The sequence below is a fragment of the Choloepus didactylus genome, chromosome 10 (assembly GCF_015220235.1).
Source record: "Choloepus didactylus isolate mChoDid1 chromosome 10, mChoDid1.pri, whole genome shotgun sequence".
NCBI lineage: Eukaryota > Metazoa > Chordata > Mammalia > Pilosa > Megalonychidae > Choloepus > Choloepus didactylus.
The window spans coordinates 70,578,872-70,723,050 of NC_051316.1; the positions used below are offsets into that span (position 1 = coordinate 70,578,872).

Genomic DNA, 144,179 nt, shown 5'->3' on the forward strand with positions numbered 1-144,179 from the left:
CCATATGCACTAATGCTGACATTCTTATCTGCCAAGCTCTAGCTCTGAGTTTCAGGTGTCACAGAGATACCCAATGTTCCAGAGACCAATCAGGTTATACACTAAGGGATCAGCATCTCAGAGTTTGGAGATAGCCATTACAATTCAGGAATAGATTTGACTGCTGTAAGAGCTTATAACCCAGGAACCATTACAATAATCATTCCCCTCTTAGACTGTGTTCTAAGAGTCAATTCTGCATTTACACATTGTAGTTAGTCTATATTGGTGATGCATTATAGTATTTGCCTTTATTTCTGGTGTACTTCATTCAAATGCTGTGTACAGGATCCATTCACTTCGTTGCGTGTCTCACAGCTTCACTCCTTCTCATAGTTGCTCAATATTCCATTGTATGTGTACACCACAGTTCACCATTCTGTTCCTCAATCTATGTGCCCTTAGGCCACCTCCACCATTGCAAATCATGAATACTGCCTCCATGAACACCAGTGTGCAAATTTCCATTCATGTCTCTGCTCTCAGATCTTCCAATGACATAACCCATAATGAGGTTGTGGGACATTATGGTCCCCACATATACTTAGCTTTTTGTGGAACCACCACACTGACCTTCAGAAAGGCTATGCCATTCTGCCTGCTCATCAACAGTAGATAGGGTCTCTCTCCTTGTTTTCTCCAACACTTTTACTCATATATATATTTTCCTACAATTTTGTAGAGTTATATTCACATACCATACATTTATCCACAGTGTACGGTCAGTCATTCATAGTATCATCAAAAAGTTGTACATTTATCACCACAATCAGCATTTGAACATACTGATTACTACAAAAAATTTTTAGTGAATAATAAAAAAAGATAAAAAGAAAAATAATATGTCGTACAATGCAATATAATAGTAAGGACAGAAAACAACACTACTACCAAGAATCCCATATCCCTCCCCTATATCCCCCTCTCATACACAATTGGCATTGGTATATTGCCTTTGTTACATTTAATGGAAGCATATTACAATGTTACTATTGACCATAGACTCCAGTTTGCTTTGATTATATTTTTTCCCAAATACCATCCCTTTTTCAACACTCTGCATGGTTGACATTCATTTGCTCTCCCACATGCAAAAACATTTTTTTAATTTGTACATTTAGTAACAGTCATTGGCCACTACACTTTTTGCCAAGTTATACAGTCCCAGTCTTTATCATCTATCTTTACCTCTGGTGTCATACATTCTCCTATCCCACCTCTTTCAGCTTTACTCACAGACATCTTTGTTCTGTGTACTTACAATACTGTGCTACCATCACACATATTATGCTATCTATTTCTGGCTCTATACAATCAATCCTGCTAAACATTCTGTACCCCTGTTTATTTTTAAGAGTTTTATTCATCCACCATACTTTCTCTCCCAACTAAGTAATCAAAGGTTCCCAGTCTAATCACATAGTTATGCATTTACCACCACTATCTATATGAGGACCTTTCTATTTCTTCCACAAAGAAAAAGGAAGAGGAGAAAAAAGAAAAAAGAAAAAAAAGAAAAAGAAAGCAAAAATGACAACTAAAAAGCAACAACAGAAAAAACAGAATTAAAATAATATACAATAAAAAGGTCAGACAACAATACCAATGCCAAGAATCCCATACCCCTCCCTTATATCGCCCTCTTATACACGTTTAGCTTTGGTATACTGCCTTTGTTACAATTATTGGAAGCATATTACAACGTTAACATTCACTATAGCCTCTAGTTTGCATTGATTGTATTTTCCCCCAATACCATCCATTTTCAACACCTCACAAAGTTGACATTATTTGTTCTCCCTCATGTAAAAACATTCTTGTATTTGTACATTTAATCACAATCTAGGTTTCACTAAGTTATACCATCCCAGTACTAATTTTCTATCTTTCCTTCTGGTGTCCTAAATGCCCCTAATCTTCCTCTTTCAACCATGGTCATAGTCATCTTTGTTCAGTGCACTTACAATATCATGCTACCATCACCCTGTATTGTGCCATCCATTTGACCATCTGATCAGTAAGTATCTTGGAGTAAGTCTATTTGGATCAATTCAGTTTGGAGTATGCTGCACTTCTTGGATCTGTAATTTTATGTCTTTCATAAGAGCTAAGAGCTGGGAAATTTTCATTGATTATTTCCTCTATTATTCTTTCTGCCCCTTTTCCCTTCTCTTTTCCTTCTGGGACACCTATAACACATATATTTGTGCATTGCATGTTGTCCTTCAGCTCCCTGTGCCCCTGCTCATATTTTTCCATTGTTTTCCCGATCTGTCCTTTTGTGTGTAGGATTTCAGATGTCCTGTCCTCTAGTTCAGATGTCCTTTCTTCTGTCTCTCCAGGTCTGCTGTTGTAGATCTCCATTGTGTTTTTCATCTCTTCTATTATGCCTTTCATTCCCATAAGTTCTGCCATTTGTTTTTTCAAGCTTACAAATTTTTTCTTATGATCCCTCAGTGTCTTCTTTGTATCCTTCATCTCTTTTGTCATGTTTTCTTTCAACTCACTGATTTGATTTAGAAGATTTGTTTGAACATCTAATTAGTTGTTTCACCTCTTGAATCTCAGTTGAGGTGTTAGTTTGTTCCTTTGACTGGGCCATATCTTCATGTTTCCTGGGGTGGCTCATAATTTTTTGCTATCTAGGCATCTGATTTTCTTGATTAGTTTATTCTGGAGCTTGTTTTTTCTCTTTTGCCTAAGGTTTTCTTGTTGGTTTTCTTTTGATCTCTTTATATCTTTGTTTCTTTCACTGGCCAGTTGTCAGATTGGCTCTGCCCCCCAGTTTCCCCCCAAAATCAGACATCCACTGTGATCTGCCGCAGGGATGGGAGGTAGGCACTGGGCACCCCAGCAGGTTCGCTGTGTGTGGTGCTGTAGATCTGCTGGCTTCCAGTGGTGCTGTTTCCCTTGCACTTTTCAAACTGTCCAGCAGATGGTTCTGTTCAGTAACTTCATCATCTTCTGAGCACAGGGTGTTTACAGGTGAGCTGAAACTGTGGGATTCCTATGCCCTCACTTTGCCAGCCACAATCTGGCTCAATGTGGGGCTCCACCTGTGGCCGAGTACTCCCTCAGCTGACCCAGTTCTCCAGCCATCCCCAAGGCAAGGAAACGGCCACCAGCTGTGGCTTCCCTCAAGGGTGGGGGGAGGGTTTCAGACCCAGGGCTGGAAACAGAGTATCTGTCCACATTTCCTCAGTCTCTTTGTCCCTCACTGACCTGGGCCTTGAATTGTTCTCCTCTGTCCCCCAAGTCTTCAAACAGTGGGGGTATGTCTTATTGCTGTGAGAGATTTTATAGTCTGTGTCCATGGTGAGACGGGTCCCGTCTGCTGATTCTGTGCCTTTCCCACACTGAGACTGAGTGAAGGGAAGGGGAGAGGACTGGCTTGTCTGGGATGGAAGATTCCTACCTGATATTTCTTCTCTTTCTTCAGTTCAGCATCTGCAGGGTCCTTCTACAGTCTATATCCTCCTCCAGGGTTTCCAACCATTCAGAATTGTCTTTTTTTTTTCATGAAATCTCTGGAGAGGAGTTTTCAGTAGCTGTTTACATCACCATGTTGATAACATCACTCTATGTGTTTGTTTTTAATGAGTAATAAAGTAACTTCATTGCATGTATACTAAAGTCAGTTTTAGTGATGAGTTAAGCCTTTTATTCATTTATTTAGCAAGTATTTATTGAGAATCCCCTAGGTCATAGACTATATTTTTACCATTGTGGATGTCACTATAACCAAGATGTATAAATTCCTACTTTCAGGAGGCTTACACTCTAGCAGGAGAAACAAATGATTTAAAGGTAAACAAATAAATATTTAATACAAGTTGAGGTAGTGGTTAGTAATATGGAGGAAACACAGGAAAGTAAGGGGATAGAAAACGACTAGGCAGCCATGGCTTCATTTTAGATAGGGAGGTCTGGGAATTTCTTTTTAGGAAAGCATCCCTGTAGCAGAGACCTGAATGAAGTAAAAGAATGAGCCACATGACAATCTAGGGGAGCAGCACTGCAGGCAGAATGGACAAAAAGCAGAAAGACCTGAAAGAAGAATCTGAAAGTGAGGACTGAGAGAGTGTGTTGGAGGTTTGAGAAGAGAGAACATATAAAGGACTTACCTGGAAAAATAATAAATAACTGACTTGAGAACTATAGCAGAATTGTCCCACCGTATTGATGACTCTTTGAGATTTGTGGCCATTCATTTAAAGTGAATGTGTTTTTTCCCATCCATTTAGCTATTTGAATGCAGATGTGGACTAGGCAGAGTTGAATATAACCAGGGTTTGGGTTTTGCCAGGCAAGTACAGCGGAGGGAGAGAGGGGCAAAAGAGTTGAGGGTAAGGGCTAGGGAGCTATGGTGACAATCCATGGAATCTAAACTGGGTAAGGAAAGTAGGATAAGAGGCAAGAAATCCATAGGAGAAAGGTCATGGGTTGTATCCTTGGGTAATTGGAATGGTAGCATATTTGAGTGAGGAAGCAGGGAGAGAGGTGTGGATATAAGAAAGCAAGGTAATGAAAAACAAGAATTTGGAGGCTTCTAGTAATGGCAAGATCTAGGCTATGACTGTGTGGAAAGTGAGGGAAGATGTGTTGAAGTGAGGAGGTCAAGGAACTGAGAAGCCTTGCTGTGCAGTGGACCTTCTAAGTCAGTTGGTCTGAAACTTTCCTGCACTTTCAGAGCAACTGTGAATTTTGTGTTATTTTTTTTTAGTACCCACTACCTGAATCCTACCTTGACTAACTAAATCTCTGGAGGTTGAGGAAGGGCTGAAATAGGTAATTTTTAAAAAAATATCCACAGGTGATTCAACTGTGCAGCCACATTTGAGAACCAGTGGCTTATATAGATGTTGAAGTCACCAAAAATGAAGACAGGAAATGCAGTTGGCCAGTTGCTAAAATTGTCCATTCCTGAAGGGGAATGACAGGGGAGAAGGGAGATGAGAATAGTCTTCTGTAGCCACCGAGGCACTTGGGTCTCTGAAAGAGAAGCAATAATAAGAAACAAGGAGGAAACCTATTCCCAGCTCCAGGCCATGGAAATGAGTGGTGTGTGAGCCAAAACAGCCCCCTGTTGAAATGGCTGCAGGTAAGCAGGATACAAAGAGGAGCTCCAGGTCTTAAGGCAGAAAAGAGGTTGAAGGTAAAAGAGATTTTGCTGTTCCAAGCCCTTTGGAAGGAATCTCAGTTTTGGAAGAAATGGAGATTGAGTCAGATAAACAAATAAACAGAATTGTATAGGTGTGAGTCCCTAGTTGACTAGGGAGGCTTGGACTTCTGGAGGTGACTGTGGCAAATAAGAGTAGGAGGCATGATCTATTTGTCCTAGTGGCCTGTTAGGGAAAGGTGGAAAATTAATTCTAAGTATAGCTTCCTTCTTGGAATAGCGTTCTTAGGTGGTATATGGTGGTGAAGCAGGTGGAGGGCCCAGGTGAGGGAGGTTGTGAGAAGGGAGTCTATGAGGTTCTGAAGTCTTTTTAAAAGCCTGACTGGAGGCAGTGTACAAACCAGGGATAGGAGCAGGAAGGTGAGGATAACTATAGTCTTACTAGAAGTAAATTGTAGGCGCCCCTTAAAATCCTCACACAAGCAGTGAAACGGTCTAAAGATCAGGACTTACCAAATTATATTCCAATTATCTATTTATGTACCTGTCTCTAAGTAGGCTTTAGTTGTCCTGGCAAAAACTGTTTCTTATTACTCTCAACCCCCAGCATCAACACAGTAGGTGTAGAGTATATTGGTATAGAGTAGGTGCTTAATAAATGTTTAATGTAATGAAATGAATGGCTTAAGGAGGCAAAGAGGGTTTTGTTGTGTTTAGAATAAAGTAACCAAGTGAGGCAAACCATTTTGTTAGAATTTCTGGATTGTAACCTTACCAAGTTAGAACTGTTACTAAGAACACTCAACATTTCTAACCACAAACAGAACTTTCATATTTTACTGTTTAAAAGAATTAAATTAAAATTGTCTCTGCCAGGAATTGATGCAATAATGCGTGTTTAAGTGTTACATTAAGAAATCAATATTCCTAGTTTACACTAAGCACATTAGGCATCCCTTAATTCTAAAGGTCGAACAATGCGTGTGCTTAAGATTAGTTTCCTGGAAAGAAAACATAAATTAGATCAGCGAGCCCAAGGAGAAAATGAGACCTCAGCATTGTCTTTAGTTCTAAACTTCTTGCTGTATTTGGGACACAGGTTTTTCCCCTTCCTTTGGAGTTTGTTTCTGTTTGGACTAGGGGCAATCTAATACAATGTAGACAGCAAGGAGATTGCTCAAAGAACATGCCATATGCTTTTCAGTCTCTTGATTTGTATTAAATAGAATCCTGTTGTATTTCTCCCTTACTTATAATGAGGTATCTCAAAAAACCAAATACTAGATGTTTAATCTGACACAGTGGCTTACTACAATACTATTTAAAAAAAAAAAAATCTTTCTTACAGCACATATCAGAGAATTTATTTAGGAGGAAAAAGAATAAAACTAGAAAAGCAAAATAATCCTTTCTGGAAAGTATTTGTTCTAGTTTGCTAATGCTACTGGAATGCCAAACACCAGAAATGGATTGGCTTTTATAAAAGGGGGTTTATTTGATTACACAGTTACAGTCTTAAGGCCATAAAATGTCCAAGGTAACCCATCAGCAATCGGGTACCTTCACTGGAGGATGGCCAATGGTGTCCGGAAAACCTCTGTTACCTGGGAAGGCACATGGCTGGCATCTACTCCATGAAAATGGCTTTCTCTCAGGATGTTCCTCTATAGGCTGCAGTTCCTCAAAAATGTCACTCTTAGTTGCACTTGGAGTATTTGTCCTCTCTCAGCTTCTCTGGAGCAAGAGTCTGCTTTCTATGGCCATCTTCAAACTGTCTCTCATCTGCAGCTCCTGTGCTTTTTTCAAAGTGTCCCTCTTGGCTGTATCGCCTCTTCAAATTGTTGCTCTCAGCTGCACTGAGTTCCTTCTGTTTGTCAGCTCATTTATACGGCTCCAGTAATTTAATTCAGACCCACCCTGAATGGGCGGGCCAACACCTCCATGGAAATTATCCAATCAGAGTCATCACCCACAGTTGGGTGTGGTACATCTCCACAGAAACACTCAAAGAATTACAATCTAATCAATACTGATGGGTCTGCCCACACAAGATTACATCAAAGATAATGGCGTTTGGGGGACATAATACATTCAAACTGGCACAGTATTCAAAGGAAAAGATTCAAATATGTTTAAAAAAATTAAATCACAAAAATGTAAATCTCACAACTGAAATTATGAGTAAAGAAATATTTTCATCAAATGGGACAGTGTTAATATCCATATTCAAGGTTATAAAAAAAAACTAACCCCAATAGTTAAAAATTAAAATATTAATTTTCACCTATCAAATGATTCATTCTGGCATTCAATGATAATATGGTGTAAAATATGGTGTAAAATATTCACACAATACTTGTGATATTGTAACAGTGTAACTATTTTGGAAAGTTATATAGAAATGCCATTTTTTAAAGTTCTTACATTTGTATTCAGAAATTCTATTTCCTAAGTAAAAAGATCAATAGAGTGGATACAAAATGAGCCAAGATGGTCATTGTGGTATTATATAAATATATAAAATTGTAAAATAATAGAAATAACCTGTAAAAAAATTACAAGGAGATAGTTAAAGTAATTGTAAGGTCTGTGGCTTTCTTGTACTACGATGATAAATGATGTTTTAACAACTTGAAGATATTACAAATAATATTATGAAGTCTAAATAGTCATATGGGAAAGATAGTTATACAGATAAATGAAATAAGTTAAAAATTGTATTTGCACTGAAATTATACCCTATGAAAATACATGGACTTTGAACTAAGATTAAAAGCAACTAAATATTTTAACATAATTATTTCAAAATTAATAATAGTAATAGCTAATATTTATTAAGCACTTAAGTATGACCTAAGCACTTTTCTAAATACTTTCTATATTTTATCTAAGTAATCCTCAAATAACCCAATTAAATGGGTACTATTTTTTTCTCCATTTTACAGATTTGAGGGAAATGAAGCACAAAAAGGTTTCATAATTTTTTTAAGGTCACTTAGCTACAAAGGGCAGTCAGAATTCAAACCCAGACAGTCTGGCCTCCTGATGATAGAACTATGGATTGTTTTTCTTTTTCAAGCTGTTCTGTATTGTAGTTGATGCATTGCTTAAATTACCAAAAAAGAAGGCAATTTCTGTAGTTCTTTTACACTCAGAAGAAGCTAAAGATGTGGAAAGCACATCTCTACAGTGCTTTGTCAAATTCCATGGGACTATTTCTAATTCTTTGAGGATTCTTTATTAAGAAAGAAAAAGTACCTGGGAAAAAAAGGACTAGCACTCCTAGTTTCACTCCTAATAAATCAGTCTCAACTATAACTCGATTCAGGGAGAGTTGTTATAGCTGACTGTCAGGAACAATCAGCTCTGTCATGCATGCTGGGGAAAAGATTATAATCGTGTGTTCTTATTTACCTGGTGAATACACCAAACTCTATTGCGGGTGAACAATCCCATGGTGGAGAAAGTACAATGAAATCATAGAAAATCATGTTTCCTGTGTGAACAAACACTAGAAAAAATTGTGTTATAACAATTGGGTGGGGTTTTTTCCTTTCATAAAAAGAAGGCTGCAAGAAAGTCTACCTTGAGAGTTTTGCCGGATGACAGAGCACTCTCTTTCTCTCTCGCTCAAGAGCAAAGGTAAATCTGAGTGTCATCCTGCACATGAACTCAGCTTAGATTCCTTTTGGAGGATCCATCCCTGGTTACTCTAGCCTGGTGTGGGACCACAGGGTTGTGGTGACATTTTCAGTAGACTCAAAATATTGATTCATGATGTCAAACTAGTTCTCTCCTCTGTCATTCCTAAGAATCATTACTCTTTTTTTTTTCCCAATATATTCAGGTCTAAATAGTTCAGTGACTTCTCTTACAAGTGTTCAGCAATAATGAAAGAGACAAGCTCCATTGAACTACCTTGGATAAGCAACTGCTTTTCTTCTCTTGGAGTAGTCGCCACTGTGTGGACTTTGCTGATTTTTTTCTTAGAGCTTAATCTCACTGAGCTGGATAGTGTACAGGATGTCCAGCATGGTGTCCAGCAGGTAGGAGGAAGTCACTAATTTATCCTCTCTGCTCTACCCACCACCAAACGAGTTCACTAGAGACAAGGTTCAGGAAATGCGTTCTGCATAACTGACAGCAGTTGGACGATACGACTTCTGGGACAGGATAAAGTGTCAGTAGCCTGCATCAGCACTAAACTTGGCTAACACTTCCCAACTTGCCAAAGTCATTTTAACTTTAGTCTTACTTTTTCTTAGTGACCAGATGAGGAGAATAGCAATGATTGAAACCTACTCCATGGCATATTTATAAAACCTTTTGAAAGTCTCCTGATAGGAATTTTTTTCCATTGAGTGTAAGATGCTGAAATGCCATTTAGTGTGAGCTCCTTGAAGGCAAAACCTGTGTCTTCCTCATTCAAACATACCTTGTAGCTAGGGTGCCATAGAATTTATTGTCCAATGTGGGACAATTTTGAAAGTGTAAAGGGGGCTTTAATAAACACCCCAGTATAACAGGTGTAAACCTGGACTGGCACAAGCATCCTGTGCTATGTGGTCAACCTACCCATGAACCCCAGCAGACAGCTCTGGAGCAGCGTGGGGTAAGAGTGCAACCTCTGAAGTCAGACTTCGTCCAAACCTGACTCCAACATCAGCCACCTATTTGACCTTGAGCATGCTGCTTATTATCTCTCAACCACGGTTTCCTCATTTGTACAATGGGTGTAGTGTGAGTACACATCTCATACAACTTAGAGAATTAGAGAATTTGTATGAAGTGTTTAGCTCATGCTATGAGCGCAAGTGTTCAAAAAAGGTTGGTTGAATCCTTTGACGGAATCAAAACTCTTTTTCTCCCTTATTTTTGCCTTCCTTTCAACTCTTCTTTTCCCTGCTACACGAACTTCATATGAAATTCTTACCTTCTTAGCTTCCTTCTGTTTCTATTTTCCTCTGGAATTACTGTCAGAGCTCTGTTTTTTGTCTCTCTGCTTGTTTAGTTTAGTTCATTTTGTTTGGGGGCAGTTACTTTCAAATCTCAATTCATCCATTCAAGGAGCATTTGCAGAGGATTTTTTGTATGCTCAAGGCTGAGGCTCGAGAGGCCTTTAAAAAAAAAAAAAAAACTTTACCCTTATAAAGCATATCTATCTTTATCTCTTTCCGATTTTTCCAGTGCCTCCTGTGAGCAGTTTGTTGTGAAGTCTTTATTTCCCATGTGTGCTAGCCTAGCATTTTTATAGCCTTAACTTCCTTGAGTTGAATTCTTACAGCCGTATTTGGAAATGGTCCCCAGAATGGCACAACTCCAGGGAGACTGAAGTGCCTTTTTAATCAGCCATGTGTTCAGCTATGTGATCTGCAACCCACAGTTATGACTGCTGAAGTAACCAGATGTACACTTAGTGGTCGCTTTATCATTGTTCTCTGGTCATGACTTGGGCCTCTCCAGTCCCATCACCTTGGTTTCTCTGGGCATAGGGGAAGCTCTTCTTGGAGGTAGGACCTTGTTTGACTCACTTTCCCCAAGCTCCAACAAGGTTACCTAGCTCCCAGCACCAGACTTCCTATTGTTATCTACTACCAGTAATTTTTAGTGGCAGTATATGCAGGTACCATTACCTAGCAATTTATGGTCAAGTCAACCACCTCAACCAACTCATTTGGTAAGAACAGTAAATTCATCTTTCAAGGAATCAGCTAACTTATGTGATCCCCTTTCCATCCCTTACCCCACAAACAGACCAGAAAATGTGATTTTTTTAATGCTAATAAGGCAATAGCAAACTAAACTTTTCTTTTTCTTTTCATGGGGACATTTGTGGGCCTAACACAAGTACTCTCAAGAACACACATGTACCAGAGACTGCAATGAAAGAAAGGTAATATGATGTTAGCCCAGCCCCAAAATTGGCATGACAACCTATTGGCAAATTATAGCCTTTCACTCCCAGCAAATTAGCTAAGAGACATGTTGGGGATTGAAGCATGTCTCCCAAAAAAGCATGTGCAGTCCCAACCTCTGGACCTGTGGATATGAACCTATTTGTAAATAGGATCTATGAAGATGTTACTAAGTTGTGCCAAAACTGGATGAGGCTGTCCTTAATGCATTATGGCTGAAGTACTTATAAGCAAAGAAAATTGGACACAGAAGAGAAGACACAGGGATCAGCCAGAAACTGGAAGTCAACAGAACCTGGAAGGGAAAGGCAACGCTGCCATGTGTGTTGCCATGTAATGGAAAAGCCAAGGACTTATGAAGCTCATTACCACAAAGGAGAGTCTAAACTTGCATGTAATGGTGCCTAAGAGTCTCCCCCTGAGTACCTCTTTGTTGCTCAGATGTGGCCCTCTCTCTCTCAGTCTGAGCCATCTCGACAGGTGAACTCACTGCCCTCCCCACTACGTGGGACCCGACTCCCAGGGGTGTAAATCGCCCTTGCAATGAAGAATATGACTCCCGGGGATGAATGTGGACCTGGCATCGTGGGACTGAGAGTATCTTCTTGACCAAAAGGGGGATGCAAAATGAGACTAAATAGTTTCAGTGGCTGAGAGATTTCAAATGGAGTTGAGAGGTCACTCTGGTGGACATTCTTATGCACTATATAGATAACACCTCTTAGGTTTTAATGTATTGGAATAGCTAGAAGTAAATACCTGAAACTACCAAACTCCAACCCAGCAGTCTGGACTCCTGAAGACAATTATATAATAATGTAGATTACAAGGGATGACAGTGTGATTGTGAAGACCTTGTGGATCACACCCCATTTATCTAGTGTATGGATGAGTAGAAAAATGGGGATAAAAACTAAAGGACAAATGGGGTGGGATGGGGGCATGATTTGGGTGGTTTTTCTTTTCACTTTTATTTTGTATTCTTGTTCTGGTTCTTTCTGATGTAAGGAAAATGTTCAGAGGTAGATTGTGGTGATGAATGCATAACTATGTTATCATACTGTGGACAGTGGATTGTATACCATGGATAATTGTATGGTGTGTGAATGTATTTCAATAAAACTGAATTTAATAAAAAAAAAAATTCAAAAAAAAAAAAAAGCCAAGGACTAAGGATCTCTGGCAGGCAACCCCAGAATGCCACAGTCTTCAGCAAGAAAGCATCATCTGACTAATGCCTCAATTTTGGACTTACCCTGGCCTCATAAATGTGAGCCAAAAAATTCCCATGGTTTAAGCCATCCCATTATAGGATATTTGTGTTAGCAGCTAGGAAACTAACATAAAATGCTAACAGAAATGTGAGCAGCTTTGAACAAAACAGTTTAGAGAATTTATGCAAAGTATGCATATGTAATTTACCTAATATGAGAACTGGGTGAATATTTTGTTGTATTCTCTTAGATCATTTGGGATTTTCTAAGAACTGAATTTCGGAATTTAAAAACATTCCTTAAAATTCAAAGCTCAAAACAATAAATGGAGACTATGGCACTAAAGACTGAAAATAATGAGAGTCATTCTATAGTGATTCTGGATTTCAGGCCAAGTACCTCATTTTTACCACAGCACAGATAAATAGATAAATAGGCAGCATCACCTGCCCCACAGATCTGCCCCCACATCTGTGGGCCAGGCTGCTCACCTGTGTGCCTCGTGCTGTACCACTCACTCCACCTCCATCAGTCAGTTTCTTTACTTACCAGTATGAAAGGGAAGGAAGGAAAAGAACAGTTATTGGTTATATATCAGAAAATGTTTCATGCTTTATTTCATTTAATCCTATGAGCAGTTATTATTATTATTATGCTGGTTCCAGATACATAAAATAAAGCTCAGAGAGTCCGTGGGTTGTGTATATTGTGTATAAAATAGTTGATACACAATAATGAGTGAAGGAATATGCTGAAGGGTAAAAATTTGCCCAGGATCACTCACCCATACCCAGAGCTCATGCCACCATGCCGTGTCCTTTCCATCTCACCAAGCTGTTCCCAGCATGTCTGGCTTCCTCTGTATCCCTCCTCCAAGTATTTGCAAAAGAAATGTATCCCCTGAAGGTGGAACAGAATTGGCAAAGAACTTTTCAAATAGCAGGTGCTCCAGGTTTGTTCAATGAATACTAGACATAACTCAGAAGCTGAAATTTGGTTTCTCAGAGGTGGGCATAACTCAGTAGCAGAGTCTCTCTCTTCTTCAGCTGATGATACTTGTGGTGGCCCAAGGCCCAGGCCTCCTCCTAAATGGCATGTAGCAGATCTGCTTTAGCAAGGACAAAGGTCAGGAAAGTAAACAATCTCCCCAGAGGGAGAAGAACGTAACCACGAATGTAAAATGGCATTGATTGTATCTTAGTCTTCAACATTATTCTTGGTAAAACCTCGGGTTTTAAGCCCCTTTAATAATTATACTAAAGGCCTGATGTCTCATATTCTATGGAATGTCTTTGTTCTAAAATCTTATATTGCTCCTTGTACTACCCACCCCCCTCACCCCATCCCTTTGTAGAGTTCTATTCCTCCAGACTGGCCGCCACCAGAGAATTTCTCCTTTTCGTAAGTCCCAATCATTCATATCTACTTATGTGCCTGATGTCCTTTTCTGGTCTCAGAGCAGCACCAGCCCATGCTTTGCATAAACTCAGTCTTGCCCAAAACAATACCCAGACCAGCCTGTGTCCTGGCACAACTCCCTTGCTAGCAACCAACCAGTCCCTTTACAGAAGTCCAGAGAATGAGTACGTGAGTAGTTCATTCCTCTTTTCATGACCACCTTCCCTGTCCTCCACTCCCTGAACACATCTCACACCTGTGAGACGATTCCTGAACATCTGCATCATCTACACTCTGGCCCAAGCACAGATGCTCCTGCTTGGCCTCTGCGAACCTCCCAGGGGCCTGAGCCACAAGGAAAACATGAGCTTAGTTTAATTTTTTCATCCCAACATAATGTATGTGCCTTTACTCAGAAAGTTGTGGATTATCAGAAGACAAGGAGTTGCCTCTACTAGTAAGAACAGGTCTTAGATAATGAAATCCACTCTTCCGGGAATAATCTGCTGCCTCTTAGCAACTGTTTTGTGCACTAGCCCTTTCCCCTGTTGTGATGTATGCATTCACTTTTGCCCTTTTCCAGATGTGTTAAGATCTGACTTTCCTTCTTCATTATCAGTTCCAGAGGGACCATTGTCCCTTGGGATCCTTAAAGGAGCTGCAAAGCTAGGATAAATTTTCCTCTGAAAATCCTAGACCATTTGTAATACCTTTAAAAATAAAAATAATACAGAGGCAACTGGAAGATTGATCACTCCTTCACAACAAAATTAAAGGTATATTTTCCAAAGAATGGATTCTATTTTTCTAATAAAACCTAATAGTAAAAGCCAATGAAACCCAATTCCCTCACACATGTCCAGTCAATTCTTATGACAAAACTTTTGTTAAAATGTGAAAACAAGTTAGCATGTGTCCTCCAATCCATCGTCCACACAAAAAAGCAAATCTGATCATGGTAGAATCTGTTTAAACCACTTCAACTCTCTGCATGCCCTGCAGGATAAAATCAGAACTCTTTAGCGTGTTATATAAAGATCAGAGACTCAAATGCTGACGGCACTGGGGGTGAGGTTAATGACTGAACTGGTATGGGACAGGTCTGGGCCAAACTGGGCAGTGCGTGTGTCATCTTGGTGCTAGCTGAACTAGAACACAGTGCTGCCAGACCCTCCAAATTTTTCTAGAAAGCTGGGGAATTCAGACTTTTTCATATAAAAGACCCTAAATTTTAAATGTTAACAACTTATTTTTTTAAAATGGTAATGGATGGTGGTAATGGTAGCACAACATTGTGAATGTAATTAACAGCACTGAATTATACATTTGAATATGGTTAAAAGGGGAAATTTTAGGTTGTATGTGTTACTAGAAATACAAGTTTTTTAAAAAACAACCTGGCAACTGCACAACACAGTGAACCCTAAGTTAAACCATGGACTATGCTTAATCATGCAGTTATAAAAATGTGCTTTCATCAATTGTAACTGATGTACCATACCAATGCAAGATGTAATAATAGGGTGGTATATGGGACTCCTATACTGTTCTGTAAACCCACAACTTCTCTTAAAAAAAAAAAAAGACTCCTAATGGACTTTACTGGGGAAATTAGAAATATTCAAAATGTACAGATTGGCTAAAATATTTAAGAGACTCTCCATACACTTGCAAGAACACAATATCAGAATCAGTTAGGCCTGTAGACTGTCTCTTTGAAGATGATGCTCAGGGTTGATTCCTCAATGGTCCCGTGCCCAGCCATGGGGTGGATTGAATTATATACCCCAGCAAAGATATGTTCTTCTAAGATCCTATTTGGGTGTGGCCAAACCCTTATTAGGAGAGGAAATTCTGATGCAGCCAGAGGAGCCAGAAGTCAGTGGGAAAACAAGTGCTGAATGGGCCAAACATAATTTCCAAAATCAATCCACATGTCCCCTGCTTGCAATGCTGGACTCTGATCTCTGTCCTCCTGTAGGGCTTCATCTCTCACTCTGTCCCCTGAAACTCACACCCTGTGCTTGTATCCTATTCCAATAACGGCAGCTCTGTAAATGCACCACACTGGTTCCCACTTGAGTGCCTTCAGTCACACGTTCTGCGGTCCTGCCTGGAATGTCCTTGCCCCCTCTTCTTACTCATGAACACACAATCGTCTGCCATGATTCACCTCAAGGGCCTCTCCTCAAGGCTTGCCCCATCTCTACCCAGGCCACCTCACTGTACTGTACCTTGAACCTCCACTGAAATCTATATAACTCCGTAGCTCCTCTGTAATATTGTGCTCTTGCTTATTTACCTGTCTCCTCCTAAAATTAGATTCTAAGTTCCTCAAGGCAGGGACAGTATCTTATCCATCTCTGTATTCCCAGCGCCCAGTGTAGTGCCTGGTACAACATCATCATAATTAACATATATTGTACCTACCACGTTCCAAGCGCTTCCAAGTATTAACTTGTTTAACTCTCACACAGGCCTTGTATTATCATCCCCGCTTTACAAAGCGGAAACTGAAGTACAGATAGTGACAAGATTCCACAGCAAGCAGTCTGCACTGTATGACTCCCATGTGGAGCTGTGGACTTCCTTGGAAATAAAATTAAATCCAAGGCTAGTTTCCTTGTAGTTGACCACTTTTAAGTGTTTCTATTCTCATTCTTATGTATCTTTCAGTCGCTACTCAAATCGAAGGGCTCAAAGACAGTTTTCTCAGGAAGGATTTGGTGTTCTGAATTCTCATGCCCTTGATTCAGCCTGGATGAAAACACAGAGTGCAGCCTGACCCGGTGATAACCCTATTAGGGGTTTCTTTTTTGGTGCAAACAGCAATTTAAGCAAACGTGCTCCTCTGTTTTTTCTAGCACTGTTTGTTATTGTAGTAAAATCCAAAATAGGCTTCATGTGGGAAATCAAAGAGCCAAAGACAGGGGACATTTCATTATATGCGGAAATGCAACGGAATGCTTTTTATTCCCATTCAAGCATTTTTACTTGTCTATATGGCTCAGGAATGGAACATCTAAGAAGAAACTAAGTGCTAGACTGGCTTCTGCTCTTTTACCCACATGGGAGTTTCACAGGTATGTTTGAAGTTTCGGGTCAACTGCTGTCACTCTCAGAAACCAGTGGGCCTGCATTTTCCTTTGCAGTACGAGTACCCTACTACAGACATTGTTCCTGGTTTTATCTGATTATAAATATCTAACTAAAGTAGTTAAATGTTTATAAAAGGTGAAGACTTGATAATACTTAAGCGATTCTGCGTTACTCTGTTGACACTTAAATAATGTAGCCAAGGACAACACAGCAAGTCATTTAGTGCTATTAATCAGTAATCTAAAAGCACTGTGTCTATGTGTGATTGTCTTTCTCTTGGCTAACATCTGTGAATTGTTCACTGAAAAATCTGATAAAGGAATATGCTAAAAGCACACAGTAAAATCCAAATGATTTCCATCATTTACAGCTCACCTTTTGTAAAGTTCAAACTTGACATTTTAAAACATTTTTCTATCACCTTCCTTCAGAAAGAACAATGTCCTTCTGGTTAAAATTCTACCTTCCTTTCATTAAGATATTTGAGACCTAGATGGTTTAATCCTCCAAATAATATTGATTTTACTTCTGCAGTTTTTCAATAAAGATTTCATGCCCTATACATGCATTTTAATTTTTCCTCCAAATCTAGTCCTCTACTCCTGACCAATAAGAAGTGCTGCCATCTGTTGGTCGTTTCTGTATAACTCTACATGAACAGTTTAGGGTCCTTGAGGAAAGAACTTTGAAAAGCCACATGCAATGTTCTAGAAGCAATTGAAGTAAATTACATTAGCGTACATTTGTCACTTTTGATTTGGCTTTAACTGATAACTTATTTCTTTCTCGCTCTCCCTTTCTCTTTCTTTTTCTTTCACATATGAAGTCAATATGACTCAGGGCCTCGAAAAAATTAAAAAGAAGCAAACTTTGCTGCCCCCTGCTGTTCAGGTCCCTCAGTTTTTCTGAGTTTTCCTTTTTTTATTTTGCTAAAATTTAAGACATAGAAATTAATTAACATGTTTGTTCTTTTCTTTCATTCATCCATTTTTATAGTTGTTTGCTCAGTTATTCATTCAACAAATGAATATGAATTTTACTAGGAAGCTATAAACGAAGCTCTATGCTAGATGATTGGGACACAAAACTGTGACCAACATAAGAAGGAAAGAAAAACGGAAACTTTCAAACATGAAAATCTGTTATAAAGTGTCTCTACAGTCCATAAATTCAGTTGTACCAAATCTGTGAGGCCAAGGCTTAGAACCAGTCTGTAGAAGAGCGGGAGGGAAGGTGCCGGGAAAGGGAACGGGGAGGGGGAGGGGGTCGGCAGACGGGGGAGGGGGCGTGAGAGGAGGAGGGAAAGAGAGGAGACCGCGGGCAGGCACAGAGAACACGCAATCCAGTCATGACAGCACAGAGAGGATAATTTGTTGCTTCCTATTTATTATAAGCACATTATAAATATAAAACTTTAATAAAGGGCTAGATGGATATGAGTTAGCAGTAGTATGTTTCTTTTGGAGAGAAATTTGTGTTTAATGTTTTAACTTAATGCTGCTAATTATTGTCAGACAATCTAGGATAAAATTTTGTATCTGGAACAAGGTTTCTGGGAAGTCCTAAGAAGTGCTTAGTAATTCCTTTCTCTCACCTCCCCTTCATTTGGCCAACAAGAGATATTTTCAGTTTGATCAGAAACTGCCTCAGTGCTTGCCATTATTCTAAACCTACTCTTCAATTCCGCGTCTTGGAACAACTGGTGGTTCTCCAGGGGTGCCATATCTCCACGAAATACTACCTCTCGACTCGAAACTTGGCCCTCACCTCTCCTTCCCCTCCCTTCTCCCTCTTTATCTAGCTAACTAGTAACTGTCCTTCAGGACTCTGGTTATATATCACCTCCTCTGGGAAGCTTTCCTTGATTTTTCCTGAGCTACCGATGTGATTAAGACTCCCTTCTTCCAATTTCCCTCACCATGTTATTTTCCACTATACTCAAATGCTTATTTAATTGTTGACAAACTCTTTTTCAACCCCAGCCTCCTTCCAGATCACCCTCCCTACCTCCATACCTTTAAGGAAACCTCTAGTCATTTCCCTCCTACCTTCCTCCATAGCTCTCTCATGGGGAGGTAGACATTTTTCCACTCCCATATACCATGGGACTGTGATGAAGGGTGACATTCTCCTGGCTCTCCACTGCCGATTCACCCTCTTTGCCATCTTTCTCTACCAGCGTCTTAAGTCCTTATGGCTTTGATTTACCAGTTTCTCAGCAACTGAAATCTAGCTCATGGTCTTCCTTTTACCCCAGGCCCTACCTGCCAGAGTCACAGAAGATTCAGTATTAATGTGGACACCATACAAAAAGACTTTTTCCTTATCTGATTGTTTGATTCGATTGTTCACTTCCTGGATCTTGCCATAACCTGGGGTCATGGCTCTTCTAAACCCTGATCTCCACTCTCTCCCTCCAGGACCTCCTCTCCTTCAGTGTTAAATGCACCCTCACCCTTCCATCGCTGCCCTTAGACTTGTTTGAGAACTCCAGTTCCTGATCCTCCACTTGGACCCATCATTCTGCCCCTCCTGGCTTCTTTCTTCCTTGCAAGACTGGATTCCCAAGGCTGATAATATGAATTCACCTCCCCAGCACCCTAATTTCCTGGAGGCTCTATCCAATCGCCAAATGTCTGCCGTCTTTCCTTAAATCCTTTACGAACATTTCTCATACTTTGCTGAGAAATCGCCTCAGGACTGCTCACCTTTACATCCACAATACCTCGACTTCAGCACATTGCTTTAGACTGTCTGATTTCTCATTCCAACTCCTCTCACCAGACAGAATGTTCCTAAAGGCTGAGAGTATTAAAGATTGTTCATCTTTCTTTCTACAGCACCTTATAGAGACCAACACATAGTAGGAAGAATAACATCGTAATTAAGAATCTGCACTTTGCAGTTAAGACAGAATTAGGACTGAGTCCCAACTACCCTAGTTGTAAAATTTGAGAAGACTTCTTAAATGTTCTGAGTCTTATGTTCTTCATATAATTATAGTGATAATAACACCTAACCTGTGTTTTCTCAAACATCACATTCCATCTAGGGTTTTATTATCTTAGTTTCAGATTTAATCCCTGTAATGTTCACACACACTTGGGAGAAGTAATGTTTTAAACTGCTACTGGACATTTAAAATTTAACAAGAATGATAGATTTGACTGGCTTTTTGATGGAAAGAGAAAGGAAGGCCTTAAAGTCCCAAAACAGACAAAGAAACTTTTGGTAGAGGCAAATGACAGAGAAGGAGGGCCAAGGTGGTTCAAAATCTCTTGGGTTCCTCATCTGCAAAATGGGGATTATAAGCACAGCAGGTCAAAGGAGAGCTGTGAGGATTAAATGGAATAATACATGGCTCTCAATAAATATTACCTATTTTTATTGTTGCTCTTGAAGATGCTCAAAAGACAAACACGATCCCATTTCCAATTGATTTTTAAGACTATTTCCAGAAGCTGCATGGATTTGGCAAGGAGAAAAAGCAATGCTCTTAGAGTTATTTCTCTATATTTTAATTTTTCTTCACTGTCCAGAGGTGTGCCTTAAGTCCTAGAAGAAGAAAGAAGAGCAGAAACCACACAAGGTCATAGACCAGATCCTGACATGCTGAACAGAGAAGATTGTATCCCATCTGTGATATTTGCATATCTTCTGACCACCTATAACGTCTTAGTCCTTTTTCTATTAAAAGTGATGCACATATTTCTTTAGAGAAATCATTACAAATAAGCAACACTGAACTCTCTCTCCTTCACCAAGGTAGGTGTAATGTTTGGGGGTTCATCTTGCAGTTTGCTATCCTGTAATAGAAATAATATCTATCTCAGGATATGAGAAATCCAGGATTCCAGAATGGATTGCCACTCTGTCAACCAGAATATCTGCTTTATGTGCAGCATTATTCTAGACAGAATAGAAAACTGGACAAGGTTTTTCTTCAATAAACCCAAATTACACACAATTTAAGTCATCTTCAATAGGGCTCCAGGAGTGATAGAATAAATACATTTTGAAGTAAGCCTTGAAGAAAGAGATGAATTGACTTGGAATGAAAGTTATTTCTAGGTCTGATGGACTTACAATGGCAGGGAGGGATGGAGAAAACTAAAAGGAGTCAAATTTGATTGGCCTGCAACAAAGAATTAGAGAGTCAGGGGAACCTCCAACCATCGGGGCACCCCAAGTTTAAAGTGGACTGCCAAAATTGACTTCTGCTTATGCCATTTCAAAGCAAGTGACCGTTTCCACAACCAGAAATATAGATACCAACACTAGGTCCTCATGCCAATGGGAGGCATCCAAACCTAGATAAAGAAAGTGATGTTGAAGGAATCTTGTCTTAGGGACATGTTATCCATTTATACCTCTGGGTAATCCAAATGCTACCTTCAGAATATTTCTCAATGAAAGCCATATTGATATTGTAATTGGACAAATTTTCATTTCATTATCCTTGGCTATCCCACACATTATGGGATATTTAGCATCCTTGGTCCCTCAGCACTAAATGCCAGTAGTACCACCATTGTGACATAAAAAAAAAAAAAAAAAAAAACCTCCCTAGGAATATTTTCAAATGCCCCCTGTCCCTAAGGAGTCATGTCATCTCCTGTTCAGAATGTCCAGTAGATCACTGGAAGACCACACTCCACTTATATTAAAGGTCATGTCAAGAAATCACCACCTAATTTGGGGGGGGGGGGTGAAAGCTTTATTATTTATACTTGGTCCACATCTTGTTAGAGGGCTGCAAGATGGTTAAAAAGATGCCTCCTGGCTAAGAGAGAGGCTCAGAAAGAAGCCTGGATGCCAGGGGAATGCAGAGAGGTTCTCAAAAGTCTCTGGGCTCCAGAGGTTCCTAGTCATGCTTAAGGGTGAGCCTTTCAAAAAGAAACTCACCCAGCCCAGCCGGCGGGCCCACCTGCCTTCAGAGGTTGGTCAGGTCAGGCCCATCTTCTTGATGAATTTCACCTCCTCCTCTAGGAAATGGCTCTCCTGGGGGACACAGAGATGGGGGTCCATGTGGAAAGAACCCAGAGCACATACATCCAGAAGGGCCTGGTCTATGTTATTCTCCAGGGTTATGGTGTCTTCCTGGAAGAGGCTGCACAAGACATGCTTGGTGCCCTCATGCTTCTCCCTCACCAACTCTCTGAAGTGGGCCACACCCTCTGGGGCCACATCCTTAGAGTCAAACTAAAAGCCCAGAGAGAAGTAGGTGTAGGAGGCTCCCAGATGCAGGTTGATCGGGTGGTTGACCAGGGCCTCCTCCTCTTTGGTGGAATAATTCTGCTGGATCTGGAGCTCATGTTAGGTGAATTAAAAGGAGTTAACCACAACAAAACGGTGCTGGCTGGTCCCGGAAGTAGAGATGGTGGAGAAGGTAGCCCTGGAGGTTACAACTAGAGAGGAGGTTGGAGGGTGCTAGGAGGCTGAAAGGGTTGATAGTCCTCAGGTTTCACCCCAAACACTCTTGAAACTGTCCTAAAATTTGTCATAAATATTATTTGTGGAAGTTTTCCAGCATATCACTAATAATTCCCTCTAGAAAGTACCCTGCAATAAATGTCTTTTAAAAATTAGAGTTAAGGAATATTTTCTTCCTGAGACATACTACTATGCTTCCTCTCTCTGGGAATGAGAATTACATAGTGGAGCATTTCTCTTCTTGTGTTCTTAAAATTTTAGCATAAACAATAATGACTTACTGAATTATAAGAAAAGGATAAGAAATTTAGAAATTTCCAATAATGAAGATTTCTGTGAGAAAATAATCTCATATCCCTTTGATTAAAATACTAACACTAAATAGCATTATGGCCTACATTGTATATCAGAGACAAAATACATTGTTGTATTTTTACATAAATTTAATAAAATAATTTAATTAATCCATTTATTTAACACAATCAGGAATGTTAAAAGAACTTGGATTGGAGATAAATATCTTACTTATTTACAAAATAGCATTAAACCCTTTTATAGACTATTGCCTTAAGCTTGTCCTGGGACAAATGTGTATTATCTTTTGCTTTTTATCCTATTAAACACCTTTTGAGTACATTTTTTAGTACATCATGAGTTCCTTTTGAGTATCATTTTTCCCTCATGGATGGGGGAAAAAGTAGTAGTTAACTATTTTGATAATTACTTGTGGAAAAATTTCTCCAAACACAATTTTGTTCATTGTCACTGTGTTTATTTGATATTAATATTTTTTCAATGACCGCACTGCGTGCAATGATGACATTGGGGTTTCTGAACCTAAATTTACACCAATTCAACTATCCCGCTGGTCTTTATGCCTGCATGCGCTTTCTTGACTGTTGAACTGAAAGAGACAACAATCTTTGCATATAAATGTGTAGTTTTTACTTTTATGATTATGATTATTATTATTTGCGTTTTCTTATCCTCTTAAGGTATTTTATTGACAGTGTTCTGCTACATTTAGAGTGGCTGTTTGCTAATTAAGAATTCTAGCTTTTTCACTGAATTTCCGATGCCGGACTCTAATCCATAACAAATGCGGCAGCCAAAATGTCCCTACCCATTGCATCTGTGATACAGGAACACAGTAAAAAGATCTGACTCATGCAGGATTGGTGTTCTGGTTTGCTAAGGCTGCCATGTTGTCAGGAGGCGACGCAGAACTTAAGAAGCAGAATAACAGTTGCAGCAAAGATGGGAGCAGGGGACTCAGAGCCTAGTTGGCAAAGAGGGCGTCCGCTTGTTCCACATCATATTTATTAGCTTCATTTTATCACAGGAAATAGGGGAGTTAGGTACAGGCCGGAGAAGGCAAGATAGGGAAGTTAGCAATTAGGGAAGGTCAGGGACAGGCCATTCAAGACTTGCATGCTTCTCGCATAAACACTGCGGGTGCTGCCCTGGACAGTGTTCCGTCCGGGCAGGGCTTGGTGTTCCAATGTCCGCACCCTTGAGTATGTCAAGGACGCATTCTAAGCTCAGGCCGTCTTCCCACATTTCCCCCTTTTGTTTTTGTATGGAGAAGAAAACTGAGCAAGCTGTTTCCATTTGCTTTAGTTTGTAGATGGTTTTTTTCATGCATCTGAGGACTAAGCATAAACAAATTAATATAATGCAGATAAATAATCCCCCTGCAAACCCACTGACTATGATGTTAACCCAATTTATAGGGTTAAGAGTTTGGATTCCATCAGCAATGCCTGCAAATGTTTTTGACGAGGACAAAACTTGCAGATTTGCTTGTTGCATTGCAAGCACATCACTTGTAACTGATTAACATCAATACTGAGATTTTCCTTATGTCCTAACAGGCGGCATTTCACTGATTCCCACAACGTGGCTGTTTGATTGTAAGCGTGGGGAGTAATACAAAAACTAGATGTATTTTAATTACATTTTTTTAAATTTTATTTTGAAATAAATTCAAAGTTATAGGAACAGTTGCAACAGTTGCAAAAACAATACAAACCCCATACACAGAACTCCAGCATTCCCTGACCCCACTCCCCCGATACTCTGATCCACTAACTTTAACATGTTGTCACACCGCTATTTCTTTCCCTCCCTCCCTCCCTTCCTCCCTCTCTTCCTATCATCCATCATCTATTGCTCTGCCTTCTGAACCTATGAGAGCTAGCTGCACACATCCTTGAACAAACACTATAATTCACATATACAATTCCTTTGAACAAGAACATTCTTTTATGCAATCCCATTAAGTGCAGCTAAGGAGTACAAAAGATTCAACAATGATACAAAGCTTACATTCTATATTTCCTTTTCCTTATGTCTCAACTGTGTCCCTTTGAGCCTCCCGTCCTCCATCCTCAGATCCCATCCTGGGTCATCCTTGACATTCAATTGTCATCTATTTAGACTGTCTTTTTTCTTTTTTTTCCTCAATTGTGGAAACATATATACAGCCTAAATCTTCCCATTCCACCCCCTCCCTAGCCTTCCATTAGTGGGATTAATCACATTTAGAATGTTGTAATGCTATCACCTTCCCACCATCCATTACTAGAAATTTCCCTTCACCTTAAACAGCAACCCTACACTCATTTCCTAACTCCCCTTCCCCTATATCTCTTAACCCATACTCTACTTTTCATCTCTATGGTCATATTCTCTGATAATTCCTTTGTGTTTACTGTGGGGCTTAAAATTAAACTTTTAAATCCATAACAATCTTGTTTTTCTTTGATACCAACTTAATTTCAATAGGACACATAAACTATGTACCTATACTACTCCATTCCGCTAACTTTATATAGTTCTTGTCAAAAATTACATATTTTACATTGAGTTCAAAACCACTGATTTTTCATTAGAGTTTGTGTATTTTATATCATGTAGGAAGTAAACAGTGGAGTTACAATTCAAAAATTATTGACTTCTATTTGTATTCCACTGTGGTCAGAGATTGTGCTCTGAATATGTTCAATGTTTTTTGTTTGTCTGTTTGTTTTTTTAATTTATTGATGCTTGTTTTATATCCCAGCATATGGTCCATTCTGGAGAAAGATCCATGATCACTAGAGAAAAATGAGTGTCCTGGTGATTTGGGATGTAAGATTCTATATATGTGTGTTAAAATTCTCTATATCTCTTTCTCCTTTCTTTGTTTCTCTGTTGGTAGGGCTCCCTTTAGTATCTGAAGTAGGGCAGGTCTTTTATTGGCAAAATCTCTCAGCATTTGTTTGTCTGTGAAAAATTTAAGCTCTCCCTCAAATTTGAAGGGGAGTTTTGCTGGATAAGGTATTCTTGGTTGGAAATTTTTCTCTCTCAGAGTTTTAAATATGTCATGCCACTGCCTTCTTGCCTCCATGGTGGCCGCTGAGTAGTCACTACTTAGTCTTATGTTGTTTCCTTTGTATGTGGTGAATTGTTTTTCTCTTGCTGCTTTCAGAACTTGCTCCTTCTCTTCAGTATTTGACAGTCTGATCAGAATATGTCTTGGAGTGGGTTTATTTGGATTTATTCTATTTGGAGTTCATTGGGCATTTATGCTTTGTGTATTTATATTGTGTAGAAGGTTTGGGAATTTTTCCCCAACAATTTCTTTGAATACTCTTTCTAGACTTTTACCCTTCTCTTCCCCTTCTGGGACACCAATGAGTCTTACATTTGGACCTTTTATTTTATCTATCGTATCCCTGAGATCCTTTTCAATTTTTTTCTCCATTCTTTCTTTTGTTCTTTCATTTTCTATTCTGTGGACCTCTAGGACACTGTCGTTGTTCAACTTTCTCTAATCTTGTATTATGAGTATCCAGAGTCTTTTTAATTTGGCCAACAATTTCTTTTATTTCCATAAGATCTTCTATTTTTTTTAATTTAATTTTGCAATTTCTTCTTTATGCTCTTCTAGGGTCTTCTTTATGTCCCTTTTATCCTGTTCCATGGTCTTCTTCATGTCTTTTATATCCTGTGCCATGTTTTCATTCCTCGATTGTAATTGTTTGATCAATTGTGCCAAGTACTGTGGCTCTTCTGATATTTTGATTTGGGTGTTTGGGATCAGGTTCTCCATATTGTCTGGTTTCATCATATGCATTAAGATTTTTGTTGTTTTTGACCTCTTGGCATTTGCTTTGCTTGATAGGGTTCTTTCAAGTTGTAAAAAAAATACCAATCTAATTTTTCAGAAATACAAGTTTGTGGTGTACACGTTCTCCAACTAACCAGCAGATGGCATCTGCGAGTCACCTATACTCCTCAAGTCAGTTCTCCCCAACTCTGTGGTGTGTGGGGAAATGATTTTTGAGGGGTTCAGTTGGTGAACTCAGTTTGGGTTTGTTGTTGGAGCTGTCCTCCCTGTTTATGGGGCATGTGTCTGGGTGGTCAGGGAGGCAGGGCCACTTTAATATTCAAACCTCCCAGGTGTTCCCGGAGATTCAAGGCTGTTGCAAGAGTCTAAGCCTTCATTTCAGTTTTGCCCCAGATTTTCTCTGTCGCTGACCCACAAACCACCGGCATTGATGTAGTGTTCCTGGGTTTTCCGAGTGGGCCCCCTACTCAGCTGTGATCTTCTAGGACCTCTGCTGAGGGAAGGCTGTGCTACGTCACTAGTGCACGTCATCCCTCAAGGGAAGCCCCAGGCTGCCAGGCCGTGCAGGGGGGCTCTCTGCCTGATGCAAAGATTAGCCTATAATTCTTGACTGGTGTAAGTTCTGAATGAAAGGCAGGTAGTAGAGCTGGGCCCCACCCCTTTCCTCTTAGAGAAGATAAGACGCCTTAGGGGGGGTCATTAGCATTTCAATGGTCTCTCTCTGCCTGTGCTATACCCTTGTCTGGGTCACAGAACTGGGAACTGAAAATGGCTGAGACTTTCTCCACTGAGTCGAAAAAGGAACAGAGCTAGTCCGAGCCAACCCTCCAGCTCTCCAAGGTCAGTCGTCACCCAAAGCCTCTGTTTACTTGTTGGGGATTCGCACCTCTTAGTGAGCAGTTTACACTCACTAATTAAAACCCCAGTTGGAGAGGAGGGGCAAGATGGCGGCATACAGAGGAGTGGAAGCTAAGTAGTCCCCCTGGAACAACTACAAAAAACCAGAAACAACTAGTAAATAATCCAGAATAACTGCGGGGGGACAAACGAGACCATCCACTCATCATACACCAACCTGAATTGGGAGGAATGCCCAAGATCACAGCATAAAATCTGTAAGTAAAACCTGCGGATCCAAGTCGGGAGACCCCCTCCCCCATAGTCCGAGCTGCAAAGCCTCGTGGAGCCAGAGAGAAGCTCTCTCCCAGCAAGCGAATATAGCTCAGCTGAGCTCCAACTGGGGTTTTAAATAGCGAGTATGAACTGCTCACTACAGGTAGGCATCCCCAAAAAACAGACAGAGGCTTTGGGTGACGACTGACCTGGGAGAGCCGGAGGGTCGCCTTGAACTGGGTCTGAAGGGGACTATCTGTTTCTTTTTCAGCTCAGTGGAGAAAGCCCCAGTCATTTTCAGTTTCCAGGGCTGTGAAGCGGAGAAGGGTGGAGACAGCACAAGCAGAGAGCGAGACCATTGAAATGCTAATGACCTCCACCTGGGGGCTCTGTCTTCTCTAGGAGGAAAGGGGTGGGGCCCTTTCCATTCAGAACCAGACCCCAGAGCCTGGGGGAACACGGCCATACCTCCTCACACCAGTCAAGAATTATAGGCTAACAGGCGTCACCTGCTGGGCAGAAAAGCACAGTGACCCGAGGCATCAAAGGGTGGCGCAATTTTCTAAGACACACCCACAGGGAAACCAGATACTGAATATTTCTTCCCTCTGGGACCTGAGCCTGTTCTGGTCTGGGAAAACCTGATTTGGATAACCAAGGAAACCATGCATAGACAACAGAAAATTACAACCTACACTAAGAAAAACAAAGTTATGGCCCAGTCAAAGGAACAAACGTACACTTCAAATGAGATACAGGAATTTAAACAACTAATGCTAAATCAATTCAAAAAGTTTAGAGAAGATATTGCAAAAGAGATAGAGGCTGTAAAGGAAGCACTGGACATGTATACGACAGAAATCAAAAGTTCAAGAAAACAACTAGTAGAATCTATGGAAATGAAAGGCACAACACAAGAGATGAAAGACACAATGGAAACATATAACAGCAGATCTCAAGAGGCAGAAGAAAACACTCAGGAACTGGAGAACAAAACACCTGAAAGCCTACACACAAAGGAGCAGATGGAGAAAAGAATGAAAAAATATGAGTAACGTCTCCGGAAACTCAAGGATGAAACAAAGTACAATAATGTACGTATCATTGGTGTCCCAGAAGGAGAAGAGAAATGAAAGGGGGCAGAAGCAATAATAGAGGAAATAATTAATGAAAATTTCCCATCTCTTATGAAAGACATAAAATTACAGATCCAAGAAGCGCAGCATACTCCAAACAGAAGAGATATGAATAGGCCTACGCCAAGACACTTAATAATCAGATTATCAAATGTCAAAGACAAAGAGAGAATCCTGAAAGCAGCAAGAGAAAAGTGATCCATTACATACAAAGGAAGCTTAAGAAGACTATGTGCGGATCTCTCAGCAGAAACCATGGAGGCAAGAAGGAAGTGGTGTGATATATTTAAGATACTGAAAGAGAAAAACCGCCAACCAAGAATCCTGTATCCAGCAAAGCTGTCCTTCAAATATGAGGGAGAGCTCAAAATATTTTCTGACAAACAGACAATGAGAGACTTTGTGAACAAGACACCTGTCCTACAGGAAATACTAAAGGCAGCACTACAGGGTGATAGTAGACAGGAGTGCGTGGTTTAGAACACAATTTGGGGAGACGGTAGCACAACAATGTAAGTACACTGAACAAAGGTAACTATGAATACGGTTGAGAGAGGAAGGTGGGAAGCATGTGAGACACCACAAAAAAGGAAGAAAGATAAAGACTGGGACAGTGTAACGTGGTGAAATCTAGAGTATTCAACAATTGTGATAAAATGTACAAATATGTTCTTTTACGAGGGAGAACAAGCAAATGTCAACCTTGCAAGGTGTTAAAAATGGGGAGGCATTGGGGGAGGGATGCAATCAGCATAAACTAGAGACTGTAACTAAGGTAGATATACAATGTATTGCTCCTTTAATGTAACAAAGGTGATATACCAAGGTGAATGCAGATAACAGGGGGGGATAGGGGAGGCATGTTAGACACTTGACATTGGTGGTATTGTCTGATTCTTTATTTTACTTTGATTTAAGGTTATTTTTCCTTTTGCTGCTTCCTAGCTGTCTTTTTTTTTCCTCTTTCTTTTGCCTCTCTACCTTCTTTGACTCTCCCTCCTGCCTTGTGGAAGAAATGTAGATGCTCTTATATAGATAATGGTGAAGGTGGTGAATACATAAATGCATGACCATGCAGAAAACCATCGATTATTTACTTGGGATGGAATGTATGGTGAGTGAACAAAACCATATTAAAAAAAAAATGGGTTGATGACAAACCCTCGAGGGCAATATACTGAGTGAAATAAGCCAGACACATAGGACAATTATTGCAGGGTCTCACTGATAGGAACTAATTATAATATGTATACTCATAGACATGAAATATAAGGTACCAAGATATAGGATGAGGCTTAAGAATGGGGAGTGGTTGCTTAGTATGAGCAGAATGTTCAATTAGGATGAACTTAAATGTTTGGAAATGAACAGGGGTGTTGGTAGCAAGATGTGAGAATAACTAACAGCGCCGAATGGTGTGTGAATGAGGTGGAAAGGGGAAGCTCAGAGTCATATATGTCACCAGAAGGAAAGTTGGAGGTCAAAAGATGGGAATGTATAAAACTGAATCCTATGGTGGGCAATGTCCATGATCAACTGTACAAATACTAGAAATCACTTCCATGAACCAGAACAAATGTATGACAATACAATTAGAAGTTAATAATAGAGGGACATATAGGGAAGAACTATATACTTATTACAAACTATATACTACAGTTAGTAGTATTTCAACATTTTTTCATAAACAGTAACAAATGTACTATATCAATACTACGAGTCAACAATTGAGGGGGGTTGGTTAGGGATAGGGGAGGATTAGAGTTTCCTTTTCTTTTTTTTTTTTTTTTTTTATCTTTCACTTTATTTCTTGTCTGGAGTAATGAAAAGTTTCTAAAAATTGAACAAAAATTAAGTGTGATGGATGCACAGCTGTATGAGGGTACCCAGGGGCAAGTGATTGTACACTTTGGATCTTTGGATAATTGTATGGTATCTGAACAATCTCAATAAAAATTAAAAAAAAAAAAAAAAAAAAAAAACAGTTGGAGCTCAGCTGAGCTATATTCGCTTGCTGGGAGAAAGCTTCTCTCTGGCACCACAAGGCTTTGTAGCTCGGGCTGTGGGGGAGGGGGTCTCCCGATTTGGATCCGCAGTTTATACTTACAGATTTTATGCTGTGATCTTGGGCATTCCTCCCAATTTAGGTTAGTGTATGATGAGTGGACAGTCACATTTGTCCCCCTGCAGTTATTCCGGATTATTTACTAGTTGTTTCTTGTTTTTTTTTTAGTTGTTCCAGGGGGACTACTTAGCTTCCACTCCTCTCTATGCCGCCATCTTAGATCCTCCTTTAATTACATTTTAAATGCAGCTGCATGCGTATATTCTGGACTTCCTCTCCCAGCAATAACACAGCATTTTCTAAATCCACCAGGCGATTATTCACTTTTTTGTATATTCTCAGCTGTTTTTCCCATGCCTGACTGGCATTGTTGTACAAATTTTGCTGTTTGAATACTTTGATGCAAGGTGGTTCCTGCCACTGCTGCCACTGTAGTTATTGCAATAATGCCTAAAATCAGCACAATTAGCATGCCAATAAAGTGCTTGGTACGTTCGGTTATTTTTTGAAAAATAGTAAGCAGGATATGCATGTTCAGAGAAGACTCCCATGGTCTTGACTGAGATACTGGCAGCCATATGCCCTTTCTCCGACATAGTGCAAGAACTGTAATGTTGGTACTATTTAAAGTGGAATTCAAACAAGTTATAAATAGCAGCTTTTATTAGCTGTGCAAACTACCTCCTGGCTGGACATATTAATTGATAAATTACCAACCCAAAAGACATATGGGTCACGAACACAAACTTGTATAGTAAAATTAAGGAAAGACATGAATTCTAACGAATAAGTCATGTGGTGGTGATAAGTGCCATTCCAGAACTTAATTTGTTCCAAGCTCAAGGGAATTTTCCAACTGGTATCTTGAGGGGGACCCGCACCTAGTGTGGGCCATGGTGGGACCATGCCCGTACCATGCCAAATAAGGGGATGTGGTGAATTACTGACAATACTGGTATGATTATATTGGCTGATATGCCATCTTAGTTTTTCATGTGCTGAGCAGGACTCATTTGTACCACTGCAATTCTGAACTGCGTACCCCTTAGGGACCAGTCAGTGACTATTCCATAGGAATCATTCAACGTAGTATACTCTTAGTCCCTCGACATGTTTCCCAGTAAATTCTATCTAAAGCTGGGTTGACAGTAAAACAGCAGCAGTATATTTTGTGAATTATTATGCACATACATACAACATTGAATATTAATTACTGCTTTAGGTGGTGGTTAGAATATTTAATGCTATTTTGCTTTGCAAAACCACCTTTTTTTCTTCAAGTTGTGAGGTTCTATTGTTAAGCAGTTATTACTAGTTTTTACCATTTTTTAACTCTGACCACAGAAATAATTGTTTCCACAAACCTTTTACAGCTTTTGTGTCTATTGTTTAACTTTGACTACAGAAATAAGTTTTCCACTTCACAAACCTTTTGCAACTTTCTGTATCCATGTTTCCACAACCTTTTACAGCTTTCTGTATCTATTTTTTAACTTTAACTACACAAATAAATTTCTCACTTCACAAACCTTCTGCAACTTCCTGTATTCATTAAGGTTTCATCCTGCATTCTTAAACAATCAGTTATTTAGAACAAAGCTATTTTCTTTTTCCTTTTAATTAGAAAAACATTCTTTATACCTTTTATAAAACATGCTATTACCATTAAAATTAAACTTGCTAGAATAATGCTAAATATTTAAAACACTTTAGTTAGTGCATTCTGAAACAGTAATAAACAATTTTTTGGCAGGGATTAACGGACTGTAGAGGTGTTATATTGTTCCATTACAGGATGCTGAGAATTGTTAGGAATAGGACTTTGTTTTTTGTGTTGCTCGTCCTACAAAGGCGGAGGAGGTGGAGGTGGCCAATCTTCCTCCTTCTTAATTACATCCTTTTTTTTCAGACTCCTCAGGGGGAGCCCTGGGCTGAACGGATGATTGAAGGGGACATAGGGCAGTACAAACTAGCCCCCAGGTCATTAAGGTTGAGACCAATATTTTGCTTCCTAATTCATGTTTCTTCTTAAGGACGTAGCTGACTAGTTCCCAAAATTCCAAATCTAAAGTGCCTTGCTGAATAGAAGATAGCTGGGGGTTTTTGTTCCCGGTACAGGCTGGGGAGGAGGAGGAGGCAGTGGAAGCTCCTCAAATTGAGGCGGGGGAGTGGAGGGAAAACAGTCCACAGGCGATGGAGAGCGTGGCTTAAGGGGGAGAGGATCCTCACCCTCTGGGTCCACCGGATCATCATCATCATTCTCCTCCTCGTCCTCCATCTGGAGGGGCTCCAAAACTGACTTAATCAAGGTCCAAGTGGACCAAATAGTGACTGGCAAAGGGACACCCTGTATATGCAATTTCTTCAACTCTTTACCCACCTTATCCCAATCCCTAGATTCTAGGGAGCCAAGAGAAGGAAACCAAGGGCAATACTTTTCTACAATTTGCAAGAGCTCTAGAATATGAGATTCACTAGCCTTAGGACTGCCATCTTTCAAGAGATGACAGAGGAGACAGACATAAGGTCGTGCTGTCTCCGTTTCCCATGGTAACCCTGCTTTACAAAATACTCAGGAGCGTCCTTACCTTTGAGGACGTAGAAGGCCTTCAAGTTCCACCTGAGGTCCTGTGCCGATATTGTAACCACGAATTCACTTGCTGCGAGACTTCTCCCAGACTATTCATGCCCCACGTTGGGCGCCACTTGTTGTCGGGAGGCGACGCAGAACTTAAGAAACAGAATAACAGTTGCAGCAAAGATGGGAGCAGGGGACTCAGAGCCTAGTTGGCAAAGAGGGCCTCCGCTTGTTCCATGTCATATTTATTAGCTTCATTTTATCATAGGAAATAGGGGAGTTAGGAACAGGCCAGAGAAGGCAAGATAGGGAAGTCAGGGACAGGCCATTCAAGACTTGCATGCTTCTCGCATAAACACTGTGGGTGCTGCCCTGGACAGTGTTCCGTCCGGGCAGGGCTTGGTGTTCCAATGTCCGCAACTTTGAATGTGTCAAGGACGCATTCCAAGCTCAGGCCATTTTCCCACACTGCCATTATGCAAAATACCAGAAATGGATTGGCTTTTATAAAAGGGGTTTATTTGGTTACAAAGTTACAGTGTGAAGGCCATGGAGATGTTCAAATAAGGCATCAGTACAAGTATACCTTCACCGAAGGAAGGCCAATGGCATCAGGAAAACCTGTTAGCTGGGAAGGCACATGGCTGGCGTCTGCTGATCCCAGGTTGTGTTCCACTCTCAGCACTAATGCATTCTTCAAAGTGTCTCTCTTGGCTGCAGCACCTCCTTCTGTCTGTGAAGACTTTTATGGGACTTCAGTGATTCAGTTAAGATCCACCCTGAATGGGTGGGGTAACACCTCCATGGAAATTATCCAATCAAAGTTCTTGCCCACAGTTGATTGAGTCACATCTCCATGGAAACACTCAATCAAAGGATTCCAACCTAATAAACACTAATATGTCTGCCCCCACAAGATTGCATCAAAGAATACGGCCTTTTGGGGGACATAATACATCCAAACTGGCACAATTGGTGACCATAATTTTGGCCCAAATTTCTAAGAGACACAGAAGAGGAGTATAGTTCCATGAATTGCTCCAGTCATGCACTTATAGACAGCTTGACAGCTTTAACATCTCCAGATAAGGAGTTGTTACCAGTCAGCTTGGGTCTATTTTATAGCAGCCATCCTGCAGTGACACACCATAAAGTGGATTGGGAGTGGAGATGTGACATTCAGTGAGAAAGCTGATAGGGTTGGCTAAGATGGTGCATTTCACACAGTTGTATGAATGCTTCTTGAATATCTGATGGTCCTGGATGGCTTGGAGAAGTCTTTGAAAATAGCATGTAATTCAGTCAGTTTAAACATGCAAATTATTATAGTTCTTTCCTTATAAGGGAACCAAGAGACACTGAAGGAACATTGCTTGAGACTTGGTATGGACAGCTATGGGCAAAATTATCTCAGTACTGTGTTGGCTAGGAGCTGGATTATCAAAAAAAAAGGGGAAGCTATTGGAACATTCAGACAGTTTCACAATCAGAATTGCTGTAAAGTGGTGGGGGGTACTTCTTAAGAATTGTCTTTAGACTACCAAGGGTATGAGTTAACAGAGGGGAATATACAGGCAAGAAGAGAAAGGTAGGGCAAGAAGCTACTTTCAAGGATAAGCCCTTGAGACCCCATGTCTCTTTGAGGATTCCTCAAACCAATCATAAAAAAGAAACTAATGATTACTAGAAATTTTGTCCTCCTTTTTTTCTAGGGCTTGTTAATAAAGAATTATCCAATCTGGGAAATAAGACAAAAATATTAGTGCCTGCCTTTTCAAAGGCACACCAAAGCATTGTCTAACAAGACTGCCCAGGGGTCCAGAAAAGAGAAACAAACAGTGACCACCTTCAGCCAAATTCAGCCCTCCACCTGTTTTGGTAAATATGAACTAAGAATGGATTTTACAATCCTAAATGGCTGGGGGCGGAAATCAGAAGAATATTGGTCACCCATGAAAATTAGGTGGAATCCAAAATTTAGTGTCCATAAATGAAGTGGTCTTGGAATACAGCCATACTCATTGGATTAGGTATTGTCTATGCCTTCGTGCTACAAGGCAGAGTTGAGTTTCATACTGCTCCTCAATATTTACCTCTTAGCACACAAAATTTGGCCACTCTTGCTATGGTGGTTTGAACATGTACTTAAATCTAATTCATTCCTCTGGGTGTGAACCGATCATAAGTAGGACCTTTTGATGAGGTTACTGCAGTTAAGGTTTGGCCCACCTCAATCAGGATGGGTCTTAATCCTATTACTGAAGTCCTTTATAAGAGAACGAAATTCAGCAAGACAAAGAGAAAGCAACAGAAGCAAGAAGCTGAAACCAATGAAACCCAGACAGGAAATGAGAGAACAGAAGATGCCACCATGTGCCTTGCCACATGGCAGAGGAGCCAAGGATCACTGGCAGCTGGTCTTTGGAAAGAAAGCCTTGATGTGGACATTTTCCTAACCTCAGAACCATGAGTGAATAAATTCCATTGTTTATCCAGACCCATTTCATGGTAACTGCTTTGAAACAGCCTAGGAAACTAAAACACCTGCTCTAAGGGGTATCACTTTGTTTTACTGTTCCTTATTGGTAAGGTTTCAGATAGCAGTTGTTAGATGCTATCTTGTAGAAGATTGATAAGTTCCCTTTTTTTTTCTTATTTAGAGACACAATTGCTATCTGTTAATGGAAAAGCTAATCCCAAAGAAAGACTAGTTTTATTGCCTTGTAAACTATAAACCAGTTTTGCAAGTAACTTTTCAATCTTATTCTAGCATTCTCTTTTCTACTGACTGTTTATTATATCTTCCTTTAAGTCAGTTTTGTAATCCTGCTAGCTCCTTCATTAATGGGTTAAATATATCTTTGACACAGGCTGACTATATATTTGAGAATGATGTTTTTATCTTTTTGAAAATTTATTTTGACATCCTCTTCTAAAATGGATTATTTTATTAAAAGAACCCAGTAGTGGCTGATGTGAGTTCAAATCTATAGCTCCACACTTCTAAGTATTTGCATGCTTTTTCCCCCCATAATGTATAATGATAAAAACTGCTGGGAGGTAGATCAATTTGTCTTGAACTACATATTTCCATACACAAACAACAAACTATTCCCTGACAATCAGCTGGTGGGTGGTTGCCTGGTTTCTTAGAAGAGGTCAGAAAATTGCTTCAGTTTTGCCTGGAAATGCTAATTTCTTCCCAGAAATAGCTTGCGAATTGCATCACTCACAAAACCCACCCCAGGCTTCCAATAATTTTCTCTTCAGAGATATCACATGCTTAACAGCAAATGCTTGAGCTCTGACCTGCAAGTAAATAGAAGAGAACAGAATACCCTCTCCAAGTTTCCAACTCCTCTCCATCTAGAGATCTTCTAGTGCTTATGAGTGTGTAGGGTGGCTCTCTTGCAACTGGTGGGAGAGAGGCAGTGCTGAGTAGAACCTGGACCTGCTGGTCACATCAAAGGACATAAGTTGGTCAATGTCTCATACTTACATAGTAGCCAAATACCCAGGGCCTTAGTGCCTCCTTCAATGTTACCCTGCTTCCCAGTAGAACAATCAGCAGAAAGGCTCCCAGGAAACTGTAATCCCTCAACCAAGGACTCCAGCATCTGCCAATTCATTTTTTGAAAGGAGTGCCCTGATTTTCTACTTTTATTCCTCTTTCACCATTTCATTTTTTTTTTACAGTTCCATAGTTTATTTCCTTATTGTGAAGTCTAATATATATACAAAAAGATAATATCTTTCAAAGTATGCTTTAACAAGAAGTTATATAGAAAATTTCCAAAGCTGATATGAGTTACAACACCATAGTTTCAGTTATTTCCTTTTTGTGAAATACAACATATATACAAAAAGGTGATAGCTTTCAAATTACAATTTAACAAGTAACTATAGAGCAAATTTCAAAGGATGCTACGGGTTGAGAGTTCCACCATTTCAGCTCTTTCCTTCTAGCTATTCTAATACCCTAGCAACTGAGAAAAACAAAATTATATAGAGATTCAGTACTCATAATCCTTTGTTAAATTCCATCTTGCCTGTTGCTATCCCCTCCTCTAGTTTAATCACTTTCTGATCTTCCATGTCACACCAGTAAGAATGGCTGCCATTAAACAAACAGGAAACAATAAATGCTGGAGAGGATGTGGAAAAATTGAAACTCTTATTCATTGCTGGTGGGAATATATAATGGTACAGCTGCTGTGGAAGACAGTTTGGTGGTTTCTAAAAAAACTAGATATTGAATTACCCTACGATCCAGCAATTCCATTTCTCGGTATATAGCCAGAAGATTTGAAAGCAGTGACACAAACAGACATTTGTACACCAATGTTCATAGCAGCATTGTTCACAGTTGCCAAGAGATGGAAACAATCCAAGTGTCCTTCAACAGATGAGTGGATAAACACAATGTGATATATACATACGATGGAATACTATGCAGCAGTAAGAAGGAACAAGGTCCTGAAACACATGGCAACATGGATGAACCTTGAAGATATAATGCTGAGTGAAATAAGTCAGACATGAAAGGAAAGATTTGCATGCTACCACTTCTATGAACACTTTGAACAATGTAAAGTCAATGTCTTATAATGTAGAATATTGGGGACTTAGTGACAGACAGAAGATAGTGACGGGAATAATAATCTAGTATGTTCAGATATGTTAATGATGGTGAATTCAAAGGTATGGGAATGGATAGGGGTGTCATTTGTTACTGGGATTATAAATATCAGAACTGTATTGAAGGCGAATAGGACTGAAAGGGCTTGTTTAAAGGCATGTTTCCCCCAGATGAACACCACAAAAATAGATAGGTGCATGTATGATATACTTCTAAGGTATGGCACTAGCACAGAGAGTTGAAAACCGAATGTATATGGGAAAAATCTACCATTTCATTTTATAACTTAAAAGAGGCATTATAGAAGAAAGAAAACATATTGTGAGAAAATCTAGACCTAAAGCAAATAACAATGAGAGAGTAAAAGCTTTTACTGTTTAAGTAAACACGTTATATGGGCAGGTCAGCGGGCTATTATAAGATAGTGATATATTGAAAAAATGTACTTGTGTTCCAGTTGTAAAGAAAAAGGAAAGTATCTCCTTTCACCCCCATTTCCCACCCCCACCCCCATCCCCTGAATAGTTAGCAGCACATCTGTGTCTCAGAGGACATCCCTAAATTCACTACCGCGGGATGTTTTGTTTGAGTGGGCTCAATCCATTTAAAAAATTAAACTGGATTATCCCACTAGGGAAGGGAGAGAGGTTTGGAGGGTAGGGGATTATCTCAGCGGAAAGCTGGGAAGCAGGGTGGGTCTGCCAGTGTTGGACGGTGGAAACCTGAGCCTAGATTCTTAATCTAGGTGTCTTGGATGCAGCTCCGGGGTGACAGGGTTTAAAGATGGCCCTGCCTGGTACAGTCAGCCTGGGAGCTGAGCACAGCTCCACTGCCCCGGCTCCCCACTCCCCATGCACACCTCCCATCAAGTTGAAGATGAGTAAACCATAGTATGTAAATCAGAAAGCTTAACCGGTAGCAAGTTACTTTTTGCCAATTTCCTTTTTGTCATCTCTGAGATCTGAATTAAGGCAGTCCTGGATTAAACCCCGTCCTGGCTTTGTTCTACAGGAATTAAGGGAAAAGCCCAAACCCGGGTTGGGATCACAGAAATAGGAAGAACAAACAACGGCCCCATCCTGGCCGGGTGGTAGAGGCTGAAGTGAATGTCTGCAGACAGTTCCCTCCACGTGATGACTCTCTCCCGCCAGAACTTCCGGAACGCAGATGGGCCTGACTTTACAGATAAGGCCAACGACACAACTGATACTGGACAGAGCGGGCAGTGCCGCCCTTCTTTACAGCATTTTTGTGAAAGCTAACGGAGCTAAAATACAAAGCAATATCAGCGCTCAAAATATGGTCTCTGTCGTTACCATGAGCATGCTAATTACTACTGGGGTTGGAAAAGAACCAGAACCCGGAAGGTCTGCAAAAAGGGGCGGAATGCAGGAACTTCTATTTGAGGAGGGGGTGGTGGGGGAAATTCCACACAACCAGCCAATCCAAATCTAGGAGGAAGAGGAGGAGTCAGAGCCCTGCCCCGGGACTCCCGCTCCGCTCACTTTGGCGCTGCGCATGTGAATCCGTTGCTTACCCCAACGCGCTGTTTGGCGGTCGCCTCCGCCCTGGCACAGCTCCTTCCTCCCGCGGACATGGCCCCAGGCGCCGCCACCATAGCCGTGAAGGTAAGAATAGCCGTCTCTATGGCTGCAGTCCACCGTTCCCAGTTCCCTCTCACCCGCGCCCAGGGGGACCGCGCCTCGGAGCCGTGCGCCCTGCCGCGGTAGGGATGGTTTGGGGCACTGCAGCGTGGCACCCGGGGCCGACTCGTCCCCCACCTTTGGTCTCATCCGCACCTGCCCTCCTCACGGTCTAGGCAGAGCCCTTGGAGAGGGGCGGTGCGCGGGGTTGCACTCGCTCCCCAGCCCTCCCGAGCACCACCCTTGTCCCTGGAGATACGCCTGGCTGGAGGTGTCCTAGGTGGCAGGGCGCCTGCTGCTGCTGAGACTGTCTCTGCGTGCCTTTCCAATCTCGCGCTTCGGCTCCCCGACTTTGCTCACTGCCCCGCGGGTCACGTGGGAGAACTGCGCACTTTCTCTTTTGCAAGCTTCCGGCTGCTTTTTCTTCAAATCCTAGGCCTTCTCTGTGCTGAAGTTTTCCCCTGCAGTGCAGTGTTCTGGGGATTCTGAGACTTTATTTAAAAAAAAAAAAAAAAGTACAGGCGCCCCCTAAACGCTGCACCTTTTCAACTGCTTTGTTTGCTACCTTGAAAGTTACAGTTCAGTTTCCTTGTGCCCTCGGTCTTCAGAGGTTTCTGCATAAGAGAGCATTGTGTGGTGGGGAGCTTTTGGCCAGAGGCAGGCACGAATACCGAGGGTTTCTGCGAGCTTCCCTGGGGCTTTTAAACACTGCTTTCCTGGCTAGTATCGAGAAAGAGAGAGAGGGAGGAGGGAGTAGAATTACAGTTAGAAGAAAAAATTGATTATGAAACTTAGGACCTCTTATACGTTTATTATTGTCTAAGAATGCAGTTAACTTGCTTGACTTTTGGAGATTCTTGGCCAGTGGGATAGGAAGATCCCTTTCTTTCCCAGTATCTATTTTGATTCCCCGCACTTTGTGTCCTCTTCTCTCCAGAAAAGGCAAGTCTCTGTGCGGGATTGTGTAATCAACCTGAGGTTAGGCCCTTGCAACTGGTAATAATGAGATGCTTAGGATGAGAGCAAGGGTGAGAGTGGTGAGGAAGGAGAGTGTGCAGTCAAACCTAGATGTGAAATTCCTTTTGCCATTTTGAAAAGCGTCTTGCATTCAACAAATATTTATAGAATTCCTCTCATTTGTCAGGCATGTGCTAGGCACTGGGGAACTAGACAGAAGGGTTTTAACCAAGCTCATGCGCAAAGTATGTGGGATCCTTAGGTGCCCATCTGTAAAGCGGGGGCAGTACTGCAGGGTTTACTGGGAGGGTTTGAGTTGTATTGTCTGTCCTGCACGTGGTTGGAGTTTCTTAGATCCTAATACATCAATCCTGAATTAATTTTAAATATCATTTCTCCAGTAGCATCTTCATTTGCCACTCCTGCTGTGACAAGTATAACACACAATAGGTTGGCTTAAACAACAGGAATTTATTGTCTCAGGGTTTTGGAGGCCAGAAGTCCAAAATCAAGGTCTCTACATGCTATGCTTTCTCCCGAGTCTGGAGCGTTGTGGTGCCAGCTTGCACAGTCCTTGGGGATCCTTGGCTGCCATCTCTGCCTCCATCACACGGCAGTCTGTCTCCTTGGTCTTCTCCTGTGGCTTTCTCTTGGCCTGCTGCATCAGAATTTCCTCTGCCTTCTAAGGACTTCCTTATATGGATTAAGGCTCACTCTGATTCAATTTGGCCTCATCTAAATAGGATCTTCAAAGACCCTGTTCACAGATGAATCCACACCTTAACCAATGATAACTTCTTCAAAGATGTTTTATAGATGGGTTCACAGGAACCCATTAAAGAACACAGATTAAGACTTGGCCATTTTTTTATGGGGGATGTGATTCAGTCCCTAAAAAACAGTTAAATTATTGTGGTAAATATCATTAGGCCACAGATTTCAATTGGCAAGGAAGGGGTCACCTTTCCCTTACAGGAGTAAATTTAAAATGCCATTAAACACACACACACACAGTATTTAGAACAGTCTCACTTTAGTCTGGTTCACTCTTCCTTGCCACACAGTTTCCCAAAATTAATGCAGTGCATTTAAGTGCAGAATGGGCACTGTGATTAGAGATCTGATGTAAATATTGAATGATATATATTTTTGATCTTGGCAAATGGCCAAATATAAAATTAAGAGGCACAAATAGTGCTAGGCCTGCCTGCTGGTTTCTCTCTGAGGATAGAACAGGTTGACACCTTTGCTGTTGAGAACCCATGATGCCAACACCATACCCTCAATACTGCTGAGGCAACAACCCAAATGAACAAATGAATCACAGAATGGTAGAGCTGGAAAGCTCCTGCAAAGCGAGATGGCCACCTCCCCCTTTCTGCAGGCACAAAGCTGAGGCCCAGAAAGGCCAACCAACAGGTCCAGAGTTACACAGCTGGACCTGGACAGTGATGCAATTGGGCCCAGAGCCTGGCATTCCACCAGCTTGGTGTTGAGGCATTTCTGAAAGCAAGTAAAAAGTAACTGGAAAGGTCCTTGACCTTAAAGAAGAAGAGTGCAACACTGAACAAGTGCATAAAGCTGCCGCCCACCTGTGCCCACCGGGTGCTCCCCATGCACGTATAGGAGGCACACTTGTTTCCCGGCTCCATCTGCTTCCCTGGCAGGTGGCATGCATGGTTGGATTCACTGCCACCATTTCATGCAAAACAGTTGAGTTGGTGGTCTAGGGGTGGGGGTGCTGCAGAGTAAAATGGTCGGGGGAGGACAGAGCTGCGGAGCGAAGAGACCCAGCCTCCCATCCGGCACCACCACTAACTAGTCACCTCCTGAACACCTGAGCCTGAGGGTCCTCGCTGAATGGCAAGCACTAGTAATACCTACCTGGAAACATGATTGGGTTCAATGACAGTAGCATTAACACACCCAGCCCGGTTCAGGCACTGCCTTAATGTCTACCCCAGCACCCTCCCCCACCACCCTTTAAATACAAATATTACCTGGTAGCTGAGTTTGCATTCAGGTGAAAACCGCCATCAGATTTTGGATTGATGCTATATTTAGTTTATTGTTCAAATCTAGCTGCCTACTGGCAGAATCCTTCTTATTGAGAAATGCTTGTCAAGGACCTCCCAGACACTGGGGATACATCTTTGAGTAAGAAAAAGTCGCAGTTTTCTTCAAGCTCATATACTAGTGGGGGATGGGAGACCAACAAACATGAAAGAAACACTGATGAGAGTGAATGGTGTGGTAGGGGGCTTAGGAAAAGCCTCTGGGTAGGAGAATGTTAAGCTGATACCTGCAAGTTCATAAAGCGCCACGGTAAGAGCAGGGGGAAGAGACTGGCGGTGGGGACAGCTAGTACGTGCTTCTGAAGAGGAGGAGGACTTGATGGTGTAGGACTCCAGATGTCAGTGGCTGGTGCACCCAGCGAGAGGGGCGGGCACCGCTCATAGGACCTTCCTTTAGACCATTGTAAAGAATTTGGATTTTATTCTAAATATTTTGAAAGCCATTAAAGGATTATGAGCAAGGAAGCAACACTATCTGATTCACAGTTTCAGGTTGACTCCATCTAACTGCTGGGCACAGAATAGACTGGGTGGTGGGGAGGCAGCTAGGAGACCAGGCTGGAAGCCACGGACACTGGTGCTGAAATACAGGGTAAGAGCTCTTAATATAGTGAGAAATAGTGGGTTGGAATGTATTTTTCAGGTAGAATAGAAATGCGTGAGATGTAGGAGGTACAAGAAGAGAAACGGGTTGATTCTGTTTTTGACCTGAAAAAGCCCAGTAGGTGGTTAGTGCTGGTGAATCATTTCAGACTGGGATATGTGGGGTAACCCTTCAGGGCAAGGAGGGTAAGCGTAAGATTCCTTCCTCCAGGATACTTCCTGTCTGGTTAGGGGGCTGGGGGCATTAGGTGCTGAGGGACCTCTGCTGTAGAAGCAGCACAGGTGGCAGGTTGGAGGTGAGAGGTGTCACCTGGAGTAGGAGTAATTGAGAGTCTCCTCTGTGGCTCCCTGCAGCAGGAGGTGGTCCAGGAGGGGACGAGAAGAGCACATCTGGGGGCAGCCATGGAGAAAGGCATTTGGAGCCAGAGGCCATGGGATTAACCACCGCCTTTGTCTTGGAGGGCCTTAGGGAGTAGTCATGCTCCAGCATCAGCCAGGGATGTGTGGCATGTTTGACCACGAGGAGGGCAAACGAGTCTGGCTCCTTATAGGGCATTCTGGAGGGCTCTTTGGGCTCTGGCTCCCCCAGGCAGCTGCCCAGCTATGGCCCTGGGGGATTCAAGTAAATAACTTGTGTTAATCAGTTATGTGAAAAGGAGGGGCTGCAGTCCCTATAGGTGGGTAGTGGACTGTAAACAAAATGGTATTAAGGGAGATAGGCATGTCATTGGGGTCTGGACTGTAGAGCATCCATCTTCCAAACTCTCCTGTGGGCTGCTGAGTGTGGCAGGCAAAGGCCTTCCCAACCGGAAGTCCTTGAGTAGCCCGCTACCATTCGGGGAGCAGGCCCGGGTTGGAAATCAGATGCCCAGCGAGCGCGCTTGAGTTCATCTAGAGCCATAGGGACATTTGGGGCAAGACATTTCATTTTGTGGGACTGTCCCGAGATCACAGGACATGTAGTGCATGCTTGGTCCCTCCTCACAAAATCCCGTCACTCCCTCTGTCACTGACAACCAGAAATGTCCCCTTGTATTTGCAGCCACCCCCAGGGGAGCTGGCTCTCACCAGTCAAGAACTCCGGAGCTAAATCCCTGAGGGGGAGAGAGCCTGACTAAAAGAGGAGAGGTGGAAGCGGCCTGCAGAGCAAAATGAGGAATTAAGGGCTTTATTTATTGGCTTTGAGGAAGTTTACTCTGCTTTTGGTTTGGGTTTGTTTTGTTTTGTTTTGTTTTTCCGGGACTCAGAGGATGGGAGGATGTTTTACTTCTGAACATACAGTCTCTTTGGACAGAAATAGTAACACATATTATATGCATTATTTATTTTTTTTTTTTTTACCTTTTAAAGGCTTATATGCATTATTTCATTTGAGTCTCTTAATAATTCTATGGATTTAGTAAAAATTTTACCCTTAATAAGTGCAATGAGGAAACTGAGATAATGTAAATATAAATGCAGTTGACCCTGGGTCTTCAGTTGTGATTATAATCATGATATTCTAGCTGTACAGACCTTGGCTGTGCCTCAGGAGCACCTAAGCAGTGGCTCCCCGAACAGGAGCTGCAGCAGCATCATTTGGGAACTTCTTAGGAGTGCAGGTTCTCAAGCCCCACCCCAGATCTACCGAACCAGATACTCCAAGGGTGGGACCAGCAAACTGTACTGGGTTTTAGCAAGCTTCAGGCTACCTAGATGACTGCTAAAATTTGAGAACCACTGACCTAGAGAGCTTTGAAAAGCATGCTGGGCATCTGCATTTTTAACAAGCTCCTCGGGTGATCCTAGCTCATCATTTTCCTATGGCTCCTATTACGAATTGCCACAAACTTAGTGGCTTCAAACAACACAGATTTATTCTCTTAGTGGTTCTGGAGCTCAGAAGTCCAAAAATAAGTTGAGGGGCTATGGTCAAGGTGTCGGCAGGGCTGGCTCCTTCTGGAGGCTCTAGGGGAGAATCTGTTTCCTACTTTTTCCAGCTTCTGAGACCCTGACATTCCTTGGCTCTGGCCCTATGTCATGTGGCCTTTTCTTCCGCTGCTTCTGTTCTCACGTTGCCTTCTTCCTCCTTTGACCGTCTTGCCTTCCTCGTTTAAGGATCCTTGTTATTACATTGAATCCACCTGGGTAATTCAGGATACTCGCCTCATCTCAGGATCCCGAACTTCTGCACAGTCCCTTTTGACATATAAGGTAACATTCACAGGTTCTGGGGTTAGGATATTGTATTAGTTGAGGTTCTCTAGGGAAAAAACCAACGAGAGAGAGCTGTAAATATGAGATTTTATAAAAGTGTCTCACGCAACCGTGGGGATGCACAAGTCCAAGTTCCATAGGGCAGGATGCATGAGTCCAAATTCTGTAGGGCAAGCAGCAAGCTGGCAACTCTGCTGAAGGTGTTCAGTGCAGTCCTCAGGAGACACTGGCTAGCTGAAGAAGAAGCAAAGGTCCTCTCTCTCCCTTAAAAGTCTTCAACTGATTGTATATAATCCAGCTGATTGAATTCTCCCATTGCGGAAGACATGCCCTTCGTTGATGTAATCAGTCACAGATGCAGTCAATTGACTGATAATTTAATAAACCAGCCTTCTGGTGTATTAACCAGCCACAAATGTCCTTACAGTAACAGTTAGCCCAGTGCTTGCTTGACAAGACACCTGGACACCATCAGCTAGCCAAGTTGATACATGAACCTATCACAGTCCACCCCTTGTCAACTTGCCAGGTGATAATACATGTCACCCTAAACCATACTTAACCTCTAAATAGAGCACAATAACAGACATATATTTCACCTAACAATACTCAGCTGTCCTGCTTACAACTGGAAACACACTAAACCTCTCCAGAATAGGGTGCAAGTCCTTTGGTGGTGTTGACTTTTTTTTTTTTTTTTAATTCAGTTTTATTGAGAAATATTCATATACAGTACATTCATCCAAGGTACACAATCAGCTGTTCACAGTACTATCTTATAGTTGTGCATTCATCACCCCAGTCTATTTTTGAACATTCGCCTTACACCAGAAAGAATCAGAATAAGAATTAAAAATAAAAAAGAACACCCAAATCACCCCCCCATCCCACCCTATTTTTCATTTAGGTTTTGTCCCATTTTTCTATTCATCCATCCATACATTGGCTAAAGGGAGTGTGATCCACAGGGTTTTCACAATCACACTGTCACTCCTTGTAAGCTACATTGTTATACAATCGTCTTCAAGAGTCAAGGCTACTGGGTTGGAGTTTGGTAGTTTCAGGTATTTACCTCTAGCTATTCCAATATATTAAAACCTAAAAAGTGTTTTCTATATAGTACGTAAGAATGTCCACCAGAGTGACCTCTCGACTCCATTTGAGATCTCTCAGCCACTAAAGCTTTATTTCTTTTCATTTCGCATCCCCCTTTTGGTCAAGAAGATGTTCTCAATCCCACGATGCCAGGTCCAGATTCATCCTTGGGAGTCATATCCTGCGTTGCCAGGGAGCTTTACACCCCCTGGGTGTCAGATCCCATGTAGGGGGGAGGGCAGCGAGTTCACCTGCTAAGGTGGCTTAGCTAGAGAGAGAAGGAGGGCCACATCTGAGCAACAAAGAGGCACTCAGGGGGAGACTCCTAGGCAGAATTATAAGCAGGTTTAGCCTCTCCTTGTAGCAACAAACTTCATAGGGGCCAGCGCAAGACAGAGGGCTCAGCACATCAAGCTGTCAGTCGCCGTTGTTTCTGAGAACATCAGCAACAATCCAGATGAGGAAGTCCAACATCCTCCCCTAGCTCTTCGGCGGGGGGGGGGGGGGGGGGGGGGGGGGGGGGGGGCGGATATATGTTTTTTTTCTCCACCCAAATTACTTTAGGATGTGTTGCTATTCTAATCTATACAGACCTACCATACCTCACTTCCTATTCAAAGTTCCAGGTAATTGTAGTGTTTGAACAAACTGACTGTAGAAGTTAAATTGTTTAGAAAATATAGATCATACACCAAATCAACATCTCTTCCCTTGGTCTCACATGGAAGTTGAAGTTTTAACACACAGTGTCAAGGAGGAAATGTTCATGCTGTCATAGTGCTCATTTCTGTAACTGATCAAGTGGTCATAGATTATATTTATCACTACCTTCTTCCACTACCCATTCCATGTTCCCTTTACCCTTTGGCCCAATTTGCCCTAGTCTTAACCAGATCTGCTTTATTCATATCTCTAATTGAAGGCTGGGCTGTAGCTCAGCTTTTTTTTTTTTTTTAACAATTGCTGTATGCGTTAATACTGATATTCATACCTGCCAAGTTCTAGCTCTGAGTTTCAGTTGTAATGCAGATTCCCAGTGTTCCAGAGACCAATCAGGTTATACACTAAGGGATCAGCATCTCAGAGTTTGGAGACAGCCATTACAATTCAGGAATAGATTTGACTGCTGTAAGAGCTTACAATCTAGGGACAATTACAATAATCATTTCCCTGTTAGGCTGTGCTCTAAGATTCAATTCTGAGTTTACACATTGTAGTTAGTTCATATTGGTGAGGCATTATAGTGCCTGCCTTTGTTTCTGGCATATGTCACTCAACGTGCTGTCTACAGGATCCATTCACCTTGTTGGGTGTCTCATAGCTTCACTCCTTATCGTCATTGCTTGGTATTCCATTGTATGCATACACCACAGTTCATCATTCTGTTCCTCAGTCTGTGTACCCTTAGGCCACGTCCACCCATTACAAATCATGAATACTGCCTCCATAAACAACAATGTGCAAATGTCCATTCATGTCTCTGCTCTTGGATCTTCCAAATATATACCCCATAATGAGGTTGTAGGACCTTATGGCCCCACATACTTAGCTTCTCGTGGAGCCACCACGGTGACCTCCAGAAAAGCTACACCATTCTGCCTCCTCATCAACACTAAATAGGTACATCCCTCTCTCCATGTTTTCTCCAGCATTTTTACTTTTATATTTTTTCCTACAATCTTATAGAGATATATTCACATAACGTACAACCATCAGTGTACAATCAGTTGTTCATGGCATCATCACATAGTTGTACATTTATCACCACAGTCAGTACTTGAACATATTGATTATTATGAAAAAGTGTTTTTTTGGTGAATAATAAAAAAGATAAAAATAAAAATGTCATACAATACAATATAATAGTAAGGACAGAAAACACCACTACCAAGAATCCCATATCCCTCCCCTATATCCCTCTCTCATACATATTTAACTTTGGTATATTGCCTTTGTTACATTTAATGGAAGCATATTGGAATGTTACTGTTGACAGTAGTCTTCAGTTTGCTTTGATTATGTTTTTTCCCAAATACCATCCCTTTTTCACCACTCTGCATGGTTGACATTCATTTGTTCTCCCACATGTGAGAACATTTTTATATTTATACATTTAGCAACAGTCATTGGCCATTCCAGTTTTTGCCAAGTTACAAAGTCCAGTCTTCATCATCTATCTTTACCTCTGGTGTCATGCATTCCCCATCCCACCTCTTTCAGCTTTCACAGACATCTTTGTTTCATGTACTTACAATATTGTGCTACCATTACATAGTATTATGCTGTCTTTTTCTGGATCCATATGATCAACCCTGCTGAACATTTAGCATTAACTCTTAAACTTGATTTCCTCTAACTTAAATACTGTGAAATGAACAATACCGCTTATGTCATATGATAAGGGGTTAAAATTGAGATGAAAATGAAGATATTTGCTTTACGGACAAATACAAACATACTTAAAACAAAGAGGAAATATTCATGCCATCATAGTCCTCATTTCTGTAACTGATCATGTGGTCATAGATCATATTTATCACGACCTTCTTCCACTACCCATTCCATGTTCCCTTTACCCTCAGCAAGCACTTCAGCTGGCCATGGTTCTTTGCCTGGTGGGGTGACCCAGACCTTCATTTCAAAAGTTTCTGGGCCATTGGTAGTCCTGCCTGGATTGGGTTGTTGCAGTTTTCCATTGACTTGAATCACAGGGCATGGATGTACTAAGAGATGCCCCAGGGGATCTCCTGTATTCCAGGAAAACTCTTCTTTACCTCCACTGTGTAGTTGCAATACTATTTCCCCTTGATAGTCAGGATCAGTCACCCCAGCCAGTACAGTAATCCCCTTCCTTGCTTATTGATTAAAAGGCATGAGAAGCCCAAAGTGGCCAGGTGGCAGTCTTAACTTCCAGGTCAATGGAATTATTGTGTCTCCTGGTGGGAGCACTTCTCCTTTTGGAACTAAAACTTGTAGACCAGCAGAGCTTAAGGTTGCGGGGACAGGAAGCAAAAATTTTCTAATGGGTCGGTAGGAGTGATAGTGAGTGGTGCCACTCCTGTTTCCATCCCTTGATTCCTGGACCTGTGAATCCTGGTTATGGGAAAAACAGCACCATAGAGTAGACTCTGATTCCTAGGATACACAGCCTCCTAGAGAACACTGCCCCAGCCCTGCAAGGTATTGCCATCTACTTGGCGCCATAATTGAGTCTTCAAAAGGCCATTCTACCGTTCTATCAACCCAGCAGGCTCTGGATGATGGGGAACATGGTAAGACCAGAGAATTCCATGAGCATGTGCCCATTCCCTCACATCATTTGCTGTGAAGTGGGTTCCTTGGTCAGAAGCAATGCTGTGTGGAATGCCATGATGGTAGATAAGGCATTCCGTAAGTCCACAGATCATAGTTTTGGCAGAAGCATTGTGTACAGGGATGGCAAACCCATATCCAGTGTATCTGTCTATTCCAGTGAGAACAAATTGTTGCCCCTTCCATGATGGAAGTGGTCTAATGTAATCTACCTGCCACCAGGTGACAGGCTGATCACCTCTGGGAATGGTGCCATATCAAGGACTGAGTGTGGGTCTCTGCTGCTGGCAGATTGGGCATTCAGCAGTGGCTGTGGCCAGGTCGGCCTTGGTGAGTGGAAGTCCATGTTGCTGAGCCCCTGCATAACCTCCATTTCTACCACCATGACCACTTTGTTCATGCGCCCATTGGGCAATACAGGAGTGGCTGGGGAAAGAGCTAACTGGTATCCACCGAATGGGTCATTTTATCCACTTATTAAAATCTTCCTCTGCTGAGGTTGCCCTCTGGTGAGTGTTCACATGGGACACAAATATCTTCATGTTTTTACCCACTCAGAAAGGTCTATCCACATACCTCTTCCCCAGAATTCTTTGTCACCAATTTTCTAATCTTGTTCCTTCCAAGTCCCTGATCATCCAGCCAAATCATTAACAAAGCCCATGAATCAGTATACAAATGTACCTCTGGCCAGTTCTCCTTCCAAGCAAAATGCAAAACCAGGTGCATTGCTTGAAGTTCTGCCCACTGGGAGGATTTCCCTTCACCACTGTCCCTCAGGGACATCCCAGAAAAGGGGCTGCAGTGCTGCAGCTCTCCACTTTCGGTGGTACCTGCGTATCGTCAGAACCATCTGTAAACCAGGCCTGAGTCTTCTCTTCCTCAGTCAATTCCCCAGGAGGCCATAGCTGTGGGCTGGGAAAGAAGGTAATGTGGCAGGAGTGGGGACCATGGGCAGCTGGGCTGCTGCCTCGTGTAACTTGTTCCTTTAGGACCTGCTCAAGCTCAAGCTCATATATATGATTTCCATTTTATGATGGAGTGCTGCTGTGCAATGCCCAACTTTATGGTTTGGCGGGTCGGACAATACCCAGCTCGTGATAGGTAACTCAGGTCTCATGGTAACTTGGTGGCCCATGGTTAAGCATTCTATCTCTACTGAGCCCCAGTAGCAGGCCAAAAGCCGTTTCTCAAAATGAGAGTAGTTATCTGCAGAGGATGGTGAGGCTTTACTCCAAAATCCTAAGGGCCTGCGTTGTAATTCTCCTATAGGAGCCTGTCAAGGGCTCCAAACAACATCTCTCTTTCCCACTGACACTTCCAGCACCATTGGATCAGCTGGATCATATGATCCAAGTGGCAGAGCAGCTTGCAAGCAGCCTGGACCTGTCATAGAGCCCATCTTGTTCCGGTCCCCACTCAAAACTAGAAGCTTTTCTGGTCACTCAGTAAGTGGGCCAGAGTAGGACACTCAAATGAATATTTTTGTCTCCAAAATCCAGAGGCCAACTAAGTATTGTGCCTCTTTTTTGGTCGTAGCATAGAAGGGATATCTCAACATGCCCCACACCACGGGACACCTAGAAATTTTACTGGGGTGGAAGGCCCCTGTATTTTTGTTGGATTTATCTCCCTTCCTCTGACACACAAATGCTTTACCAACAAATCTAGAGTAGTTGCTACTTCTTGCTCACTGGGTCCGATCAACATGATATCTTCAATATAATGGACCAGTGTGATGTCTTGTGGGAGGGAGAAATGATCAAGATCCCTACGGACAATATTAGTTGGAGAGTTGACGTACCCCTGAGGTAGGAGAGTGAAGGTATACTGCTGGCCTTGCCAGCTGAATGCAAACTGTTTCTGGTGGTCTTTACTAACAGCTGTTGAGAAAAAAGCATTTGCCAGATCAATAGCTGCATACCAAGTACCAGGGGATGTGTTAATTTGCTCAAGCAATGATACCACATCTGAAACAGTAGCTGCAGTGGGAATCACCACTTGGTTAAGCTTATGATAATCCGCTGTCATCTCCCAAGACCCATCTGTTTCCTGCACAGGCCAAATAGGAGAGTTGAATGTGGGTGTGGTGGGAATCACCATCTCTGCATCCTTCACGTACTTAAGAGTGGAATTAATCTCTTCAGTCCTCTTAGGAATCCAGTATTGCGTCTTATTTACTTCTAGTCAGGGGAGTTCTGGTGGCTTCCACTTAGCCTTTCCTTCCATAATAGCCCTCACTCCATGACTTGGAATCAATGTGGGGATTCTGCCAGTTGCTGAGTATGTCTGTTCCAATTATGCATTCTGGAACTGGGGAAATAACCACAGACTGGGTCCATGGACCCACTGTGAGACAGACCTGAGCTAAAACTCCATCGACCACCTGACCTCCTTAAGTCCCTACTCTGACTGGTAGACCAGAGTGACGTTTTGGGTCTCCTGGAATTAATGTCACTTCTCAGCCAGTTTCTGATAATCCCCAAAGTATCTGATCATTTCCTTTTCCCCAGTGCACAGTTACCCTGGTAAAAAGCCATAGGACCCCTTGGGGAAGGCTGGGAAGAAGATTAGTAGTATAAATTTGGGGCAGTGTAACGGGGTCCTTCCCCAAGGGTACCTAGCCTTCCCTGCATTCCAGGGGCTCTGGGTCTATAAACTGTCTCAAGTCTGGGACTTGATTAAGGGGCCGTGACTCTCTGTTTTTTGTAATTCAAGTTAGACTTGTTTACTTGACGTAGAATTCTTCTGCTTATACAGATCAAACAATTTAGTAGACTGCCCATCTGTTCTACTTCTAGGTACTCCATGATCTACTAGTAAAACTAGAAAATCTGACTCTGTGAGTCAGATTATTTTGAGCCTGCTTTGAGCCTGTTTTCCATTATGGAAGCCATGCCACCTTGTCTTCAGCGATTAACTGCTGCCGTGTGGCTTCTGCCAATTCGGGATCCGATTATCCGCATTGTGTTTAAGGATTCCAACTCAGTGAGAGCAGTTCTCACAGTAGTATCGGACCTGCAGAGGAGGGCGACTACAGAGCTCTTCAGGGATGACAGAACTAGTCTCGCAAATTTATTCCTCACAGTCCTGGTAAAAGGTATGTCCTCTGGACATTCCAGGGTTGTATGAGCAGGTCTTCCAGGATAAATCCACTGTAACCTTCCAATCTCTCTTAAGCCTTTGAATCCCCTCTACATTATACCAGGACATTTCTGGGATATCGACCTCCGGTAATGTTGGCCACCTTTTGATCCATATTTCAGTCAACTACCCAAACTGTTAACGCCCTTTCTAACCCCTTGAGCTATACCATTGAATGCAAAATCTCTGCTTAGTGGGCCCATATCAATAAATTCAGCCTGATTCAACTTTATATTCCTTCCACCATTATTCCACACCTTTAATATCCATTCCCACACATACTCCCATGATTTCTGTCTATATAAATTGGAAAATTCATGCAGTTCTTTTGGAGTATAGCATACTTCCTTATGGGTCATACTTTGTACCTCACCCTTCAGGGTCTGTTGGGACTTTAGTCTAGTTACAAGTCTTGAAGAGAAGAGTGGGGGTGGGAGTAGGTCATGAAAAGAATTAGAGCTATCCCGCAAGCCAGTTACCTTAGGCGTGAAACAGGATTAATCTCTAGACAGAGGAGTGAGGGCTGCTTCCTCAGGGGAGGTGATTACAGGTTTAGCAGGCACGGAAGGGTTAATCTCTTTAGGTGGATGTTGGGTAGCTGTCTCCTCAAGGAAGACTGGGGGCGGGGAGGAGGGGCTGTTTCCTCAGGGTAGACTACTACAGATAGGTACATCTAGCAAAGACTCAGCAGAATCCAGCGTTCAGTGTCCTCATTGCCATTATTATCAATCCATATGTCCCCATCCCAAGTTTCAGGATCCCATTCTTCTCCAGTCAATGACTTTAACAGCAGACACCTTGTAAGGTTGAGATTTTATGTTGTAAATCTGCCACTCACACTGTGAGTCTCTGGGTCTGGTTTTCAGAAGTCTCAAGTCTGTGGCCACAGGAAATAAGATTTTCTCTCAAGGCACACATAGAAACCATTAAATCTGTCGGTGTTTTAAGTTTCAAATTTGAAGCCTATAGCTCGTCCGTTTTCTCTTATAACTATCCAGCATATCTAAGAGCAACTAGCCAACATCATTATACCTCTTAACTCTATAAAGCTATGTTAGGGTGTCAAAAAAAATGTCACCCAGACCCTTGCTTCGTACAAGAGTATGATTAGGAGAATAAATGGTGCTATTTTGCGTATCTCCTTTGCCAACTCATGCCATGAACTGTCAGTGCCATCTTGATCATTGGAAAAGAAGTCATTAGTACCTTAGAATCTAATCAGAGCAGAAAACCAACTGTAAAAGCCCATTTTAAGATTCTGTTCCTCAAGACTCACTCCCAGTACCAAGTTGTATTAGTCAGGATTCTCTAGAGAAACAGAACTAACAGGAGATATCTGTAAGTATAAGATTTTATGAAAGTGGCTCACGCAACTATAGGTATGTACGAGGTCTAAATTCTGTAAGGCAAGTAGCAAACTGGCAATTCCAGTGAAGATGTTCAATGAACTCCTCAGGAAATACTTCACTGGCTAGCCAAAGAAGTGAACTTCCTCTCTCTTTCTCCCTTAAAAGTCTTCAGCTGATTGGATAAAATCCAGCTGATTGAATTATCTGATTGCTAAAGACAAACCCTTTGTTGATGTAATCAGTCACAGGTGCAGTCAGCTGACTGATGATTTACTAAACCAGCCTCCTGGTTTATTAACCAGCCACAAATGTCCTTGCAGTAATCGTTAGGCCAGTGCTTGCTTGACCAGATACCTAGACACCGTCACCTGGCCAAGTTGACACATGAACCTAACCATCACAGATATTTTGGGGAAGCCATTGTCTAGCCTGTCACACTCAGCTTAGTCCATGTTTTTGAAATATGTGGTTTAGGCCCTCAAGCAGTGGTGCTCGGTTCTGGCTGCACTTTAGAACCTCTTGAGGAACCACCTCTGAAGTGTGGGGCCTGCACATTGGTATTAAAAGCTCCTCAGGGGATCCTAGTATCCAGCCAGCTGATCCAGGGGGAACACTGGAGTAGACCCCGCTGTTGTCCCACAAGCAAAAGAAAAGCTCAGTGATAGATTTTTTTTTTTTTTTTTTTTTTTTAAATAGCCTCACTCTAAAGAATACAGTATGTTTTGAGGAAAGTTCTCAGAAAAACAGTTGGCCATTTCAGGGTTTGAAGTATATCTTCAAGAGGGTAACTACCATTAAACTAGTACCATGACTATGCAAGGGGAGGCTGATCACATAAAAGCCATGGCCTCTCTGAGCAAAGTATAGTTTTACCTACAAGGGCAACTTATGGAGGTGGGTGTCTTGTTAGAGGTGGAGCCACCAGCTCTCCCAGTGGACTTTTTTACAGGCTTTGAACGGGCCTCCCAGACTGAAGCATGTGGCTGCTCTCTCTCCCCATAACAGCTGGGCTTCTGGATTGTGCTGCTCTCTTCAGACACCCTGGGAGGCCGTGCAAGGGCATCTGTTGGCTGCCATTGCCAAACTCGTTCATGGCAGCCAGAGTTAAAGGACTGAAATGTTCGGGTCAGGGACTGCCCCAGTTCGAGTTCTGGCTTGCTTACCTCCTGGTGAGCTAGAAGCACTCAGAGGCAGTCCATTTCCCTGGCATCAGCTGGTCTCAACTTCTCTGGGTTATGGTGCTCTGAGAACCATATGGAGGGCTGGCGCCTGAAGGGAAGTGTCCGGGTCGCAAAGTGATGGCAAATGGGTTCCTGAAACCAGTTGACAAGGTGCAGTCTCATGGGGCCGGGGGAAATAGACACAGGATAGGGATTAGCATGGGCCCTTTTGGCGTCACTGGAAGTAACCATTCTGGCCAGGTAGGCCAGCATTTGGATAAAATGCTTCCACAGTATCAGAGACGGGGGCAAACCCTCTCTTCTTTTTGAAGAGGTTAGCTTGGTGGTCAGAAACCTGGCAATGACCTTAGTTGAACAGGGGCCCCCTATTTCAGAACCTGATCTTGTGTAATGAAGAAGTTCTGGCTGAACCAGAACTTCTTAGGCCTGGAACACATTTCCTAGGCAGTCTGTGATTGCATGGACTGAGAGGACTGGCACTCCTGGTCCAGGAGGCCTGGCAAGGTCTTGTCATTGCTTCTTGAATATGGGTGAGGTCATTGATGTGATGAAGAGCCCTTCTCCCCTCCGAGGGTCACTTTCTGTATTTCCTCTGTATCCTTGGTCAACAGCTTGCCCTCTCTGAGCATCAGTTTCTTCATAAGACCTTGGAGATAATAAAGCTTTCCTAACAGGGTATGACGTTACAAAGGATTCCAGGGGATATTGGGAGGTACACAACATATGGGTTAAGAGTGAAAGACTTGGGTTCCTTTCCCAGCTTTGCTTCTTAATGATTTGCTCTGGGATAAGTTTTTTGTCTTCTCTTACCTTGTTTGTAAAATGAGTATAATAATATAGTGCCATTCTCATGAGGTGGTTGTGATGATCAAATGAGGTAAAGTCACTGAAGCACTTAGCACAGTGCCAGTGACATGTAAGTGCTCAGACAGTTCACTTTATTATGAAGGCAGATACTGAGTTGTCTGTTCAATGCAGAGGTTCAAAGGAGTGTGCACAGAACTGGGTCTTTAGTTCTTTGGTGTTTCTTCCTGATTGTGCTTTGCCTTGGCGCCAGCAGGTGGCGACATTGGCCACATCTTGGCACTGTGGGCCTCCATCTGCTACAGGAAAAGGATTGATGAGAGGTTCAGTTCCCTGGTGTGGTAGTACTCAAATAGGGATACTTGTCCTGTCTCCCTTGCAAGATGTGGCTAGAGCCAGTTGGGTGACTGGATAGGCTGGCTTGCAGATCATTCCAACACCTGAGACCCCATCCTGCCCTTTACTGGCGAGCAGTGACAGCTGCTGCTTTCTTGTCCAGTACTGTATGTTCCTCACTGAGGGCCGAGTTGCCAGCTACCACATGCAGGGTCATTGTGCGGCCAGGGTGGTGTGCACTGAAGTTTGGGACTGCTGAGGGTGGTTTCAGCGGCTCTGAACTTTAGCACGACCCTGGATGACATGTTTTAACCATTGCCGTGATGCTGGGTTAAGTCTCCTAAACTGAGAGTGTGATTCCAGAAAAAAGTCAGATACAAACAAGCCTGAGGGTCCAGTGTGGAATCCAGAATCCAAGATACCCCAACCCAGGAAACATCCAGAAACAGCCAAGTTGAGATGATAATAGGTCAGAACATCAAGGTTTTCATGCAAAGCAGAACTACCCTGAGAATCATTTCAGAGTAAACAGTTCTGTTCTTTGGTCCCAGGTGAGTACGTGGACTGGACAGTATATTAGCCTCCACATGATCTGTAGTGCTTCAGATGTATGTGGAATGAAAGATAAAAAGAGAAGCTAGGCTGGAGGAGGGGCTAGAATCATGGAAAAGAGTGATTTTGGTGCTGGTGGGGTTTTTTTTTTGTTTTTTTGTTTGTTTGTTTGTTTTAATTCTATGAGTTGGCATGATTTAAGAGGACTGCCTTAAGTGAGCACATCTGTTGATTTGATAACTCAATATTGGTTGGTCTTTGCATGTAATATTAAATTGTAACAAGGCTGTAGATAAATGGTGCGTTGATGAATATGCAACCTGCTGTGGCTTCAGTGTACCACAAGGTGGCACCAACCTCAAAAACTGGTGTAGCCTCTTAAGGAAATTGTGGGAACTCAAGTTTCAAGTTCTAAACATGTGTGTCCTGAGTAGAGATACCGTAGTGGCAGAAAGCCTGTGATGTCAAATAGCTGCCCTTGGAAGCACTTGAACTTTGTATACCTTTGAATCTATTCTGTAGAATAGATTCAAAATCTGTCCTGTAGTGTTAAAGCTGGAAGAATCCATTAACCCATTCACTGATTTTCAAATTACTGGGAAAGTGACAGAGTTGCCATTTCTGTTTTCAGAAGTAGAAGAGGAAATAAGAGGAAGATGATTTGTCTATAAAAGACAGTTCTAAATTGGATAAAATAATCTTCAGTAAAATCTCACTAAATTGCCCTTATTTTCTCTTTATCTTGTTGAATCTTTTCAGGAAACTGAGGGCGAAAGAAGTAACCAGTCCCCCACATATTGATATAAATTGACTTCTGTAACCTGATCTGAAAAGTATTTAATTTAGATGTTCAGTTAATTCTTAACTCTGAGATTTTTTTTTTTCTCAAGGAGTTACTTGCTTTTATTTAGTAGAAGATTTATGCCAGTGACACTAGGTTTCAAGTTTTTCAGTGGGAAAAAAAATTCTCAGGTCACTTTCCATTAGGGCTAGTTTCTAGTGTCACCTCTTTGACCTGTTCCTTCCCTGTTTAAATACCTGTCCTCTTGTAGAAAGTTATCAGCCTAAGAAAGCCTTCCTAATGATTTCAGTTGTTTAGTTTTTAGTTTTAGCAGTTTAAAATACGTAGTTATCTTTGTAGTTGTTTTTGTTTCTGTTTCTTAGTCATCATATTAGATTATTAATTCCTAGAGGGTAGTTCCAGGTTTAACTCAGACCAGCCCCTGAGGGCAAGAACTGATGAGCTAATCTCTGAAAAATGCATTTCAACACTTGAATTAAAAAAAAAAATAGAACTACCACTGAACTACTTATTTATATTTATATTAGGAATGATAATTTGACTTCATAAGTATATGAGGCTAACTTCTCATGATATTCCAGACTTCTCTCTCTGTGGTCCCTTGCAGCTCTGTGATTCTGTGATTCTAGAGACATAGGAAAGAAAATCTCTCTTTCTCTCGAGCAGATGGAGTAATGAGATGACTACCAAATGGATACATCTAATACTTGATATTCTGGCAGCCTTCTAAACATTTATTATTACATAGCCCATTTGGTAGAGAAGTTGGTTATAAAGTGCTTTCTGCATACCCACTGTTTATTTTTAAGTTTGATTTTCTAACTTCAGCTAGTTGAAGTACCTTTGTATACTTATTTGTAATTCTAAGAGTCAGAAATAAATGTGATACAGTCGAGAGAGGGATGTGATGTGGCCCAGAGAGGTGATCCATACTTTGGTTGTTTCTGGAATATAGAGGATTCTCGAGTGTTTGTTAAATGAATGAGTGTTCTATAGCAATTTTCAGGTTTTTGTAAATAACAAAGGCTTAGCAGGAATGGAGATTAGGTATGAATAAATGAATTTGTTTGAAATAATGTTTTTGTTTCTGATGAAAAATGGTCACATACAATATCTTTTATTTCCTCCCCCCTTTTCTCCCTTAGGTTGGAATAATTGGCGGAACAGGCCTGGATGATCCAGAAATTTTAGAAGGAAGAACCGAAAAATATGTGGATACTCCATTTGGCAAGGTTAATATCCAATTAGCGGAGACATGCTAGCTTTTTTGTTTCTCCTTGCTGGCTTGATTTAAGTTAAAAAAAGATAAAAACTGCTTTTGTCTTGGCAGCCCAAGGCTGTTTGCCACACATGGGGAGGACCAGGAGTTCTGCCATTGGGTTCCATCACCTGACTACTGTAGTGAGAACAAGGCTGTTGAGCGTGCACAAGTGACTTCTCAGTTTATGTTGCTAGAAGCCAACACTCATTTCAGGCATAGCAACTGTACCTTGGGATATTTGCATTAAATCAGCTTATTCTATTTTAGCCTTTTTAGTCACACCACGCTAATTTAGGGGATAGGCTGATGATTCAGGAGGAAATCATTACAAAGTGGCATTTTCTTAGTGATTCCTGGCCCACAAGAGGGTCATCTTAGAAATCAAGAACACAGTTGGCTTTAGTTTAATCCATGACTGAACTGGAAATAGAACACTCCTCCAGTTTTCTGGTAGAGGTTGTTAGTTCTCCACGCTCCTGTGTCACCAGCCTGGACCAGGATAGAATGTTTCACAACTGCAAGGAACTGAATTTGGCCACATGGATTTCTCCTAATTCCACATGGCAACTTCCAAACATTATGGGTCATCTAATTTGCCCAAGAAGATCCCTGCATCTGGCCTTGCCAGCCACACCCTCCCTTTCAGCTAAGTCCTTAGATCGGCCTTGTGCCCTCCAAGTCCTGCCAACAATTCGGGCCCCTTGGCCTCCCACTTTCTCAAGCCCCTCGTTTCTAAGGGCCTTTTCCTGCACTCCATGGGGGCACTCCATGGCCATCTTGGCAAATAGCTCCAGTGCTGAGGACACAACTTCCATGGCACTGGCCTTCTGTCCTTCGTGCCTTTCACTCTTCCCTTTGTTCACAGAGCCTTGGCACATCCCCTTTTGACCATCAGAGTCCCCTGGGGTGCTTGCTCACTTAGATCTAACTAAATGGTATCTGCCCAGGCCCCAAAGCAAACTCTGGGGTCCTGCTGAATCCCTGTGCCCAGAGAGGGCTCAATAAATATTTAGTGAATGATTAATTAAGTTGGTCATTCAAATCGGGACTCTCCATTTACTTCTTCTCTAAGATATATCTTCAAACTCCAAGCTCATGTGAATCCTTTTGTAGGTGATTAAATCATATGACAGCTGTTTAATTGTGTGTGTATATATATATAGGTATGTTTACGGTCACTGAATTTGAACTATTTTTCTTTATGTATGTTCAGCCATCCGATGCCTTAATTTTGGGGAAGATAAAAAATGTTGATTGTGTCCTTCTTGCAAGGTAAGATATTTTAAGCTTTCCAAATATTACCACTAAAGGAGAATTTAAACAACTTATTTCTAGAAATAATGGTACAGGTAAGAATTTTTTTTTCTGTTGATGGAATCAGAACATCTTAGTCACCTTTCTAACACAGTTTTTGGATTATATTGACTTTAGAGACCAAGGATTTCACTTCCCTTAGATAGGGAAAGTGAGTAGAATGGGCCATTCAGTGCAATAGGCTGGAATAAGTTGATGGTCTGGTTTCAGTTCTAGCTGCAAAAGGAAATATTTTCTTCTGTTCATTCTTTTTTTTTTTTTTTTTTTTTTTAATTAGCTTTCTTCTAATTATCAAGATAATGAAAGACTATCCATGTCCCCTGCATATTGGTAGTTGTATGTTTGTGGGTGGTGGGTTTAGGGTCCCTGCAATGGGTTGCTTATATTGTCTCACTAAGGCTAGTGCTGCCCCATTTTATAGAGTAGGAGATCACAGCTGGGAGATTTGCATTCTGCAAATCTGAGTTTCTGTGAGCCTTTTAACTGTCTCTGGTCTATTATGTTTTCTTTGGCCAGTGGTTCTTTCTTTAAAATCCTTAGTCTAGTTCATTCTCTTCAATTCTTTTCCCCAGTCTTTGTGTGAATCAAGTTGGGAAAAAAAAAAAAAAAAAGTTTTCTAAACTTATGAAGTCTTTATTTTAAATAAATAAATAAAATGACTTTTTTATCACACCGTTATATTTTAGTCAGACTATATGTATTAGTTTTCTATTGGTGCATAACAAATCACCACAAATTTAGCTGTTTAAAAAAAGACACGTTTATTATCTCACAGTTTCTGGCTGTGGCTTTGCTGGGTCCTGTGATCAGGGTCTCAAAAGACTGCACAAGCTCGTGTGCTAGTTGGCTGAGTTCAGCCCTTGGGTTTGTGGCCCTGAGGCCCTCACTCCTCCAGGCTGCCCACAGTTCCCTGCCACCTGTAGGTGGCTCACGAGGCAGGTGGCAAGGTAGAGCCTAATCACGGCAGTGACACCACAGTGCGTTCGCCATGTTTTCTTGGTTGGAAGCCAGTCTTGGTTCCCCCCACACTCAAGAGGGAGGGGGCTACAGAGTGTGAACAGGGGGGCCACCTGTATTTTTGTAATAAAATGGCTTCGATGAATCTCATAAAACTAAATAGTATTAGATAGAGGAATGGATTTCAAGTGACCTTCTTAGTTGGTCTGTGATCATTGCTCGAGGATCATGATTTTTTCTTAGGCTCTAGGGGAAAAGCTGGTTATTGGTGGGAAGTGTTGGGTGTTGTGTTGTGGTGCTGTGACCCTGTGGTGAGTATTTTATAGTTCTACCTACTGAACTGAAATGTGTTGGACTATGTAATGTTTGACCTCCTAACGCAGTAGTTCTTAACTACTTTTGATTTTTGAATTTCTTTTGAAAATCTAGTCAGAGTTTTAGAGACCAGCCTCAGAAAGATGGATATACTTTCTGGGCACTTGTGGACCCCCACCTTCTGAGAAGTTATATATGAACTCAGTAAAAACCCTGATGTTTGTCAGAAATTATGTGCAGATTATTTTGAGATTTTAAATAATTCTGTTGGTGATCAGAAGAGATGTTAAAGTTCCTTTTAAAATATAAGTGTGGGATGGTAACAAGGAGAGCTTATCTTAACAACTCTTTGAAGCAGGTACTTTTTCATTTTCCATTCTTAAGAAAAAAAAATTGGGGCTCAGAGAGCTGAATGACTTTCATAAGGTCACACAGCTAGTGAGTAGCAGAACTAGGATTTGAACCCAGGCAGTCTTATCCCAAAGTCCACATGTTAACCGTCATTGTACAAAGTAGATTTTAGTTGCTCGGTTAATTGCTTGAAGACAATTAAACCTAACTCTTGGCACTTTGTCTCTCATGGTGGAACACTGCCAGTGGTATTTAGTTTTTCAAGCAGCCCAGAATAGTTTCAGCACTGTTTATGAAGTACTGCTTATAAATATGCAATCAAAAATATGTGGATTTTTCAAAAATAATTTTAGAAATCGGGTTCCCTTTACTGGCTTGTGATAGACTATGTGTGTATGTGTGAAGTGCTTGAAGAATTTTAACCAATCACTTTCATTTGTTCAACATATTGAACTAATGTGCCGGGTCCCGTTAGAGGTGCTGGCAGGTAGGAAAACAGACATGTCCTCTCAGGGCTGATTGTAGTGGGAGCAACCAGCAATAAATAGGATGTATATACCTTGAGGTCTTTGTGGTACTAGAAAGGAAAATAAGGTCAGGGCATGGGGTGTGTAGCTTGGATGCTGTAGAAGTGGAAGGCATCTCTCTGAGGAAGTGACACTGGAGCTGCAACCTGGAGAAAGCAGCACACAAAGCCTTGAGCGGGGAAGAGCAGCCTGGAGGCCAGTGGGGCTGAGCTGCATCAGGAAGGGATAAAGGAGTAAGCGCTGTGGTTTCATTAGTAGGCACAGCCCAGATCTTAGTGCCACTGTAAGAGGTTTGGATTAGATGAAATGAAAGAAAGTCATTGGTGGGTGATGAATGAGGTGTTGAGTTCCTGGACAGAATCTGCCAGCATCATCAAACAACTGGAACTCTATTATTTTAGAAGTAGTTTTCATTAACTTATTTGGCGGATCAGGCTAAAGTTACAGAGGGGTTCAGCTGGGAACCTGAATTTCTGTTTCCGTTTTCCATCTTCCTTGGTGCCTCCTGTTTGATATGTTGCGGGGCATGTATGGCCGGCTGCCTCAGACCCTGGGGACAGATGAGGTATGTCTTCCTGGAGCATGCTAGGAAGGCAAATGAATAGGTGTAATGTTAACCTGTGTTTTAAGACCAGATAGTTTGTACTTGTGGTCGGTTGGTTTTTGCTCAGCCTCCCTCAAGATTCACGTTAGTTCTTTTTGCTCTCCTCTGCCAGTAAGGCTGCTTTGGTAGAAAGGGCTGGAAAGCACTGCTGTGCCTTGGGTTCCTTTGCTGATGGTCTTAAAATGCCCTGAGCACTCACCTGCCTTTATCTTCCCTTTTGCTCTCCTTCCCTGAGGCACGGGAGGCAGCACACCATCATGCCTTCAGAAGTCAACCACCAGGCGAACATCTGGGCCTTGAAGGAGGAAGGCTGCACTCACATAGTAGTGACCACAGCTTGTGGCTCCTTGAGGGAGGAGATTCAGCCCGGCGATATGGTCATCATTGATCAGTTCATCGACAGGTGAGCCAATGATTCTGAGATGCTTGAGACTCTTGCAAGGTTTCTCCCATCCCAAGAGGATGATCTGTGGGAACTTGGGGCAGGGGCGGGATGGGACCACAGACTTGTTCTTTACAGTAGGAGATTTTAAACATACACAAAATAGAATAATGCCAGGAACTCTCACATTCCTAATTCCCTGCTTCAACAATTAGCAGTCAACTGTAGTATGTAACTTTAAAAGATAAGGATACTAAAAAAAAAGTAGTATTTTATTAATATCGGATACTAGGCAGTGTCCTCCTTTTCCCTACTGTCATGTAAACTTTTTTTTTTTTTTTTTACAGTTTATTTGTTGAAATAGGGGTCTAGATGAAGTCCTCCACTCATTCATTACACATGTGGGCCTTTTGGACCAGAGGTTTCCACTCCCTCTGTCCAGTCTTTCCACAGTCTAGATTTTACTAATTGCATTCTTACATGTCTTTAGTTTCTTCCTCTATCCCTGATATTTCCTTTAAACAGGTAGTTAGCACTGGAGTGTGAGTTTAATTGGAGTATGGATCAGCCTCAAGTTTAATTTCTAGGCAAGGATATTTCCTTCTGCAAAACATCAGGAGGACATAATAGCTGATTGTCTCTTTTTGCAATAAGATTGATCAGATGCCAGGGGTTTTTTGATATGACACAGGTAATATGTAATTCTCCTTTTCCAAATATGTAATAATGGACTGCCCAGATCCTGAGCCTTTTCTGCATTTAGAAGTACTTGAAGAAATCACGAAGGAAAACGTGCTCCCCTAGTATTCCCTCCTCACTCCCCCCAATTCCTGGTGGAAGTCACTGCTTCCCAGTGTGCTCTGGGTGGGGACAGGTGCCTCTGCTCTCTGCTCTGTGGCCTGGCTCAGGGGTACCACCAGGTGAGAACCACTTAGTGGCTCCTGCCACTGTCCCCCATCCAACCCATCCTCCTCAAATTATCATCGTCTCTGCACGTAGTTCACCCTGAAGCCTCTCCCATCTCTTCTGCTATGGGAAGGAGGTTTATTCAGACCAGTTCTGTATTATTGTGCCTTTCGGAATTCATTACAATTCTGGTTCATCAGAAGTATTCTTGATTGTTTCCTGATGGAATGAAACTGTATTAGTTGAACTGTATGAAATTGCGCATTTGGTAGGTTAGAAATGGTTGAATATCAGCAACTTCATGTCATTCAATGTAATATATAATGGAAAGTACACATAAAATCATTACTCTCTCCCTAAAGCCCTGTCTTTTCCCCGTCATTTGTTGGCAAGTATTATATAGTTTTTTTCTTATTATCTGTTTTCCCACCTCCCACCACCTTCAATCCCCGTAAAACATAAGCTATGTGAGGACAAGGACCTTATTTATCCTATTTTGTCACTTTAGCCCCAGCACCCAGGACAGTGCCTGGTCTGTAGTTGCTCAATCAGTATATTTTGAATGATTGAATGAACACAATCATTTGAAGGGAGGGACAGGCTGGGGTTTGTGTTCCAGGATTATCTTGATTGGAATCTCTGTAGCCTTCAAGTCCATGTGGTTGGAGGCTAATGATTTAAGAAAAGGATTGTAATATGATTACTTTAAAAAGCAGGATACAAAATCGCACGTCCACAATGATCTGGATTTTATATATGATACTGGAAAGAAAAGCCTGAATTGGGTACCACGCTTGGGATTAATTTACCTATTGCTTTTCACACCTCTTTCTCTCGTGTAGTAAGTGTAGATGCCTCACATACTTACTCTTTCAAGGAAGCAGTTGAACCAGAAAGATGGAGAGTAGAAAGAGAACAGGCATTGCTGTCAGATCTGGTCCTGCTCTTGGCACTTGTTAGCTATGTAACCTTGGTGGCGAGCTACTTAATCTTTTGGTATATGTTTTCTGCATTGTGTTGATAACCTGCTTCCTTCATGTTGTTACAAGTCGTCTAGCAAGGGCTTTTATGGAACCTACCATGTGTTACCTGCTGGGTACAGGAGCTGTCACTGATGGTGGGCACAATGGCTGGAGAGGTCCAGTAGTTAAGATCACTTGGTAACAACAAGAGGAGAATACGTAAGAGAATAGCATTAAATGTAAAAAAGTAACATTTCATTAATTACTGTATTGATTATATATGTCAGTGAAATATTTTGGATATAATAGATTAAATAAGGTATTAAAGCTAATTTCACCTGTTCCTTTTTACTTTTGTAACATCCCCACTAGAAAGTTTAAAATGCCATATGCGATTCATATTAGATTTCTCTTGGACAGCGCTGTTCTGAATGGCACTGCCACTGTGAACCATGTCTTTTCGTTGACCAGGCTTGGGTACATGTGTAATTCACTGTGAGTGTGTTTGAATGTCTCATAGGAGAGGGGAATCAGGACCATTTGCCTCGTGGGTAATGCCTTGTGTGTGTGTGGTGTGGAGAGCAGTGTGTTTTCTTACCAAGTGGCTCTTGCGCCATTCCTGGGGACTTACATTGACACCCCAGGTTGAAGTAGATGCTGATACCACTGCTCAGCATTGTCGTCAGGCACGGAATGGTGAGCTGGAGGCTGTTCTCAGCGGTATCCCCAGCCCCAACTTGTTTGATGGAAATTGCAACATCCAGCAAAGTTGCCCAGTGGATAATACAACTGTGGGGTGCAGAAGCATTGGGCTAGGTGGTTTTGTCTTGGCTCTGTGTGGCCTCTGGCACATCGCTTCACCTTCTGGGGCCTCAGCCTCCCTCCACAATCAAAAAGAGTTGGTCTCCATGGCCTCTCAGACCCCTTTTCCCCCACTGTGGGTGTGCTTCTCTCCTGAAGCTAATCTAGAAACGCACACTTGGCCTACAGCCATAACTTTGCCAGCATGTTGTCTTAGAATATCCTCATCTAACATGGTTGTCACAGGCCAGAGGATTGTTTTAATTCCCTTAGCATGAGTTAGTCATAAAAGAAGAATCATGATGGAATAGTATGGCTATTCTTGTAGCCATACTACTACATACTACATGCTACGTGTATATGGTGTATGTAGATGTACTACATACTACATATACCCGTAGATGGTGAACTAAAGCCTGTTGCTTTCGCTGTTTCAGTTCCCAGCAGAGGAAAAAAATACCAGTCTGGCATATCAACCATGCTGTGCATACCTTAGAGTTCACTGAGATGTATGAATGAGTGATAGGTATATCTGATTTTTATAGTCATGTTGGAAAACATTGGATTCCTACTCTACAAATGAAATATACCTTTGAAAGAGTCTAAAGGTCCTTTAAGAAAATAAGGTCCTTCTTTTCTGGACACCATTTTTTCTCTCATGCTACATCCCAGCCCATGAAAGGTCAGAAGCCTGGGTGTGAGAAAGGGGAAATCTGGGTGTAATTGATGTGAGGAAGCAGGCTAAGGGACTGGGGTGGGGGTGGGGGTGGGGGGTGGTTCCAAGTATTTTGGGGTGTGAGCAGTCAGTTCTTGTGGCTTTGTTTCCCAAACATGCAAGGAATCAACTTAGCTGATATTTAAAATGAAAATAATCATCTTGCATTTGTGATTACAGCAGCAATGGAGAGCAAAGTGAATCTTGTTCTGGAAATTACATACCAAAAGCATTTGCTGTCTTTGCCCATTTCCCATTTTTATTGCATGACGACAGGTTTCCTGACTCTTTTATTGCCCTAGGTCCTGGGCTCCGTTATGTGACATTCTTCACAAACCAAAAATTTTAAATGTACAGTTCTGCCATATCCATATCTCCTGTGTGGAATATGCAATCTCTGCCACAATTACAGCCAAGGAAATACCGAGAACTTGCAGGAGGCTGGTCCACAGTAGATTCTTGCAGGGCCTTGCTCCTGCTGTATTGGAATTGATGAACCCTTTTACCTTGTAGAAGGCCCCGTTGCCAGAGCCACAGATCATTTGACAATTCAAGATGAAACATGGTTAAGAATGGGAACTTGTTCCACCTCTTGGCACTCAATAGTCCATTTGAACTGGGGAAAGAATTTCTTATATGACATTTTCCTCTAAGAGAAAGTTGTTCTATTTATACTTTTAAAAGACCTGATACTTTGGTATAGCTCTGAGACTCTTAATTTTGGAGTTCCCCTTCCATGGTCAGAAGCCACGCACATTCAGGGTACATCTGGTTCTCAGTACGTCACCTGTGTGGGAAACTGATGCAAGATGCTGTGTGAGTGGGGGAGGAAAAATGACCTCAGAAGGGCATCGAGGTGGATTCCTCTCCTCAGAATTTGGCTTTGCCACATGGAACAGTGACATCATTCTGAAAGCTCAGCTGCCCTCAGGGTTCCTGGAAGGTTTTCTAGGTTGTTTCTCTGTTGGGCTTTATGCTTGCGAGGTCATTTTATACCTCCTCTCACCCTGATGTCTTCTCTTCCATGTCTTAAGTATTTCCTGCTGCTCAGAGAACAGTTGCCTGTCCCCTCACGTGTTCTATGGTTTCCTCCTCTCCCGGTGGTAACTATTCTTTCCAAAAACAGCTCTGAAAGTGCAACGCCCTCCTTTGAGCCTAGCAAGATCAGTGATTGGCATTTTATGAAGCCTGATACTTGTTGTGCCTCCTCCCTAACTGTGGTTTGGCAAGGGCCCCTCATAAGCCTAACCCAATTCTAAGATGAGACTTAGAGAAACATAGAAGCAAAAGTGAGGTTTGTTTGGCCTTTGTTTTCTTTTTACTCATTAGCCTTGTAGCTGAAGACATAACTTTATCTCCTGCCTCCCACACTCACTCCAGTTTTAAAGCTTGGCTTTAATGATGCATTAGCGAGTGGTACCTCGGAGTGCTTTCTAATGAGATGTTTGTCATTGGAGCAAAGCCAGACGGTTTCCCTGCTAGCTGCTTTTTTTCAAAGCTTAAAGCCTTTAGTGGTTTCGTCCTGTTTTCCTCATGGTATACAGGCCCTCCATTTCCTAACTCAGTTTTTGTGAGCTATACAGATTCATTTGTCCCTGTGGGAGAACTGATACAGCCTTTCTTTTTCACCCAGAACTATTAACTGTTGTGCCACGGAAGGCACATGGGCAGAGGATGCCAGCAGTTTCCACACATGACCTTTCTCTTTGCTATCAATCCTGATTATCACCACCGAAAGGAATTCAAGTTACCATATTATACAAGTATTAAAAGGAGCAGGTAGATCTGTAAACCGGAAATATGTTCGCATTGTGTTAGGTTAAAAAGAAAAAAAAAAGATGCCAGCTAGTAGGACCTGTTAAACTGCTCCCTCCTATAATGATAAGAAATATCTCCAGGGGAGGCTTGCCAACTTGATCAGTAAAGGAGGGTGGGGTTTCATACTTTTTTAATAGCAGTTTCTATTGGGGCTGTTTTGCAGATAAGGATTTTTTTTTTTTTTTCCAATAAGAGAAATATGGCTTAAAAATTAAGATTAAAAAAAAAAAGCAGACATGATTTCTGTAAGGCGCACAGCATATGTTGGCCTGTCGTACCTGAGGCCCCTGGTTGAGTACTGCTTGAAGAATGCAGTGGTAGAATCCCCAGCTTGGAAGGGAGGAAATGTGAAAGGTTTTTGTGGCTTCACCCCCTAATTCATTGGCCACTTAGTATCTTGAGCTTCTAAATGAGGATTGGAACAATTAATAAAATGGTTTTCCTCCCCTCTTCAGAGAATCCTTTTCTTGCTAGAAGAGTGGGGAGAGGTTCGGGTAAGCTTTTGAGATTGTATGCTTACTCATCAGGAAAGTCCCGCTATAAACACAGGCTAGTAGGGGATTATGTCAGTCTACTTCCCCCTCCAAAGAGCCAGCCCTCCCTGGCCTTCCCCCATGATATCATCGTTGAAAGTTATCCTCCCCAGCCTGTACAGGGCTGGCCGCAGGGCTGGGATGTGCTCTAAGGCTGAGTGCCTCTTTGCCCCTCTTTAGAGGGGTGGATTCTGATGAGTAGAAACAGGAGTTGTATGGCTAAGGATTACACAGGAAACCTCTGCTCCGTTTGTCCCGTTCCAGTCAGCAGCTATTTTAAACCCTTACTGTTCTCTGCAGCTTCTTATCCATTTTCCCCAGACTTAGCTAAGAGCATCGCCTCCCTACCTCAGAGAAGACGATTGGGCACTAACTCGCCATCTTCTTCACCCTCCCTTTCACCAGTTACTTGCATTCTCGTTCTTTGCTCTCTTCCTTACTTTCTGTCACTGCCTTTGAAGAAGGTGAACTGCTCCCTCGAAAGAGCTTAGCCCTTCTTCTCACATGCTGCTCTACAACTCACCCTAAGCTACCAGGTTTTGAGTTCCTACCAGGGGTCCCAAATCAGTGAGTCCCATTTACTGCGTACAACAGTAGTTTCTGCAGTTTATAGTTGAGGAAGCTTAGTTTCAAGATGTTAGTCTTTTTCCTAGTAAGTGAGACCTGTGTGGTTTGAACTCTCAGTCTCTAAAGCTTGTGCCCACAACTACCCGTCATACGTATACTTCCAACTCTGGTCTCCCCTGACCAGATTCACACTGACTGTATATAAGAGGATGTCCCAAAGGCACTTCAAACTTAAATGATTCAAGGTTAAATTCTCTCTCTTGCTTGTCTTGCAGCCCCACCCTCCCCTGCCCCGAGCCCCCCTCCATCCTTCTTCACAGTTGATAATACTGTGGTTCTACTGTCCACCCAACTGTCCCTTCTGTGAACCTGAGTCATCTGTACATCGGGTCAGTCTCTGGGTCCTGCTGTTTTTGTCACCTGTGTATACCTTGAATCCACCCTCTTTTCTGTATCACCCCTACCCTCAGCACTGTCAGTACTTTACTTAACGTTTCTTCTCTCCAGCTTGCTTTACCTTGAGGCTGGATTCTGTACAGCTCTCTGCAAATAGAACAGAAACAAAGATGCAATCACTGTCGTGCTTGGAACCAAGCATTGGCCCTCGTCTGTGAGAGCTTGCCCATGATTAACCCTTGTGGGTGTCATTCATGGTGTTTGGCACCAGCTCATACGTCGAATTCTGAGTTAGCAGCACAGGCCAGGGAAGAGGGATTGTCCTCACAAGCTCCTAGTAGACGTCAGCTTTTCCTGTAATTTGTTGTAATTTCTTTCCTAGTTTCTTTTGAATTTGATGTTGATGATTTTTGACATTACACTTCAAAACATCTTTATCACATCTGTGGTGATTTCTTCCATTGCTTTGATGCTTAGAAAGTTCCAGTATCCTTGCTCATTTCCCTCTCCACAGTGAAAATACTAACCTTTCTGGTCCCATCTGGTCTTCTGAACATCAAGTCACATTATTGCTGGATAACTCGGAAGTTAAATGAAACTTTATTGAGCTCTTACTATGTGTCAGGTGCTTTTAGGCCCTGGATAATTAACAATCAGATAATTATTGCTGGCAGAGAGGATCAGGTCCCTTTTGAAAAGGTCATCTGACACAACCAGATTTCCCCTTTTGCAATTCATTCCAAGAATAAAAGACCAAGTGGTGTTTTTTTCTAGACATATGTACAAGGATGTATGTGTATTGTTTTCCGAGTGAACATCTAAGGCAGTGGGTGAGTAACAATCCTGTGGGATGTCGTGAAGCAAAAAAAGGATTCCTTAGAGCAGTGTCCATGATCCTGAAAGTGAAAATGAAACTGTTTAGTGGTAGCTCTTACTAGGTCCCTGGCACTGCTAATTATCACATCCCCAGGAGGCAACCCCTGCCTACCTTTTTATTCTCTTTTACTCACCACCTACATCAGAGCCAGAATTTTGCTCTTGCTGTAGTTTTTACTCTGTTTAACAAGATCTCATGAAAACTCATAGAAATAAGAAGGGAAAACTATGTAACCCTTTTTCTGAGAAGTGTCACCTTATTGAGAGATGAACATCAGATGGTTTTCTTCCTTCCTTGGGGCACCATAAACAATTAGGAGGATTCATTAGGTGGGAACCATGGGAGGATCTTAGTGACCTTACTCCAAATTGGTAACTATTAGTTCCTTCTGGTTAGTAGAACACCATTCCACTTCTTGGGGACTCACTCTGCACTTCAAGACTTCATCTCCTCCTCCCCACGTTGGTTTTACTTGCCCCCTCCTCCTTTGCCCCGGCCAAGAAAGTGTTCCTTCTCCCGTCCCAGATTAGAACCCTTTGCACCTTGACTCCAGGTCCCAAATCCCTCAGGTTTGACCCTTCACTTTTAAACGTGCTCATGACAGCGCTGTCCATAAATGAATGAATATGTATGTGTGCACCCCACATAAATGTATACCTAGCAATGTAGAAAACTCACTCTTAATCCTGTTTACACTAAAACTAAGCAAGTTATCAAGCATTAAATAGCCAAATTCATTTTAAATTTGTTTTGCTATCTTCACTCCTTTGTTTCCTTTGGTTTTCCAACTTAAATGGTCTTATGTCTTCTAATTTAGTGTGCTAAAAGGATACCCAACATGAACAACCATATAACATTGCAGAGCTATATATATATATGTTTTAAAGTAAAGTATTAAAATAATAATGGATATTGGTAATAGAATAAAATAAAATTCTAGTAGTTGGAAGGGTATATGGTGAAAAGCAAAACCCTCCCATGATCTTGGGAGGTGTGTGCCTTGCTATATAGCCTTTTGGTGAAATCTATCAAACTTTAAAATGTGTGTGTCCATTGACCAGCAATTCCTCTTGGTATTTGGCCTTAAGAAGCATGTATAATGGAGCTGGTGCAGAGGTATTGGCTCTAACATTTTTATTAAATACACACTGTATAATAATTAAACTATATCCATGACAGTCTATGCTGCACTTTGAAAGAACTGAGTAGAATATCTTCAAGACATGTGCAGTAAATTAAGGATGTTGTGAAAAAATCCATTTTATGTACTAGTTAGGTATTTTTTTAACACAGAGAAAAGCCATATTTATTTGTTTTTCTTTATATGAATTAGGAGAATAAAAATTTGTGTTTTATTTTATACTGTTTTACAATTTACTGTGTTCCTTTTTAATGATATCGCTTAGTTTTCTGTATCAGTCGTTCTTCCTACCAGCTACACAGTGCTCCCCTGCTGGATGCGTCATTTATTTAAGCAGCCTTATGAGCAGGAAATTCTGTTGTTTCTGTTTCCTACTTTTATTACCCATACTTCAGTTATCATAATTGTGCCTGTTAACTTTGTGTTTGCATGAATATTCCTGGAGGATAAATTCCCAGCAGGCCTACTGGAGGGTGGTGCATTTGCTGTGATAGTGTTACAGAATCTGCCCTGAACTACCTGATGATAGAGAGCACCCCTTTTTCCCCTCAGAGCTTGGGGGTTTTTTTCTTTGTTCCGTTTTTCTTAAAAACTGAACTCATCTCTTTCCATGCACATCACTTTTTGGATGTTTTTTAAATGACAAGGGTAGACCCCATTCCCTTGTCCTGCTTTGCCATTAAATGCATTAATTTATGTTCCTGCATGCCGAGCTCGTGGACACGTGAGTTGCTCTGAAACCACCTAGATGTTTGTGGTTGTGTTTGCTTCTGCAGAGGGACAAGTTTTTTCCATCACCTTGTTTGCAACTCAGTATTTCCTCACAGGGAAAATATTAATAAATGGCTCTCTTAGAGTCTCAGTTCAAGAAACAACCACTGGCCTTTTCCCTGGGCCTTGTTCCTCTTTTGTGTCTGAAAGTGCCCGGTGTTCTCTCCTGTATTGTCTTGAACGTATTTCTTTTGCCAGACACACCATAGTTTGGTCTCTTTCGCCCCTCCAAGGGCTGTGTGTGTGTGTGTGTGTGTGTGTGTGTGTGTGCATGTGCAGCAGGAACTTTTCTTAGCACATATCCCTGTTTGACAGCCTTAAGCAATTTTGGGGGTACCCTTGACTTGAGACCCATAAAAGTGTCATACCCTGAGGTTGGCAGGTCAAAAGTAAGAAGTGGTAGCTGCTAGTGCCAGGCGTTTGCTTCATGTGTCTCATTCAGTCTTCACATCAACCACGTAAGGTGGGTTGTATTACTCTCTGTGCTGGTTTGGGTGTATTATGTCCCCCAAAATGCCATGTTCTTTGATGCAGTCTTGTTGGGCCAGTCATATTAGTGTTGATTAGGTTGGAACCTTTGGATTAGGTTGTTTCCATGGAGATGTAACCCACCCAACTATAGGTGATACCTGATTAGATAATTTCCATGGATGTGTGGCCCCACTCATTCAGCGTGGGCCTTGATTAGTTTACTAGAGCATTATATAAGCTCAGACAGAAGGAGCTTGCTGCTGCAGCTGAGGCAGAGCGCCATTTTGAAACGCAGCCTGGGAGCAAGCAGATGCCAGCCACGTGCCTTCCGAGCTAACAGAGGTTTTCCGGATGCCAGTGGCCTTTCTCCAGTGAAGGTATTCTATTGTTGATGCCCTACCTTGGACACTATATGGTCTTAAGACTGTAATTTTGTAACCAAATAAACCGCCTTTATAAAAGCCAATCCATTTCTGGTGTTTTGCAAAACGGAAGCATCAGCAAATCAGAACACGGTCCATTTTCAAGATGAGAAAACTGATAAAATCTGAGGTGCAGAGATATTGGTGTGACTTGCCTGAGGGCACACAGCTAGTGAGTGAGTGGTAAAGCCAGGCAATCAGTAATTCCCTGATATCTATTTCCAATAGGATCCTAAGCCAACAGTGAGGTGAAAGTAGCAGTCTCTTTGCCCAGCTGGGAGGACTTACTGGTTGAAGCCAGAGCAGGGGCAGACCTTCAGCACCCGTCATTTATTGCTGCCAGAACCAAAACGGGGTTGACAATATTTCAGGCCACAAAAGCACGTGTGTTAATTTTCCATCATTGCTGTAACAAATGAACACAAGCTAAGTAGCCTAAACAACACAGATGTATTACCTTCTAGTTAGGTTAGGAGTCGATCATGAGTCTCACTGGGCTGAAATCAAGATGTCATGAGGGCTTCCTTTCTGGAGGCTCCAGGGGAGTGTTTCCTTGCACTTTCCAGCTTCTAGAGGCCTCCTGCATTCCTTCACCCAGGGCCCCTCCTCCATCTTCAAAGCCAAAAGTGGCAGGTTGAGTCTTCTCCCCATTCTGACACTGACCCTTCTGCCTCCCTCTTCCACATTTAAGACCCCTTGTGATGACATTGGGCCCACCCGCATAATCCAGGATAATCTTTAAGGTGAGTTGATGAGCAACCTTGATTCCCCTTTACATTCAGGCCTGGGGATTGGGATGTGGACATCCTGGGGTGGGAGGAGGTGTTATTCTGCTGACCATTGCATGCTGCAACTCGGTGAGACACAGCCACCACCCAAAAACTCTTGTCCTCAGTGTCGGTTGTTGGGGAGATATGTGATCCTTCCTTGTTTGTCAGTCACAAGCTGCAACATGGCTTCCTGTCGGCATCCTGCCAGTCAGTGAGAGTTTGGCATCATCTCGGGTGAATTTTATCTGAAGGTCTAGGAATAAATTTTAGTTCCGTTTCTTGATGGAAGGAAGAACAGATCCCACTAAAGGCCCAGTTTATTGAAAGGTGCTTGCCTGGGCACTGTTGCAGACCTGGTTTCTTTCCTCAAAGCCTTAAAATTTCTGCAGCTGTTTGCCACTGACCTGCTCTAAAAGGTTTCTTCTGCTTGGTGCGCTCACATGACTCCATCCATGGCGTGGTTTGAATGAATACTGTGTGCCATGTGCCTAGGCTCTTAGTTCATTAATCCTCAAGGTAATAATAGTTGTAACTCTTTGCAACAAATATTACCCACACCCAGACTTACACATTTAACATAATAAAATGGGGATGTTATGCCATCGAAGTCCGTTTGAATGTAGTCGCTGGAGGTTTCTGCGGCCCTGTTTTCATAATTAATTAAGTATATCCGTGGGGATAGTGCTAGCACTTGCCTTATGAAGAAATGAACTCAGAGAGAGACGTTTTGCCTGGGAGTTGAAGTACCTTTGTGTCGTGAACTGGCTGGCGCTAAGCTGTCTGCTCTGTGGAACTTAACTGACAAGTTTATTCTGGACTTCTTGCTGAGTTGTAAAAACTCTAACTTCTCTGAGTTAAATGCCTTTAGAGAAAGGGCAAGAGCTCTTAAAATAGCACACATCTTCATTCTAGAATTTGCCTTGGGTGGTATTCTCCACTGTCCCTCAGCTGTGGTTGTAAGCTCCAGTGAACTTGGTTGGAAATTCAGTGTTATAGTAATGCCTCCTTATTTTATGCTGAACATGTGTGTTGTTGTTTATAATGTAGAGTTTAGGTCATCATTCATTTTGTTGAATGTGTTGACATATAGATTAGTTAAGCAGGATCACTCAAATGGGTGGGCAGGCTGAGTGGAAAGGTGTTTTTCCTCTGCATCTCCCCTTGCAGTGTCTTAACAATATAGCCCTGAAGCCATTGGAAACATTGGTTTTAAGGCCCTGGAGCCACTCCCTTCACTTGCCCCGTGCAAGCTTCTATCTCTGGTCCAGACCTCATTTCTGAGCTGATTTGGATTATCTGGAAATCTTTGTTGACTTAACCCTTACAGCATTCTTATAAATGGGTGAACTATTGATTGGAAAATGGAGACTAAGAAAGATCAACCAGTTTGCTCAAAGTCATATAGATAGTAGTTAGCAAATTTTGTTTGAAGAGAAAATATAATATGTTCCACCAGAGAGAAGGAATTTAAAACTGTAGTTGATAAATGTCACATGTATATAACATAACATAATGTGTAATGTAATAAGTGTTGTATTAATATAAAAGTTCAAAATATGAGGAGGAACTAGGCAAAGAAAGGGTGGGAATAGAAGAGGGAAGGGATGGAGCTAGAGAAGATAGGGGTGTTGTTGATTGGATGCCTTCTGGAATGTAGCTGCTGGAGGTTTTTGCAGCTCTGTTTTCATACTTCTCAGGGGTGTAAGTGAGTGATGGTGACTCATCAAAGGCTGAAACCCAAGCCAAAGCCAAAGTTCAGTACATAGCTCTGTTTTGTTGGTCTGTTTTACAAAAAGAAAAAAGCCTCTGTTTATAGGGTCTAGAACAGTCATTTGACCTGTTTTTTATCCCCATTTGGAATTGCTTTGGGGTGACTGAACTTTTCCCTTAGGACACATATGACAAAGGATTGGGAGGAGCACAGACCAGGTTTTCTTTTCATTCCTCCAAAGCTCGGAGGCCTCATCTCTGAGTAAGGGGGCTTTTGTACCAGCTCGTGTTACTACGTGGTGTGTGATGGAGCGAAAGTAACGGTCAGCCATGCACTGCTCACTCCAGACCAGTAAAGCTATTTCTCAGTGCTGTCACCCATCCTTCCACTCCTGAAAAAGGACATCAGGTGACATTTTACCTTCCCCTGTTGTTTTTTTCTTGCCCCGTCCTTCCCTTGCTCTCCTCCTTTCTGTAGGAAAGATGAAGACTTTCTGAGCTATGTCTTAAGTTCAAGTGCAGAAAAATGTAATATACATACAAAATGATTTATTCTGAGAAAGAGTTAAATGACTTGGCACTGGAGTTAATTTTAGCTTCCCTTATTGACTGAAATGTTTTACCAAAAAGTTGAATTAAGGGACTTCAGAACTAACAATGGTGGGTACAGAAACAAGTTAAACTTGGCAGCAAGGAGACAATTTCCAGAATGTGGGGTAGGACAAATGGCCATGTTCTTTAATGGGTCTGTGTCATGAAAAAATAAGGTTGGGAGTGGAGGGCAGGAATTACTCTGAATTAGACACATGACAAGTGATGATGAAAACCTTGTTTGGATTCTGGAACCAACAGAACAACTCAAAAAAAAAAAAATTTTTTTTTTAAGGCCATCAGGAAAATTTGCAGTGGCCTGAGTATTAGATGATACTGAGGAATTCGTGTTTATTTTCATCAGATCTGGTAATGATGATATGGTGAAAAATCATCCATATGTTTTGATTTATCTGAACTGGGGTGACATAAGGTCTGAGACTTGTGACCATGAAAAAGTTTACACATGAAGCAAGTTTGACAAAATCTTGAAGTTGTTACATCTGGGTGATGGGTATATGGGGCTCAATATACAGTTCTGTACTCCTGGGATGATTGAAATTTTTCATGTTGATTTCTTAAATGTTTTGCATGGCCTCCCTGAGCCCACAGTTGAATTGTACGTACAAACAGATGTGGTTATCCTGCCTAGCAGCCAGGTCACAGACACTTTTGTTCCTTTTGAATAGCATGTTGCCATCAGCCCAGAGCCTGAAAAACCAAACTCCATCCCAAAGCTGCATTTTGAATAATTGCCTTCAGCTTATCCAGAGTTATTGATTCCAGAGTGAGGACTAAAATGCCGACCTAGATTCAGTTGGATCACCAGCCTCTAGGTGATAGAGAGATGGTCTTTTAAAAAAAAAAAAAAAAAAGAGCAAAAACCTTTTCACTTTATTTTGCAGGACCACCAAAAGGCCTCAGACTTTCTATGATGGAAGTCATTCCTGTGCCAGAGGAGTGTGCCATATTCCAATGGCTGAACCATTCTGCCCTAAAACGAGAGAGGTTAGTAGCCTTTCTGGATTGTCCACCAAAATGAATCATTAAGGGGTCAGGGTGGCATCTAGAGGTAGATTAATTGGCTGAGTAGATGGTCCCTGTTCTCCTTTCAGGGTTTTTCTTAGGCAAGGTATTCTGAAGAGTTGTTTTTCCCTTGGCTAATAATTGCCTCCAGAGGGCAATTATCATTTGTAAGCTGAACCACTCAAAGTTGCAACCTACCTTTTTTATATGTTTGATTTTGCTGTTGGGAAAACTTTTAAATCATTTAGTATAGGATAACATATTGGTCGAAAGTAGACAGTCTAGAACTAGGTTACTTAGGACCAGATCCTTGCTCTTTGAATTACTGGCTGCGTGTCATTGCATAACTTACCGAACATCTCTGGGCATCAGTTTCTTCATTTTTAAAATGAAGGTAATGATAGCATGTACTTTATAGGATCATTTTGAGGAATAAAACAGTTACTGCTTATAAAGGGTCAGTGACTGGTAACTGCTCTTATTAATTAAATTATATTATTGTTACTAATAATCTAAAAATTGTCAGGGTGGCATCTTTTGCCTTTGTACTGAGTTTGGCCATTGCTGTCTAACCACCTCTCCAAGGTTCTAGTGAAATCTCAGAATACAAAGGCCAGGGGTGATATAAACTGAGTCATCAGCACTTGGCCTATTCCGGGGAATAAAAATGGCTACCACAACCCAAAAGTTGATAACTTAGTCCACACATGGTACTTTCCTTATAATCCTGGTTTTTAAGTCAGGCATATCCCAACAGATAAGAAGGTTGTCGTTGGTGAACTGCCTGGTAAAATCTACTCTATAAGGTAAGTTAATTCAAAGCGTATAAATACTTGAACATGTTAATCATTCAGATACTTTTAATATGCGTATATGGAAAGTAGAAGATTTCTTTTCACCTTTGTATTTAGCCCCATATAACCAGCTTCCTCATGGCAAATAGCAAGGGTACTTGAATCTCACTCTGGTCTCAAGCAGAAAAAGCCAAAGCCGGGGGTGGGGGAAGCCATTTTAGATGTACCAGTGCACATTGATTCTGTCTTTTAACTTATATGAAACCATGTGTGGTTTTTTTTTTAACCTGTTTTTTTAAAATGGCAGGTTACGTTTGTATGTATAAATATAGATGTGTATGTGTACACAATATATCAGAATGTGACACAAATCTGCCCACATAAACTTGCCCTCTGGTGGAAGTTAAGTGTGGGTAAAGAGCTTGTCCATTTCAAAATTGAGGCAGCTTGGGAAGAAATAGACTAGGGAAAGAATAGCCATGTTAATACAAAATCTGAGATCTTGTCTCAGGCAGAAAACAGTGACTTGGGGAACTTAAGGGTAGAGGTAAGTAGGAAAGTACTACTGATACAGATATAACACATGTAAATATGGTGGTTGGGTGATAACTTCCCACTGTATAACTTGGTCTCTTGAGGCCAAACTGTTTCAGCTGATACTGGTTTAACCAAGGCAAGAACACCCACATAAAGACTGAGAGAATGCTAGGAAAGGCCATTTAGGATAATGGGGGAAATAAGGCTTCAGAATATTACTTTCTTATAAACTCCCTTAAAAAGAGATACGAAAAATATTGTCCAAAAATGAAAATAGTAGACAGCACTGCTGCTTGGTAACTATCACTTTCAACGTGATCCACCTGATCTTCCCTGTCCTTAGAAGGAAGGATGAACTGCCAAGTGACAAGCAAGGTGCACAACTGTATCAATCCTACCATTTGTGTTAAAATATATATATCATAAAGAGATAAAAACGTAAATATTTACGACCAAATAGAGCATTTCCGGAAAGTTAACCAAAAAAAGTTGCTAACAGCAGTTTCCCTTGGGGAGGTGAAGTGGGTGCCGAGGACAGAGGGGTGGGAGAAAAACTTCTCACAAAGTAATATCGAGGTACATGTATCCTGTTACGAAAACCGTCGCTTCCCATCATTTTAGACGGTAATCTGAAACACACTCCGCACAGTTCTGACACATAAAATTCATATATTTAGTTTGGGGATCTAGTAATGCTAGTAAACTTTTGTGGCCGTTACAGTAGTTCCATTATGATTACTCAAGAAGGAAATGAAGTCATCTTGGCCTCAGGCCCACAGATCATGAACCCTGCAGTTGTTATCTCTGCTACCTTGATACGGCCTCAGCTGCTCTCGAGGGGCTGCTGCACAGGGCTGCTGCAAAGTGCTGGTTCAGTTGCCGCGGCCTCCGAGGTCCGTGACGGGCACACCTGCATCTGTAAGCTTCGACTCCTCCCTCTTATGCCGACGGCACCTGGCTTCCAGAGCGATTGGGAGGACTTAGTAGCATGGCTCAGTGGCACACAGTGGTTGTCACCATCCTTCACTCATCGCCACGTACCTTAAAACGACTCTGAAGTTTGGCCAAGACTTGGCTCAGTGATTCAAGATCATTAAAGACACAATGAAGGCAAGACTGGACTGGTTATATTTTAATTTTGGAAGAAAAGATATTTAGGCTTTTTATTTTACGACCTGTACTCTTTGGGGAAAAATTTTATGATGAAACATAATGATATTTTCAACATTAAGATTAGTAAGCGTGATGTAACATCGGCTATTCATTGTCTATAAATAGACATGGTGTGTCTAAGGTTCTAAATTTGGAGTTGCCTTGGCTCTAGTTGAAACTCTCCTTGGTGAATTTGCTTATGTAGTTAAAACATGGGTGGGCAAGATTTTGGCCCAGATTGGAGCCCTCTGTTGACTCACTCTATCCCAGGTATCCCAGGAACCTTTGCCAACTATTTTTCAAACATGTGTAGAAACTGCCAGTAATAATAATTGCAAGAAGACCAGCTTAGCATTTATGTAGTGTTTACAGTGTGTTCAGCACAATTCTGTCCAGTATTTAACTTTACTCCTCACATCTCTGAGTTCTTTTAACATTATTATTCCCAGATGAGAAATCTAAGGCATACAGAGGTTGACTTTTCAACAGTGTTTGTAGTAAGTTAGCTGTTGAGTTTTAAAAGACAAATTTTCTTAGTTAAGGAGTTGTTGAAGCACAGGCCAAGAAAATAAGAAATTAATTAACCCCATGATTAGTTGTGGGTTACTAATTAAAACACTTAAAGTGATGCCAAGATAAGTTTATCCCTGGACAGAAAAAAACTCAGCCACATTCTGTCATTGGAGAGGTGACGGCAAAAGAGATAATGAAGAAATCATTTCTAGCTGAAGGAGCTTTTACACAAGCCTTCAGATTTTGTATGAAAGAACAAGGAAGGAAAACATTCTCAGGGCATCTCTCTGAGTAGCTCTGAATGATGAGAGGTTCCCTAGCTTACCTTTAGAGATAGCTAGCTAAAAACTCAAGTTGACTGTATTCAAAGTCCAGCACTGTGTCTTAAAGTTATTAAGTTAAGTGAAATTAAACCACAAAACTAAAATGTCTAGCACCTGGGAAAATCTCAGTGTTTGCTCTTACATCCATGAGCTATCTGCGCAAGAAGGTAGGGGGAAGAAGGGTAACGTAAATGAGTAGGGGTCTGGGGAAGACCCTTCTGTTCTTCCAGAGTCTCTCGGAGGGCCTGGCAGTTTCCAGGCATTCATAATTTTATCTTGAAAAAAACAAAGTAAACCCAAGGTAGCAGGAGAAAGGAAATAGAGCATAGATAAATGAAATATAGAAAAACAATTGAAAATAAACAAAAAAATAAGTTGGTTCTTTGAAAAAGTCAAGAAAACTGACAAACCTTTACCCACACTGACAAAAAAAGAGAAAAGATGCAAATAACTAAAATCAGAAAGGAAAATGTGATATCCTACTGACCTTACAAAAATAAAAGTTATGAATGCATACTATGAACAATTGTATGCCAACAAATTAGAGAATCTAGAAAAAAATGGAATAATTCCTAGAAATACATCAATTATCTAAACTGACTCAAGAAGAAATAGAAAACCTAACGAATGTATAACTAGTGCAGAGATTTGAGTCAATGATCAGAAACCTTCACCAAAGAGAAATCGGGGACCAGATAGATGGCTTCACTGGTTTCCTGAGCTCTTCCAAAGCATTCGACAGGCCATACCCAGGAAAACATGTTCTTAACTTTAATCCTTTCTTGTGGGTGTGAACCCAGTGTGAGTAGGGCCTTTTATTTATTTATTTATGTATATATTTTTTTATTTTGGATATTTAATTTTCCCCTGCAATTTTATTGAGACATATCCACATACAATGCAGTCATCGCAGTGTACAGTCAACTGTCCACGGTATCATCATATAGTTGTGCGTTCATCACCACAGTCAACCCTTGAACACAATCATTACTCCAAAACAAAGTAAATAAAGAAGAATAAAAGTAAAAGTAAAAAGAACACCCAAAACTTCCCATACCCCTCATCCCGTCCTACTATTCATTTACTTTTTGTCCTCATTTTTCTATTCATCTGTCCATACACTGGATAAAAGGAGTGTGAGCTATAAGGTTTTCACAATCACGTAGTCACCACCTATAAGCCATATAATTATATAATCATCTTCAAGAATTAAGGATACTGGATTGCAGTTCAACAGTTTCAGGTATTTCCTTCTAGCTATTCTAATACACCCAAAAGTGATATCTATATAATGCATAAGAATAACCTCCAGAATGGCCTATCAACTACATTTAAAATCTTCCAGTCAGTGAAACTTTATTTTGTTTTATTTCTTTTCCCCCTTTTGGTGCAAGAAGGCTTTCTCAGTCCCACAATACTGGGTCCAGGCTTATCCCAGGAGTCATGTCCCCCATTGCCAGGGAGATTTATACCCCTGGGGATCATGTCCCATGTAGCGAGGAGGGCAGCGATTTTACCTGCTGAGGTGGGTTAGAGAAAGGCCACATCTGAGCAACAAAAGAGGTTCTCTGGGAGTGACTCTTTGGCACAATATAAGTAGGCTTAGCCTGTCCTTTGCAGCAAAAAGTTTCATAATGGCAAGCCCCAAGATCAAGGATTTGGCCTACTAAATTGGTACTCCCCAATGTTTGTGAAAATACAAGGAATTACCCAAGTGGGTAAGTTTAATATTTCCACATTTTTCCCCCCAGTCCCACAAAGGGGCTTTGCAAGTACTTTTTTATTCTCTGCCCAAATTACTTTGGGGTGTATCAGGGCTTCACACTACAAACCAACAGGATCTCTCTCCCTATTCAAGGTTTGATTTACCTTGAAATAAATTTCAAGGTAGTCTGATTTACCTTAGTCCTAATGAAGTCCATTTTGTTCATATCTCTAATTGAAGTCTGATATTTTTTTCACCTTCTTTAACAGTTGTTGTTTGGGGTAATGCTTACATTCATGGCTGCCAGACTCTGGCTCTGAGTCTCAGGTGTCACACAGATACCCAAAGTTCTAGGGACTGACCAGGTTATACACAGAGCTCAGCATCTCAGAATTTAGAAATAAGCATTACAACTCAGGAATAGATGTGACTGCTGTAAGGGCTTACAATCTAGGAACATTTACAATAAGCCTTCCCTTGATAACCTCTACTCTCAGATTGAATTCCAGAGTTTGCACATTATAGTTGGTTCATATTAGTGAGGCGTTATAATGCTTATCTTTTCATTTCTGGTTTATTTCACTCAACATACTGTCTTCAAGATCCATTCACCTCACAGCTTCATTCCTTCTTGTAGCTGCTCAATATTCCATTGTATGTATGTACCACAGTTTGCCATTCAGTTCAGCAGTTGATGTACCCTTAGGTCACCTCCATCCATTGTGAATTGTGAATACTGACACCATAAACACCAGTGTGCAAATACCCATTCGTGTCCCTGCTCTCAGTTCTGCCAAGTATGTACCCAGTAACGGGGTTGCAGGACCATATGGCAATCCCATACTTAGCTTCCTGGGGAACCACCATACTACCTTCCAGATGGACCACACCATTCTATTTCCCCACCATTGGTGATTAGGTATACCCTTCTCTCCACATTTTCTCCAGCACTTGTATCCCTACGTTTATTTTTTAAACAGTTTTATTCACACACCATATATTCCATCCTTAGTAAACAATCAGTGATTCCCGTTATAATCACAGTTAGGCACCATCACAATCTCTATGAGGACATTCGCATTTTTTCCGCAAAGAAAGAGGTAGAGATAAAAAATAGATAAAAGAAAAAATATCACAAAAGAAAAAATAAAAATAAAATACAGTAAAAAGCTCAGACAACACCACCACCACCAAGAATCCCATTGTCTTTGTTATGATTAATGGAAGCATATTACAATGTTACTATTAACTATAGACTCACATTTTCATTGATTGTATTTTTACCCAATACCATCTGATTTTCAGCACCTTGCAAAGTTGACACTCATTTGTTCTCCATCGTGTAAAAGCATTCTTGTTGTACATTGAATCACCATCACTGACCACACTAGGTTTCACCAAGTTATGCAATCCCAGTCTTTATCCTCTGTCTTTCCTTCCTGTGTCCTACATGCTCCTAGCCTTCCTCTTTCTACCATACTCACAGTCATCTTTGTTCAGTGTACTTACAGTATTGTGCTACCATCATACAGTACTGTGTTATCCATTTCTGGATCCATACGATCAATCCTGTTGAACATTCTGTACTCCTTCAGCATCAAATGTCCCAGCTCTGCCCTCTTTCTATCTCCTGGTAACCTGTGTTCCCAGCTTTACCTCAAAGTTTGCTCATTAATGTTAGTTCATATTAATGAGACCATACAGTATTTCTTCTTTTGTTTCTGGCTAATTTCACTCAACATAACATCCTCAAGGGTCATCTACCTTGTTATATGCTCTGTGACTTTATTCTGTCTTACAGCTGCGTAATATTCCATTGCGTATATACCTGTTTTTGATCTATTCATTCGTTGATGGACATTTGGGCTATTTCCATTTCTTTGCAATTGTGAATAATGCTGCTATAAACATCAGTTTACAAATGTCCATTCATGTCCTAGCTTTCAGTTCCTCTGAGTATATACCTAGAAATGGGATTGCTAGATCATATAGCAGTTCTGTACTTAACCTTTCTGAGGAACCGCCACACTGCCTTCCAGAGCAGTTGCACCATTCTACGTTCCCACCAACAGTGAATGAGTGTGCCTCTTTCTCCACATCCTCTCCAGCACTTGTAATTTTCTGGTGTGTGTGTGTGTGTTGATAATGGCCATTCTAGTAGGTGTGAGATGATATCTCATTATGGTTTTGATTTGCATTTCCTTAATAGCCAGTGAAGTTAAGCATCTTTTCATATGTTTTGTATTTCCTCTTCAGAAAAGTCTATGTCCATGTCTTTTGCCTATTTTCTAATTGGGTTGTTTGTTTTGTTGAGTTCTATGATCTCTTTACATATTCTGGATATTAAACCCCTATCTGATATGTGGTTTCCAAATATTGTCTCCCATTGTTTAGACTGCCTTTTTACTTTCCTGACATAGTCCTTTGATGCACGAAAGTTTCAGGTTTGAGGCGTTCCCATTTATCTATTCTTTTATTGCTCACACTTTGGGTGTAAGGTCTAAGAAATCACCTATCACAAGAGCTAAAAATACGGAATGCTTCAGGAATTTGTGTGTCATCCTTGTGCAGAGGCCATGCTAATATTCTCTGTATTGTTCCAATTTTAGTATATGTGCTGCCAAAGCGAGCACAGTAGGGCCTTTTAAGGGTGAGGTTATGTCAGTTAAGGTGTGGCCCAACCTAATCAAGATGACTTTTAATATTATTTCTGGGGTCCTTTATAAGTAGAATAAAATCCAGACACAGGAGGAAGAATGCCAGAGGGAGCAGGCAGAAGCTGAATGTCAGAGGTTCCCGCAAGTGAAGAGAGAAGCCAGGAGAGGCTACTATGTGCATTGCAATGTGACAGAAAAGCCAGGGACCAAGGAGCCAGCTCCAGAGCGCCACCGTTTTCTAGGAGAAAGCATCACCTTGGATGATGCCTTGATTTTTAGACTTCTAGTCTCATTTGGACTTCTCCCATTGTTTAAGTCAAGCCATTGCATGGTATTTGCTTTAGCAGCCAGGAAATTAAAACATATGCTTTCACTACTGCTATTCAGTATTGTATTAGATATCCTTGCCAGGGCAACGTGGCAAGAAAAGAAAATGAAGGTATCCATGTTGGAAAGGAAGAAGTGAAGCTATCTCTGTTTGCAGATGACGTGCTCTTTTATATAGAAAACCCAAAAGAATCCACAAAAGAATTAATTGCAGCTATTAAATGTGTTCAGCAAAGTGTCAGACAGGGTACAAGATAAAAACAAAAATCAGTTGGGTTCCTATACACTAGCAATGAATGATCCAAAGACAAAATTAAGAAAACTATTCCATTTACAATAGCATCTAAAAAATAAAATTTCTAGGAATACACTTAAGCAAGGACACAAAAGACTTGTAGAATGAAAACTACAAAACACTGTTGAAAGACGTTAAAGAAGACCTAAATAAATGGCAGAATATCCCATGTTCATGAATGGAAAGAGTTTATATTTTTGCTGTGTCAGTACTACCCAAAGCAATATACAAATTCAGTGCAATCTCTAGCAAAGTTTCAACAGCTGTTTTTTTTTGGCAGAAATGGAAAAACTGATCTTCAGATCTGTGGGAAACCATGAGGGGTCCCAGATAGCCAAAACAACTTTGAAAGAGAAGAACAAATTTGGGGAACTCACACCTCCTGATTTTAATTTCTACTGCAAAGCCACAGTAATCAAAACTGTCGTCCTGGCATTAATTTAGAGAAATAGGTCAGTGGAACAGAATTGAAAAGCCAGAAATAGACCCACACATCTCTGGCCAATTGATATTTTACATGGGTGCTAAGTGTATGTAGTGGGGAAAGAAAAAGCTCTTAAACAAATGGCTTGGAAATCTGATTATCTGCATAGAAAAGGATAAAGACCAATACTTCACACTGTATACAAAAATAAAATCAAAAGAGATCAAGGACCTAAACCTATGAAACTCTTAGAAGATAGCATAGACAATAAATCTTCATGACCTAGGATTTGGCAATGGATTCTTAGATATGCCAAAAGAACAAGCAATAAAAGAAACAATAAATGTGATTTCATCAAAATTAAAAACTTTTTTTGTGCATTGAAGGAAATTATCAAGAAAGTGAAAAGATAACCTCCACACTGAGAGAAAATAGTTGCAAGCCCTTATATCAGATAAGGGCTTAATATCCAGACTATATAAAGACATTTAAAATGCAACACAAAAAGACAACCCAATTTTTAAAATGGACAAAGGACTTGAATAGACATTTCTCCAAAGAAGATATACAAATGGCCATTGTATTAGTCAGGTTCTCCCAGGGAAACAGAACCAACAGGAGATATCTATAAATAGGAGATTTTGTAAAAGTGTCTCAAGCATCTGTGGGGATGCACGAGTCCAAATTCTTCAGGGCAGGCCACAACTCCAATGAAGGTTTTCAGTGAACTCCCCAAGATAGGCTGGCTGGCTGAATAAGAGAAATTCCATAGGGTAGGCTGCGAGCTGGCACTCTGATGAGGGTCTTTAGTGAATTCCCCAGGAGAAGCTGGCTGGCTGAAGAAGAAGTGAAAGTTCTCTGTCTTCTCCCATAAAAGTCTTCAACTGATTGGATTAAATCCAGCTGAGTGAATTCTCTCATTGCCGAAGACACTCCCTTCATTGATGTAATCAGCCACAGAGGGAATCAGTTGGCTGATGATTTGATAAACAAGGCTTATGGTTTATTAACCAACCACAAATATCCTTGCAGTAATGGTTAGGCCAGTGCTTGCCTGACCAGATGACTGGGCACCATTAACTGGCCAAGTTGACACATGAACCTAAAAATCACAGCCATTAAGCATTTGAAAAGATGCTCAACTTCAATAGCTGTCTGGGAATGCAAATCAAAACCACAGTGAGATGCCGGTTCACACCCATAGGATGGCTATTATTTTAAAATAAGTAAGTGTTCAAAAGGATGCAGAGAAAATTAAACTAGTACAGTTTTGGTAGGAATGTAAAATGGTAGTGCATCCACTCGGGAAAGCAATAAGGTGGTTCTTCAAAAGGTTGTATAGAATTACAATATGACCTGGCAATTCCACTTTTAGATACATACCCAGAGAGTGAAAACAGTGTCTCAAATAGATAATTACACAACAGTATTTATAGAGCATTATTCACGTTAGTCAAAAGCTGGAAACAACTCGTGTCCATCAACAAGTGAGTAAACAAAATGTGGTACATACACAAAAGGGAATATTATTCGGCCATAAGAAAGAAGGAAGTTCTGAAACATGCTGCAGCGTGAAAGGACCTTGAAAACATGCTCAGTGAAATAAGCAAAGCACATAAGCAGAAATACTGTTTATCACTTATAAGAGATGGCTAGAAATAGCAAATTTGCATAGATAGAAAGCAGATCAAAGGTTTCCACAGAAGAGGGGGCAAAGGGGAGTGTTTATAAAAATAAAAGATTAAAAAACCACAGGTATTGCCTATTAAATAAAAAAAAAAAGGAGGAAAAGAAAGGAACGTCTTCTGTACTTTTGACCCAAGAAACTGTATTAATGATGGTAGTGTTAAGAGAGAGAAAAAAAGGGTGGAGCCCATTTGGCATTGGTAGAAATTGGATAAATAGTTGTAGCTTGGCTTTGTTAGGTTTCAGATAGCTATTTGGTATCCAAGTGGAAATATCAAATAGGAACTTTTATTCATGATTGGTGCTCAAGAGCCTTGAGATGATAATCCAGGAATTTTTAATGTATAAATGGTATTTGAAGCCATAAAGGGGAAGAAAAAAAAACGTTTTAACTAACTGTTAATTAAAACAGTTAATTGGCCTGTTAAACATCAGGGACAAATTAAATCTGAAGCTGTACACATGTTGATATGTTTTGAGTTTGTGGTTCTTTCTTTCTAGGTCCTCATAGAGACCGCCAAGAAGCTAGGACTCCGGTGTCACTCAAAGGGGACAGTGGTCACAATTGAGGGACCTCGTTTTAGCTCCCGCGCAGAAAGCCTCATGTTCCGTGCCTGGGGGGCAGACGTTATCAATATGACCACAGTTCCAGAGGTGGTTCTTGCTAAGGAAGCAGGAATTTGCTATGCAAGTATTGCCATGGCAACAGATTACGATTGCTGGAAGGAGCACGAGGAAGCGGTAGGTGGAAGTCTTCTGAGTGTGTGAGGTGCGGTTTCCGGTTTTTGAGCACTTACAGAGCCGTTAAGAGGTGTCTTAACTGTTTGTCTCTATTGCATCAGTTCCAGAAAGAACCTTTCTACAAGGTTTTACAGTCAGCTTTTTTATATCTTGTCATTCAGTATTTTTTCTGCTTAATGAAATTTTTTTTCAGTTTAAACATGGTTGATTTCATAGTTCATTAAAAGTTTAAAGAAATTAGAGAAAACAATATCTACAAGACTCAAAAAGTAAATGGAAAAGCATCTTTCAATCACAAATGAGATTGTAGTCTTTCAAACACTGCTGGAAGCATATTTAATATACTCTTCAATGTTACGCGTAATTTTAACTATGCAGTCTAAATACTGGGTTTTGTATTAAATCTGCATATTTAACACACTTGTGGTCATATTTTAAGATTGGGAAAGCCAATTTCAAGCTGCTTACATTTTGAGTACAATTTCACTATTATAAATATATGATGTTAACTAACAAAATATTAATCCTCAAAGATCTTCTCTTCATTCCATGCTCATACATTTGTAATCTGAGTCTGTTTGCTAATTTCCCTTCTTGTAGTTTCACTTCAGATTATAGTAGTTATGCATTGAGTTCCCTATGCATTTTATCCAGCTCCTTTATCTCAGCCTTCTCATACTTTGTCATTCTCTTCTTTCTGGAAATATCCAGCACAACAGTTTCAGCAATAACTGCTATTTTCACAACCACAATGACAGCAATAATACCAGCTTTTAGACCCTGCACTGAAAATTCAGGTGATTTTTCATAAAAGTAATAAATTAAAGTTTGACTAAGATCCAGATCTAGTTGTTCCACATTTACTCTCAGGTCCATGCTGTTGGAATGGAATAAGGATTCACCAGTAACATCTTTTCAAAATAATAAGCCACGCCAACTGACTTTCCTGAGAAGAATTTTGTACCAGATCAATAATGATAACATCATTCTCATACAGAATGTTTGTGATATATGTTGGATCCAGTTGATAACGAGCTGTGATTGGCTCCTCCAGCGCAGTCCGTGAGCTCTCAACATCATAAGGTTTTTCTCTTGTTTTGTGTTTTAATTCAGTGATGATCCAGTAGGTCCTCACATGTTCAGCGCAGCTTATTTCAATGTCCTTATCAGTTCTTCTGACCCCAGCAATGTTCACACATCAGCACGTGGCGGTGCCATTGTACTGCCTGGCTTTAAAGAGTCCCTCCTCATCACAGTCAGGGTCATAAAGCCCGTCATTGTTCTGGACAGCCTCTTCAGGTTTCGCTCTTCTTCCAGACGTTGAGCCATTCATTTCTGCCTTCATCTGCAAACATTTGGTAGCCAGTTTTGAGCAAATGACAGTATTTTATGTACCAGTTGATATACATTGGCTTGACCATTGGTGTTCATAGAGCAGATCGTGGTCTATGAATATGTAGTTTTCACAGACATATTCACAACTCTGCTCCAAATCCGCTCCTTACCTGTTTTTGAAATTTTAATCCCCTAGTGTGGTGGTTTTGAAGCTGTATGTACCCCAGAAAGACAGTGTTCTCAAATATAATCCATTTTGTGGGTGTGAACCCATTGTAAATAGGATCTTTTGAGGAGGCAACTTCAGTTAAGATGTGTGTTGTAGTTTGCTAGTGCTGCCGGAATGCAAAACACCAGAGATGGATTGGTTTTTATAAAAGGGGGTTTATTTGGTTACACAGTTACAGTCTTAAGGCCATGAAGTGTCCAAGGTAACACATCAGCAATCCAGTACCTTCACTGGAGATGGCCAATGGTGTCCAGAAAACCTCTGTTAGCTAGGAAGGCACATGGCTGGGGTCTCCTCCAGAGTTCTGGTTTCAAAATGGCTTTCTCCCAGGACGTTCCTCTCTAGGCTGCAGTTCCTCAAAAATGTCACTCTTAGTTGCACTTGGAATATTTGTCCTTTCTCGGCTTCTCCAGAGCAAGAGTCTGCTATCAACGGCCGTCTTCAAACTGTCTCATCTGCAGCTCCTGTGCTTTCTTCAAAGTGTCCCTCTTGGCTGTAGCAATCTTGCTCCTTCTGTCTGAGCTTATATACTGCTCCAGTGATCAAGGCCCACCCTGAATGGGCAGGGCCAACACCTCCATGGAAATTATCTCATCAGAGTTATCACCTACAGTTGGGTGGTGCACATCTCCATGGAAACACACAAAGAATTCCAATCTAATCAACACTGATGGGTCCGCCCACACAAGATTACATCAAAGATAATGGCGTTTGGGGGACACAATACATTCAAACTGGCGCAGTGTGACCCACCTCATTCAGAATGAGTCTTAATCCTTTTACTGGAGTCCTTTATAAACAGAATGAATACAGAGAGAAAAAAAAAATCTTGGAAGCAAGAAGCTGAAAGCCGTGAAACCTGGAAGAGAAGGGAGAGACCAGCAGACAGCTCCCTGTGCCTTGCCATGTGGTAGAGGAGCCAAGGATCACCATCAACTGGTCTTCAGGAAGAAAGCATCATCTTGATGATGCCCTGATTTGGACATTCTCACAGCCTCAAACTATAAGCTCATAAATTCCCATTTTTAAAGCCAACCCATTTCATGGTATCTGTTTTGAGCAATTTTATAACTTCAATTAAAAAATAAAACAGACACTACTGTGTTAATGTTAGAAGTTTCAAATGTGTTTTGTAATTAAGCATTAGCATTTATAAGTAAGAGATTTGCAAATGCTGGTCAACATAATACCTGATTTGGCAGCTTTGGTAACTTAAGGGAGAACTGAACCTCATGGTGTTGAAAAATTTTTTCTAATTTTTTCCTATTAATTTATAGGAAATTCCAGCCCCTGCCACTTACCCTGAGCAGATTGCTGCCTGCTCTGGCTTTCTGCTGAGTCTACTGATATTTGTCTTCCCCTTTGCAGACCTAACAGTGTTTTCCTTTAGTTGGTCAAATAAGGTTTTAAAAGCAGTCAGTTGGAGCTATTTTATTTAGGAGCAGAGAAGCAGCTCTATGTAAGAGGTGAGATTTAAAGGCAAACAATGTTAAATGCTGTAAGGAAGACACAGACAAAAGATGGCATGATTTTGGTCAGCCATGGGAGTCATGTGCTTTAACCAGGTCTGCAGCCTGACATGATAGGAAGGTTTTGGAGTTGCCTAAACCAACCTTCAAAATCCAGTGGCTCCGTTTACTTGTGCCTATTATGACCATGGGCAAGTTTTTAAAAGCTGTTTACTTATCTATAAAATGGAGCTGGGGGAGGGGCAAGTGTCCTCTATTTTCTGTAGATTGGTAGTTTGATCTAGAGTTTTTAATCACATTCAGGTGCAGTAAGTAGTGTTTTGTTTCTCTATCAGAAAGCACATAATGACTATATTTTTTCTGTGTGTGATGTTAGCAGCCAGATCCCATTAACTCTTCTTTTTTTTTTTGAAAAGTTGTAGGTTTAAAGAAAAATCATACATAAAATACAGAGTTCCCATATACACACACTTTCCCCACCCCCCAAAATAGCACCTTGCATTAGTGTGGTACATTTGTTACAATCAATGAAAGAACATTATTATACTTTACTATTAACTATAACTAGGGTTTGCATTAGGCTTCTCTATTGTACTCTAGTAACATACATACAACCTAAAATTTTCCCTTTTTAACCACATTCAAATACATAATTCAGTGGTGTTAATTACATTCACAGTGTTGTGCTACCGTCACCACCATCCATTAACAGAGCTTTACCATCACCCTAAATAGAAACTACAGTTTAAGCATTAACTCCCCAGTCCCATTCCCTAACCCCACCCTAGCCCCTGGTAGCCTGTGTTCTAGTTTCTGACTCTGAATTGCTTTTTCTATTTCATATCAGTGAGATCATACAGTATTTGTCCTTTTGTTTCTGGCCTGTTTCACTCAATATGATCTCTTCAAGGTTCATCCATGTTGTTGCATGTCTCAGAGCTTCATTCCTTTTACGGCTGAATAAGATTCTATTGTGTGTACACACCACATTTAGTTTATCCATTCAATGGCTGATGGACACTTGGGTTGCTTCCATCTTTTGGCAATTGTGAATAATGCCACTATAAACATCAGCGTGCAAATATCTGTTCAAATTCCTGCCTTCAGTTATTTTGGATATATAACTAGAAGTGGGATTCCCAGGTCATATGGTAATTCTATAGTTAATTTTCTTGGGAACCACTAAACTTTCTTCCACAGCAGCTGCACCATTTTACATTCCCGTCAACAGCGAACAAGTATTCCTATTTCTCCACATCCTCTCCAATACTTGTAATTTTCCGTTTTTATTTATATGTATACATATAGAAGCCATTTTAGTGTGGTAGAATGGTGTCTCATGATTTTGATTTGCATTTCCTTAATGGAAATGATGTTGAGCATCTTTTCATGTGCTTTTTGGCCATCTGTATATCTTCTTTGGAGAAATGTCTTTTCAAGTCCTTTGCCCATTTTAAAAATTGGGTTGTTTTGTCTTTTTGTTGTTGAGTTGTAGGATTTCTTTATATTTGCTGGATATTAAATCCCTCTCGGATATGTGGTTTCCAAATATTGTCTCCCATAGTGTAGGTTGTCCTTTTTCTTTCATGATAAAGTCCTTTGGTGCATAGAAGTTTTTAGTTTTGATGAGGTCCCATTTACCTTTTTTTTTTATTTGTTGCTCATGCTTTAGGTATAAAGTCTGAGAAACCAGTGCCTAGCACAGGATTCCAAAGATGCTTCCCTATGTTTTCTTCTAGGAATTTAATAGTCTTTGTTGTTATATTTAGGTCTTTGGTCAATTTTGAGTTGGTTTTTGTATATGGTGTGAGATAGGATTCCACCTTCATTCTTTTACATATAGACATCCAATTTTCCCAGCACCATTTGTTGAAGAGATGACACTTTATCAATTGACTGGTGTTGGCACCTTGTCAAAAATCATTTGGCCATCAATGTAAGGGTTGATTTCTGAAGTCTGAGTTTGATTGCATTGATCTTTGTGCCAGCACCATGCTGTCTTAATTACTTTGACTTTGTAATAAGTTTTAATATCGGGAAGTTTGAGTCCCCCAACTTCGTTCTTTTTCAAGGTAGCTTTAGCCATTTGGGGTCCCTTACCTTTCCTTATAAATTTGATGATTAGCTTTTCCATTTCTGCAAAGAAGGCTGTTGGAATTTTGATTAATAGGGATTGCATTGAATCTGTCAATCATTTTGGATAGAATTTGACATAGTAACAATATTTAGTTTTCCAGTCCATCAGCACAGAATGTCCTTCCATTTATTTAGGTCTTTTGATTAATTTTAGCAATGTTTTGTAGTTTTCTGTGCACAAGTCCTTTACATCTTTGTTTAGAGTTATTCCTAGATATTTGATTCTTTTAGTTGCTGTTGTAAACGGAGATTTTTCTTGATTTCTTCTTCAGGTTCATTAGTAGTGTATAGGCACACTTCTGATTTTTTTTTCATGTTCTCTGCCACTTTGCACAATTCCTTTATCAGTTCTATTAACTTTCTTTTGGGTTTTTCAGGATTTTCTGCATCTAGGACCATGTTATCTGCAAATAAGGAAAGTTTCACTTTTTTCTTTCTCTTGCCTAATTGCTATGGCTAGAACATTCAGTACAATGTTGAATAACAGTGGTAACAAGCTTAGAAGGAAAGCTTTCAGTCTTTTACCACTGAGTATGATGTTAACAGTGGGTTTTTTGTATATGCCCATTATCATTTTGAGGAAGTTTCTTTCTAGTCCTCGTGTTCTAAGTGTTTTATCATGTAGGGGTGCTGGATTTTGCTAAGTGTCTTTTCTGCATCTATTGAGATGATCATGTGTTTTTTTTCCCCCTTCATTCTGTTAATGTGGTATATTACATTAATTGATTTTCTGTTGAACTACCCTTGTATACCTGAGATAAATCCCACTTGATCAGTGCTTTTGATGTGCTCTTGGATTTGGTTTGCTAGTATTGGGGGGGGGGGGGAGTTTTTGCATCTATATTTAAAAAGGGATATTGGTCTGTAATTTTCTTTTCTTGTGGTATCTTTATCTGGCTTTGGTGTAAAGGTCATGTTGGCATCATAGAATGAGTTAGAGTGTTCCCCCTTCTTTTGGAAGAGTTTTAGCAGTATTAGTGCTAATTCTTCTTGGAGTAATTGGTAAAATTTGCCAGTGAAGCCATCTGGTACTGGACTTTTCTTTTCTGGGAGGTTTTTGATTACTGATTCTCTGTCTTTACTAGTTATTGGGCTGTTGAGATTTTCTGTTTCTTCTTGAGTCAGTGTAGGTAGTTTGTGTGTTTCTAGGAATTTGTCCATTTTGTCTACGTTAACTAATTTGTTGGTTTATAGTAAGTAGTTCATAATATACTCTGACATTCCTTTCTATTTCTGTGGACCCAGTAGTAATGTAATCCTTCTCATTTCTGATTTTAGTCATTTGTGTCCTCTTTTTTTTTTTTTTTTTAATGTCTAGCTAAAGTTTTGCTGATTTTATTGATCTTTTCAAAGAACCAACTTTTGGTTTTGTTAATTCTATTTTTTTTTTTTTTGATTCTCTAATCTTTGTTACTTGCTTCCTTCTGCTTGCATTGGATTGGATTTGCTCTTTTTCTAAATCCTCCAAGTGTGAGGTTAGGTCTCTGATTTGATATCCTCTTTTTTTTTTTTTTTTATTCATGTAATATTTTATTTGCTGACCTCTTTGAAACATTCCAAAATTCATAATAGCCAATGGAGCTTTCCATGCTAAAATGTTGCTCAACGTGACAAATTTCTAACAAAAAATATTTTAATGTATGGTGCCTTCATTTTACTCTTGAGGAATCAACATGTGAAAATTATATTTAGGTGGTAAAACTCAGGTTACAAATATAAGATAAATATCAATGAATATCATATTTCTGGTTTACTGGAAAACAACAGTTTTGAGTCATACTTAACACCTTGGTTAAATAAAGAGAAAATGGGCAAGGATGTCACAGAGGTATGCAAAGATTTAACAGTTCAAATAATCCTAGTCCTTGTGAGAAACTGTACACAGGATATAGGTAGTAAATATTTCTGTAATATGGTGATTTCAGTCATTAGTGACCATCATTCAGTTCATGCATTCAAAGTAATTCCAGTTATGTTTGATCACTGAAAACTGGTTTCAAATAAATTACAGCTCACTGAGCTAGGGGTACCACAAATACCTTGCATTCAAAAATATAGTTTAAATCTGGGAAGTTTAAGGTGAAGGAATACTTGTAATTCATAATTACCTTGAGATATAATTGAGACTACACTACTATACTTAATTAGGTGTATTACTATGCATAGTTAATCTTGGTTATCATGTTATATATTTACCCGTCATCAACAGCGCACATTTTTATGCTCCAAAAGAACTATCGATCCAGTAAAATGGCTACATTTAATTTTCTTTTAAAGACAGATGAACTAAATTGAAGGAAGATTGGCTTCTCTTAATATCTTTTTCAAACTACTGATGCAAATTTACCAAAGAAATAATTCTATATTTTGCCTAACATCAAATAATCTACACAAAGTTTCTAAGATAGATGTATTTCATGTTCAGTTTCCAAAAATAGAGGCTTTCTAACTGAAAGCATTTACATTCCTAGCTCTCTAAAATAAACATTAAAAAACAAAGTATAAAAAATGATCTCTCAGCTTTTGAATATTCCACTTAGTTACATAAAGTGTTTTCTGTCCCAGCACTTCCTCAAATTCAAAAGATATTTATTTATTTCCTAAGAACATGACAAACAAGTCTTCATTTCAAACCATTCAGTCTATTTCCATGGCAACACTGCAGGACTCCGTGGCTACCATAAGTCATAAGTACTAGTTGGCTATGAAATTTCTCAATCTTCTTTATATCTTGGGCCATGCTCAAGCAAGTCTCCTCCTATCAGCAAGGCAGTGGACCCAGTGGAGCTCTGGCAGGACATGAGGACTCACATCAGTCACAGAGCCTGGCTTACCAGGCCCAGGGAGCCACACAGCCCTTTCCTTCAATATCCTCTTTTTTCAATATAAGCATTTAGAGCTACAAATTTCCCTCTCAGTATTGCCTTTGCTGCATCCCATAAGTTTTGGTATGTTGTGTTCATTTTCATTCATCTCAAGATATTTCCTAATTTCCCTCATGATTTCTTCTTTACCCATTGGTTGTTTAAGAGTATGTTGTTTAATTTCCACATATTTGCAGATTTTCCATCTCTCCCTCTGTTACTGATTTCTAGCTTCATTCCATTGTAGCCAGAGAAGATGCATTATATGATTTCAGTATTTTTTAATTTATTGATACTTGTTTTGTGACCTGACATATGGTCTCCACTGGAGAATGATCCATGTGTACTAGAGAAGAATGTATTCTGCTGCTGTTGGGTAAAATGTTCTATATGTGTCTGTTGGGTCTAGTTGGTTTAGAGTATTGTTCACGTCTTCTATTTCCTTACTGATGTACTGTCTAGATGTTTTATCCATTACTGAAAGTGGTATATTGAAGTCTCCTACTATTAATGTGAGCACATTTATTTCTCCCTTCAAATATATCAATATTTACTTCATGTATTTTAGGGCTCTGCCATTAGGTGTATATATACTCATAATGGTTATGTCTCCTTGTTGAGTTGACCCCTTTATCAGTATATTGTGACCTTTTTTGTCTCTCAACAGTTTTTGACTTAGAGAGTTGATTTTATCTGATATTAGCATAGCTACTCCACTTCTCTTTTGGTTACTATTTGCATGGTGTATTTTTTCCATGCTTTCACTATCAGTCTACTAGGGAAAGTCCCTTACTAGGGTAAGTCCCTTGTAAACAGTATATAGTTGAGTTGTGCATTTTTATTCACTCTGCCAGTCTCTGCCTTTTAACTGGAGTGTTTAATCCATTTACATTTAAAGGAACTGCTGATAATGAAGGACTTTCATATTCATTTAATTTTTTATATTTTACCATTTTTATTTCATTCCAATTTCTTTCTGAATATATTCTTCATTTATTTTATTTGTGGTTACCATGGGGTAAAATTTAACATCCTAAATCTATGACAATCATGTTTTATTTGATACCAACTTAACTTCAATAGTAGGCACATATACTGTTCTTGTACCTCTCCATCCCCCCACCTTTTTAAAAACTTATTTCAGGTTACATTTTGTACATTGGATGCTAGTTCAGTTCAGACTTCTTCCCAGTAGATTGGCCCTGGCGTACAGGCACCCCAGTGTATGCCTTGGGGTTATTCTGCTCCCTCTGGAACAGGACCAAGGACCCACAATGGGAGAGCAGGCTGACGCCATTTCGCATTTGGGAGGGGTGGGGCAGGTATCAGCAAGGGAACGAAGAGCGTCTCCTATGGCTTTTGAAGCTGTATTTTCTTGCTCAGCATTCACCCAGTTCCTGCTGCGTTTTAACTGTTATCTGTGGTTTTGAGGAAGGCTGCTTTCTTTAAGATTTCTCTGCTGTCGTTGGCCAAAGAGAAGTTGGAACAATGGGCACCCTCAGAGCCAGCTCCCAGGGATCTGAAGTAGCTGATCAAACACAGTAATCAGTGGTCAGAGTTTGGTGGATTTAGGTCTTTATATCCCACCCTAGCACCAGCACACTGCACCATGAAACTGACTGCAGTCCCCACTGCTGCCTGCCACGAGGCTGGTAACCCGTGCAGGGATGGTGAAATCCACCAGTATTTACCACAATTTACCAGCCTCTTCCAACTCTTCCGTGAGTCCTGCACAGTGTTCCACTAGACTCCAGAGTTTCAAGATGGTTCATTCAGGCAGTTCCTGCCAGTTCAGTAGTTGTTTTGGTGGAGGGACTGATTACTGCTCCACTGTCTTCCCCTTACTAATTCTTTATGGGCTGTAAAAATAGTGATACTTTGATTCCATCATTTTTCTTTATCAGCTGGAATATTTCTCTAAAGAAAAAATGTGTTTATCTTCTGTTTATTTATCCAGGGTAGCAAAAGTTTCAAGACTGACGTCAGTTCTCCTTTGTACATGGGGAATATCCGTGACTTTCTAGACCACGCTAACACATACATCTGAGATAATTTCTCAGACACCATATTGAAACCCTGCAGTGCTTTTCACAGATGTCTTTGGGTCTCTCCAACACCTCCCCACCTGGGACTAAGACTAGTCTTGATAAATGTAGAACTTGGAATCAGGGGATCGAAACTGGAGTAAACCAACTTCACAGATCAGGTTGGAACTCAGGAAAGAGTAGAAATGTGTGCTTCCAAAAGCAGTGGAAATATAAATTGTTGTAACATCCTATACTGTTGTTTTTCTAGGTTTCAGTGGACAAGGTCTTAAAGATCCTGAAAGAAAATGCAAATAAAGCCAAAAGTTTACTCCTCACTACCATACCCCAGATAGGGTCCATGGAATGGTCAGAAACCCTCCACATGCTGAAGGTAAGTGTCCTCATCCATCTGAGAACAGACACTTCCATAGACCCTCAACTGCCTTCTCTTATTTGCTCTTCACCGTTGGTCTGCACCTCATATATTTTATGCTCATTTAAATGTTTTCAACAAGTTTTGATGTCATTTACTACCATACTAACCATTTGCAAAATTGAATAGTTGTACTTCTGGCTGCTAATGTAAGTCCGTTGGAAGCTGAGGTGAGGAAAGTTTTATCAGCTCGTATACCAGGTTCTTAGCATTGTCTTGCTCTGCACTGTACTCCAGAGTCTTACTTAAGAAGACTGATAGTGCTTGTTCTGCTTAAGGGCCTACCTACATTGTTGAGAAAACTATTTTCTCTTTGGCAAATTCATGCAAAGTGCCGTCAAGCCTTAAAAGCAAAAACACTGGCATGGCAATACTAAAACAATGCCGGGGAATGTCTGCTTGAGGTTAATGTTGCATCAAACCAAGACAATAATCGATGATAAACTTGGGATGGATTGCAGATTGGTAGCTTTCCAACTCTAACAATAATTCCCAGAATATAGTTTAAACTGACTGATAAGCTCAGAGATGCCTGGTATTTATTTGGATATTTTGTGGCTCTTGATTAACCCACTAGATAAGGATAATATCAATAAGATACTGCCCTCGCTTCGTATCCAAAGAGAGTATCCAGTGTATCCTAGGTCCTCTTAGAACACTTCTGTGCTCTTGGATCTCATGGCAGTAGTTGATAAAGGACTTGAAAGATCGATATAAGTCCTCCCTACCTGGGCCCTGGAGTTAGACCCACAATTTTAATGAGGTGGGGACACACGAGTGGTGGTAAATGATCACTGGCTGCTAGAGCTGGGGAAGGCCTGATTTGTAGTGTCTGCTCATTTCTGTGGTATAAATGCTCAGCATGGCTGATTTCAAGTTATCTACCTAAAGTCACTGATTACTTGGGATGTGATACCATCGCTTTTGCAAGCTGGTAGAAGCAGGGTTCAGCATGCTACTGCAACCAGGTGTCTCTCATCCTTTAGAACCAGGCAATGTCAGAAGTACTGACATTTGTCATCTGCCTTTCCCACCTGACTTTAAATCCCTAAGTTGCAGGGAACACATCTGTCAGCTTCAACACTGTGTACCCAGGAGAGAAATATTGTTGAATGAATAAGTGATACTCCCTTTGCCCTGTGAAGTGTTTCATTCTACCTTGAAATAAGGGAAGGCTTTATTATTATGAAGAAAAGGCAAAAGAGAAAATAATTTCTATGAATTACGGAATGTCAGTTTAGACTAGAAACAGATGGCTTTTTTTGTTGTTCCATTTTAAAAACCGTTAACATTTGTCAGCTGTATGTAAATAGTTTGCAGTGCAGCGGTACAACTTTGGCTTTGTTAATAAAGAAACTTGGTTTGCTGGAAATGTGACTCATACTTTTGCTGTTGCTGGGGCCAGTGCAAGGGGAGCTAATGTATCAGGAAACCTGTGAAGATATGATGGGTTTCTTTTTTAGATTTCCCAACTTCCCCATTTTTTTGGCCATTGCGTCTTGAACCTGGAAGATAATTTCTCAAACATATTTCGTCTTCATTTAAGTAAAAATATATGGGTGGTAGAAATCAGTGTTCTCCTTCCTTTTTTGAAGATTCTGAAAGTATGTATAAATTGCGTGTTTTTGTATGAAAGGGTTGGTATGTATGGTTTTCATCAGATTCTCAAATGGATATATGAACTGAAGAGAAAAAAATGAGGAATCAATGCTCAAGAAAAAATTGAGAATTGTAGTCTCCATTTTGCAGCATTAAAGAAAACAATACTAATTATCCCTTATCTGGGGGAGCATTTCAGTCTCCTAAGTAAGTCATTTATTGAATCACAAATTCATTTCAGAAACATTTAGTGAGCACTCACTGTATGCCCAGCTCTGGTTTACAAAGATACATAAGACTTGCTGTGATGAAGGAAAAAAAAAACATGCTGACACATTAAAATTTAATGATTTTTTACAGTGGAATAAGGTGAATGATAGAGGTTGCAAAAACAGTAACCCGGTGTGGGGGATGGTTTGTAAAATGCATCCTAGAGGATGTAAAAGAGGATAGGAATAAGTGAGAATCAGAACAATACTCTGGGATAAGCATTATTAACCTCACTTTACAGGAAAGGGAAATGAGGATCCAAGAGAGAGCTATTCCTAAAGTCCCATAACTGATTTTTAAACTTCTATGAACATGAAAATTATCAGGAGAGCTTACTAAAGGTATGTGTCCCAGGGGCCATCCCTCTCATCTGTCAAATCAGAATCTGATTTTTAACAAGCAGCCCCACAGGTGATTATCATGCTCAACCAAGTGTGAGAACCACTGCCCACAGTAACTGCTTCATTAACTGTAACCTCTGCCTACTTTTTTCTTTTCAGAATGTGGCCCAGTTTTCTGTTGTAGTACCAAGACATTAAAATAGCATGGCTGCCCAGGAGAAAAGAAGGCTTTGTAATTCTAGTCACTTTAGGAATTCCTGCTTAACTCGAAAGCAGCTTTCTTGCCCTTGCCCACTGAGGAAGAACGTGTGATACGAAAGATAAGAAACTGCACATATTAGCAACTCCTCCTACAGGATTTGGGCTGCTTCAAAAAACAGAAGAAAAACAAATGACCAGGAAACAGCTGGGAAAATCTTACAACTTGGAGAACAGACAAGAGCTAGATCACCCCCCATCTCTCCTGTGCACACATAAATTTGCAACAGTAAAATGAGGAGGAGTTTTCCATATTGCCAAGGAATATGAAGAAGAAATTAGACTCTCTCGCTGTTGGTGTGACCGTAAATTGGTACAGTCTTTTCTGCAGAGAAATTTGGTAAAACATATCAAGAGGCTTACAAATATTTATACCCTTTGAACTGGTTATTCCTAGGAATTTATCTTTAAAAAGTTCTCAAAGATACATACAGAGAATTATATGGAAAGAAGGATATTCAATTTAGTGTTAGTTATAATAGCAGAAATTCAAAACAATCTGAATATCCAACAATTGAAATAAATAATGATCTAGCTATAATAGATTTTAAAGCAGCCAGCTGAAGATCACATTTTCAGAAAATATTTAATGTCCTAAAGATATGGTTGCTTTGTAATCTGAAGTGGGAAAGGGACATGTAAACATTTTACAGTATTAAGTTTGGTTTACATTTCTATGTATCCATACAAAAGGATTAGAAAGAAATCTATATATATAATCTTTTGTTACTGGATTTGAGGAAGGCATACTGGATAATTTTTATTTTCTTTACATTTTTCTGTATCTTCACATTTTTCTACGTTGACTATAAGCAAATAATAAAGTTGTTTGTTTTAGAAATAAAAATGGACTTAAAGCTAGATCTTGAATACACAGTTTCTGGTAATGAAGCAACATTTGAGACAGTACTACTAAGATTGCTACATCTTTATGTCATTAAAAAAGAGTCTCATTAATGACTGTATAATCAGCTTGAGTTTGCAGCAGCTTCCTCAGAAAAACTGGGTGTTTAATACTGAGTTAGTCTAAAAGTTAAACTACTTAATAGACTGCATACACACCTTATAGTGTGTCAGGTATTTTTAAAATTAATATTTGACTTGTTTCTACTCCTTTCATGAGCTGAATTTTACATGAATTGGTGATTTTTTTTAGATAAAAAAAGATGAAGTGGAAGCTTGCTTTCAACTGTTTATTGTTAATTTTATAGGAATGCTTTTTGTTTTTGTTGAAAGTTTTCTATCACAAGGAGATCTTATTATTTTCTCCTTCAGAATTGTTATTTTACTTTTTACTGTTGTCTGTTGCAGGGTAATGGTGATGTTCTTTTGTCAACCTAAAAAGCCTGTAAAGTTGATGTGTTTCTATGCGATTGTCTTCAGGATAGTAAGTGTCAATTGTCAACAATAAAATAAACCAGATACCCCTCTGTTTTAATATTGAGCTGTTTGGGTTTGTATGATTATGACTCTTCAATTCTCTGATACAGTGGTTTGAACTCAGGTTGCTCAATAAAGACCCATGGAGGACCTAATGAATCTGATCTCAAGTTCTCTGGCTCTAAAATAGATGATTGTTTTCACTACCCTATAATATATACTGTACCTTACTTGTCCTCATGTGTCTGAGAATGTCAAGGCAATAACACATGGGCATTCTTGCTGCCTTCAGAAAGTACAGTTTTCTCCAACCTGTCAAGTCACTTTTCCTGATCCAATAGACTTTTCTTCCAGCCTCATTTCAGACTTCTTAAATTAATGCAGAACACACTGTTTTTGTTACCAGTCACTTCTTATGCATAGCCCAGGTGATTTTCCTCAGACCTCATTCTTGAGAACTTTGCTGACCATTTCTTCCTGAAATGCTTTTCATTTCTATGAAAATAGGAATTTTAACTGTTAGATTAAATGAACACCATGGTGAGGTTTTGAGCATTTCCAAGTTTTCCCAATAAATTGGGGGCTTACATGGGGTAAGGTCTGGCTTGGTAAAATTTAGCCCCTTGGAAGAGTTCCACATTATTGATTGTTTTGCATCTACATAAAGAGAACTCTTTATTGACATAAGCTATGTTTTACATGATTTTGAGGATGAAGCAGGCAAAATAGTTAATATGCATAGTGCCTACCAAAAAATGAGTGGAGATGGCTGAAACATGGTTACATTTGAGATCTGAAAATATTTCACAAATTAATGTTAAGTGCATCCTGGAATTGTTGGTAATGAGCAAAAACTGGGAATGGCTAAAATTCTCATTAGTGGGGTTGGTCTAAATAAAATATGATATGTCAGTTCAAATGAATAACGTGCAGTTGTCCAAAAAAAGGAATATATCTTTATGTGCAAGTATGAATAAGAATGATAAAAGTGGAAATCACAGAAAAATATGTAAAGTAAAATGTGTGGATAGCATCAATATGCTTTATGTTCATAGTTTCTGTGAAGAAATATAATAACTTCTGGTGTATGAGTCAAGAAACTTCTACTTCCCACCTTTCTGTACTGCTTGATCTTTGTGCCATAAACATCCAGTCATCTGATTTATTTAATTTATACATTTTAATAAGTGAAAACTGGAGGAAACTGGGATTTATAGCAGTTCATGTAAAATGCGATAAAATATCTGGTTCTTAGTTGGGCACTGAATTCTGATAGGTCATGTCTGTGACACTGTCTTAGCACAACACTTTCAGGAGAACATAGACCATCTAAAAAACACCAATAAAAGGGTAAAGGGGCTGGGAAAGCCATGTGACTTAAGTAGTGGTTAAAGGAATTGAGTCTCTAACCATTTAAGAGAAAACCTTGAGTGAAGACTTCAAGTATTTGAAAGGCTGTCATTCAATTATAGATTTAATCCATCTACCTCGCTGTTCTATAAGCCTTCATGAAGCCAGAACCATGCCTTTTCTCAACTTAGGGATCTTCTGTGCCTTAGACATAGTATAACTTAAACAAATATTTGTGGAAACGAAAATTTGGTATCTGCTTCCTACAAAAAGTCCTTCATCTGCCCTACCTCAAACACCTCCTCCCCTGCCTTCTTTTGGTGGCTGATCTTAGTTCCTTCTTCACTGACAAAACTGAAGCATCAGCGGAGGACTTCCAAGGATGCCTACCACCACCACCACATCCACCTCTCCTCCCACTTGCTTTTGCATACCTGTGACTTTGCATCTCAAGCCTGAGTGGGCATCAGCATCACCTTTTTAAACTACAAGTTGTATCAACACCACCCCAGAGTTTGATTCATGAAGTCTGGGATGGGCGCAGCTGGATAAGTTTGCATTTCTAACAAATTCCCAAGTGGTGCTGATACTGTTGTTCCAGGAACCACACTTTGAGAACCATCATAGATGTTTTCTCCCTGCTCATCCATTTCTGCAGCTTGCTCCTACATAATCAAAATTTCCTTAGTTAATTGGATCATTTCTGTCAGCACACAAATATGCTTTTATTCCTTGCATTAGAAATTTTCTTGGCTTCAATTCTGTTTGTTTTATGTCATTTCCTTTTCATTGGGACAAAACTTGAAGAATTATCTATTCTTGTCTCTAGTTCCTCTTCTCCATTACTAAACCCACTCCCAATTCAGATTTTAGCCAACCCCTTTTCTCCCCTCCAAAACCATCAAAGTTATTCTCAAGGTCACCCCTTCACTAAATCTAATGGTCAATTCTCAGGCTTCATCCTTTTTTTCCTATCAGAAGCATTTGGTACACTTGATCACTCCCTCCTTGAGAAACTCTCTTCTTGGCTTCCAAGGACACTACACTTGATCTTCCTTCTACTGGAACTGTTGCTCCTTCTGTCTCCTTTGCTGGTTCTTTCTTTTCTCACTGACGTTTTAATGTTTCCTCCTCCAGGGCGCAATTCTTTGACTTTTCTATCTTGGCTCATTCCTTGGTGCCTCATTCCTCATTTTTCCCTCGAATCTGCTCTCCCAGAACTCCCATCTCAGTTGTTGCAGTTCCATTCTCCTAGTTCCTCAGACCAAAAACCAGTCATGCTTGACTCTTCACAATCCACTTTACCATCAAAATTCATCCAGAAGCTGCCTTCCTCACCCCAGCTACTCCCTCCATCCTAGTCTGAGCCACACTCATCTCTCATCTATATACTGCAGTACCCCTAAATAGTCTTCCTGCTTCTATTCCTGCCTTCTTTAGCAACAAGAGCCAGAATGATCCTTTCAAAATATGTCACTCCTCTACATGAACTCCATTTCACTCAGAATAAAAGCCCAAATCCCCACAACAACCTGTATCTGCATTCATCCCTTATCTCTCCAACTCCTTCTCCCACCACTGCACCACTAACTCACTCTGCTTCAGTCAGTCCCACAGACCTTCTTGCTCTTAAAATACACCAGGCCATTGTGGAAGAAGACTGCAGCATAGAGAGGAGTGGAAGCTAGTTAGTTGCCCTGGAACAACTAATAACAACCAGGAGCAACTAGTAAATAATCTGGGTTAACTTCTGGGGGATGAACGTGACTGTTCACACATCATATACCAACCTGGATTGGGAGGAATGCCCAAGATTGCAGCATAAACTCTGTAAGTAAAGACTACAGAACTGTGCCAAGAGCCCCTCCCCTGCGGCAGCCCAAACTGCAAAGCCTCACTGTGCTAGAGAGCAGCACTCTCTGAACAAGCCAATATACCTCAGCCCAGCTCCACCTGAGGTTTTAATTAACAAATGTTGACTGCTCAATACAAGCTATGAATCCCCAACGAGCAGACAGGCTTTTAGTGACGACTGACTTTGGAGAGCCAGAGGACCTCTCTGGGAGGGAGGGGGAGCTCAGTGGACCAGGTGCTATCTCTGGCCGATGGATGAAACTGAGCATGGCCGCGTACTGGCCCTGAAGGGGCACTTTCTGTCCTTTTTTTGGCTCAGTGAGAAAGCCTCAGCCATTTTCAGTTCCCAGACCTCTGACCGAGACATGGGTGGAAATAGCAGAATCAGAGAGACTATTCAAATAAGAGGAAAGAGGTGATACCAAGCTCTACTACCCACCTTCCATTCAGAACCAGACCCTAGAGCCTTGGGGAAAACAGCCACAGGCCACACCTCCTTACACCAGTCTGGAGCTACAGGCTGACAGGTGCCACCTGCTGGGCAGAAAAGCGCAGTGACTTGAGGCCTCACAGGGTGTACCAATATTCTAAGACCTGATACTGTTGCCTCCTCCTGAGACCTGAGCCCGTTCTGGTCAGGGAAAACCTGATTGGGATAGCCAAGGAAACCAGATGCCTAGACAACAGAAAACTACAACCTACACTAAGAAAAATGAAGTTATGGCCCAGTCAAGTGTACATTTCATGTACACTTCAACTGAGATACAGGAATTGAAACAACTAATGCTAAACCAATTCAAAAAGTTTAGGGAAGCTATGGCAAAAGCGATGAAGTGTATAATGAAAACACTGGGTGTACATAAGGTAGGAATCACAAGTTCAAAAAAACTACTGGCAGAATCTATGGAAATGAAAGGCACAACACAATAGGTGAAAGACACAATGAAAACATACAACAGCAGATCTCAAGGGGCAGAAGAAAACACTCAGGAACTGAAGAACAAGATATGTGAAAGCCTACACACAAAAGAACAGATAGAGAAAAGAATGAAAACATATGAGCAACTTCTCCAGGAATTGAATGACAACAAGAAATACAGGAATGTATGTGTCATGGGTGTCCCAGAAGTAGAAGAGAAGGGAAAAGGGGCAGAAGCAATAACAGAGGAAATAATCAATGAAAATTTCCCATCTCTTATGAAAAACATAAAATTACATATCCAAGAAGCTCAGCATACCCCAAACAAAATAGATCTGAATAGGCCAATGCCAAGACACTTAATAATCAGATTATCAAATGTCAAACATAAAGAGAGAATCCTGAAAGCAGCAAGAGAAAAACTATCCATTGCATACAAAGGAAGCTTGATAAGACTATGTGTGGATTTCTCAATAGAAACCATGTAGGCAAGAAGGAAGTGGGGTGATATATTTAAAATACCGAAAGAGAAAAACCACCAACCAAGAATCCTATACCTGGCAAAACTGTCCTTCAAATGTGAGCAAGAACTTAAAATATTCTCTGACAGACAATGACAGAGTTTGTGAACAAGATACCTGCTCTACAGGAAACACTAAAGGGAGCACTACAGACAAAAAGGAAAAGACAGGAGTGAGAGTTTGGGACACAATTTGGGAGATAGTAGCACAGCAGTTTAAGTACACTGAACAAGATGATTATGAGTATGGTTGAAAGAGGAAGGTTAGGAGCATGCGGGACACCAGAAAGAAAGAGGAAAGATAGAGACTGGGACTGTATAACTCAGTGAAACCTAGAGTGCTCAACAGTTGTGATAAAATGTACAAATATGTTTTTACATGAGGGAGAACAAATGAATGTCAACCTTGCAAGGTGTTAAAAATGGGGTGGGATTCAGGAAAAAATACAATCCATACAAACTAGAGACTATAATTAACAGAAACATTGTATTATGCTTCCTTTAATGTAACAAAGGCAATACACCAAAGCTAAATGCATATGGTGGGGGAGCACAGGCGAGGGGTATGGCACTTCTGGCATTGGTGATGTTTTCTCTTTATTCTACTTTAGCTTAATGCTATCTTTCCTTTTGTTGCTTCCTAGCTGTCATTTTTTTTCCTCTTTCTTTTTTCTTTTTCTTTTGTGTCTCTAACTTCTTTGACTCTTCCTCCTTCTTTGTGGAAGAAATGGAGATGTCCTTATATACATAGTGGTGATGGTGGTGAATACATAAATATGTGACCATATAGGGAACCATCGACTGTTTACTTAGGACTGAATGTGTGGAGTGTGAACAAAACCATCTTTAAAAAAATGGGTTGATGAAGAAAACTTGAGGGCACTATATTGAGTGAAATAAGACAGACACATAAGGACAAATATTGCAGGGTCTCACTGATATGAAATAATTATAATATTTAAACTCATAGACATGAAATATAAGTTACCAGGCTATAGCACAAGGCTAAAGAATGGGGAGCAGTTGCTTATTATGAGCAGAATGTTCAGCTAGGGTGAACTTAAGCACTTGAAAATGGACAGAGGTGATGGTAGCACATTATGAGAATAACAGTGCTGAACGGTCTGTGAATATGGTGGAAAGGGTAAGCTCAGAGTCACGTATGTTACCAGAAGGGAAGTTGGAGGTTAAAAGATGGGAATGTATAAAACAGTGAATCTTGTGGTGGACAATGTCCGTGACTGACTATACAAATATTAGAAATCTCTCTCACGAACTAGAACAAATGTATGTCACTGTAACTAGAATAGAGAGGCACATAGGGAAAAAAACATATACCTATTGCAAACTGTATACTACGGTTAGTAGTATTTTAACATTCTTTCATCAACAGTAACAAATGTACTATACCAATACTATGAATCAGTAATGGAGGGGGGTTGGTTAGGGGTCTGGGAGGATTTGAGTTTCCTTTTTTTGTCTTCATTTCTTTTCTGGAGTAATGAAAATGTTCTATAAATTGAAAAAAAAATTAATTGTGGTGCTGGATGCACAGCTGTATGATGGTACTGTGGGCAATTGATTGTACACTTTGGATATTTGGATAATTGTATGGTATGTGAACAGTCCCAATTTAAAATATATATGTATATATAATTTTAAAAATACACTGGGTCCACTCCTGCCTCAGACAAGAGAATTTGCTTTGTGATACTTTCACTAGGAAAATTTCCCCCTGATAATCATTGGGCTCACCCCACCACCTCCTCCAAAAGTCACCACAATGAGTCAACTCGAAGCATCCTAAAGGGCAATTTCCCCACTCCTTGCCACAGTACTCTTGATTGTTATTAGCTGGCTCAACTTTCTTTTTTTCCCATGGCTCTTAACACCTGCCTGCATTCTCCCGTCATTTATTTGTTTTTTTGTTTTGCTTATTGATTGATCCCCTGCTCCCACTAGAATATACGCTCTGTGAGGGCAACAGCCTTGTCATTCACTGATATATTTCCTCAAACTCCAGAATAGTACCTGGCACTTTTACTAACCTAATATAATTTTACCTAACCTAATATATCCAAAATATTATGTCAACATATAATCAGTATAAAAATCACAAGATTTTACATTCTTTTATAAATGCTGATTCTTTGAAATCCACTGTGTATTTTACACTTAACAGAACATCTCAATTCAGATACTTAATTTTCATCAGAAATATTTGATCTTGATTTAAATTTTATAAAATTTACATTCAAAAAGTAGATACCCATCTCAAGTTGTTCCAGATATATTGAATCAGTATTGGTTTTTTTAAATTTAAATTAATTGAAATTAAATAAAATTATAAATTCAGTTTCTCAGTCTTGCTAGCCACATTCCAAGTGCTCAGTGGCTGTGTGGCTAGTGGCTACCGTATTACTGCAGCAAGTAGACTAAAGCCCCAAGCAGACCATGCTTCCTCTTCTCTCTGGCCCTTTGTGATTGTTGTGTCTAGACCTGGAAGTCCACCCTCTTTGTTCCAACACCGCCCTTCTTTATCTGACACATTGCTGTCTGAATTAGATAGCTTCTGTGCTCCCCAAATACCCTATTCTATTACAGTACTTGTAATACTGTATTAATTCATTTTTTACTCTACTGAAGCAGTGCATATTTCTATCTTGTTTACTTTTGTATTCCCAGACACTTAGCATAATGCCTGAGAGATGAGAGGTACTCTGTATTTATTTAGTGAACGTATAAACCCACCCAGTTTCTTCCTACTGAAATTTCAGCTATCCTTCCATTCCCAGCTCAAACCCCTTCTTAAGAAACCTAGTCGCATCAGCCCCTAGTAAATATTCCCTCCTTTGTACTTCCACACCACTTTAAATCATCATTTAAGAACAAAACGTATTGCTCTCATTTGTGTTGGGATATCCTTCAATAGCCAAGTAAAAGGCGGAAAAGTAAACGAAATTGTACAACTGCTATCAAGACTTGTTTTTGTATTTTAGAGCAAGCATTAATAACCTTTTCTCTCTTTCTTTACAGAATGGAGGAGAGGAGAGATCGGTAGGCACAGTTATTGGAGATAGATCAGAGCTTCTCAGCCTTTCACATGTTTTGCGACTGTATCCTAATGATGAAAACCAGGGACGATATAGGACCTGTGTCATGGGAGGATGTGAACCTGGTGTCCAGCTCTGAAACGGTTCAATCCACTAAAAGGATCATGGTGTCCCAGCATGGCAGAAACTGACAGTCCCTGTTATCCAAGAAGGAATTGAATGTATTTGCAGAAAATATGTTGGTGCCTTAATGACTGTTACTAGAGCCCTTTTCTCATTCTCCTATTTTCCCAATTCATGCTCCCTAGTTATCTTAGCAGAGGTGGGGGTTAAACATGGTGTGATACAGTTGAAAAAGTACTTAGGATGGAGGGAATTAAGAACCTCTGAGTTGGTTAAAAAAAAATTACATAAAATCTAGTCTGTTGCCTTGACAGTTTACATCTTTCTGCTGTTCATCTTATCATGTACTTCTGTCTTCCCAAGGAGACTGTAAGCTCCTATAAATTAGGGACCGATTTAGATTCCACTCCCTAGATCCCAGCTCACGCCTTACACTTAACGAGCAGCCAATAAAAAGTTGGTTTTACTTGAAAATCAGCAGTTTGAACTGAACAGCCACAGAAATTGAGGGGCCAGTCACACTAACAGGATCCTGAGGAAATGATTTTTGAAAAAGTGTAAACATTGTGACACATAAGTGTTTCATAATTCAGCATATAACTGAAGAAGGGGTGTGTGCCTGATTTCATAAGTTTTGTTGCAGAGAACGTTTTTTCAGAATAAAAAATAAAAACATCTGATGATTGCATTTAGACAAAATTAACAGGAAATTTTCAGTGTTTTCAAACCAAACCCTCTGTTTTTCAGATGATTCAGTCAAAATCTCCACATTGGAATGTGATGATGTGTTTGTTAGCTGCTCTCTTTTTTAACCTCACTTTGGTTTACAAATTTCTTCCTTGTAAGAATCAAGATTACAAGGCTAAGGCCATAATTAATAGAAAAGCCAATTCAAACATATACAAAAATCCGAAGAACAGTATAATGAACCCCTATTCATCACTTAGCTTCAGTAATTATCTCAGAGCTAATATGTTTCTTCTGTATCCCCACCCACTACCCTCCTCCCAAATTATTTTGTAGTACTCCTCATCTCATATAATAACATCCACAAATATGTCAATGTTCTATCCAAAGGATAAGGATTTTATGCTAGCCACAATACCATTAGCACACCTAAAATTTTTTTTAATCCCTTATGTCATCAAATGTGCAGTTAGTGTTCAAAAGTTCAAAGGTCTCATAAATGCCATCTTTTACACCTTATTTATTTGAATCAGGAGCCAAAGTCCACACATTGCAATTCACTGATATGTATTATATGTTTCTGTTCATCTAAAGGTTTCCTCTTCTCTCTGTAGCTCTCTTGCTTTCACGTTCTCCCTCTCCCCACCTTTCTCTCTGCCTCTCCCTGAAGTTTATTGGTTGAAAAAATCCAGTTGTTTGTCCTGGAGCATTTCCCGCAGTCTAGATTCTGCTAACTACACCCCCATAGTGTAGTTTAACATATTCCCCTATCCCCTGTATTTCCTCTAAGTTGATAAACGGAATTTGGACAGATTCAGACTTTTATTTTTTCAAAGCTACTTCAGAGGTGTGGTATGTTCTCCATTCAGTAAGCACATAATTCTCATCTTTCTTTGATGTTAAGCAGCCATTAACATTTAATTCCTCTATCCATTAAATTAGTAGGAGTTTCAAAAAAATGATATTCTAATTCAAAATTACCTCAACTTAAACACATGAGATGTAAGTCAACAGCCTCCAGGCCCCATGTGGAATTGTTTGACCTGTTCAGTGTTTTGTTTTTCAATTTTTATTTTTATTAAAGGTTTACATGTACATAGTACTAAAGATTAGATAGTTTCACATAGTTTCTAATTAAAAAAAAACAACAGCAATTCTCAGCTTCAATCTCTCCACAAAGAAGGTTCAAGAAAAGAAAATCTTATGAATAGAAATGTAAAATATTTTAAATAAAGTATTCACAAATTAAAATCAGCATTGCATAAAAATTGGAAAAGAGCATGACCAAACTGGATTTATCTCAGGAATGCAAAAATGGTTCAACATCAGGAAATCTATTAATGAAATACACTGCTTTATCAAATTAAAAAAAAAACAAACAAACTTACAAACATCTTAATACATACACAAAGAGCATTTTTAGGAAATTTAACATCATTCATGACAAACAAACTTAGTAAGCAAGGAATAGAAATTTCTCAGAATTTAGGACTGCAGCTTCCTTCACGATACGGGGTATCTACCAGAAACCTTCAGCAAACAGATTAGGTAATGGTGAAGCATTAGCAGCCTTTCCAATAATGTTGGGATATTGGGAATGCCCACTGTGGCCTCTTCTGTTTAAGACAGGCCTGGAAGCCTGAGCCAATGCATGATGCCAAAAGAAAAAAATAAAAGGCATAAAGATTGCAAAGGAAGGAAGAGAGGAAATTTTTGTCATTTGTAGATGATATGTTTTTCTACATAGAAAATCCAGTGGAATTTTTGCACAAATTATCAGAATAATTCATAGAGTTTGGCATGTTTACTGGATACAGGTTCAAAATATTAAAATCGATAGCTTTCTCAATTGGAAATAACCAAATAGAAAATATGTTTAAAATGCCATTCAAAGCAGCACAAAAAAATTACAAATTATCTGATAATTAATCCATCCACAAGGTGTAAGCCCTTTATGAAGAAATTCACATCACATATTAAAGGGCATAAATGATGACAATTCTTGCCAACTCAATCTATAGTCAATGCAATTCAATCAAAGTCTCAAATTTTTGAGTTTTTTTAATGGTGTTGGTATCGCATTAATCCTAAAATTCAAATGGAAAAGCAAGGGATCAAGGACTGCAAAAACAACTTTGAAATATAAGAACAAGGTGGTAAGACTGACTACAAAGCTGTGATAATTAAACTGTGGAGCTGGTATTCAACAGATAAGGAGATCAAAGGAACAGAATAAAAAGCCCAAAAAGAGATTCATATATGTGGAAACCTGATACATTTAAAAGATGGTGATCAGAAGAATAATTGGACTATTCTGTAAATTGGGGCAGAGCCTTGATTTTTAGCAATAAGAATGGATGAGATATTTTTAATCAGAAATTATTTATTTAAATAAATAAAAATAAAATTAAAACCAGAAACCCTGGCTAACACAGGTCCTTTGGACAACACTGGATCATGGTTAAGAGCACAGGTCTTGGCCTGTGATTGTAAGCCAATTATGATGTTTATTAGCTAACTGACTCAGGAAAAGTTCTTTAACTTCTCTCTGCCTCTGTTTCCACTTTTGCCAAATGAGGATGTGTCAAACAGACAAAAAACTTTACTTGATTAAATAAACATATCCTATATGCAACAATTAGAAAATACATGTTCTTTTCAAGAATAATGGAACATGTACAAGAACTGATGACATTTTAAGACAAAAATCATGTCTCAAAAATTTTGAAGTAACTCATCAGAGGCTTTATCCTCTGATCACAATATAAAAGTAAGGTTTAATAACAGTAAAAATCATAATTAAATCTTATCACTTGGAAATCTTAAAACACACTTCTAAATAATTCATATATCAAAAACTAAAGTACAATTGGAAAATTTAAGTACCTATTGAAATTGTAAGATGTGGCTAAATCTTTTGACTAGAGGAAAATTTATGGCCTTAAATGCTTATGCTAGAAAAAGAAGAAAGAGAAAAAATTAGTAATCTAGACTCTCAACTCAAGTTATAAATAATAATTAAATGAAAACAGTGAATGGAAGAAAATAAAAGCAGAATTTAATGAAATAGAAAGCAGGGAAAAGATATTTGCAACACTTATGACTGACAAAGGATTGATATCCAGAATATATAAAGAATGCTTACAAATTAATGGCAAAAAGACAGGAGCAAATAGAAAAGGGAACAAAAGATTTAAATAGTTATTTCAGCAAATGAAGAAATCCAATGGCCTACTAGCACACGAAAAAATGCTGAACCTCAAGAGTGAACAGAGAAATGGAAAATTTAAAAACCTCTTCACCCCATGATATTAACAAAAAAATTAAAATTCTGGTAATTCCAAGTTTTGGCAATGATGTGGAGCATTAGAAATTCTCATACAGTGCTGTTGAAAAAATAAATTGATTAAGTCGCTTTGGGAAAATAGTTTGGCATTATCAAACAAAGTTGAAGATAAACTTACTGCAGCAGTATTGGTCCAATCAGGAGACAGAAACTACACTGTAGGTTAAATAGGGGAAATTTAATATAAGAATTGTTAACTATGATAAAAAAGAAACTATAAGATATAAAGAAACTTCATATAGTACCCCGGGGTTGAGGGAGAGTATTCAAAAAAGACGAACTTGGAAGGGCTTCAGACCTCATTGGAGAGGGTATGGTTTGACCACCAGAGAGCAGAAAAGTCTGCTGGTTTAGCCAGAAAGGAGCTGGTCTGTAGTTGCTGGGGAAATAACAGGCAACCCTCCAGGGTGCAGGCAGGTTAGCAGGTGATTAGCAATTATGGTGTAGGTGCGTGGGGGCAGAAGACCTTCAGAGCACGTGGGTCACACGGCAGCCTGCAACAGCTAGGTGTGTTACCCTCCGGCTGCAGGTGACAGTGTGCAGGCCATGTTCTTTGGTTTCCATGTTAAGAGGGCTGTAAAATTGTTAATCCCCAGACTGCAATTGCAGGGTCACAGAGTGATCATGTTCTGGGCTCCATGGCTGGGGTGGCAATCTCTACCGGATCACACCCACACCTCTGAAGGCCCACCCAGAAAGTGCAGGAAGCTTCTTTTGGAGTGTCCCTCAACACCCACGACTGAAAAAGGTTAACATCCACTCACTTTGAAGGAGATATGCTTAAAGGAAATGTTGTTTATGTTGTTTATTGTAAAGCATATTGAAAGGAGCATTCAGAATTGACAGGCAATTGATATCTGACACACAATCTGTGATCCTGCAATTTGAAATACATAAATATGTATTGCATCAGTATATATGTATAAGAATGTTCATAGTAGCCTTGTTCATAATTGCTCAAACTGAGCGCAACGCAATGCTGAGAACTGATTTTAAAAATTGTGATATATAATGGGATAGTTACCGCAATTAAAAGAAGAAACTAGGTCTATGTGCTGCAACATGGCTGAACCTTACAAACATAATATTAAGTGCAAAATAGCAAAACAAAATAATACGTATTACTTGATTCTCTTTATATCACATCCCAAAACACACAAAACTAAACTACATTAATCATGGATGCATACACAGTTAGTAAAACTGTAGAGAAGCACAGAAGCTACTACCATAAAATTCAGTTTTATACTAATCTTTTGTGGGGGGGGGTTGGTTATGATAGAGACAGAATATACGGGGTGGGGGCGTTCAAGGTGCCAAAACTATTCTCTCTCCTAATCTGGTGGTGGCTAAACTGGTGTTTGTTTCATAAATATTTCTTTATAATTCATCTTATACAAATAAGTTCTATATATTTTTCTATTTGTATATTATATTTAAAAAAAGAAGAAGAAGAAAACAAAACAAAGCAAATCCTGCCAGGTGTACTAAGAGGTTGACAGGCAAATTCTACCATGCAAACTGTTCCAAAGAATAGGGAAGAGAAGGCTCTTCTTCAAATGATTATACTCCAACACAGTGGTTCTGAAGGTTTAGCATACATGAGCACCACCTGGAGGTACCCCAAAGTTTTTTATTCAGTCGGTTTCAGATGGGATCCAAAAATTTGCATTTCTAACAAGTTCCAGGTAACCCTCATACTTTGAGAACTACAGGTCTAATGAAACCTCAGTGGAAAAATTAATCATGGATGTTGTGAGAATTATGCATGTAAGCTTTACCTCAGGGAAGCAAGAACAGTTTAACACTGGAAAATCTATTAATTACTTTAAGACAACTCTTGTCTCAATAATTGTGGGAAACCATTTGATAAAATTTAATAAAACTGTTGTAATTAGTAACAGAAGGTAAATTACTTATTTTGAGAAAAGTTATTTTGCATGAACTAATAGAAAACATAATAACTAATTGTAAACATTAGAAGGAAACCCTTTAACATCAGGAATGAGACAAGAATAGATGGCAGCGGAGTTTTTATGCAACATTGTCCTAGAGAACTTAGCCAGTGCAATCAATCATTCAATGTCAAACAGTCAATGCCATAAGGATTGAAAAGAAGAATAAAACTGTTATTATTAAAAGACAAAATGGCTGTAAAAATAGGAAATCCAAATCTAAAGACAAATTACGAGAACTAATATGAGAGTTCAGCAGGTTTCCTGGATGTAAGATTGATATTTAAAAATCTGTTGTATCCTATAAGAAATCAATAGCCATTTAGAAATATACCTTTTAAATGCTCATATTTATCATAGCATCAAAAATAAGGTCTCAGCAAAGATCTAAGGAAAAATGTATAATGGATTTGTGGAGAAAATTATGAAAGTTTATTGAAAGACACTACAGGACACCTAAATAAAAAGAGAAGTCTTCATGGACAGAAAGAAACAATGTTATAAAAATATCAGTTCTCCTCAAGGTCAACTATAATTTCAATGTAATATCAATAAAAACTTTCAACAGAGTTGAACAGTTTAAAATGTTTGTACTATTTCATAACAAAAACAATTTTAAATTTAATAGAGTAGGAGGAGGAAGTCTGGTGAAACTTGAAAATTAAAAGGGAGGCAGAATCCAAACAGCACTTTGACCATCTCAGAAAGAATCAGACATCAGGTGCATAAAATTGTCAGACTGCTTATATTTTGCTATAATTTTTCCTAAAGTTCTTAATTATAAGACTCTTAAATGAGCTATTATTATGAGTCAAAGAGAAGAGCCTGAAGGGGCTGAGGAAGAGAGTAAAGGCGCAGCTACATCAACCTCCTTTGTTGAGAAACTGTGTGTTGAGAAAAAAAGGGGGTGGTCCCAGCTTCAAGAGCTCGGAGGGACTCTCGTAGCACGGAGTCCCAGCCACAGTGAGGAATGAGAAAATGGGGAACCCGAGGAGGCCCAGAAAGACCTGTAGTTTTCTGATGGGCTGCTTATAAGCAATTACATCCGGATACAAATAAAACAGGAACAGAAAAAAGGAAATGCAAATAAGCTAACTATTAATTGTAACAGTTACTCACTAGGCTATGATCAAGGTCTAAATTTGATTCTGAACTTTCTAACAGCCAGGAAATATTTTTTAAATTGTGACAAATTGCTACTGGAAATGTGGCAGCATGTTAAATCCACATTCAACCCTAAGTAAAGTGTATAAGAATAGTTATCACCATGGTTTTTAGATGCAGGAAACAGATGCCATCTCCTGCTTCATTAAGCCCCAAGGTAATTTACCAAACAGATATTGGGATAGCTCAGACTCTCCAGGAGGGATGATGATACCCACTAAAGGCTAAGCCTCTAAGAAAAATCCACTGAAGCATTTTTTTTGAATTGGTCTGGAGCTAAAACTTTTCCCTGCAGACACTGCCACTCCCAGTGCAGAGCAAGTGCTTTCTCAAACACTTGTTTCTTACATCACTAGCTGGAGAGTGTAATCTCATCTGACAGTTTCTGACTGGTAGAGCCTTCGTCACATGTCTGTACTGTAGTTGTAAAGGAAGCTGGGAAAGCAAGTAAATAGCATTTTTTAGCTCCTGTAATGGAGCATGCACCCACCCCTCCCATGCAAACCAAATAGTTATAAGGTTAGTAATTCCCCAAATATAAAAACTGGTACTGCTGCTGCACAGCCAAAACAGATCACATATTTCCTCAACAACAACTATACAACATCCACTTCTGAGTTTGCTGTAAAATCAATGAAGTCAATCCTGGGAGGAGTTTAAACTAATGTTGAAAAGCATTTAATTATGCCCTTGACTTACTAACCTAACTATTCTCAATCCAATAATATATTTATAACTATGCATTTATTTACTGTGTTCAATAAGGACTCTTAATACATCCATATGTGTAGCTTTTTTTGAGTCAATTTACCTTGATCCAAGAATAGAACTCAGAATGCCCAGAGGAGTGGATAGACTAGCAAACCTTTTTTATTGCCTCTTAAGATGGCTTATAAAATAGAAAAAGCTATTGGGAAGAACACTGATTCAAACCAAGTGCCCAATCACCTCAGAATGGGTGTTCTGAGGACAGTGATTGCAAGCAAAGAAGAAGGATCCAATATTGCTGTTCTTTCTGTAGCACTGAGTGGAGCCTGCTTTGTTAGATGACTTCAGCTGCTGGCTATTTCAGAAGGTGGTTGTAGTGTCAGTATATCCAGAGTGTGGCTGCCAGTTAGCAAGGGTGAAGCATGCTTTAGTTAGCTTAAAACGCGTTAACTAAGACTGCAAACAACAACAGCAAAATACTCCAGTCCCAACTCTGAACCAATATCTAAAAATGTTCTCCACTAATATGTGGAATTAGAAGGAAATGCTCCTGGAAAGAGAAGAGATGAGAAAAACTGAAGCAGAGTTACTGGAAGAAAAACAAAGCCCTTTTTGGCTGCTCAAAGCTGCTGTCTGTCCCAGGGGCACTCTGGACTTCTCTCCATACCTTCACCAAACACTCTTCTCTGCAGCTCTTGTTCCAGGAACCCAGGCACTGCACGCGTCTCTGCTTACCACCAAGGCAGACAGGCTTCTCTAACTGTTAAACACCATGAACAAACTATCCTGGCTTACTAAAAAGAAAAATAGACATTAAGAATCATAACCAGGATGACGTAAAGAAAAATTTCAGGACAGAAAGAGTTATCTGAATCATGACATTGTTTTGGTCACTGTTGCTGCTTATTAGTAAGGATTTTTTTTATTGTATCAGCTTTTCAACATATAATTCTCCCCAGCCTACTGAGAACATCATTATGGTCAATATTCTTTGTATAGAAATTGTAATCTCATAGCAGAAAATCTAAAATTGCTGAATGCTAATATCATGAAATTTTGATCTACTATTATTTCTCAGTGAATAGACTGCATTTTACATATAAGGCAAGAAATTAAAGGCAACATATTTTGGAAAAAGCTCTTGGTTTTGGTTGCTGACTTTTCTTCCAAAATTTACTTTAATATTCTTAGTTTCAACAAATCCTCAAAGTCACTGCCTTTTCCAGGAATATGGAAGACCAGAAAATCTGAAAATCCTTCACTACAAAAAGCTAGAAATGCTCAACAAAATATAGCAAACATTCTGTTAAGTTCAAAGGTGAGATTTCAATAAAGTAAAAGAATTTCCAGGGCCCCAAAACAAGAAGGGAGTAAAACAAAGTAGTAAGCAGGTGGGAAGTAGAGTTTCTGATATCAGGAACCAAGAGACTTGGGTTATAATCACTGCTCACTATGGAGACAAAGCCTTGAAACAAAAAAAAACAAGGAATCAGAATTGAAATCCACACACAGAATCAGAATCCCTAAAGAGCTATAAACTGAAGGCCAAGAGTCCTAGAAAATATTGAAAAGAGAGATTACAACACATAAGATTGTGCCACTTGCCTCCACAAGAAGTTTTGGGTGGGAAAAACATCTCTTGTGAACAAGTCTGCCTTCAAGCAAGTTTGGCATTTGAATTTATTTTAGTTGCATGCTCTGGGTACCTCCAAGCCATGAAATTAACTTGATAACTGGTTATAGGCAGGTAATATTCTTGTTTTGCCTGACAGAAACGAATGCAAAATTGCTTTAGAGGGATTCACCTAAAATCCATGCTACACGGGACTTTTACGGATAAACCCCACTTAAAAGAAACCCATTTCTGACTGAGAGGCAGAGATACAGGCCAAGGAATACAAAGGATTGCTGGCAACCAGTACCAGAATGCTAACACACTCCAGGAGAAAGCAAGCCTTGCTGTTATCCTGATTTTGGACATCTCGCCTCAAAGCGTCTCCGTGGATGTTCTACATTTTCATCATCAAATGACTGGCTGCTATTTTTGTCAAACAAGAAGCCTGAAACAATCAAGTCTGAGTGTGGAGACAGTTTGCCCACTCTGTCAACAGGATGATAGAACTGAAGGAGTGAGTAAAGCAAGAAAAAAGAAATGGGATCCAAGAAGCAGTAGCTCCAACTCAAGGAAAAGGTAAAGCCCCACACCCTTAACAAGATTTAAAAGGCTCCAAACAGAGGACCTAGGAGTGCACAGCTTGGAAGAGGGACCCACTCGCAAGTCCCAGGGACCATACGCAATACCAAGGACTTGTGGGTCAGTGGCAGAGACAAACTGTGGCAAGACCGAACTGAAGGATTAGACTATTGCAACAGCTTTAAATCTCCAGGAACACCAGGGAGAGTTGATTATTAAAGCCACCCCCCCTCCCTAACTGCTCAGACACACACCCCAAATACAGTGTGGGCAACACCAACTACACATGCAAGCCTGGTGCACCAATTGGACCCCACAAAACTCACACCCCCACTCACCACAAAAACAAAGTGAGGGAGAACTGGCTTGAGGGGAATAGGTGGCTCACGGATGCCACCTGCTGGTTAGTTAGAGAAAGTGTACTCCACGAAGCTATAGACCTGACAAATTAGAGACAAGGGTTTTAATGGGACTAAAAATCCTAAAAGAACCCTGTCAAGTTAAGCAAATGCCAAGAGGCCAAAAACAACAGAAAATTTTAAAGCATATGAAAAAAGCAGATGATACGGATAACCCAAGCCCAAGCACCTAAATCAAAAGATCAGAGGAGACACAGTACTTGGAGCAATTAATCAAAGAACTAAAGATGAACAATGAGAGCATGGCACAGGATATAAAGGACAAGAAGAAGACCCTAGAAGAGCATAAAGAAGAAATTGCAAGAGTAAATAAATAGATGACCTTATGGGAAAAAAGAAACTGTTAACCAAATTAAAAAGACTCTGGATACTCATAGTACAAGACTAGAGGAAGCTGAACAGCAAATCAGTGACCTGGAGGATGACAGAATGGAAAATGAAAGAACAAAAGAAAGAATGGGGAAAAAATCAAAAAAATCAAAACGGACCTCAGGGATATGATAGATAATATAAAACATCTAAATATAAGAGCCATTGGTGTTCCAGAACGGGAAGAGAAGGGTAAAGGTTTAGGAAGAGTATTCAAAGAAATTGTTGGGGAAAACTTCCCAAATCTTCTAAACACCATAAATACACAAATCATAAATGCCCAGCGAACTCCAAATAGAAGAAATCCAAATAAACCCACTTTGAGACATATTCTGATCAGACTCTCAAATACAAGTGTGAAGAGAAGAGAAGGAGCAAGTTCTGAAAGCAGCAAGAGAAAAGCAATTCACCACATACAAAGGAAACAGCATAAGACTAAGTAGTGACTACTCAGTGGTCACCATGGAGGCGAGAAGGCAGTGGCATGACATATTTAAAATTCTGAGAGAGAAAAATTGCCAACCAAGAATTCTTTATCCAGCAAAGCTCTCCTTCAAATTTGAGGGGGAGCTTAAATTTTTCACAAACAAATGCAGAGAGAATTTGATAACAAGAGACCTGCCCTACTTGAGATACTCAAGGGAGCCCTATTGACAGAGAAACAAAGAAAGGAAAGAGAGATATGGAGAAAGGTTCAGTACTACAGAGACAAGGGTATGTTAAAGGACATTAAGAGAGAGAGGGAAAAAATATATATGACAAACATAAACCAAAGGATAAGATGGCTGATTCAAGAAATGCCTTCACAGTAATAACATTGAATGTAAATGGATAAACTCCCCAATTAAAAGATATAGATTGGATCCAAAAAAAATGAACCATCAATATGTTGCATACAAGAGACTCATCTTAGACACAGGGACACAAATAAATTGAAAGTGAAAGGATGGAAGAAAATATTTCATGCAAGCTACAGCCAAAAGAAAGCAGGTGTAGCAATATTAATCTCAGATAAAATAGACTTTAAATGGAAGGATGTTATGAGAGACAAAGAAGGCCACTACATGCTAATAAAAGGGGCAATTCAACAAGAAGAAATAACAATCACAAATGTTTATGCACCCAATCAAGGTGCCACAAAATACATGAGACAAATGCTGTCAAAACTAAAGGAAGCAATGGATGTTTCCACAATAATTGTGGGAGACTTCAACACATCACTCTCTCCTATAGATAGTTCAACCAGACAGAAAACCAATAAGGAAATTGAAAACCTAAACAATCCGATAAAAGAATTGGATTTAACAGACATATATAGAATATTACATCCCAAATCACCAGGACACACATTCTTCTCTAGTGCTCATGGAAGTTTCTCCAGAATAGGTCATATGCTGGGACATAAAACAAGCCTCAATAAATTTAAAAAAATTGAAATTATTCAGAGCACATTCTCTGACCACAATGGAATACAATTAGAAGTCAATAACCATCAGAGACTTAGAAAATTCACAAATACCTGGAGGTTAAACAGCACACTCCTAAATAATCAGTGGGTTAAAGAAGAAATAGCAAGAGAAATTGCTAAATATATAGAGACGAATGAAAATGAGCACACAACATACCAAAACCTATGGGATGCAGCAAAAGTGGTACTGAGGGGGAAATTTGTAGCACTAAAACACATATATTAAAAAGGAAGAAAGAACCAAAATCAAAGAGCTAGTGGACCAACTGAAGAAGCTAGAAAATGAACAGCAAACCAATCCTAAACTGAGTGGAAGAAAAGAAAACAAGGATTAAAGCACAAATAAATGACAAAGAGAACAAAAAAACAATAGAGAGGATAAATAACACCAAAAGTTGGTTCTTTGAGAAGATCAAGATTGACAAGCCCCTAGCTAGACTGACAAAATCAAAAAGAGAGAAGACCCATATAAACAAAATAATGAATGAGAAAGGTGACATTACTGCAGATCCTGAAGAAATTAAAAAAATTATAAGAGGATACTATGAACAACTGCATGCCAACAAACTGGATAATGTAGAGGAAATGGACAATTTCCTGGAAACATATGAACAACCTAGACTGACCAGAGAAGAAACAGAAGACTTCAACCAAACAATCACAAGCAAAGAGATCCAATCAGTTATCAGAAAGCTTCCCACAAATAAATGCCCAGGGCCTGAAGGCTTCAAAGGGGAATTCTACCAAACTTTCCAAAAGAACTGACACCAGTTATACTTAAACTCTTTCAAAACATCAAAGAAAATGGAACACTACCTAACTCATTTTATGAAGCTAACATCAAATACCAAAACCTGGCAAAGATGCTACAAAAAAGGAAAACTACAGGCCTATCTCCCTAACAAATACAGATGCAAAAATTCTCAACAAAATACTTCCAAATTGAATCCAAAGACACATTAAAAAAATCATACACCATGACCAAGTGGGGTTCATTCCAGGCATGCAAGGATGGTTTAACATAAGAATATCAATCAATGTATTACAACACATTAAAAAATCAAAACAGGAAAATCAAACAATCATCTCAATAGATGCTGAAAAAACATTTGACAAAATCCAACATCCCTTTTTGATAAAAACACTTCCAAAGGTAGAAATTGAAGGAAACTTCCTCAATATGATAAAGAGCATATATGAAAAACCCACAGCCAGCATAGTACTCAATGGTGAGAGACTGAAAGCCTTCCCTCTAAGATCAGGAACAAGACAAGGATGCCCGCTATCACCACTGTTATTCAACATTGTGCTGGAAGTGCTAGCCAGGGCAATCCGGCAAGACAAAGAAATAAAAGGCATCCAAATTGGAAAGGAAGAAGTAAAGCTGTCATTGTTTACAGATGATATGATCTTGTATCTGGAAAACCCAAGAAATCGACGATACAGCTACTAGAGCTAATAAGCAAATTTAGCAAAGTAGCGGGATACAAGATTAATGCACATGAGTCAGTAATGTTTCTATATGCTAGAAATGAACAAATTGAAGAGACACTCAAGAAAAAGATACCATTTTCAACAGCAACTAAAAAAATCAAGTACCTAGGAATAAACTTAACCAAAGATGTAAAAGAAAAGACCTATACAAAGAAAACTACATAACTCTACTAAAAGAAATAGAAGGGGACCTTAAAAGATGGAAAAATATTCCATGTTCATGGATAGGAAGGCTAAATGTCATTAAGATGTCAATTCTACCCAAACTCATCTACAGATTCAATGCAACCCCAATCAAAATTCCAACAACCTACTTTGCAGACTTGGAAAAGCTAGTAATCAAATTTATTTGGAAAGGGAAGATGCCTCGAATTGCTAAAGACACTCTAAAAAAGAAAAACAAAGTGGGAGGACTTATACTCCCTGACTTTGAAGCTTATTGCAAAGCCACAGTTGTCAAAACGGTATGGTACTGGCACAAAGATGGACATATTGATCAATGGAATTGAATTGAGAATTTGGAGATACACCCCCAGATCTATGGCCAAGTGATATTTGATAAGACCCCCAAAGCCACTGAAATGGGACATAACAGTGTTTTCAACAAATGGGGCTGGGAGAGTTGGATATCCATATCCAAAAGAATGAAAGAGGACCCCTACCTCACACCCTACACAAAAATTAACTCAAAGTGGATCAAAGATCTCAATATAAAAGAAAGTACCATAAAACTCCTAGAAGATAATGTAGGGAAACATCTTCAAAACCTTGTACTAGGCGGCCACTTCCTAGACTTTACACCCAAAGCACAAGCAACAAAGGAAAAAGTAGATAAATGGGAACTCCTCAAGCTTAGAAGTTACTGTACCTCAAAGGAATTTGTCAGAAAGGTGAAGAGGCAGCCAACTCAATGGGAAAAAATTTTTGGTAACCATGTATCTGACAAAAGACTGATATCTTGCATATATAAAGAAATCCTACAACTCAATGACAATAGTACAGGCAGCCCAATTACAAAATGGACAGAAGATATGAAAAGACAGTTCTCTGAAGAGGAAATACAAATGGCCAAGAAACACATGAAAAAATGTTCGGTTTCACTAGCTATTAGAGAGAAGCAAATTAAGACCACATTGAGATACCTTCTCACACCAATTAGAATGGCTGCCATTAAACAAACAGGAAACTGCAAATGCTGGAGAGGATGTGGAGAAATTGGAACTCATATTCATTGTTGGTGGAACTGTATAATGGTTCAGCCACTCTGGAAGTCTGTCTAGCAGTTCCTTAGAAAACTAGATATAGAGTTACCGTTCAATCCAGCGATTGCACTTCTCAGTATATACCTGGAAAATCTGAAAGCAGTGACACAAACAGGTATCTGTGCGCCAATGTTCATAGCGGCATTATTTACAATTGCCAAGAAATGGAAAACAACCCAAATGTCCTTCAACAGATGAGTGGATAAATAAAATGTGGTATATACACATGATGGAATACTACGCAGCTGTAAGAAGGAATGATGTCATGAAACATATGACAACATGGATGAACCTTGAAGACATAGTGCTGAGCAAAATAAGCCAGGCACAAAAAAGAGAAATATTATATGCTACCACTAATGTGAACATTGAAAAATGTAAAACAAATCGTTTATAATGTAGAATGAAGGGGAACTAGTGATAGAGAGCAATTAAGGAAGGGGGAACAATAACCCAATAAGAACAGATTAGCTATCGTGGGTAAATTTAATGTTCTGGGAATGCCCAGGAATGACTATGGTCTGTTAATTTCTGATGGGTATGGTAAGAACAAGTTCACAGAAATGTTGCTATATTAGGTTATTTTCCTGGGGTAGAGTAGGAACATGTTGGAAATAAAATAGTTATCTTAAAAAAAAAATTCCCCAAAATACAAAACTTAAAAAAGGAAACAATCTTCCATGAGCAGACAGCAGATGAAGAAGTAGCCTGATTAAATTCCTAAGAATTCAAGATGATAGAAATATAAACTCAAATTGTCAAATAAGTTTAAGATATCAAAGAAAGAAATGAAAACGTGATAAAAAGAAAATACATAACTGAAGTGTTTTAAAAGTTACTTTAGATGTGAACAAAGTGGAATTGTAGAAATGAAAAACATGGTCACCAAAAATATAAATCATTGGAAGGGCTAAATAGCAGATTGAGTGCAACTGAAGAGAGAATTGGTAAACTGGATAATAGACAGAAAAAAACCCGTGTAAATTACACAGTATGCAGCCCAGGGCTAGGGAGGGAGGAAAAAAGAGAGGGAAGGCAAGAAGGAGAGGAAAAGTGAGAGAATATGGAAGAATTAAGAGAAATGGAGTAAGAAGATCTGACATAAAGTCTAATAGGAATGCCAGATGGAAAGAGCAGAGAGAATGGAAGGTTGACAATGTCTGAGGATATAAGGGCTGCAATTTTAAGTAAATTTATAGAAAAACATGAACCCTTATATTCAGAATGGAAAGCTAAGTTCCAAGCTGGAAAATGAAATCAAATCCACACCTAGATAAATGGTAGCAAAACTGCAGAATTTTAAAGACAAAATAAAATTCTTAAAAGCAACTAAAGATAACAGATTACTTACAAAAGAGTAATTATTAGTCTAACAGCAATATGTCAAAAGGAGCAATAGAACTCATAAATCAATGGAAAGAAGAGTTACCAGAATATATGTTGAACTTTAAAAATAAACTCTTCCTGAATAGAAAAAGAAGTTGAATCTTCACTTTTCCTGTCAAAGAATACTTGACGGTAACTCAGCAAGTTATCAGAAGAGTTGGCAACTAAAAGCTGAAGCCAGCAATTGAAACTGATGTTAAATCACGGGCATTTTCCATGAATTGAGTATGTGTCATTCTAAGAAAGAATGTGGCTGGGGTAAGGGTGCAGTAGGGAGTTGTAAATGCTTTATGAACAAAGAAGCATTGTGCCACATTGCCAGATATAAGGGTCAACAAATCTAGATTTAGGCTTTTTAAACAACAAAAACACAATGGTGATCAGCAGTGTTTTATTTTATATTAGATTCTAATGCACTCAGCCTAGACCTGTAGAGATTTTCACGTAACATTCTTAAGGCATAATAGTTTGTTTATAATAAAATATAGCTATCAATACTTCTCAAATAGATTGCTTAGATTTCAGGATTATCCTTTCTTATAAATATGAGTACAAAAGTATTTCTTGTGTGTTGCAGAAATTTTAAAGGTATGTAAAATTCACAAGGAAAAATTTTTAATTTCCTTTAATTCATCTACCCAGAGAAAACATTGATCAGCCTTTTAAAATATTTCAAGTTTATTTTTTTTCTATTTAGTTTTTTAGATTAAACTTTGTATTTTTAAATAATTGTTGATTCACATGCAATTCTAAGAAATTATACAGAAAGATCCCTGGTATTCTTTACCCAATTTTCTCCCAATGGTAACATTTTGCCAAACTATAGCACAATAAAACAACCAATATATTAACATTGATACAGAAAATATACGGAACATTTCTTTCACCACAGGATCCCTCTGTTGCCCTTTTATAGCTATACCACTTTCCTCCTACCCCTACACTTGCCTTAACCCCTGGCAACTATTAATATGAGTTCCATTTCTATAATTATGTCATTTCAAGAATCTTATATAAATGGAACCATACAGTACGTAACCTTTGGGAAATGGATTCTTTTCATTCCATGTAATTATCTGGACCTTCATCCAGGTTGTTGCCAGTATCAATATTTTGTTCCTTTTTATTGCTGATCAGTATGCATGGTATGGATTTACCACAGTTTGTATAACTATTCACCCACTGAAGGATATCTGAGTTTGTTTCCTGCAAATAAAGCTGCTATAAACATCCATGTACAGGTTTTATGTCAAGATAAGTCTTCATTTCTCTGGGATACATGCTCAGCAATGCAATTGCTGGTTCATGTTTTATTTTTAAGTAAGTGCCAAATTGTTTGCCAGAATGGCTGTACCATTTTACACTCCCACCAGCAATGTGTGAGTTTTGCAGTTTCTTCACATCCTCATCAGCACTTGGTGTTGTCACTGGTAGTTTTTGTTTTTGTTTTTGCTTTAGCTGTTCTGATATGTGTATAGCAATATCTCTTTGTGGTTTTTATGAATTTCTCTAATGGCTAACAATATTGAACATCTTTTCATGTGATAATTTGTTATTGGTATATCCACTTCTTTAAATGCCTCTTCATATATTTTGCTTGTGTTTTAATTTTTATTTTGGAGTTTTAAGATTTCTTTATATATCCTAGATACTAGGCCCTTGTCAGATATGTGGTTTCAAAATATTTTCTACCACTCTATAGCTTGTCTTTTCATCTTCTTAACTGGGTATTTCACATAGCAAATTTTTAATTTGGGTGAAATTTAATTTCTCAACTTTCACTTTTATGGATGTTGTTTTGTGTCAAGTTCAAGAACTCTTTGCCTAGTTTTAGATCCCAAAGATGTTCTCCTGTTCTTTTTTCTGTAAGTTTTATGGTTTTACATTTTATATTTAAATTTGTGACCCATTTTGAGTTAACTATTGTGTAGTATGTGGGACTTAGCTCCAGGTTCATCCCTTATGACTGTCCAATTGCTCCAGCACCATTTGTTGAAAAGGCTCTCTTTCTTCCCTTGAATTGCTTATGCACTTTTGTCAAAAATCAGTTGGGCATATTTGTATGGTTCTATTTCTGGATTCTCTATTATGTTCCATTGATCTATTTTCTATGCCTCTGCCAATACCACACAGTAGTACTATTGCAGCTGTATAATAAGTCTTAAAATTGGGTAAACTGGTTCCTCCCACTATAGTCTTTTTCAAAATTGTTTTTGCTATTCTAGTTTCTTTGCCTTCAACAGAAATTTTCAAATAAACTTGTCTATACCTATAAAATATCTTGCTGGAACATCAATGGAAATTGCATTAAACCTGTTTATCAATTTGGAAAGAATTAAAATCTTTTCTAGATTGAGTCTTTCAATTCGCTAACATAGTATGTCTGTTTATTCAGATCTTTAATCTCTTTCATCAGTGTTGTCTAGTTTTCAGCATACAAGTCCCACACATGTTTTAGTAAATCTATATCTAAACATTTTCCCTTTTTTTGAGTGACTATAAATGTTGTTGTATTTTTAATTTCTATGTCCATGTGTTCATTGCTAGTATATAGGAAAACAATTGACTTTTATACATTTATCTTGGGATTTCTTGGGATTTTCTAATGGACAATCATGTCATATGCAAATAGGGACAGTTTTATTTCTTCCTTTGTGATCCATGTATCTTTTATTTCCCTTTCTTGCCTTATTGCCCTAGCTAGAACTTCCAGTCCAATGTTGTAAAATAGTGGTGAGAGTGGACATCCTTCCTTATTCCCAACCTTAGGAGGAAATCATTCAGTCTTTCACCATTAAGTATACTTATGTATACATTAAGTATACATAAGTTTTTGTTTTTTTGTTTTTTAGATGTTCCTGCCCCTTCTAATCCTATTTTCTGGGAGTTTATATCATTAATAGTTCTTGAATTTTGTCAAATACTTTTTTCTGCATTGACTGCTATGATCATGTGAATTTTCTTCTTTAGCTTGTTAATATGGTAAATTACATTGATTGATATTTTTGTTTGTTTATTGAACCAGCCTTATAGCTTGAAGTAAACCCCACTTCGTCATGGTGTAAATTCCTTTTATAACTCCTTTTGTATACTCCTGAATTTTATTTGCTAATATTTTCAAGAGTTTTTGCATCTAGGTTCATGAGGGATATTAGTCTATAGTCTTCTTTGTTCATAGAGTCCTTGTCTGGTTTTGGAATCAGAGTAAAACTAGCTACATATAATGAATTGGGAAGTGTTCCCTCTTTTTCAGTTTTCTGGAGGAGATTGTGTAGAATTGGTGGTAATTCTTTAAATGTTTGGTAGAATTTTCCAGTGCAACTCTCTGGGCCTGGAGATTTCTTTTTTGGGAATTTTTAAATTATAAGTTCAATATCCTTAATTATTATAGGGCTATCCAAATTATATTTTTCATATTCAGTGAGTCATGGTAGTTTGTGTTTCTAGAAGAATTTATCCATTTCCTCTAAGTTACCAAATTTATGTGTGTAGAGTTTTTTGTAGTATTCCCTTAGTATCCTTTTGATGTTTGTAGGGTCTTCAGGTAGTCCCTGTTTCACTCCTGATAACTTGTATCTTCTCTTTATTTTTCTTTTTCAGTTTTGCTACCCACAGATTTGCCAATGTCTTGCTTGTCAGAAATTTGTCAAGTTTTTTTTCATCTTTACAGAACCGGCTTTTTGTTTCATCAGTTTTCTCCATTGCTTTTCTGTTTCCAGTTTCATTATGTTTATTATTTCCTTCCTTCTCATTGCTTTGGGTTTATTTTGTTCTTTTTCTAGTTTCTCAAGGTGGGGGCTTAGGATATTGATTTGAGACTTTTTCTTTTTTCTAATATATGCATTTAGTGTTATAAATTTGCCTCTTAGCCCTGCTTTAACTGTGTCTCATGCATTTTCATATGTTGCCTTTTCCTTTTCATTCAGTTCCAATGGATTTTTATTTCCCTTGAGACTTCCCCTTTGACCCGTGTATTATTTAGAAGTGTATTGTTTAGTTTCCAAGTGTTAGGATATTTTTTTTTTTGGAAATGGGAGCATATAGTAGCTGGCAGGTGAAATGGGGTTAAGAGGTTTTTGTAAACCATATTTGCCTGCTTGGCTTCATGTGTGGACTAGGCAGAGCACATGTGATTTTGTCAAGTATGAAACAGTGAAAAGACAACAAGAGGATTGAGGGTGTATGTAAAGGAGTGATTAAATGACTGACCAGGTGACTATGGAATTTAAGCTGGATATGGGAGACAATGAAGCTGGATAAGAGGGAAGTGGGTAAGAGACAGTGAAAAGATGGTACAATCATGGATTACTGGTCATGGTGGGGTCAAAAGGGAGTGAGCCAGAGATGGAAGAGGTGATGGTCAGAGAATATGATTAATGGAATTGAAGTTAGGGAGGGCATGAAGTTGCATTTAATGATGATGACAAGACCTGGGGTATGACCATGGAGCAGAGATAGGGCAAAGGACAAGTTCATCAGAAGGAGAGGTTTTCAAGGATTGTGAGGTCAGAAAAGGTTCACCTACTTGTATACTGAAGAATTAGATAGCACTAAATATAGAAAAAAAGTAAGACTGAGCTCAAGAGCTAAAGTATGACAGATGTTCATTTTTAGAGAGTGAGGAGGTATCATATTTTGACATAGCAATGAGGAACAAGAAGAAACTAGCTCATCTCTAGAACCATGGCATGAGAGCTGTGGTAGTAACAACAGTGGGAGAAGCAGGAAGAGAGCAGGAGGGAGACCCTAAATTCTATTAGAGTGAGGAAGGAAGGAAAACTAAGAGAAGTTACTTGACTGCTGGGTGATGCTTCTTTCACCATGTTTTTTTCTCCTCAATAAACAATACAGACACATTTGTGAAAAAGGGAAAATCCAGATTTTGTGAGACCTGAAATGGATACAATTTGAGGGATTCTTTTGGAAGAAAAGAATACAGAAATCATGTTTTTGCAAACTTTAAAAAAAAAAAGGCATTACTTTATGAACTTATTATCCACCTAATCCAAGGCCTTGAAAAGGCCTGTTGGGAAACAATTCTCCATAGCTATTTTTATGTTTCTGCGCAGTCCACTCTGAATGTAAGCAAATGGTTCCATGCCTTATTAGCTAGACTATGTATTGCTCCAGAGAGATTTAGGGACTCTTTTTCCTTGGAACAATTTGCTTACATTCCAGTGTGGTCATGCTTTGGACCTTCCCATCCTCATTACTCCTCAACTCCCAACGCCACACCAGATTTGTTTACATACCAGAGTAAAGATCTGTAAGGGGAGAACACAGGAGTGGATGATTTGGGGGTTCCTTTCCTATGGTGCAACCTGTCAGAACAGACAGGTGAATACCCTGGTCCTCACTGCATCACCCCATGGGTGAGTAATAAATGCTGGGTTCTCTGATCCAGAGACTTTGTGTTTCTTGTCAGAATATTTACATGTCTATATATAAATGTAAAGTGAGAAACCCAAAGCTTCAGCTTCATTAACTTCATGGTACATCTGCCTCTGCCCATAACCTTGAAAAGGAAAATGGGGCTGTGTCAATGTCTAGGTTCTTTCCCTACACCAAATCTGCATTCACTCTCAATCGTAACTCACTCAAGATTTTGAACATCATTTCTGATGTTGTTTCTGTCTTTAATGTGTTTCTAAAATGATGATATCTTCCAGAATCCAGGAGCTAGAACTGATACCTAATCTCATCACAGCATTCAGTTTGTATGGTTATGAGTATTGGTCCCTGCTGAGAACTTCCACACTGCCAGAAAGGTAGAATGATATCCAGCCCCTATGATAAATCCTGAGCAAAATTACCATGCAAAAACTTTCTCTCATGTTTTTCCACTTACCATGCCTATACCCCTCTTCCACTTCTGGCATGCTTATGTTCACTCTCATGCTCTCTCTCTCTTTTTTTCCCCTCCTTCCCTCTCTTCTTCCTTCCTTCCTGTCCTTTCCTTCTCCCTCTCACCCAACCCTGACTTCAAGCTTAATTATCTGGTCATCTCTTTTGTCCCTCCAAAGAATTAGTCAAATTATCCCAAATTCCTCCAGTGCCAAAGTCTATGCCAAGATCTACCAGCAAATCCCAAAGAAGTAGGAAGCCAGCAAATGAAGGGTCAGGTAAAGGGTGAACTTCCTCAGAATGTTCCATGAGAGATTATGCCTCCCTGTCAGAAAGCCAAATCCTTCATCTTTTGGACTACCATAACTGAAGCGTGGTGACCAAAGCTAAGAACAGGTGTGTGCCAAAGGAAAGGAAACACTTTATCAGATGTAAATGTGCAGTCCGTTTACAAGGTTGATAATAGTCCATTGCTGGAGAGGGGATTAGTGAGAATATCAATGAGTAATCCTTTGAAAGAGAATTGGCAACTCGTATCAAAATTTAAATGTGGGTACCCTTTGACCCAGTAATTTCACTGGTATGAAAACAGAACTCAGCTGATTACAGCCTTCGAGACTTTGAGCAGAGGACACAGCTAAGCTGTGCCAGGACTCCTGACCAGCAGAAATCATATGTTTTTTTAAGCTGTTAAATTTGTGGTAATTTGTTATAAAGGATAGAAAGCCAATACATTGATGAAGGCTAAGTTTTGTCCAGAATTAGACCAAACTAAGTTGATAGATAACGTGGTCCATGATAAGTCATAATCTGAAATGTTACACAAAATGGTTCTAATTAACATATGATTAATATTAGTGCAGATTACATTCATGCCAGACTAGTTCTTAACTGAAAATTGAAAAGGAACAAAATTATCCTGATCATTAATTCTTCTTAAACTTCCTATTTTGAAATAATTTCAAACTTATAGGACAGTTGCAAAAATAATACAAAACCAGCACAGAACCCCAACATACCCATCCCCAATACCCAGATACACCAATTTTAACATTTTGCCACATTTGCTGTATCATTCTATCTATCCATCTGTCTATCCATCAATTTTCTAAATATTTGAGAGTAGGTTGTATACGTCATTCTCCTTGAATACATAATACTTCCATGTATGTTCCTAAGAAAAAGGCTATTCATTTTTGTAACCAACTTAAGTACAGTTACTAACTTCAAGAACTTTAACATTGATATAAAAGCTTTCGTATTTCAATTTTTTCATATGTCCTTATAATGTCCTTTTGAGTCTTTTCTCCTCTATTATTAGGTCCACTCCAGGATCATGTATCTGACTCAACGCAATGTCTTCAAGATTCATTTATGTAATGGCATGTATTAGGACTCCTTTGTTTTTAAGGCTGAGTAATATTCCATTCAATGTATATACCACATTTTACCCATCCACTTTTCTGCTAATGGACATTTGAGTTGCTTTCACCTTTTGACGATTGTTAATAATACTCCTATAAACATCGGTGTGTAAATACCTGTTTGAGTCCCTGCTTCAGTTCTTTAGGGTATATACCTAGAAGTGGGATTGTAGTGTCATACAGTAATTCTATTCTTAACTTTCTGAGGAACTGCCAAACTGCTTTCCACAGCAGCTACACCATTTTACATTCCCAGCAACAATGAACAAGTGTTCCAAGTTCTCCACATCCTCTCCAACACTTGTTATTTTTCACTTTTTAAATAATAGCAATGATAGTGGTTGTGACATGGTATTGCATTTTGGTTTTGATTTGCATTTCCTTAATGGCTAATGATTGTTGAACATCTTTTCATGTGCTTTTTGGCCATTGCATATGTTCTTTGGAGAATTATCTGTCAAGTCCTTTGCCCATTTTTAAATTGTGTTACTTGTCTTTTTGTTGAGTTGTAGGAGTTCTTAATATATTCTGGGTATTTAACCCTTACCAGACAACTATTTTCTCCCATTCTGTTGGTTGCCTTTTCACTTCCTTGATATTGTCCTTAGATGCATAAAAGTTTTAAATTTTGATGAAGTCCAGTTTATCTATTTTTGTTGTTGTTGTTGCTCCTGTTTTCTGGGTAAAGTCTAAGAAACCATTGCCTAATACAAGGTCTAGGAGACATTTCCCTACGTGTTCCTTTAAGAATTTTATTTCCATCATTGATCCATTTTGAGTTAATATTTTTATATTGTTTGATGCAGGGGTCCACTTTCATACTTTTGCAAGTGCATAATCAATTTTCCCAGCACCATTTTTTGAAGAAACTGTTCTTTCACCTTTGGGGGACTTGACTTCTTTGCCAAAAGCTATTGGCCATAGATGTGCAGGTTTATGCTGCTTTGTAATAAGTTTTGAAATCAGGGAATGTGAGTCCTCCAACTTTCTTCTTATTTTTCAAGATAGTTTTGGCTACTCAGGGTCCCTTGTCCTTCCATATGAATTTGAGGATTGGCTTTTCCCTTTCTGCAGAGAAGTTAGCATTTTGATTGGAATTGAGTTAAATCTGCTGATTGGAAGACTTAATATCTAAATGATATTAAGTCTTCCAATCCATGTATCAACATCTAAATGATATTAAGTCTTCCAATCCATGAGCATGGACTATCTTTCCATTATTTAGGTTTCCTTTAATTTGCTTCAGTAATGACATGTAGTTTCCTATGTAGAAGACCTTTACATCCTTAGTTAAATCTATCCCTAGATACTTCATTCTTTTAGTTGCTATTGTAACTGGAATTGTTTTTCTTGATTTCATGTTTGGATTGTTGATTGTGGGTATATAAAAAAACATGGATTTTTTTTTTTTTTTTTTTTTTTTTTTGCCTATTGACTTATACCTTTATGCATCCATAAATAGGGATAGTTTTACTTCTTCCTTTCCAACTTGGATGTCTTTTATTTCTTTTTCTTGCCTAATTGTTAATTGCCCAATTGCTCTGGCTAGTGCTTGCAGTACATGTTGAGTAGCAATGGTGATAGCACACATCTTTGTCTTTGTTCCTGACTACAAGGGGAAAGCTTTCAATCTTTCAACTTTGGGTATATTGTTAACTGTGGGTTTTTCACATATGCCGTTTTGGATATTGGGGTTATTTCTCTCTCTCTCTCTCTCTCTCTCTGAGTGTGTTTTCTGAGTGTATCTGAGTGTCACTGATCTGAGATCTTTCTTCTTTTTTAATTGAGATTATCATGTGACTTCTTGATTTCTATTAACTTAGCGCATTACATTGTTCATTTTCTAAAAAGTTGAACCACTTGCATTCCTGGGATAAATTTCACTTGGTCATGATGTATAATCCTTTTAATGTGCTGTTGGATTTGGTTTGCTGGTTTGTTTTGTTAAAGATATTTGCATCTATAATCATGAGATATTAGTCTGCAATTTTCTTCTCTATCTGGCTTTAGTATTAGGGTAATGCTGGCTTCATAAAATGAAATGGGAAGTATTCCCTCCTCTTCAATTCTTTGGAAGAGTTTGAGCAGTTTGGCTTTAATTTTGCTTTAATGTTTGGTAAAATTTGCCAGTGAATTTAATGGTGCTCGACTTTTCTTTCTTGGAAGGTTTTTGATTACTGATTCAATGCCTTTAATGTTATTCATCTTTTGAGATTTTCTATTTCTTCTTGAGTCAATGTAGGTAGTTTGTGTGTTCCTAGGGACTTGTTCATTTCATCCAGATTGTTGGGACACAATTGCTCATAAAATCCTCTTATAATCCATTTATTTCTGTAAGGTCAGTGGTAATGGCCCCTCTTTAAATTCTGATTTTTGTTCTTTCCATCCTCTCTCTGTTTTTATTTTTCAGTCTAGCTAAAAGTTTGTTAATTTTATTGATCTTTTCAAAGAACCAACTTTGGGTTTTGTTGATTTTCTCTATTGTTTTTCTATTCTCTATTTCATTTAACTGCACTGCAATCTTCATGACATCCTTTTTCTCACTTTGTGTTTGGTTTGCTCTTCTTTTTCTTGTTCCTCCAGGTGCAAGGAAAGGTTCTTCTTTTTTAATGCAAGCATTTAGAGCTGTAAATTTCCATCTCAACACTGCTTTTGCTGTGTCCCATAAGTTCTAGAATGTTGTGTTCTTCTTTCCATTGGCTTCAAAATGTTTCCTAATTTCCCTTGTGATTTCTACTTTGAAACATTGGTTGCTTAACAGTATATTGTTCAATTTCCACATATTTGTGAATTTTCCAGTTCTCCTTTTCTAGTTTTCTAGCTTCATCCCATTGTATTCAGGAAGATACTTTGTAAGATTTCAATCTTTCTAAATTTATTGAGATTTGTTTTGTGACCTAACATATGGTCTATCCTAGAGAATGATCCATGCACACTAGAGAAGAATATGTATTCTGCTGTCAGTGAGTGGTGTTCTTTCTATGTCTGTTAGATTTAGTTGGTTTACAGGATCATTTTAAATCTTCTGTTTCCTTATTGGTCTTCTGTCTATCTGTTGTATCCATTATTGAAAGTGGTGTGCTGAGGCCTACTATTAATATAGAAGCATCTACTTCTACCTTCAAATCTGTCAATATTTGCTTCATATATATTGGGGCTTTGCTATTAGGTGCATATACATTTATAATTGTTATATCATCTTGTTGTGTTGACACCTTTATCAGTATCAGTTCTCCCTCGAGGACTCCTGCAATGTGTATATTGGTATCCTTGACGGTGTCCCACAGGTCTCCCAGGTTCTGTTCACTTTTCTTCTTTCTTTCTTTCTTTCTTTCTGCTCCTCAGACTGGATGATTTTTTTAAATGCAATTTTATTGAGATATATTCACATAGCATACAATCATCCAAAGTGTACAATCAGTTGTTCACAGTATCATCATATAGTTGTGCATTCATCACCGCAATCAATCTTTGAACATTTTCATTACTCCAAAAAGTAAAATATAGATTAAAATAAAAAGAGTATCTAAAACATCCCATTCCTCCCCCATTGTTCATTTACATTTTTAATACAATTTTATTGAGATATAGTCACACACCCTACATCATCCACAGTGTACAATTATTCACAGCACCATCATGCATTTGTGTGTTCATCACCAGAATCAATTTTTGAAACTTTTTCTTACTCCAAAGTAAAAATAAAAGCAAAAAATAACACCTAACTCTTTCCATCCCCTCCATCCCACCCTATTCTTCGTCTAATTTTTGTCCTCATTTTTCCACTCATCTGTCCATACACTGGATAAAGGGAGTAGAAGCCACAAGGTTTTCACAGTCACGAAGTCACACTGTGCAAGCTACATAGTTATACAATCATTGTTAAGAATCAAGGTCACTGGGTTGCAGTTAGCTTCAGGTATTTCCCTCTAGCCATTCCAAAACACTAAAAACTAAAAAGTGATATCCATATAGCACATAAGAATAACCTCCAGAGTGACCTCTTGATTCCATTTGAAATCTCTCAGCCACTGGAACCTTATCTTGCTTCATCTCTCTTCACCATTTTGGTCAAGAAGATACTCTCAATACCACAGTGCTGGGACCAGGTTCATCCCCAGGAGTCATTTCCTGCATTGCCAGGGGGATTTACACCCCTGAGTATTATGTCCCATGTAGGAGGCAGGGTGGTGAGTTCACCTGCCGAGTGGGCTTAGTGAGAGAGGGGGTGTTCTAGTTTGCTAATGCTGCTGGAATGTAAAACACCAGAAATGGATTGGCTTTTATAAAAGGGGTTTTATTTGGTTACAAAGTTATAGTCTTAAGGCCATAAAGTGTCCAAGGTAACACATCAACAATCAGGTACCTTCACTGGAGGATGGCCAATGGCGTCTGGAAAACCTCTGTTAGCTGGGAAAGCACATGGCTGGCATCTGCTCTGGAGTTCTGGTTTCAAAATGGCTTTCTCCGAGGACGTTCTTCCCTAGGCTTCAGCACCTCAAAAATGTCACTCTTAGTTGCTCTTAGGGCATTTGTCCTCTCTTAGCTTCTCTGGAGCAAAAGTCTGCTTTCAAAGGCTGTCTCCAAAATGTCTATAAGCTGAAGCTCCTCTCTCAGCTCCTGTGCATTCTTCAAAGTGTACTTCTTGGCTGTAGCAAGCTTGCTCCTTCTGTCTGAGCTTATATAGTGCTCCAGTAAACTAATCAAGACCCACACTGAATGGGTGGGGCCACACTTCTGTGGAAATTATCTAATCAGTTATCGCCTACAGTTGGGTGGGTGACATCTCCATGGAAACACTCAAAGGATTCCAATCTAATCCACACTAATACGTCTGCCCCCACAAGATTGCATCAAAGAATATGGCTTTTTCTGGGGGACGTAATACATTCAAACTGGCACAGGGGGCCACAGCTGAGCAACAAGGAGGCTCTCTGGGGGGGACTCCTAGGCACAATTATAAGTAGGCTTAGTCTCTCCCTTGCAGCAACTAGCTTCACAAGGGAAAGCCCCCAAATCAAGGGCTCCACCCACTAAATTGGCAGGCCTCAATGTTTGCGGGAAAATCATCAATAACCCAGGTGGGGAAGTACAACATTTCTGCATTTCTCTCCAGTTCCTTGGGTGGGGGGGAGCTGCAAATACACTTTTACTCTCACCCATATCACTCTGGGATGTTTCAGGATTTCACCCCAGCCTGTACAAACTCACCAAATTCCACTTCCCTTTCACAGCTCCATGCACCTATGGTGTTCAAACAAACTGACCATACAAGTTAAATTATCTACTGTGCTACAGAAAATATAGATCCTGCACCCAATAAACCTCTCCTCCCTTGGTCTCACACAAAAGTTGTAGTTTTAAAACCCAGTCAGTATCATCCTTTACGCTTGGGCCTGATTTGCCTTAGTCCTAACTATATCTGCATATCCACTTCGTTCATATCTCTAATTGAAGACTGGATGATTTTAATTGCCTTGTCTCCAAGTTCTTGGATTCTTTCTTTGCCAGCTCCAATCTGTTTTTGAATCTTTAGAGATTTTTCCCTCCATTACTGTGGTCTTCAACTCTGCTTTGTTCCCTTTCAAGATTTCTATCCTTTTATTAAAATTCTCTTTGCATTTATATACTTTTTCCCTAAGTTCTTAAGTTCTTTGTCCATGTTTTCCTTTAGCTTTTTCAGCATATTTAGGACCACTTTTAAAAAAGTTTTTGTCTGGTATACCCCAGGTCTGGTCTTCTTCATTGATGGTTTCTAATGCCTTATTCTGTACCTTTGCATGTGCCATAATTTCTTGATTCTTAGTATGTTTTATAATTTTTTGTTGCAACTTGGGCATTTTGATATATTAATGTGCTATCTCTGGAATTTAGACACTGATGCATCTGCTCCTTAAGTTTGCATCAAGCTAGTGTTATGACAGAGATTTCCTTGAATGCCCATAGTTTACAAAAAATAAAGAGGTGGGGGAGGCTAAGGAAGGAAGGAAAGAAAGAAAAGTAAGAAAGAAAAGAAAGAAAGAAAGAAAGAAAAGAAAGAAAGAAAGAAAGAAAGAAAAGTAAGAAAGGAAAGTAAGAAAGTAAGAAAGGAAAGGAAACACCTTTCTCAGTCTTTGCAGATTGGTCGGTATGAGTGTTCTCCTTCAGCACTTAGTCAAACAAAGGGTTTAGAGAATAGCCTAAGCAAAAGTGTAGGGATTTCCCCATCTTTTCTGTGCGTGTGTCTTGTCCTGGGCTTGTGCACATGGTCCTAGGAAGTCCCCTATTTACACAATCCAAATGTCCTCTTTTCTCCAGAAAACTGTACTTCCTTATGGTCCTGGAAGTGTACTATGTCCCACAGCCAGCATCCTTTTCCACAAGGAGCTACAATTTGACTGTTCTCCTATAGTACTCTGTAGGAGAGCTCTGTGAGCCACCTCTATGTGTAGATGAAGTTCTGGGATGGTGAGTCCACAGGAGAGTCCTGGGTCATCCCTCAGCTTGCCACCAGACAGATCTGCACAGACATACATGCACCCAGTGTGAACATGAGAGTTATTCTGCTCCCTCTAGATCCAGAACCTGGTTCCTACACTGGGAGCATGGGCTGGCTCTGCCCTGACCAGGTGTGGGCACTAGGAAGGGGCCAGCAAGGTGCCTTAAGGAGATTTTTCCTATCACTTTAAAGTTGCCTTTTTCTTGATTTGATGCTCATATTTTTACTGCAACTCTTTAACTATTTTACAGAGCTTTGAGAAAGATGTTTCTGCTAGTTCTTGCTGGTTGTTCAAAGTTTCTGTGGGAGGATGGAGCCCTGGAATGGCTTACATTGCCATCTTGATTGAGGGTCTCCTTCTATCCTGATTATTTTTGCACTAGATTTGATCCTAGATATGTTATTATTTGAAATTATTCTGGGAAAGAGGCACCAAATGTTTTCCTTGGAAAATTGTGAGCCGAAATGGTCTCATGTAATTTAATGCAGAATTAGAGTTGTATGTTTGTGTGTGTGCATGTTTGTATATAAACACATGTATCTATACATATTTACATTTAAATTTAGGAAATATATATAGGAAATCAACCTTTATAATAGACAAATTTATGAACTATTTATTTATTATATTATTTATACACTCAATGAGGCTGAAGGGTGGAAGATATCAGCCAAGAGAAATTTACAGTGAAATGTGAAGGGGACCAATGAAGCAAATCTAGGAAATGGCCACATTTGAGACACAAAGAGTCTGTCAAAGACAGAAGAGTCTGTCAAACAAACAGAAAATGAAATTCATTGGTAGGAGGCTAGGAGATAATGATGTCATGGAAGGTAAGCAAAGAAAAGCTTTCAAGGTGGCAGTGATCAACAGTGATCAAAGCACACAGAGAGACAAAGGATAGAAGGCATAAAAAATTCCCTTGAGTTTGGCAATAAGAGATTTATTGGCATTTTCACAGAAGTGATAAGAGAAGTCAGAATGCAAAGGGTTGAGGATTAAACTGCAGAAGTATAATCAGGAAGAAGTACTACCTTTTCAAAAAGAAGTCTCACTAGAGAGAGAGAGGATGATGGTAATAGGAGCTTCCAGATGTGAGAAAGGACTTTTGCCTTTTTGTTTTTTAAGATGAGAGGAAATAGGCCTTTTTAAAAGCTAAGGAAAGTTGCTATTAAAAATAAGGTCTCTCATCCAGTTCTTACAATGGGCTGGAAACTATACTAAAAGCTTTAAGTAATTTTATCATCCCATACAATCTTCATATGGAAGTTGATTCTGTCATTATCCCTAATTTGCAGATGAGGATACAGAGGCTTGGGTTAAAAAGCTTGCACATAGGTGGTTAAGTGGGGGAATCAGAAATCAAACCTATGTCTTGAGGACTCCAGAACCCAGCTCTTAATTTCTGCTTTCCATATTTCATTTCTATGTCTTTATCATTAAAATAGTAGGCTATACTGTTGCACAATGGAAAATTGAAGTAAGTGCTCCAAAGGGAAGGAAAATGGATCTGTGAGAGTTTATATCAAAGATCTTGATCAAGGAAGCATCACAAAAGAAATAATCATTGAACTGAGGTCTGAAGGGTGAGTTGGGTTGAATGGCCTGAGCCTTAAAATGAAGCAGGGCTTTTACCAGAGGGACGGGGAAGAGATAGTGGTAAGCAAGGAGGGTCCCAAGCTCTCCTCCTGACTTTCAGATAGGTGAGTCCTGAGAGAATAAAAAGCTACCACTTGTGAGGACTGCAGGAAATTCAGTGTCCTCAAGGTAAAATTGGATTTCACTTACAGGAGGAGTGGGGCAGAAATCATCTGAGAAGAAGTTGAGGCTATAGGGGATTCACTGATGATGAAGTAGAAATTCGAGAGGGCACAATGGAAAGTTTGGAGATGAGAGAGGTTTAGTTTAAGGACAATGAACTATAGAAGCATTTTAGGGATAATGGAGAGGTAGAGAGCAATTAGGAGGACTTACACTCTGGACTCTGACTGATAAAAATGAGGATGAGAAGCAGGGTGGTTTTAATCACAAATAGTTTTTTGAGAAAGGCCAAACGGCCTAGACCACCCAATCTAGAGCAATATCAGACCCAAAGGCACAGTCTCTGCTCTCCCAGCCAGAGCTGGGATCAAATACTGGTTCCACCACTCACCAGATATATGCCCTTGGGCCAACCACAGCACCCCTCAGCTTTTCATTTCTCAAATGGGTATAGAGATAATATTTAGTTGAGAAAGCTTGTGAGGTTTGTCTCAGTATTACTATTCAAGACCTTAGGGATTGCTCAACCCCTCAGCAAATTGTGTGACCTCCTATCCTCCACTTCCTGTTCTTAAAACTGGCATAGTAATGACTAGTAGGGGATTGCAACAACAATTCATGGAGATCTTGTTTATGAAAGCAGTTTGAAAATATATAAAATTAATGCTAATCTTCCTCAGGTACAATGAGCTGAGACTGTGTTCTGTGACTGAGTCCAGTGGCACCATAGAAGGATGCATGAAGAAAGCATCGCCCCTCTGCTTGAGGAAAGCACCCCCCAACCCCATTCCATTCTACCTCTCTCC

The 144,179-nt window shown here is 39.8% G+C and overlaps 1 protein-coding gene, 1 non-coding gene and 1 pseudogene across 4 annotated transcripts; 1 reads left to right on the forward strand and 2 right to left on the reverse strand.

Moving 5' to 3' along the window:
• The first annotated feature begins 39,286 nt into the window (after positions 1-39,286).
• Positions 39,287-103,749, forward strand: LOC119545588 (methylthioadenosine phosphorylase). Of its 3 annotated transcripts, none has more exons than XR_005219118.1 (9): positions 39,287-39,490; positions 59,057-59,143; positions 60,386-60,444; positions 63,476-63,643; positions 77,979-78,081; positions 89,014-89,253; positions 99,582-99,704; positions 101,857-101,956; positions 102,116-103,749. XR_005219118.1 is itself a non-coding variant. In XM_037851255.1 (8 exons), the coding sequence occupies exons 1-8, from the start codon at positions 39,458-39,460 to the stop codon at positions 102,152-102,154; spliced, it is 852 nt and encodes a 283-aa protein (XP_037707183.1). In that variant the 5' UTR covers positions 39,340-39,457; the 3' UTR covers positions 102,155-103,749. The 3 variants fall into 3 exon arrangements, 1 of the variants encoding a protein (XP_037707183.1); XR_005219117.1 differs by having other exon boundaries at positions 39,431-39,490; positions 59,242-60,444; XM_037851255.1 differs by lacking the exon at positions 101,857-101,956 and having other exon boundaries at positions 39,340-39,490.
• Positions 85,650-85,756, reverse strand: LOC119505829. Its single transcript, XR_005210865.1, has one exon. It is a non-coding gene; the product is annotated as a U6 spliceosomal RNA (small nuclear RNA).
• On the reverse strand, positions 89,875-98,590 carry LOC119505069 (annotated as a pseudogene).
• Positions 103,750-144,179: the final 40,430 nt, after the last annotated feature.

Coding starts and splice junctions, on each gene's coding strand:
- LOC119545588 (XM_037851255.1), top strand. CDS start 39,458: ATGGCCCCAGGCGCCGCCACCATAGCCGTGAAG. Junction 39,491..59,056: donor CCGCCACCATAGCCGTGAAG/GTAAGAATAGCC, acceptor TTTCTCCCTTAG/GTTGGAATAATTGGCGGAAC. Junction 63,644..77,978: donor ATTGATCAGTTCATCGACAG/GTGAGCCAATGA, acceptor TTTATTTTGCAG/GACCACCAAAAGGCCTCAGA.